This window comes from Dendrobates tinctorius, unplaced genomic scaffold (assembly GCF_039654945.1).
Source record: "Dendrobates tinctorius isolate UK_male_01 unplaced genomic scaffold, ASM3965494v1 ptg000209l, whole genome shotgun sequence".
Taxonomy (NCBI): Eukaryota; Metazoa; Chordata; class Amphibia; order Anura; family Dendrobatidae; genus Dendrobates; species Dendrobates tinctorius.
Genome location: NW_027361876.1, coordinates 360,520 through 504,698, shown reverse-complemented (window position 1 = coordinate 504,698; position 144,179 = coordinate 360,520). Strand labels below are relative to the sequence as shown.

The following is a 144,179-nucleotide window of genomic DNA, read 5'->3' as shown; positions in this document are numbered from 1 at the left end:
GAATATAGTTACACCTCAAGATTTAAATGCAATATAGTTTACCCTTAAAAACACAGATAGTAAAAGAAGAGATTAACCCTGAAGAGAGAAAATATAGGTTAAACAAGCCCCCAAAGCCCCCCAAAAATTGAACAGGTAGAAAGCACTCAGCAACTTACAATTCAGCAACTCACACAGGTATTTGTTATAGGTTTTCCAAATACCTCTTCACTGAATTTCAAGTCACACACTTACCACAGTTCGCACTTACGCTCAGGTCACACTCAGCTCGTTCACACTCGCTCAGGAAGAAGATTTAAAAGAGTTTTTTTTTTTTTTTCCCCTTTCACCAGCACACCACCTTGCTGCTCAATGCACTTCCAAAAGGAGTATGGCAGAAATCCAGAAAAACAAGGCAAAACAAAACCAAAGCACAAATGCAAAAAGCAGAGAAGAAAACTTAGCTTTTGAGGAGCAGGAATCAGGCTGGTCTCCTAGAATCCCTCAGAGAGATCACCAGCAAGGCAGAAGGGCGTCGGCTGCCTTATATCCAGTCAGCAATTCCAGTCACCCAGTCATCATCATCCTCCACAGGTGCTTGGTAATCAGCCTCACTACCTTCCTTCACCCAAAGAGGGAGTTCATCAGACCTCAATGGTGAAGGGGAAAATGAACTCACAACACGGTGGACTCTGGGAAAATGTCTGCCGAGGTCGGCACATGCGCAGATGGAGATCTCGGCACCAAGATCTCGGGAGATGAGATCTTTTAATTTTCTCATCTTGTTATTCTACTTACTTGTTTCTATCTATCTATATACAGTACTAGCTGAAGAGCCCAGCGTTGCCTGGGCATAGTAACCAACTATGGTTAGTTATAACAAATTATAATGATTATATTGCAAATAAAAATATTTCACATCATATATTCAACACTACAGATTTGCAACACAAATTAACTAAACGATTACCCAAGTATTGATAGTTTTTTTATTTTCAACTCATTCAAGAGCCTTTTGATAAACATGTGTATCTGTGTATCTAACCCTATCCTGTGTGATGTCTGCTGAGCTGTGTACCTAATCCTCTCCTGTGTGATACTTTCTGCTGAGCTGTGTATCTAATCCTATCGTGTATTACTGACTGCTGAGCAGTGTATCTAATCCTATCCTGTGTGATACTGTCTGCTCAGCCGCGTATCTAATCCTATCCTGTGTGATACTGACTGCTGTCCGCTTTTCAAACAGTTTCGTATATCTGCTGTTTGATCACAGTCAAACCTAGACAGAGACAGCGTGTGTCAGTCCCTATACAATTAGACGGAGATTGACAATTTTCCATACAGACACCGTATAGAGGTGTACCCTCCTCAAACACTACCATGTACCGGCTGGTATCACGGACAAATAGAAGCTATCTGGGTGTTACTCTGGAAGAAAAAGCAGAGGAGTTTTTCCGTTTTTCCAGACCTACACCTTAGAGTGCTGTCCGCTTTTCAAACAGTTTCGTATATCAGCCGTTTGTTTACTGTCAAAACTAGACAGACAGCGTGTGTCAGTCCCTATACAAATAGATGGAGATTGACAATTTTCCATACAGACACCATATAGAGCTGTCTGATTCTCAAACAGTATTGTATATCTGCCGTTCGCATTACAATCACATCTATACAGAGTCAGCGTGTGTGTGTGACACTCCGTAAATACATATACAGAGATTGTTAGTTACACAAAAAACGTATACAGCTGTACACTTCTGATACAGTTCCATATATCTGCTTGTTGGATTACGGTCCAATACATACTGTGAGAGCGTCGGTGACCAACAAAATATATACAGAGATTGAAATTTTTTAATACACCTTACACAGCTCCTCATACAGTACCATCTCTCTGCTGGTATTTTTGGTACATTTTCCCAAACATAAGGAAGTATGGTGGAAGAGTCAGCGGACGTAGGCAGGGGGCCGCAGCTTGTACTGATGGTTGTGGTGCATCGTCTGGTTCTGGCAAAAGCACAATAGCAGCTAAGGCAGGAGGTGTTGAGCCTGCATCATCCTCTGGCCCAAGAAGGCCTGTAAGGTTGCCTTTTCTTGGAGTAGAAAAACCGCTTTTAAAGCCGGAGCATCAGGAGCAGGTTTTGGCCTACATTGCCGAAACAGCCACCAGCTCTATTGCCTCCTCTTCGGAACGTTCGAAACCTGCAAGCACTGAGTCATCAGTGCAGGGTTCTGGTCAGGAAAAACACCTTTCCTTGTGTCCTTCACCCCCACCAAAAGTTAAGGATGCGGCAGCCCACACTTCAGATTACTCTATGGAGCTCTTTTCACATATCATGCCTGGGTTATCCAGTCAAATCCAGAATTCCCCAGTCCAAGATGAATCTGACATGGAGTGCACTTATGCACAGCCACTGCTAGACGATTCTGCTGGTACATCGACCCAGAGCACTACATTGCCCTTGCAGTCTATTGAGCCAGAATCTGACCCTGATGAAACTCAGATGCCCCTTCCCGCATACTATACCACCTTACACGGTGACACAGAGGAAGGTAAAGAGGAAGGTGCAGATGACTTTGAAGAGGAGGTGATGGATGACCCAGTTCTTGACCCGGATTGGCATCCATTGGGGGAGGAGGGTGGCGCTGGCAATAGTTCAGATAAGGATCCGCAGCAGGCAATGACATCACAGCAGTGGTTATCTGTCAGGCCCGTAGCTGTCCAAAAACGTGGAACAAAAACTAAAAGAGTTGCAGGACAGCTTGGTCAGACGGTCAACTTAGCACTGTGTGCAAGGCCAGAAAATGTATACCATAGTAGGAAGAGTGCAGTGTGGCACTTCTTTGTCCAAAATCCTACTGATGAGGCAAAGGTTACCTGTAAGAAGTGCGGAAGGACCTTTAGCGAGGTAAACAACTCAGAAATTTGAATACCAGTAGCATGCTTAGACATTTAATCAACATGCACTTGCAAGTGTGGACGGACTACAAATCCTCAGGTAGCACATGTGCACCTGCTCTGACTGAAGGTAGCCAGCAATGCTCCATCGCTTCCCCCACTGTAAGACCACCGACACCGTTAAGCACACTGCCAGCACTAAATGTGGGGGTGTCGTCACAAGGCCAAAGCACTCAGGGAATCACAATGGTTTTGCAACACAGCACTGAATCTAGGCCATCACTACCAATACCATCCCCCTGTCACTCTGTCTGGTTCACCGCTACTTCCCCCATATGCAGCTCTCGAGTCCAGCTCACCCTACCAGACCCTCTGTGTAGTACAAGAAAGTACTCATCCTCTCATCCGCGTACACTGTGTTTGAATGCCTACATTGCCAAACTAATCCCATTAGAGATGATGCCCTACCGTTTGGTTGCAAGCAAAGCTTTCTGCGACCTCATGGCCTATGTTGTCCCACGCTATGACCTACCCAGTCAGCACTTCTTTTTTCGAAAAGCCATCCCTGCCCTCCACCGGCATGTGAAAGACCACATTGTCCATGCACTAAAACAGTCAGTGAGTGGAAAGGTGCACCTCACAACAGATGCATGGACCAGTTGGCATGGCCAGGGCCGTTACGTGTCCATCACTGCGCACTGGGTTAATGTGGTGGATGCAGGCTCCACTGGGGGCAGCGGCAGTGGAACAGTGCTGCCTAGCCCATGGTATAGGAAACAGTTGGCTGTAGGCTTTCGATCCTCTTCCTCCTCTATCAGCGAAAGCTCGTCCGCAGAGCGCAGTCGCACGAGCACTCCATCCGCAGCTGGCAGTGTTGCACATTAGGTGTCCCACTATCGAACAGCTAGTGGTAAGTGTCAGCAGGCTGTGTTGAAGATGATGTCTTTGGGCGACAACAGACACACCACAGAGGAACTGGCCGACTACTTGCAGCGACAAACTGAGTCATGACTGGGCAGTCTACATCTTGAGGCAGGCAAGGTAGTCAGTGATCTGCAGACCGGATATAACTTCAAGAGAAATGTGCTGTCTTCCAGGTGCAAAAATTAAAGATGTGTCTGACAGGATATCAGGACTCTTCAGACCTACAGATGACTACCCATTCCTGTTACTACATGTGGGGACAAATGACACCGCAAGAAACGACCTGGAAACCATCTGCAGAGACTTTGAAGACTTAGGCAAGAAAGTGAAAGAACTGGGAGCGCAGGTGGTCTTCTCTTCCATCCTCCCAGTGGATGGCCATGGAACAAGGAGGTGGAATAAGATTCTGCAGGTGAACAACTGGCTACGTCGATGGTGCCGTCAGCAACGATTTGGATTTCTGGATCACGGAATGAACTACTTATACGATGGACTACTTGCTAGAGATGGGGTGCACCTTACGAAGACTGGAAAGCATGTATTTGGAAGTCGCCTTGCTACACTTGTTAGGAGAGCTTTAAACTAGAACAACATGGGAAGGGAAGCAAAAGGCCAGAAAAAGCCATACACCTGACAAATGCTATTGAGAACTCTGCTATTAGAAGTGGAAAGGAAGAACAAAGATGAAAGAATCTAATTAATAAAAATATTGGAGAAAGAGAAACCAATCACAAACTAAAATGTTTCTATACCTAATGCACAAAGCATGGGCAACAAACAAGGAGAATTGGAACTACTAACACAGGAAAAGAAATATGATGTCATTGGAATCACTGAAACTTGGTGGGACAATACACATGATTGGAATACAAGACTAGAAGGATACAACTTATTTGCAAGAAACAGACTTGATAAACGAGATGGGGGTGTCGCATTGTATGTTAGAAACGCGTATATCTGCACAGAGATTGAAGCTTCATAGACTGGGAGTTCTGTGGAAACTGTTTGGGTAAGAATACAAGGACAGAACAATGGAAAGGACACCATTGTAGGCATTTACTACAGGCCGCCTGTGCAAGCTGAAGATATGGATGAACTCTTTATGCATCAAATAGCCAAGTTCTCCAAAAAATATGACATAGTTGTCATGGGAGATTTCAACTATCCAGACATTTGTTGGGAATCTCTCTCAGGCAAAACTAACAGGTCAAGGAAATTCTTATCCTCTCTTGCTGACAACTTTATCTTCCAAAAGGTAAGGGAGAAAACAAGGGGAACTGCTACCTTGGATCTAATCCTTATAAACAGGGAGGAAATGGTTGAAGAGGTAAAAGTGGCTGGGACCCTAGGAGGTAGTGACCATGCTATTTTAGAATTTTGGATAACTAGAGGCGGAAGACCTGTGAAGACTCAGACATCAAGGATAGATTTCAGAAAGGCAGATTTTAAGGGATTCAGAAAGAGAATTGGAGGGATCCAATGGCTGGATATCCTTAAAGACAAAAATGTCCAGGAAGGATGGGAAATCTTGAAAAATGAAATTCTCAAAGCACAGTTGTTAACAATTCCGAAAAGAGGGAAGAATAGGAAGCATTTAAGGAAACCAGGATGGATGAACACAGAACTTAAGCACATGCTAAAAAGGAAGAAAAAAATGTTTATAAAATGGAAAGAGGGGGGCATATCTAAAGAAGAATATAATGCTGTCTGCAGAACCTGCAGGGCACAAATCAGATTAGCTAAAGCTGAAAATGAATTGAGGCTTGCAAGAGATGTCAAAAGCAATAATAAAGGATTTTGGGGATATGTCAAAAGTAAAAGAAAAGTCAAAGATGCTATAGGATTTTTACAAGATGAAAATGATGAAATGGTAAGACAGGATGTTGAGAAGGCTGAACTTTTAAATTCCTATTTTGCATCTGTTTTCTCTCAGAAAGGAAATGTAACATCAACTGTTATTCACTGTCCTATTAAGGGAGTAGAAGAATCCAGGATATCTATAAACAGAAAGATAGTGAGGAAACACTTAGCTAACCTAAATGAATTCAAGTCTCCAGGTCCAGATGAATTACACCCCAGAGTACTGAAGGAGATAGCAGAAGAAATTTTTGAACCCCTCTCCATAATCTTTGAAAATTCTTGGAGAACAGGAGAAGTGCCAGAAGACTGGAGAAGAGCAAATGTTGTTCCTATCTTCAAAAAGGGGAAGAAGGTGGACCCAGGCAACTATAGGCTGGTGAGTCTGACTTCTATACCAGGAAAGATCTTTGAACAAATTATTAAACAACATGTATGTCAATACCTGGATAAGAATGAAGTGATTAAACAGAGTCAGCATGGGTTTGTAGCTAATAAGTCATGTCAAACTAACTTAATTTCCTTCTATGACGGTATCACTGATTGGGTGGATCAAGGAAATGCTGTAGATATAGTATATCTTGACTTCAGCAAAGCATTTGACAAAGTCTCTCATACAATCCTTATTGAAAAAATGACTAAGTATGGAATGGACAAGGCAACTGTTAGGTGGATTCATAACTGGCTGAGTGGTCGTAAATGGCTGCACATCCAGTTGGAAGAATGTCTCAAGTGGGGTACCACAGGGCTCTGTCCTGGGCCCTGTATTGTTCAACATCTTTATCAACGATTTAGATGAAGGAATTGAGGGTAAACTGATTAAATTTGCTGATGACACAAAGCTAGGAGGGATAGATAATACTAGAGAAGAGAGAGAGAGGATTCAAAAAGATATAAATAAACTGGAGAAGTGGGCAGCAACTAACAGAATGGTTTTTAACAGGGAGAAATGCAAAGTACTACATCTGGGCAATAAAAATGAAAAAAGCATATATAGAATGGGAGGAATAGGGCTAAGTGACAGCACATGTGAAAAAGACTTGGGTATACTAATAGATCACAGACTGAATATGAGTCAACAGTGTGATGCAGCAGCAAAAAAGGCAAATGCAATTCTAGGATGTATTAACAGAAGCATACAGTCTAGATCACTTGAAGTCATTATTTCCCTCTACTCCTCTTTGGTCAGACCTCATCTGGAATATTGTGTCCAGTTTTGGGCACCACATTTTAAAAAAGACATCAACAAACTGGAGCAAGTTCAGAAAAGAGCGACCAGAATGGTGACCGGTCTGCAAACCCTGTCTTATGAGGAAAGGTTGCAGGATTTGGGAATGTTTAGTTTGCAAAAGAGAAGACTGAGAGGAGACTTAATAGCTGTCTACAAATATCTAAAGGGCTGTCACATTGTAGAAGGATCAACTTTATTCTCATTTGCACAAGGAAAGACTAGAAGCAATGGGATGAAACTGAATGGGAGGAGACACAGATTAGATATTAGAAAAAACTTTTTGACAGTTAGAGTGATCAATGAGTGGAACAAGCTGCCACGAGAAGTGGTGAGTTCTCCTTCAATGGAAGTCTTCAAACAGAGGCTGGACAGACATCTGACTGGGATGATTTAGCGAATCCTGCTTTGAGCAGGGGGGTGGACAAGATGGCCCAGGAGGTCCCTTCCAACTCTACCATTCTATGATTCTATGATTCTATGATAACGGCCGTAATTTTGTGGCAGCCATAGCCCATGCAAAACTCACACACATACCTTGCCTGGCTCACACTTTGAAACTGGTGTTGCAGTGCTTCCTTAATAATTATTCAGAGTTAACATCCCTGCTCCATAAGGTGCGAAGACTGTGCTCGCACATCCGTCGCTCAAACGTCCACTCCACTCGTATGCACAAGCTGCAGCGATTGCTCCACCTCCCCAAGAACCGCCTAATCATAGAGGTTGCAACAAGGTGGAACTCCTCCCTGCACATGGTTGAGAGGCTGTGCGAACAGAGGCAGGCTGTAATGCATTTGTGGGAGGATACATGGGCAGGCAGTTTGCGGGAAGACATGGAATTGTTGGGTGTGCAGTGGTCAAAGCTGAAAGACCTCTGTAAAGTCTTTCAGGGTTTTGAGGAATGCACACGGCTGGTAAGCGCAGGTGACGCCATCATAAGCATCCCACTTATGCGTCTGCTCATGCAAAGTTTGACGCACATTATGGATCAGGCGTCTTCAGCGGAGGAGGAGGAGGAGAGAAGCCTTGATGACAGTCAGCCATTGTCTGGTCAGGGAACTGTCCTGGATGAGGTGGAGGAAGAAGAGGAAGAGGAGGAGGAGGAGGATGATGAGGGGGATGATTATTTTGGGCAGGACGATGCTTCTCAAGGGGCAAGAGAAAATGTTGGCGTTCCAAGGTCAGGTACAGTGTTTGTGCGTGACTATAGGGATGTGGATTTGCCAAAAAGTGCTCCTCCACCCACCACTGGCAGTGCATCATTGACACCTGGAACATTGAAAATGATGAGGGATGACGACTACTGGCTGGCCAGCATCCTCGATCCACGCTACAAAGGCAAATTACACAACATCATGCCACATGAGAACCTAGAGATAATATTGGCTAACAAACAAGCAACTCTGGTAAACCGTTTGTTTGAGGCTTTTCCAGCACACAGCAACAGTGCTGGTTCTCCCACGAGCCGTAGTGGGCACAATGGAAGAGGTGTTCGTGTTGCACACAGCCGAAGTGACGTTGGAGACAGGGGTTTAATGACCATGTTGTGGAATGATTTCTCAAGTACCGCTCACACGACTGCTAATACTGCATCAATTAAAAGTGACAGGAGACAGCAGTTGTCAACTATGGTTACAAACTACTTCTCCTCCCATATTGATGTTCTCCCTCACAGGTCATTCCCCTTTGACTATTGGGCCTCTAAACTGGACGCCTGGCCTGAATTGGCACAATATGCCTTACAGGAGCTCGATTGCTCTGCTGCTAATGTGTTATCTGAAAGAGTCTTCAGTGCTGCTGGATCAATCCTGACAGAAAAAAGGACCTGTATGTCTACCCAAAATGCTGATGATCTAACCTTCATTAAAATGAACCATGCATGGGTTTCAAAGGATTTTGTCCCACCTTCCCCTGATGACACATAGGTTGCCAGAAAACTGCCTCGTTTTTGTCCTCCTCTTCCTCGGACTTGCCCAATTCCGCCCTTTGCAGCAGCTAAATGTCCAGCCAACACATCAACATATGCCATTTTTTTTAAACCTCCCGAAGTGGGCTGCCCACCCCCCAATGGCTCGGGTCAACACCTGGCGCACCCGGGCAAGTGCCGTTGCTCTGAACAGGTGGATGGGCCCACAGATGGCCGACAGCACTGGCACAGGGCCCCTCATAGTACAATACAGTGTCTCTGATGGTGGGGGGCCCACTCGCCGTCAGACACACCAGCGTGCTATGAGGGGCCCTCTGCCAGTACCGTCGACCACGAGTGTGCCCCCCCGCTTGGACATGGCCACAGCACTTGCAAGTTGCAATACTCTCCCTGCTTCACTGCTGTGTAGTCTGGGCAGTTAAATCCTTCACAGGGACGGCCACTAGAAATTTGGTTTATTGATCAATGATGGGTTAGATGTAGCTATGGCCTTTCCTGCTGGCCTCTACCTTCAGATGATCAATGGCTACCATTTGTAATGGACGTCAACTTACAAGCGGATGCAGTGGTGCCTTATGATCACCTTTCACAGTTGTGATACTGTGATGTCACAAGTGACTGGATACACCGCCTCCAGCGGGGCGAATTTCTGTAACACCTGTGAGCCTGGATGCACCGCCTTTATAAGCAAGTCCTGCTCCCCAGCAGGGACTCCAAGGCGCATCTTTGCCAAAGCCACAAATGGACCCTCTAGTGGAGCCTGAGGGTAGGCCCCAGACCCATAATTCCGCTGCAGGAGCTGCTTAAACACATCATTCAGCTCCTCCCTCATCTCAGTGAGGACCAGCAGCAACTGCTCACCGGTCTGAACTTGGCCCATGGCTTACCAGAGAAAAATGTTAGGGTTGGTGATAATGTGACATGGACCCGTCCTGTGTGACATGGCTCGCAGGCCGGTAACTAAAACAAGACGCGGCACGTGATACTGTCTTGTGTGACACGGCCCGCAGGCCGGTAACTAAAACAACAAGACAAGGGGAAGGGAAAACAGTTACAATGGTGGGCCCTGCGATAGGGAAAGGGGACGTGGAGACCTCCTGCACTCCCCTGAATCAGTATCCCTAATGCTCCTGACGTTCCCTAGGCCGGTTCCGCACCGGGCGCCGAGCAGGATACCTGTCGCCCTAGCACACCCTACACCTATCCCTTGCTAGGGAGCTGGGTGGTGCAGGCACTGGCCCCACCACTGTACTAATACACACTAAGGAAAAACACAAACAGGGAAACACCATTTAGCTTTACTCTGTTGCACTTGCTCCTGGCAACAGAGTCCACCACCAGAATGCAGCTCTCCCCCTGAAATGCTGCCCACAAACTCTGTCAGAGCTACAAGGAAATCCCCTAGGAGTCCTTCCACACCAGGGCTAAGACTGTGCAGCAAGGAACGTTCTCCAGCTCCTTCCTCCACCAAAGATGGTTGAAATGAATACTATCACCAACACTGATTGCAACACCTGTGACTTTTTTATAGCAGAGCCAGCAATCACACCTGCATTATAATCATGTGCACTTAACTAAGGAAACAGAGTGCAATGACGCTCACCACCACCGGGGGCAAACTTAGAACAAACGACACCACAGTGCAATAATCCTAATGGCCACCGGGGGCAAAAACCACACTTAAGCACAGCTTAAGAAAAAAAGGTTACCTGTGCTTTTTATCAGTCCTGATCCAGCATGGATCATGACAGATAGTCACAGACGTGTGACATTCCTGCCACCATTTTTCAATGTCTCCTCTCATGTCAATCCAACAGAATCGCCTATGGTCTGTGGCTTCTGTCTTTTGCACTCCAAAATGACCAGACACATCATGATAGGCAGTGAGGACCATGTCTACATCTCTTCCTGTGATCACTGTTTGATGGAGATGAGTAACGGTAATGTGATCCACGCTACTGCGATAAAGCAATCCTTTCTTCACAAAGAACCATTTTCACTGTCTCCACAGACACAGTAATTAAGGGTCTGCATCGCCTCTGCAACATGTACAGGGAGGTTTTCCCGCAATGAGTAATTCCCAAATTTCTGCTGACACTAGACTTTCCGTCTGTACTTGTATCCATGTAGTTTCCAATAGCGGAGAGTCTGGACTGGCTTACTGAGATTGAAATATATAAGAAGATTTAAAAGTACCACAACACTGTATACTTTTGTACGCTTTGACTACCTTTCCCTTTTTCTACTTGTTAAATTCTGGTGTAATACATACTGAGCCTGTGAGTGTCTGTGTCTGACTCCGGAAATATAGACGGAAATTTAAAATTACCCCTAGACTGGATACACCCGGTTTGTGCTGATACAGTACCTTTGTTCAAAATTTTGTATTACGGTATCATCCATTGTGAGTGAGCATGTGTGGTTTACTCCTATATATACAGTGAATCGGAGATACCAATTTTTACCCTATACTTGATACAGCTTGCATCTTGTTATACAGTACTTTTGTTCGACATTTAGTACTACGGTCAAATCCATGCTGAGTAAGTGTCTGAGACTGACTACGGGACTATGTATATGGAGATTTCAACTGTACCCTATAATATATATATACTTGCTATCTTGTTATCCAGTACCTTTTTTTACAACATTTTTTATTATGGTCAACCCAGACTGAGTGAGCATCTGAGGGTGACTCCGGAAATATATACCAAGATTTCAAATTTGGCCAACACTGTATACAGCTGTACGCTTGTTTTACATTACCCATTTACAGCTTTTCATATTCTTGTGTAATCCATACTGGGCCTGAGATTGTTTGTGTCTGCCTCCTGAAATGTATATGGAGATTCAGAATGTTTACACTATACTATTTATACCTTGTATCTGGTGACACTGTACCCTTTTGCTCCTTTTTATTTTATTGGGTAATCCATACTGAGCAAATGAGCATCTGTGTATGACTCATGAAATATATACAGAGATTTACTGTTATCCCTAGACTGTATAGAGCTGTACGCTTCTGATACAGTACAATATATCTGCTGGTATTTTGGGTAAATTTTCTAAAACATGAGGAAGTATGGTGGAAGAGGACGCGGACGTGGGTGTGGGGGGCCACCTGGTACTGATGGTGGTGGTAGTGCATCTGCTGGTAGTGCCAAAAACACAATAGCAGTTAAGGCAGGAGGTGTTGAGCCTGCGTCATGGTGTAGCTCTGGAAGGCCTGTAAGGCTCCGTTTTCTGGGAGTAGGTAGACTGCTTTTAAAGCCGGAGCATCAGGAACTGTTTTTGGCTTACATTGCTGAAACAGACTCCAGCTCTATCACCTCCTCTTCTGAAGTTTAAAAAAATGCAAGCACTGAGTCGTAAGTGCAGTCTTCTGGTCAGGAGCAACCACTTTCCTTGTGTTCTTCACCCACACCAAAAGCGAAGGATGCGGCAGCACACACTTCAGATTACTCCATGGATCTCTTTTCACATACCATGCCTGGGTTAAATAAAAATGGGGCCCATCATATACTGGAGCATTCAAAATGGGGCAGATCAGACACTGGAGCAGCTTCTATGGAGCACATGATACACTGGAACATTAGAAATGGGGCCCATTTTATATGGAGCATTATTAGGGCCCATAAGACACTGGAGCATCATCCATGAGTTCCATCATATACTTAATACCAAAGAATTTGTGTTTGCAATCATTTTCAGGAAGAAACTGAGTATTATCTGACAGAATTGCAGGGGTGTCAATACTTTTGGCCACAACTGTATGTTATCATTTTGTACTCATACGTGTGGTCACAAGTAGTGATGGCCGATCACTAAAATGCTCGGGTGCTCGTTGCTCGGGTAGAGGAATTTGTAGTACTCTGGTACTCGGACAGAACAATGAGTCCAATGTAAGTCTATGGGAGACCCGAGCATTTTTACCGTGATCCCCTCGGGGGTCCTTTTAAGGTCTAAAACATCTGAAAATGATGGAAACACTGCTCAAATGACATGGGAACATCATGGCAAATGCCCCTGGAAGCATTTCTGACTCCTAGGTCACAGCTCTAAACAATGTTGTCAGTTTCACGCCATTTTTACAGACGCACCAAAAAAACATACAAAAACTAAGCCAAAATGGATTTTGCTTGGAAATATCTTAAGGAACATCCTTTCCAGGGTAATGACTTGTATATATGGTAAAATAATTAACCCCATACAAAAATGTTCCTCAACCATTTGGGCTATGTTCACACACAGCGTTTTTGATGCGTTTTTCAACTTTAACATTGCTTTCAACAATACAAATGCATTCACTGGGAAATGTCATTGTAACATTTAACAACCCTAGCTGGCCATGTGGTGTGAGACACATTAGGAGACACATATTGTTTCATTTATGAAGGAGGGACTTCATAAAGTCACAAAGCCTATTTTTCAAGGGGCATCAGGCAGCATTAATATTCTTAAAGGGTCATTATTAAAGGGAAGGTGCAATCCCAAAAACATTTTTTCAGCAATTGAAAAAATGTAAAGAATTAATGTTTACATTTTCTTAAAAAAAAATTATCATTTGTTTTTAATTTTGCAAAATATGAAAAATAATTTTAAAAAGTTTGGCATTTCCACTTGCTAACACTAGGGGGAGCAGCTACTGAAATTTGGCACAAAAACCTAGTGGACAACTAGATCACATTACTGCCCTGCAGTAATTATGGGCGGAATCTGCTGACATGGGTGTGGTGTCACTCCTCTCCTCCCCTTCTGGGTGTTTGCTAAGGGAAAAGAGAGGATGACATTTAGGAACACAGTGAGCAGCCATTTTGATGGGGCCTGCAAAGTTACTGACTGTCTTTGCATGCAAAGTCTGGATCAGATCAGGTCATCAATCAGCAGAAATGTTTCTTGGATTTCTGTGGAGCAGACAAGCAGACGGTCCATCCATGTGTATAAAACACAGCGCTCTATGTACAATCCCTAGCACCGAACAGGGTGCCCCCCATAAACCAGCACACTGCTCTCCTGAAATACTTTGTGCTGCTGTCACTCTGCTCCTTCCACCATATATCAGGCCCCTGTCGCCTCGCTTTCACATATCGCCAGGACAGGATCTGAGGAGAGGAATGGGGTCTTCGGTCACTGAGGATGGCAGGCAGCAAGGATTCTGGGAGCAGGGTGACAGCAGCACAGAGTATTTCAGGAGAGCAGTGTGCTGGTCTATGGGGGGGGTCACAGAGGGAGATATATGGGGGAGGAGAAGGGTGACAGCACCACAGAAATCCAGGAAACATTTCTGCTGATTGATGGCCTGTTCTGATCCAGACTTTGCATGCAAAGACCCCATTCCCCTCCTCAGATCCTGTCCTGGCGATGTGTGAAAGCGAGGCGACAGGCGCAGTCCGGGGTGACCCTGGGGAGCAGGATGGGGGAAATGTAGCCATGTAGTAACGAAAAAAATGAGACCCCTCTCTTCAGCTGCCTCACCAGTCCTCCCCTGACTGCACCTAACTATTACCCCTGACCCGCATGCAGGTGCTCAGCCAGAACCACCCTAGAATGGGTCTCCTTTTAGCAGATAATACTGCCATAGTGTTCTCACATAATATCGCCATATACTTCACACATAATACCGCCATATAGTTCAGACATAATGCTGCCATATAAATCATACATAATACCACCATGTAGATCACACATAAAACCAGCAAAGTGACAGCAGCACAGAGTATTTCAGGAGAGCAGGATAGGATTAGATACACGGCTCAGCAGTCCGTATCACACGGGATAGGATTAGATACACGGCTCAGTAGTCAGTATCACACAGGATAGTATTAGAAACACGGCTCAGCAGTCCGTATCACACGGGATAGGATTAGATACACGGCTCAGCACACAGTATCACACAGGAGAGGATTAGATACACAGCTCAGCAGTCATTATCACACGGGATAGGATTAGATACGCAGCTCTGCACACAGTATCCCACAGAATAGTATTAGATACACGGCTCAGCAGACAGTATCACACAGAATAGGATTAGATACACAGCTCAGTAGTCAGTATCACAAAGGATAGGATTAGATGCACGGCTCAGCACACAGTATCACGCAGGAGAGGATTAGATACACGGCTCAGTAGTCAGTATCACACAGGAGAGGATTAGATACACGGCTCAGCTGTCAGTATCACACGGGATAGGATTAGATACATGGCTCAGCAGACAGTATCACACAGGTAGGATTAGATACACGGCTCAGCAGACAGTATCATACAAGAGAGGATTAGATACACAGCTCAGCAGTCAGTATCACACAGGATAGGATTAGATACACAGATCAGCAGACTGTATGCACAGGGTAGGATTAGATACACGGATCAGCAGACAGTATCACACAAGAGAGGATTAGATACACAGCTCAGCAGACAGTATCACATGGGATAGGATTAGATACATGGATCAGCAGACAGTATCACACAGGATAGGATTAGATACACGGATCAGCAGACTATCACACAGGATAGGATTAGATACACGGATCAGCAGTCAGTATCACACAGGATAGGATTAGATACACGGATCAGCAGACTGTATCACACAGGATAGGATTAGATATACGGCTCAACAAACAGTATCACACAGGAGAGTATTAGATACACTGCTCAGCACACAGTATCACGCAGGATAGGATTAGATATACGGATCAGCACACAGTATCACACAGGATAGGATTAGATATACGGATCAGCAGACCGTATCACACAGGATAGGATTAGATACACGGCTCAGCAGACAGTATCACACAGGAGAGGATTAGATACACAGCTCAGCAGTCAGTATCATACAGGATAGGATTAGATACACAGCTCAGCAGTCAGTATCACACAGGAGAGGATTAGATGTCCAGCAGATTGCCAAGTGTTTTGAAAGAGCAGTGAGCAGCTCCTCCTATGTTTTGCAAGAGCAGGGGCTGCAGCTGGTCGGGAGTTTTGGAAAGAGCAGCGGTCTCCAGGAGCTCGTCCTCTATCCTCTCCTGCAGCTGGTATGTGCAGAGTGAACATCCAAGCCGTTATGCTGGAACAGTACAGCATCCAGGGCATGCAATAGATTGTAAATGGAGCTAAAAGGAAAGCACTGGGCTCTAATAAGATGGCGCCTGGCCACACCTACAGCTGTGAATTGAGCTGCGCACAGAGTCGTGCCCAGATCACTCCTGATGCAGCTGCAATGATACAGATAGGGTCGGGAGCCGACTCTTGTCTCTTATACCCAGGGACTGCTATAAATGAGCATGTAAAGTGTCGTTCAGCAGCCAGAAAGGTAAGATGGCAGCCCCCAGTGGCTGCATTAATGCAGTAAAAAAAACTAACCATACACGCCACTGAGTCAAGCTTAGGGGACAATATCTTTTTATACTATTTTTTTTTTTACATTAAATTATGAAAAAAAATGCCACCTTCCCTTTAAGGGTATGAACATTCAAAGTGGGAAAATTGCGAAATTTTCAAAATTTTCCCCAAATTTCCATTTTTTTTAACAAATAAACACAAGTTATATCAAAGAAATTTTACCACTGTCATGAAGTACAATATGTCATGAGAAAACATTGTCAGAATCAACGGGATCCATGGAAGCGTTCCAGAGTTATTACCTCAAAAAGGGACAGTGGTCAGAATTGGCCTGGTCATTAACATGCAAACCACCCTTGGGGGTAAAGGGGTTAAAGAATTGTACAATTGGCTTCAGTCATTGCCAGGATTGGATTTTTGAATACTATATGTATATGAATGGTTGGGATATTACAGTATACCACAAATATTTACCAATACAAACAATATATTAATGCAACATAGGGTATCATACCTGCTGATGACCCCTGATACTGTAGATCACAAATATCATATATAGGCGACTCTCCATTAGGCCAGTTTCACACGTCAGTGGCTCCGGTACGTGTAGTGACAGTTTTCTCACGTACCGGTTACACTGACACACGTAGACACATTCGAATGAATGTGTCTATGCAGATGTCAGCGTGTTTTCAACGACCGTGTGTCCTTGTGCAATATACGCTGACATGTCCATTTTTGAGCAACAGCACGGATCACACAGACCCATACAAGTCAATGGGTCCGTGTAAACACGTACCGCACACGGATGGCGTCCATGTGCCATCCGTGTGCGTTTTTAGAAGTCATAGGGTTAACATTGAAACCAATTTTTTCAATACATGGACAGCATACGGACAGCACACGGATCACACACGGATGGTACACACGGACATACGAATAGCACACGGATGTAACATGGATGGCCTACGTATCCACACGGACATGGATATCTCCGGTACCGTTTTTTCCAGTACCGGAAATATCAGGATGTGTGAAACAGGCCTTAAATAGAACCCACAAGAGACACTAGAGTCCAAAAAAAGCCCCAAAAAATCAGATTTTTTTAGAAGGTCAAAAAGTCACTTTTTATTGTACAACTTTTAATAATTTACAAACTCACAGATAACAATAATCTAAATGAGAGTACATTCATAGTGAGGAACACATTTAGCAAGGGCCTCAGGTTTTACAGAATGCCCAAAGGGCACCGAAAAGTACAAAATCGCAGCAACAACAACAACTGGAGTTCAATGTCAATTTGATAATGTAACTGAGAGCTGAAGCACAGTTAATGATGATCTCAAATAGTAAAGTAAAACTCACACGTACACAGCTGTCTCTACACATTAACTAGTATACATTGTACCCATCATACACTGCAAAAAACAACTCCCAGAAAGAGTTCCATCCTCAAAGAAACACCCAACTAGTTTCCTCAAAGTGCCATTGATAGTGCAGTTACTGTAGCAAGTTCTTACCCATGTGGGAGCCTGATGTGACTTCGCACGTGCCCTTCTAAACAAATCTGATTTTTGGGCTTTTTTTGGACTCTAGTGTCTCTTGTGGTTTCTGTAGGGAGGAGGACCCCCACAGAGTGTCCGGGCCGGAACCAAGGGGACCCCCATCTGAGTTCCTAAGGAAACAGTACCCGGGGAACGGAGGAGGAGAGTGGACTGTTGAGAGTGACAGGACAGGAGCGCGCAGAGGAATCAGTTGGTGATACGTCAGACACGGAGCAGGAGATGGAGGGGGCGTGAGAGAACGGGAAGGAAACTGACAGTTGAGAGAAGAGACCAGCAGCAGAGGGTAGATACGCAGTCCCTTACCGACAAGGGACTGCCTCTTCACCCCAATCCCGAGTTACGATCTGCCCACGGTCATCCTCGACCGTTAACACTGAGCTCGAGCCCTCCGCGGCCTGTCCGCTCCCTCTCCTGGCTGCTGCCATCCCCCTTCAGCCCGCAGTTGCGGCCTGCCCGCTGCCACCCGCGGACGCTACCATTTCACTTCAGCCCGTGGTTGGTGCCTGTCTATCACCTCTCACAGCCACCTTCATCCCGCTGCATTCGGCAGTTGGGGCCTGTTCCTCGTCAACAGAGACACTCTGCACACAGCCTCAGGCTGTGCGCGTGGCCAGTGAACCGCCACTCTTGAGCACTGCGACACAACCCTGCTTGGAGACAGGAGTCCCATTGAACTCGCTAACAAGCGCAACCCCGCTGTTACAACAGGGGGTTACTTCATCTCAGGACCCCATCAGGGCCTGTTGTTCCCCAACTCCTCCTGGTGCTGGAATGCCCGAAGACTATTCCAAACCTTCAGCCGCTGGGCCCAGCGGCTGCGACGCCAAGGCAGCCTCATCAAAGACACCACAGCAGCCTTATCAAAGATGCCAGAGCAGCCTTATTAAAGATGCCAAAGCAGCTTCATCAGCAACGCAACTTCCACAGAGCCGCCGAGGGACGTCAGGACGGATAAGTGACATTATAGAGTATAAGAACCCATAGACGGCCATACCGTCGCCCCATAGTAACCGGCTTCGGCCAGGTTAGTCGTGTTCTTTTCAAGTAGTGTTTGGTTGTACTAAGTCCCTGCGAGGACAACTGTTGTTAGCCCTTTTTGGTTGCTTAGTGTAGCCCTAGCGGCTTCAAATTATAAAAGTTTGCTTTTCAAAGTTCAACCAGTCTCGCGTCTCGTCACTGCATCCTGCGAACCTGCTGTTACATACACTTGGCGTAGTCGGCAGGATGCAGTCTCCGAGCGCAGACAACGACGCCCCAGACCAGGGCAGGGCCGTGAACTCAACAGTTGATGAGGGCCCTCGTTCCAGCATTTTGTTGGGGGCTATGCTGAGCAACCTGCCTAGATTTTCCGGCTCCAATACCATGCTATGGAGCTGGACAGAGCGAATGCGGGGGCTCTTTCGAATGCACCCGATGACTCCTGACCTGGAAGCAGAAGTAGCTCTCATAGCATTAGACGGGGAGGCTTGGAATTCAGTGATGTTAAAACCCTCGGGACAACGCAACACCTTTGATAAGGTTTTGCAGATTTTAGAACAGAACCATGGGGACCCAACCAACGTGGGAGAGTTAAGAACCCGGTTGTTCAGTCAGATGCAGGGGGAGGGGGGAGACCATCACCCAGTATATGAATGTCCTCCAAGAGTTACACACGGCCATCGAAAGAAAAGATGGCGTAGGGGTAGGACCTGTTGACATTACACTACGCGACCTGAGGTGACTGGACTGCGGAACCCGTTAATAAAGCAGGCATTACGGGAGCAAATTAGAATGAATCCACGTATGGACTTTTCCGAGGTGGGAAGTCAAGCACGCGCTCAAGAACAGGAGCAGGGAATGGCGGTCCCCGTGGGGAAGGTCCGGAGTGTGGAGGCTTCCCTGAATGCAGTTGCGGAACCTCAATGGGTAGAGGAAATGAAGCAGGAGTTGAAGAACCTCCAGGGCGAGTTGGCTGAAGTGAAAAGAAAGACTGAGTCTGGGACTGGACGGACTAGTTTCAACCCTGGTCCCTGGGGACCCCACCCGGGGCAGACAGACCTCGCAGACCCGGTGCGATGATTGCGGGGAGCCGGGCCACTTCGCCCGAGAGTGTCCGGCGTCAGAGATACCCACCCCGGCGGCCATTAAACTAGAGGGCTCCGGGCTGGGGGGACACCGCCCGGAGCCAGAAACCACGATTAGGGGTGGTGGACGTCCCGAAGATTTGGTGTCTGGTGGTATGGGCAGAAGTCGAGGGCCGTGCCATCTGGTGCCTGGTGGATACGGGGTCACAAGTAACAACAATGCCTGCAACTTATTTCCGGCAGAATTTCCCCGAGGCAGCGAGACCCCAGTGGGGGCCCATGATCAGACTGGTAGCTGCCAACTACCGGTCCCTGTTGCCAGGGTGGTGTAGGTACAGGTGACGCTGTGCTGTAAATTCCTCGGCCGCAGAGGAGTGGTTCTGACCCACGGAGAAACTGATAAACCGCAACCAGTCATTCTGGGCACGAACATACTGCAGGAGTTCGGCAACCTACTCCTCAATGATCCCACGCATGAGACCTTGAAACAGTGGGGTTCCCGCATGGCCCAAGGACAGGTATTCCAGCAGTTGGTGCGGGAAGCACGAGTTCTCCAGGACTGCCAGGAGGGCGAGGGCCCTGGGCAAAGTCATCGTGCCAGCGGCTCCCCTGCTTGTACTGCCCCCTGGAAAGACAGTGGTGGCCATGCCCATCCGAGCCCCGATACCATTGGAAGGCATGGAGATGCAGGTGGAGCCATGCTACTCAGAGCGCTTACCCCCTGGCATACTGGTTGCTCGCTCCCTGACCACAGTGCAGAAGGGGACTGTCCTGGTGCGCTGCGTCAACCTTGAAGACCAAGACATCACCCTGAAACCCCGGACAGAATTGGCCAAGCTAGTAAGGCCTTTTGAAGAAGTACTACCGGCCACTGCAGTTCAATTGAGAGTGCAATCCAAGGACCCCTGGGCAGTAACTATCTGTACTCTACAGGCTACCGAAATTTCAACTCAGGAAAAGGGTCGAATCATCCTGGAACAAATGCGGGCCAAACTCTCCGGACTAACTGCAGCCCAGCTCTCTCAGATAAAAACACTGCTCGGACAGTACCACGAGGTATTTGCTAGTCATGAAGAAGATTTTGGATGTACCACCGCCATCACTCATGGAATTCCCACAGCAGGAGCAGCCCCCATCTGTGAATGATATCGACAGATTCTTCCACAACTCTACCAAGAGGTGAAAACTTTGCTGGCCCAAATGCTAAGAAAGGGAGTGATTCAAGAAAGCCAAAGCCCCTGGGCGGCTCCTATTGTGTTGGTCCGCAAAAAGGATGGCACCTTACGATTCTGCGTGGACTATCGAAAGCTGAATGCTTGCACTATCAAAGACTCATACCCACTACCCCGAATAGAAGAATCCTTGTCCGCCTTGGGAAAGGCGACGTACTTTTCTTCTTTGGACCTGGCCAGTGGGTACTGGCAGGTACCCATGTCAGAAGAAGACAAGGCAAAGACGGCGTTCATGCTTCCTATGGGGCTATTTGAGTTTAATCGAATGCCGTTTGGACTGGCCAACGCCCCGGGGACCTTTCAGCGGTTGATGGAGCGGTGTCTGGGAGATCTCAATTTTGAGGCCACGTTGATATACCTGGATGATATCATCATCTATGCTGCCACTTTTGAGGACCACCTGGAGCGGTTGGGACAGCTGCAAAAGTACGGGTTGAAGGTAAAACCCCAAAAATGGCATCTATTTCGCACCCAGATCGAATATCTGGGTCACGTCGTCTCAGCGGAGGGCATAAGGCCATCCCGGGAAAAGGTTGCTGTCATTCAGGGATGGCCTACCCCCGAGACGATAAAAGACGTGTGGGCCTTCCTGGGGTTGGCTGGATACTACAGTCATTTCGTAAAGAATTTTGCATGCCGGGCTCGAGCCCTGCACGACCTGCTGAAGGGGCTCCCGCTGGGGCAAATGGATGAAAAATCCAGTGGCGACAACCTCAAGAAGAGGCCTTCCAAGACCTTAAAGCTGTGCTCTTGGATGCTCCGGTGTTAGCTTATGCGGATTTCTCGCAACCGTTCATCCTGCACACTGACGGGAGTCTTCACGGGCTGGGGTCTGTGTTGTCACAAGTCCAAGACGGCCGGGAGAGAGTGATCACGTATGGAAGCCGCTCACTCCATGATTCTGAGCGCAACCCTGACAAATACAGCTCCTTTAAGCTAGAGCTCCTCGCAGTAGTGTGGGCCATGACGGAGCGGTTCGCAGAGTACCTGGCGGGCTCCGAAGTACTGGTGTGGACCGACAATAACCCATTGGCCCATTTGGAAAACACCAAACTAGGAGCTCTGAAACAAAGATGGGTGGCCCGGATGGCGAAATTCAACTATAAAATTATCTATAAAAGAGGGGCCGAGAATGTACACGCTGATGCTCTCTCCAGGATTCGACATACAACCCCAGGGAGGGGTCGAGACAACGAATTAGAAGGGGAAGAGATACCGTTCGCCCTCACCGCTGCAGTGCTTACAGCTGCCACCCAGGAAGTACCTCCCACGGAGAGCCTAAGGGGCATGCTGGAACAATCCCGGGATAAGTGGATCCAAGAGCAGCAAGAAGATGAAGAAATTGGGCTTCTCCGGAAATGGGTAACCGCTGGCAAACTGCCCACTGACTCACAAAGACAGACTTTGACTAAGGACATGTCGCTGATGTTACGACAATGGGAGAGACTGGTTATCCGAAAGGGACTATTGTATTGTAAAATGACATCACGAACAACATCTATGGCGAGTTGGCAGGTAGTTGCGCCCGGAGCACAACTTAACGAACTGACTCGAGAAGCCCACGAAAAAGGGGCTCATTTCGGAGCTCTAAGGACCTTGCAATGGTTACAACAGAAAATTTACCATCCACGCTTGCATGCTGTTGTGGACGAGACTTGTCGGACCTGTCGCCTATGCGAATTAGCTAAACCGCCCGCCCAGCGAGCCCCAGTACAAACAATCGTGACCTCAGCACCCCTCGAGCTTCTGACAGTCTATTACCTGACCATTGGTCCCGCATTCCAGGGGTATGAACACTGCCTCATCATGGTAGACCATTTCACTAAGTTCGCTGTGGTCACCCCCACTCGAGACCAGACCGCGGAGTCAGCCGCCTCCGCAATTTGTAGAAACTATACAAGTTTACAGCTGCCCTCAACTCATACATTCTGATCAAGGAGGATGTTTTTTGGGAAAAATAATGGAGGAACTACACCGTCTCTACGGTATTGACAAGTCCCGGACCACACCACACCACCCGCAGGGAAACGGGGTCTGCGAGCGATTTAATCAGACATTAATCCAAATTTTGCGTACTCTGGAGAGTGACAAGAAGGCCCGTTGGCCCGAATATGTCCCTGAACTAGTATGGGTCTATAACAACCGAGTACATCGAGTTACCGGCTATACCCCTTACTCCCTGTTTGGACGCGAGGGCAAGGGGATCACGGAGGTAGAGTTGGACCCAGAGGAACCTCAGCCCTGGACTGGGATATCATCATGGGTCCGAAATCACCGGCACAGGCTGCAAACTCTTCATCGAATCGTACACACCAAACTTCAAGACTTAGAACACCCAGGAAAGAGTTCATCTCTACCTCCTGACCTCCAAAGTGGAGACCGAGTACTCGTACTAGACCAACGTCCCCAGAACAAATTAGAGCCACGCTGGGAAGAGGGTACCTATCGGTTCCTACACCGTATAAACCCTGAAGGACCTGTGTACGAAATACGACCCGAGAAAGATGAAACGCTGCCTACCCGCATAGTGCATCGGAATATGCTACGCCCCTGTATTTCCACCGACCCGAAACAACCTGAACCTGTTCCTCAGGTCTCTGAACCATTGCCCGTGTTCTGGGACTCGGACGACGAAGACTTCCCCACAATAACCAGGGGCTCTCTACTCAATGACAAACCAACTGACACAATTAGGCCACCCGAACCAGCTAGCCCACCACCCTAGAAGACTCCACCCTCGTCGAACTAAGACATTCCGAGCGGTCAACAGCCGGCAAACCCCCCCGAACGATGCGAACAGGACCAGTTCATGTGGCAACGAAAACTGACACCTCCGCAGACCAGCCCAAGTATACTGAGGCCCTCGCCCGAGGACTGGCGAGCTTACAGGATGGGGAAGTGTAGGGAAGAGGACCCACACAGTGTCCGGGCCAGAACCAAGGGGACCACCATCTGAGTTCCTAAGGAAACAATACATGGGGAACAGAGGAGGAGAGTGGACTTTTGAGAGTGACAGGACAGCAAGGGGAGGGTTGAGTATAAAAGGGACAGGGAGTGCGAAGAGGAGTCAGTTGGTGATACGTCAGACACGGAGCAGGAGATGGAGGGGGCATGAGAGAATGGGAAGGACACTGACAGTTGAGAGAAGAGACCAGCAGCAGAGGGTAGATACGCAGTGGCCCTCAGGAAAGAGGCGCCAAGCTTACCGACAGGGGACTGCCTCTTCACCCCAATCCCGGGTTACGATCTGCCCACGGTCATCCTCGGCCGTTACAGCTGAGCTCGAGCCCTCTACAGCTTGTCCGCTCCCTCTCCCGGCTGCTGCCATCCCCCTTCAGCCCGCGGTTGCGGCCTGCCCGCTGCCACCCGCGGACGCTGCCATTTCACTTCAGCCCGTGGTTGCGGCCTGTCTATCACCACTCACAGCCACCTTCACCCCGCTGCAGTCGGCAGTTGGGGCCTGTTCCTCATCAACAGAGACACTCTGCCCACAGCCTCAGGCTGTGCGCATGGCCAGTAAACCGCCACTCTTGAGCACTGCGACACAACCCTGCTTGGAGACAGGAGTCCCATTGAACTCGCTAACAAGCGCAACCCCGCTGTTACAACAGGGGGTTACTTCATCTCAGGACCCCATCAGGGTCTGTTGTGCCCCAACTCCTCCTGGGCGCTGGAATGCCTGAAGACTATTCCAAGCGTTCAGCCGCTGGGCCCAGCGGCTGCTACGCCAAGGCAGCCTCAAAGACGTCACAGCAGCCTTATCAAAGACGCCAGAGCAGCTTATCAAAGATGCCAAAGCAGCTTCATCAGCAACGCAGCTTCCACAGAGCCGCCGAGGGACGTCAGGGCGGATAAGTGACATTATAGAGTATAAGGACCCTTAGACGGCCATACCATGGCCCCCATAGTAACCGGCCTCGGCCGGGTTAGTCGTGTTCTTTTCAAGTAGTGTTTGGTTGTACTGAGTCCCTGCGAGGACAACTGTTGTTAGCCCTTTTTGGTTGCTTAGTATAGCCGTAGCGGCTTCAAATTATAAAAGTTTGCTTTTCAAAGTTCAACCAGTCTCACGTCTCGTCACTGCATCCTGCGAACCTGCTGTTACCTACAGGTTCTACAAACAATATATGTATATGTCAGTGCTCTATGAAGAATATATATTTTTCTCCTTTACATTTTAGAAACCTTAGTTTAGGCGACAGTGGCTTGGAATTTCCCATTTTTTACTGCAGTAAAAGGGTTGACGCCATGAAACAGGAAAGGCTTTCCATACGGAATCACTAAATATCTCTTCCCACAATAATTATTTCTGGCAATTGCACTTCTTCAAATAGATTGTTCATGAAGCTGTATCTAATAAGCCAATTTAAAAGCAGCACAAATGTCAAAGAACAGAGTGAACATGCACATATAAATTTAGAAATTAATTTGAGCATTAGTAAGATTCCTTTCGGTAATGGACCTATTAGGTTACAGCACTACACTAAATATTCCAGTAAAGAGGATTGAAAAAAAATGTTCAGTGTTTACTAATAAATATTGTCATGACAGATTAATAACTATAGCAGGTTTTTTAGAATAGGTATACTTGTCAAATGCATGCAAAAATATTATCCTGCTTTATTACGCTCTCAAAAAATATTCAGTCTTCTGAAGACAAGCTCAACTTATTACCATATGCCATTTTGACAATAATAATGGAAAACTAAGAAACCTTTATGGCCTTGTTTTAAATTAGCTTCATTTTGGTCACAATATTGACTATTCAATTTAAATAATTTCACATAAATTTGATAGCTGTCTTCATTTTATGAATTAAAATGCAGGAAATGTTGATATTTTATCACTAGACAGATTGAATGAAAGTTTAAAAAAAATACTAATACAAGGTTTTTGAGAGCAAAACATTCTGAGTCGTATTGCTTGTACGTTAAGATTACAGATGGATGGATTGCTTCCCATTTGTGTGATATTCCTATCATATGTGCTAGAGGCCAATTAACACATAGTAAACACTGCATGCTCCATCAGGTCTATTTCTACTAAAGTAAGCTTCCTTCATGTTGACAGAGAACAAAAATAGTGAAATTTTAGCAGGAGTGGGAGTCTTTCAGTAGGTGGTACACTGTGACAAATCCAAAAGATGTATGTGTTTAATGAGTCAGTATTTCAGAGTGAACGACTTATCAAAGTTCTTCCATATGTCTGTCTTTATTAGCTCCCATCTAATTGGATGTTTGCTAGAGACCAGCTGAAATATGTGCCTTGGGTAAATGGATAAAAAAAAAAAAGAGTTAAAAATCATATCAAAGTTACCAAAGCAATGCCCAATGGCGATATGGCAGTATAGCAGTGACAATCGCTGTAGTCTTAATTATTATTATTATTTATTTATTTATATAGCACCATTGGTTCAACTGTGCTGTACATGAGAAGGGGTTACATACAAATTAAATTACAGATATCACTTACAGTAAGCAAGCTAACAATAACAGACTGACCCAGAGGGGAGAGGACCCTGCCCTTTCGGGCTTACATGCTACAGGATGGTGGAGAAGGAGACAGTAGGTTGGGGGGTTGCAGCAGTTCTGGCGATGGTGAGGAGATAGCTCTGGAAGTGGTGAGGAGGCAGCAGGGTCATTGCAGGCTGTAAGCTTTCATGAAGAGGTGAGTTTTCAGGTTCCGTCTAAGGGTATGTGCACACTTTGCGGTTTCTGCTGCGTTTCCGCAGCGTTTTTGGCTCTGCAGAAACGCTGCAGATTCTGCTGCGTTGTACAGTACCTTTATTTCCTATGGAAATAAAAAAAAGCTGTGCACATGCTGCGTTTTTTTCCGCGCGGTTTTGCTGCGGTTTTCAAAACGCAGCATGTCAATTGTTTGGTGCAGAAACGCTGCAGTTTTACACCTCATCCATTATGAGGTGTAAAACCGCAGAAAAACCGCAGATAAACCACAGATAATCCGCAGCACTTTGTCCTGCGGATTTCCTGCGGTTTTCTCTACAAAATCCGCAGAGACAAAAAAACTATGTGTGCACATACCCTTAAGGATCCGAATGTGGTCGATAGTCAGACGTGTTTTGGGCACAGAATTCCAGAGGATGTGGGATATTTGGGAGATGTTTTGGAGGCAATTAGGTTAGGAGTGAATAAGTGTGGAGGAGAGAAGGAGGTCTTGCGAGGACCAGAGATTACGTGAGGGAATATATCAGGAGATTAGTTCAGAGATGCAGTATATGGAGGAGACAGGTTATGGATGGCTTTGTAGGTCAGTATTAGTAATTTGAACTGGACAAGCTGAGGAAATAGGAGCCAGTGAAGAGATTTGCAGAGGGGAGAAGTGGAAGAGTAGCAAGGAGAGAGATGAATTAGTTGGGCAGCAGATTTAAAGATGACTGAAGAGGTGCAAGAGTGTTAGCAGGGAGGCCACAGAAAAGGATGTTGCAGTAGTCGAGGCTGGAGATGATGAGGGCATGCACAAGCATTTTAGTAGATTGAGGGTTGAGGAAAGGACAGATTCTTTAAACATTTTTGAGCTGGAGGCGACAAGAGGTGGACAGTGCTTGGATGTGCAGTTTGAAGGACAGGGCAGAGTCAAGGGTTACTCCGAAGCAGCGGACTTCCGGTACGGGGGAAAGCGTGATGTCATTAATTGTGATTGATAGATCAGGCAAGGAAGATCTGTGAGATGGAGGAAAGATGATGAGTTAAGATTTGTTCAGATTCAGTTTGAGGAAGCGAGAGGAGAAGGAGGATATGGCTGATGGACACTCCGGGATTCTGAACATCAGAGAGGTGACGTCTGGGCCAGAGAGGTATATCTGAGTGTCATCAGCATAAAGGTGGTACTGGAATCCATGAGACTTTATGAGTGGGCCAAGGTCAAGTGTATAGATTGAGAAGAGTAGAGGTCTTAAAACAGAGCCTTGGGGGACTCCAAAAGAGAGAGGGTGGGATGAGGAGGTAGTGTGGGAGTGGGAGATGCTGAATGTGCGGTTGGAAAGGTATGAGGAGATCCAGGATAGGGCAAGGTCTTTGATGCCAAAGGAGGAGAGGATCTGTAGTAGGAGGTAGTGCTTATCTGTGTCGAAAGCAAAAGACAGGTCTAGAAGGAGGAGTATAGAGTATTGTCCATTAGCTTTGGCTGTAAGTAGGTCGCTAGTAATTTTGGACAGGGCAGTCTCAGTAGAATGATGGGGATGGAAACCAGATTGTAGAAGGTCAGAGAGCAAGTTAGATGAGAGGTGGGAGGAAAATTTAGCATGGACGTGCTGCTCCAGGAGTTTGGAAGCGAATGGGAGCAGCGATATTGGGCGATATAGGGTCGAGGGTTGACTTTTTAAGGATAGGCGTGATTGTGGTATGTTTGAAAGCAGAAAGTAAGGTACCAGACGTTATTGATAGATTGAAGAGATGGGTTAGGGATGGGATAAGTGTGGTGGTGAGGTTGGGTAGAAGGTGGGATAGGATGAGGTCTAGTGCACAAGTGGTGAGGTGTGATTTGGAGACATATTAATATTACATATTGCAAACTCCAAGTGGTAGCACACATTTGGGCTGAACAATTCCATTACATGGAAGACTGTTTCCTATACAGTAATGTGTTGTTTCTTGACTTTTGTATTATGGATGAAATGAAGTGAATAAAATAAAGTGGATACAATTTCTTGATTGCATAAAAGGATTCACTATGGCTTTATGGAAACTGGTTCAGTGGTTCAGAGGTCATTTTGAGGATGAATGAGTGCTATTGATGACATTGAGAAACCTCTGATTGAATTAGACTCTGGAAGGATAGCTGTTAACTATTTGTTGGGCATGAGCAGATTTTGATCCTAAAATAATTCAGATAAACAGCAATGGTAAACCGATGATGCTGAAAAGAGAGAAAACTTACCAAAAGAAAAAAACACTGGATACAACAATGGAAGCAGCAGGAAACCACAGCAAATAACATCATGAAAGGACAATAGAGTTATGTGCCCACATTCAATTATTTGGGCAGAAATTTACATCAGTATTTATGAGCCTAAACCAATAGTGGAAGAATCAGAGAAAAAGTATAATAGAAACACATCACCACTTTTGTATTCTTTGCCCTCTCATCATTTTGGCTTACAAATCCTCAATGTGTGCAGATGGCCTAAAAATCGTTAAGTAGCACAGGAAGGTGAGCGAACTGCAGAGTATGTCTTATGAGTAGAGCTGAAAGAATATTTAAATATTCGGTTTGGATTACAATCGCTGAATTTGCAATATTCGCCGAATTATTCGCCTAATATTCTCCGAACATAGCTGAACGCCATTGAGGTCAATGGGAGGCAAAACAAACACATACACAATACCTATAAATGTTTTCAAAAGCTGCCAAAACACATCAAATTAGTGGCAGACACCAGGAAAGTGGCCTCAATTCACCCATAGTTCAAATTTTTAATGGCACAGCAGCAAGCAGCCATGCATGAGGCAACAGGGTCTGGGCCAGCATTTACAGCTTTGAATTGAACTTCAAATTAAGATGACGTAGGTGAGGAATCAGTGTAGGCCTGTTGTGCTGGGAGCCCTGATACCCACAAGCAACAGCTCAACCTGCTTTGATGCTCAGCTACACTTAATTGGCACAAATATCAGGGGGGTGAGGGGACCACGCATACCAAGATAGGGGGGGTGAGGGGACCATGCATACCACGAAAGGGGAGTGAGGGGACCACGCATACCAGGAAATGGGGGTGAGGGGGCCACACATACCACAAAAGGGGGGTGAGGGAACCATGCATACCACGAAAGGGCAGTGAGGGGCCCATGCATACCAAGAAAGGCGTGTGAGGAGACCATGCATACCACGAAAGGAGGGTTAGGAGACCATGCATACCATGAAAGGGGGGGGATGAGGAAACCATGCATACCACGATTGGGGGTAAGAGGACCATGCATACCAGGATTGGGGGTGAGGGGTAGCATGCATACCAGGATTGGGGTGTGAGGGGGACCATGCATACCAGGATGGGGGGAGTGAGGGGACCATGCATAACAGGATAGGAATGAGGGGGTACCATGCATACCAGGATAGGGATGAGGGGGTCATACATACCATTATAGGGATGAGGGGGGACCATATATACCAGAATAGGGATGAGGGGTGCCATGCATACCAGGATAGGAGGGGGGCAGCACATAGCAGGATGAGAGACCATATACCAATAAAATTGCTTGCCACCCGGGAGTAGAACGGGTTCATAGCTAGAGTTGAGCAACTTTTGTTTTTTTAGGGTCGAGTTTCGTTTCATGAAACCTCACTTTTCCAAAAAGTCGGGTCGAGCAAAATCGGCCGACTATAGGGAAAGTCGGGGGTCCGACCGAAACACGAAACCCAATGTAAGTCAATGGGGAATTAAAGTCAGCAGTGAGAGGAGGACAGGAAACACACCTACAGTGCCCATTTGAATGCCAAAAGCATCAATTCTTATTACTTAAGCTTGTCAACCTTAATTTACTTCATAATACTAGTTACGCACTGAAAAATGGGGGTTATTTGGCTACAATTGTGGGGGGGTAGGGCTGGCTCCAGGTTTTCGTGGGCCCAGGGCCAAAGAGCGCCCCTTTAACACATACCACAACTCATGATGCTCCGATACGGCAGAGAAATAGCAGTATAGTACAATGAAAAATACTTCACTTCTTACATCTCATGACTGATATCCATTTTAAATTCTCCAATACCTCCAAAAACGGACAGTATATAACTCCATACAGTATTATGGCCAGCGCTTAGTGCGCTATACAGAGTAATGAGGCCCATATATTTCTCCATATGGAATCATTGATCCCATATAATGTTTCAAACCGTATATGATAAGCTCCACATAATGCTATAGTATATGTTGGTCCCAATGGATGAAGCTCCACTGTCTTATGGGCCCAAATAATGCTCCATATTTAATGGGCCCCATTTCTACTGCTCTAGTGTATAATGGGCCCTGTAAATGCTGCTCCAGTGTCTGATGTCCACCTTTGGAATGCTCCAGTGTATGGTGGGCCCCATATATCATTCACCAGAGTATAGTGCTCCCCAAAAATTGCTGTCCCAACATTGAAAACAATTACATAAGTCTCCTTACTAGGGAATCCCTGCACTACTCTGAACTCCTTGTCGTCCCCATCTTCCATCTCACTACACTTGGCTGTTTAGGCCCACCCACCGGCAGAGACACTTTTGCGTACTATGCGGTGCCCTGTGCCAGTGCCATTGCCCATGAGTATGCCCCCCCACCTGCTCAAGGAACCTGCACTTTCATCTGCACCTTCCTCTTTGTCACCGTGTAAGGTGGTATAGTATGTGGGAAGGGGAACCTGAGTTTCCTCTGGGTCAGATTCTGGCAGTGTAGAGTACGAGGGGAATGTAGTGGTCTGGGTCAATGTACCAGCAGCATCATCCAGCAGTGGCTGGGCCTCAGTGCACTTGTGGCATCCCCAAGAGTACGGTCACCACTGTGGCATTACCTTCCTCCTAGGGAGTGTGTTTTCAAGCTTGGGAGCAACGAAGGATCTCTCTAGCAGTGAAACCAACACACAACACATTTCCCACTCCAGGCTAGCAGGGAGACCTCTGAACCTGACTGCTGAGGAGCTGCTCTCTGTGGTCGGGAGGAGGTAAGTTAGGGCACTCTGTGCAGGGAAGGGGAAGTGTGTGGACGTGAGAAGGGGAGCTGGAGGATGAGCAGAGTTAAGGCTCACTCCTAGCTGGAGCGCATGGTCCCGATTCCGGTCTCAGAGTTTGTAGGGACACTGACGTTCCTGCAGCAGAAACCGGGGGAAGTAGCAGCTATAAATGCTCTGTACCCAACTAAGGCTCGGAGGCCCCTGCATCGACGTGTGGGAGTCAGAAGGAAAAGGCTACAGCCGTCTGCCATACAAGTAAAGTCTGAGGAACATCTGTTAGACAGGAGGTGCTTCAGTGAACCACGGTCCTGTGAGTGCTTCCGCCACAAGCGCTAGAAAGGAGACGTTCAGGAAGGTACATGTTGGCGGAGTGTTGGAAGGGAGCTTTCCATTCTGGTCCCGGAGGTTGGCTGAGGTCCTGACCCGGAGGACACAGCACGGAGGCAGGCATCTGTGTAACCTGCAGGCTGTGAGTAAAGCTTTGGAACTGCACGCTCTGGTGTCCTACAGTTATTCCAGCACCGCTACATCTGGTTACCAGCACCTACACCGCCTGCGGCTTTCCCCCATCACTACATCTACACTTCCCTGGGACTCCAGCTCCACCTGTGGGGAGCTTCACCATGTTTGCTGCACAACACCATCAGTCCCAGAGGATCTGCATGCAGCATCGGCCTAGCATCTATGTTGCCGAACACCACAGGTGGCGTCAAACTATCTATATAAACTCTTTAACATTATACCACGCCATTTACATGGGCGCCCAGGGCCACCGTCCGGGTCACCGTTGCTGTGACACATCCCACTGACACCGGCCCGGTACCGAGTACCCCACAGCCCTGGGAGGGCGACCCATATGCCGACTGTTGATCGGGCGGCGTTATTCCCACGAACCTCCAAACAGCGTCCATGAAGGCAAAGTTTTTGGTTTCCGGGGGCAGTATGATTGCAAAGCTGAACCTTAAAGGAATGTCCAAAAGGGCACCACCAGGAGTGGAGCCTGTGGCTTAATTGGACTCCACCCGGGAAACCACAACCATGCCACCTAAAGAAAAGATGCACACTTTGAAAACTTTGTCGATTCTGTGTGTGGTGTGGTATGTGTGCTTGTAGTTGTGCTAGCAATTTCTCAGCTTTATTCCGTTAACAACCGAGACTCAGGCATTCCCCCGCAGTACGCGTCAAGCTTACTAGAGGGATAAGCGAGGCTCTGGCACGTGAGATAGAGCAATAACAGGTCTAGCATTCCCGTACATGTCCAGGGCTGCATGCACGCTACACTGAAAGGACCAGCTTTTGTCGCTTACAGGTGCAGATAACCTGCTGAACTCTGTTAGTGATGGGGATCTGGGATACAGATTATTCCCCGCAAACGATGATTTCCCAGTAAGTTCAGGTCAACCGCAATTCCGGAGTTAGGCCTAACCGTCATTCCTGAAAAAATTACGTGTCCAAACCACAGGTGCTGTAGCTTGCTTAACAGCTCGGCAGCCGTTCTCAGGCCCAGTATGGATTCAACAACATTGTAGAAAGTTGATAAAGGGTACAGTTTCACCGGATAACACGTATATATGTAGCCTAGTTTACACATTAAAAATATATGTCTATAGATTAGGAGGCAGACTCAGATGTTCTCAGGCCCAGTATGGATTTGACCAGATTGTACAAAGTTGAGAAAGGGTACTTTATCACTGGATAGCAGGTATATATAGCATAGTGTAAACATGTAAAATCTCCGTGTTCTCAGTATGGATTACACAGCAATCTAAAAAGTGGAAAAAAGGAAATGCATTTGAGGCGTACACAACTATATGCTTTTGGTGTTATTTTTAAATCTTCATATATATTTCTGTCTCAGTAATACAGTCCAGCCTCTCCGCAATAGGAAATGAGATGCATACAATTACTGACATAAAGGCTAGTGATTGCAGAAATCTAGGAATTACTATTCACGGGAAAAACTTCCATCACAATTCTCACAGGCGATGCTGACCCTCAATTAATTTGTGCGTTGAGACAGTGAAAACATTTTTTTGTGAATAAAGTCTTGCTGTATCGCTTATCGCACTTCTGTTGATTCCATCACTGTTACTCATCTCAATCCAATTTTTATCACAGGGAGCGATGTAAACATGGTGCTCACTGGCTATCATGATCTGTCACGTAACTTTGGAGGAGTGCAAAAGACAGAATCCACAGGCCGTAGGCGATTCTATTTGATTGGCATGAGAGGGCACATTTTAAAATGTGCGGTGGAATGTCACACGTCTGTGGGTAGGAAAACTGTGAAAGCTGATGATAAACCACCACTGCATGTCATTGTGAGTTGACGTCCATAAGAAATGGAAGCCATTGATCATCTGGAGCTAGAGCCCGGCCAGCAGGACAGGGCATAGCTACATCTTAACCATCATCTTTCAGTTCAGTCAATTTGTAGTGGCACTCCCAGTGAAGGATTTGACAGCCCAGACTACACAGCGGAGGAGCAGGGAGAGGTAAACATTGCAAATGCTGGGGCCCTGCCCAAGCAAGGGGGGCACACTCGTGGGCGTCGGTACTGGCACTGGGCCCTTCATAGTACGGCGGTGTGTCTGACGGCGGGTGTGCACCACCACCGTCAGAGACACTTGATTGCACTATGAGGGACCCTGTGCCAGTGCCCGCGCCCAAGAGTCGGCCTACCCACCTGTCCAGGGCAACGGCACTCGCATGGTTTCGTGCGCTAGGTGGTGACCCCGGCCATGGGGGGGCAGCCCAGTTAGGGCGGTTTACAAAGTGGCATATGTTGATGTGGAATATTCAGCTGCTGCAAAAGGCGAAATAGGTCAAGTTCGCGGAATAGGAGGAGGACCAAAGCGAGCCATTTTTCTGGCAACCTATGTGTCATCAAGGGAAGGTGGGACAAAATCCTTGGAAACCCATGCATGTTTCATTTTAATGAAGGTTAGATCATCCACATTTTGGGTTGACAGACGGGTCCTTTTTTCTGTCAGGATTGATCCAGCTGCACTGAAGACTCTTTCCGATAGCACACTTGCAGCTGGGCAAGCGAGCTCCTGTAAGGCATATTGTGCCAATTCAGGCCAGGTGTCCAGTTTAGCGGCCCAATAGTCAAAGGGGAATGACCTGTGCGGGAGAACATCGATATGGGAGGAAAAGTAGTTTGTAACCATAGTTGACAACTGCTGTCTCCTGTCACTTTCCATCGATGCAGTATTACCAGTTGTGTGAGTGGTACTTGAAAAATCAGTCCACAACATTGTCATGAAACCTCTGTCTCCAACACCACTTCTGCTGTGTGCACCACAAACACCTCTGCCAAGCTGCCCCCGGCCCGTACGGCTCGTGTGAGAACCATCACCGCTGCTGTGTGCTGGGAATGCCTCAACCAACCGGTTTACCAGAGTTGCTTGTTTATTAGCCAATATTAGGTCAAGGTTCTCCTGTGGCATGATGTTTTGTAATTTGCCTTTATAGCGTGGATCCAGGATGCTGGCCAACCAGTAGTCGTCATCGTTCATCATTTTGGCAATGCGGGGGTCCCTTTTTAGGATCTGCAAGGCATAATCTGACATGTGGGCCAATGTTCCCAGTGTCAATGATGCACTGCGAGTGCTGGTTGGAGGAGCACTTTCTGGCAAATCCACATCCCTCCAGTCATGCACAAACCCTGTACCAGACCTTGCCACGCCAACATTTTCACTTGCCCCATGAGATGCATCCTCCTCCCCTAAGTAATCACCCCCATCATCATCCTCCTCCTCCTCTTCCTCCACCTCGTCCAGGAGAGGTCCCTGAGCAGACAATGGCTGAATGTCATCAAGGATTCCCTTCTCCTCTTCCTCCTCGTCAACATTGGCTGCAGACGCCTGCTCCTTAAGGTGCGTCAAAGTTTGCATGAGCAGACACATAAGTGGGATGCTCATGCTTAGGATGGCGTCGTTTGCGCTTACCAGCCGTGTGCATTCCTCAAAACACTGAAGGACTTTACAGAGGTCTTTCAGCTTCAACCACTGCACACCTGTCAACTCCATGTCTGCTCTCAAAGTGCCTGGCCGTGTATCCTCCCACAAATGCATTATGGCCTGCCTCTGTTCGCACAGCCGCTCAACCATGTGCAGGGTGGAGTTCCACCTTGTTGCAAGGTCGATAATGAGGCAGTGGTTGGGAAGGTGGAGCAATCGCTGCAGCTTCTGCATACGAATGGAGTGTACAGGCGACCGGCGGATGTGCGCACACAGTCTTTGCACCTTCTGGAGCAGGGCTGTTAACTCCGGATAATTGTTGAGGAAGCACTGCACCACCAGGTTCAAGGTGTGAGCCAAGCAAGGTATGTGGCTGAATTTTGAAAGGGCTATGGCTGCCACAAAATTACGGCCGATATCACTAACTACCTTGCCTGCCTCAAGATGTATACTGCCCAGCCATGACTCAGTTTGTCGCTGAAAGTACTCAGCCAGCACCTCCACGGTGTGTCTGTCGCCCAAACACATCATCTGCAACACAGCCTGCTGACGCTTTCCACTAGCTGCTCGATAGGGGGACTCCTCATGTGCAACAGTGGCAGCTGCAGATGGAGTGCCGTACGACTGCGCTCTGTGGACGAGCTTTCGCTTCTGGAGGAGGAGGAGGAGGGTCGAACGCCTACAGCCAACTGTTTCCTATACCGTGGGCTAGGCAGCACTGTCCCACCACCGCTGTCCCCTGTGGACCCTGCATCCACCACATTAACCCAGTGCGCAGTGATGGACACGTAACGGCCCTGGCCATGCCGACTGGACCATGCATCTGTTGTGAGGTGCACCTTTCCACTCACTGACTGCTTGAGTGCATGGACAATGCGGTCTTTCACATGATGGTGGAGGGCTGGGATGGCTTTGCGAGAGAAGAAGAGGCGACCGGGTAGGTCATAGCGTGGTACTGCATAGGCCATGAGTTCGCGGAAAGCTGCGCTTTCCACCAACCGATAGGGCATCATCTCAAACGAGATTAGTTTGGCAATGTGGGCGTCCAAACCCAGTGTACGCGGATGAGAGACTGAGTACTTTCTTGACCTACTCATAGTCTCTGGGAGGGTGAGCTGGACTTGAGATCTGCATATGGTGGAACTAGCGGTGGACAGGGCAGACTGAGAGAGGGTTGATGATGGTGATGGAGTTGGTGTTTTTTCTGATGGCCTAGATTCAGTCTTTCGTTGATATAACAGTGGGATTCCCTGACTGCTTTGGCCTTGCAACGACACCTCAACATTTGCTGCTGTGCTAACCGGTGGGCTTACAGTGGGGGAAACAATGTAGCATTGCTGACCACCTTCTTTGTGATCAGTTGCACATGTGGTACTTGAGGTTTGGTGTTGTGTCCACGCTTGCAAGTGCATGCTGGTTAAGTGTCTAAGCATGCAACTGATATTCAAATTTTTCAGATTTTTCCCTCGGCTAAAGGTCTTTGCGCACTTCTTACAGATAACCTTGGCCTGATCATGAGGATTTTGTTCAAAAAAGTGCCACACTGCACTCTTCCTACTTTGGAAGACATTTTGCGGCCTAGCACGCTGTGCTATTTTTACTGTCTGGACAAGCTGTCCAGCAACTCTTGATTTTTGGAACCTGTCTTTGGAGTGCTCCAGGCCTGCCAGATAACAGCTGTTGCGATGTTGATGTCTGCTGTGGATGCTGCTCCTCCTCCTCATCTGAGCTATTGGAAGCAGCACCCTCTTCCCCCAATGGATGCCAATCTGGGTCAACAACTGGGTCATCCATCACCTCCTCTTCAATGTCATGTGCACCTTCCTCTGTGTCACCGTGTATGGTGGTATAGTATGCGCGAAGGGGCACCTGAGTCTCATCAGGGTCAGAATCTGGCTCATTCCACTGCGAGGACAATGTAGTGCTCTGAGTGAATGTACCAGCAGAATCATCTATCAGTGGCTGTGCATCAGTGCACTCCATGTCAGATTCATCTTGGCCTGGGTAATTCACCATTTCACTTGATAACCCAGGCATGGTATGTGAAAACAGCTCCATGGAGTAATCAGTTGTATGGCCTGCGTCATCCTTCAATCTTGGTTGGGGTGATGGACACAAGGAAAGGTGTGGTTCATGAACATGAGCCTCCAATGACGACTCAGTGCTTTTATTTTTTACAACTTCAGAAGAGGAGGCGATAGAGCTGGAGGATGAGTCAGCAATGTAAGACAAAACTTTTTCCTGAAGCTCTGGCTTTAAAAGCGGTTTGCCAACTCCTAGAAAACTAAGCCTTCGAGGCCTTGTGGAGCCAGATGATGACGCAGGCTCAACACCTCCTGCATTCGGTGCTATTTTGCTTTTGCCACTACCATCAGATCCACCACCAACACCATCATTACCAGCTGGCAACCCCCGCCCAATTCCACGGCCTCTTCCACCAGCCTTCCTCATTTTTGGTAAAAATGTACACAAAATCTCACAAACTATATAGTAATGTAAAACAAGGTACAAGGTGTATATAGAATTGGGCAGAATTGGAATCTCCCTAGAGTGTAGGTCTGTAAGAACGGAACAAGTCCTTGACTTATCCTTACAGAGTCACACACAGATAGCTTCACTGTGGCCGTGATAACAGCCGTTACACGGTACTGAGAGAAGAGCGTGCACATACTCCGCTGTCCATAAAATTGTCAAGCTCCGTGTTTTTTAAGTATACGGACTGACAAACGCTGTCTCTCTATAGTTTTGAATGTGATCAAACAGCAAATATACTTAACTGTTTGAAACCCAGACAAAACTAGAAGGTGGAGGTCTGTAAGAACGGAACATGTCCTCGACTTATCCTTACAGAGTCACACACAGATAGCTTCACTGTGGCCGTGATAACAGCCGTTACACGGTACTGTGTGAGGAGCGTACACCGCTGTATGGTGTGAAAAAATGCACGCTCAGTACCTCACCAGGACAAAAAAAAAAATTTGAATTGCTTTTAAAAAAGCAGTTTGCAGAGCAGTGGGAAAACAGCAATGCAGCTATCAGGAAGCCTTATAAGGCAGCCTAACAACCAACACAGCTGATCCAGCAAAATATAGCCTCCACTTGCACTGCACACACAGTGACTGGTGTGTTGTACAGGCAAAATCGCTAGCAGCAGAAGCAGTTTTTGGTGTCTTCTTCCCTGCCTAACGCTCTCCCTACAGAATCAGCAGCAGCTCTCCCTATTCTGAGATCAGCATGAGTAACATGGCGGTCGGCGTGCACGCCCTTTTATACCCCCTGTGACACCCCCCAAAGCAAGCAAATCACTTGCATGCCCTTCTCAAAGATGGTGGTGACCCCTGCCTATGTCATCACGTTGCCCACAGTGTCCGTGGATCCTGATTGGCTGAAAAAGGGCGGAAAACAAACTTTTGAAACGCGACTTTGGCGCTAAAGTCGCCGAGCTCGTGGCCGACCTCACCCTAGGGTCGGGTTTCGTTTCATGAAACCCGACTTTACCAAAAGTCGGCGACTTTTGAAATTTTTCGACCTGTTTCGCTCAACTCTATCGCCAAGTAATGAATAGTCCGAATACAGAACTATTCGCGTGAGTAACAAATAGTGACAAATATATTCGCTCATCACTAATCATGAAGTTTCCACATTTATACTTTTCAGAGACTCAATAATTTAGGGTTAAATGCATTTGTAAAATTATAATCACATTTTCCTTCTTTTCCAGGAAATCAGAAAGATGAATAAAAATAGTTTTGTGTGAGAATAATGGTGTGGACATTTTCATATAAATGCAACTTATTAAAATTCAGTAAAATAAAGTGTTCCACTTTGTAATTCTCACATTTAAATTGACATGGAAAAAAATAGACTTTTTTTTGCTATTTAACATTGACTGTAACTGCATAATCAGTTCACACGCAAAGTAATAACTTTGCTGATACTGCATAATTTTATGAATATGAAAGGTCCAATTCTATGACTCTATATTTTAGAGGTTCCTTAAAGCGGATGATACATATTGCAAAGTGTCCAACAGCTGACAGTCCTGACTCGTCTATTAACCCCTTCCTGACATCCGACGTACTATCCCGTCCATGGGACCCGGGTCCCTATGCCCATGGACGGGATAGTACGTCTACCGCGATCAGCGGCGCCCACGTGGTGAGCGCCGCTGATCGCGGCCGGGTGTCAACTGATTATCACAGCTGACACCCGGCACAATGTGTCAGGGGTGGTCACGGACCGCCCCCGACACGTTAACCCCTTGCACACCGCGATCAAACATGATCGCGGTGTACCGGGGGTTAAAAGGAAGCATCGGCAGGGAGGGGGCTCCCTCCGTGCTTCCCTGAGCCCCCCACGGCAGCGCAATGTGCAGAGCTGCTGCCGGGGGCTCCTTTCCTGCAGGCCCCCGAATCCAAGATGGCGACGGGGGCCTTCAGGGGCCTGCAGGAAGCTGGCTTCCTCAGTGCCTGCAAAGCGCAGGCATGAGGAAGCCTTCTGCACTGCCTGTGACAGATCACTGATCTGTCACAGTGATCTGTGATGTGACAGATCAGCGATCTGTCACAGAACAGTGATGTCCCACCTGGGACTATTTAATAAAGTAAAAAAAAATAAAAATAAAGTGTTAAAATAATTTTTTTAAAAAATCGCCAAATAAATTACAAAAAAAAAAAAAAATATTCCCCCAAATAAATCCATTTCTTGAAAATAAAAAAAAACAAAAACAATAAAAGTACACATATTAGGTATCGCCGCGTCCTTAACGACCCGCCCTATAAAACTGTCCCATTAGTTAACCCCTTTAGCGAACCCCTTAAAAAATAAAAATAAAAAACGAAGCAAAAAATAATGATTTATTATCATACCGCCAAACAAAAAGTGTAATAACGCGCGATCAAAAAGACGCATATAAATATCCATGCTACCGCTGAAAACTTCATCTTGTCCCGCAAAAAACGAGCTGCCACACAGCATCATCAGCGAAAAAATAAAAAAGTTATAGCTCACAGAATAAAGCTATGCAAAAATAATTATTTTTTATATAAAATAGTTTTCATTGCATAAAACCGACAAAACATAAAAAAACGACCTAAATGAGGTATTGCTGTAACCGTACTGACCCGAAGAATAAAACTGCTTTATCAATTTTACCGCACGCGGAACGGTGTAAACGCACCCCCCCAAAAGAAATTCATGAAACGCTGGTTTTTGTTCATTCTGCGTCCCAAAAATCGGAATAAAAAGCGATCAAAAAATGTCACGTGCCCAAAAATGGTACCAATAAAAACGTCAACTCGTCCCGCAAAAAATAAGACCTCACATGACTCGGTGGATCAAAATACGGAAAAATTATAGCTCTCAATATGTGGTGATGCAAAAACTATTTTTACAATAAAAAGCGTCTTTTAGCGTGCGACAGCCGCCAAACATAAAAACCGCCATAAATAGTAAATTAAACCCCCCGATATCACCCCCTTAGTTAGGGAAAAATAATAAAATAAAAAAAATGTATTTATTTCCATTTTTCCATTACGGTTAGAGTTAGGGTAGGGCTAGGGTTAGGGCTAGGGTTAGGGCTGAGATTAGGGTTAGGGGTGTGTTGGGGTTCGGGTTGGAGTTAGAATTGGGAGTTTCCACTGTTTGGGCACATCAGGGGCTCTCCAAATGCAACATGGCGTCTGATTTCAATTCCAGCCAATTCTGAGTTGAAAAAGTCAAATGGTGCTCCTTCCCTTCCAAGCTCTGACATGCACCCAAACAGTGTTTTACCCCCACATGTAGGGTATCAGCCTACTCAGGACAAATTGCAAAACAATTTTTGGGGTCCAATTTCTCCTGTTACCCTTAGGAAAATAAAAAATTGGGGGCAAAAATATCATTTTTGTGGAAAAAAATGATTTTTTTATTTTCACGTCCGAGCGTTATAAAATTCTGTGAAGCACTTGGGGGTTCAAAGTGCTCACCACACATCTAGATAAGTTCCGTGGGGGGGGTCTAGGGTCCAAAATGGGCTCACTTGTGGGGAGTTTCAATAGTTTAGGTACATCGGGGGCTCTCCAAATGCACGTGACACCCGCAGACCATTCCATCAAAGTCTGCATTCCAAAACGTCACTACTTCCCTTCCGAGCCCCGACGTGTGTCCATACAGTAGTTTTCTCCCACATATGGGGTGTCAGCGTACTCAGGACAAATTGAACCCCAAAAGTTGTTGTACAATTTCTCCTGTTACCCTTGGGAAAATAAAAAAATTGGGGACTAATTGATCATGTTTGTGGAAAAAATACGATTTTTTTATTTTCATGCCTGGGCATTATAAACTTCTGTGAAGCCCTTGGAGGTTCAAAGTGCTCACCTTACATCTAGATAAGTTCCTTAGGGGGTCTTGTTTCCAAAATGGGGTCATTTGTGGGGGGTTTCCACTGTTTAAGTACATTAGGGGCTCTCCAAATGCAACATGACACCCGCAGAACATTCCCTCAAAGTCTGCATTCCAAAACGTCACTACTTCCCTTCCGAGCCCCGACGTGTGTCCATACAGTAGTTTTCTCCCACATATGGGGCGTCAGCGTACTCAGGACAAATTGGACAACAACTTTTGGGGTTCAATTTCTCCTGTTACCCTTGGGAAAATAAAAAAATTGGGGACTAATTGATCATGTTTGTGGAAAAAATACGATTTTTTTATTTTCATGCCCGGGCATTATAAACTTCTGTGAAGCCCTTGGAGGTTCAAAGTGCTCACCTTACATCTAGATAAGTTCCTTAGGGGGTCTAGTTTTCAAAATGGGGTCATTTGAGGGGGGTTTCCACTGTTTTGGTACATCAGGGGTTTTCCAATCGCGACATGATGTCCGATCTCAATTCCAGCCAAAAACGTCAAATGGCGCTGCTTCCCTTCCGAGCTCTGCCATGCGCCCAAATAGTGGTTTATCCCCACATGTGGGGTATCAGCGTACTCAGGACAAATTGCACAATAACTTTTAGGGTCCTGTTACCCTTGGGAAAATAAAAATTGGGGTGAAAAGATCATTTTTGTGGAAAAAATATGATTTTTTAATTGTACTGCTGTACGTTATAAACTTCTGTAAAGCCCTTGTGGGTTCAAAGTTCTCACCACATATCTAGATAAGTTCCTTGGGGGGTCTAGTTTCCAAAATGGGGTCACTTGTAGGGGGTTTCCACTGTTTAGGTACATCAGGGACTCTCCAAACGTGACATGGCGTCCGATCTGAATTCCAGACAATTTTGCATTGAAAAAGTCAAACGGCGCTCCTTCCATTCTGAGCTCTGCCATGTGCCGAAACAGTGATTCCCCCCACATATCAGGTATCAGCGTACTCAGGACAAATTGCTCAATAACTTTTGCAGTCCAATTTCTCCCGTTACCCTTGGTAAAATAAAAAAAATTGAACCTGAAGTACTTTTTTTGTGAAAAAAAGTTAGATGTTCATTTTTTTTTTTAAATATTCGAAAAAATTCCTGTGATGCACCTTAAGGGTTAATAAACTTCTTGAATGTGGTTTTGAGCACCTTAAGGGGTGCAGTTTTTAGAATGGTGTCACTTTTGGGTATTTTCTATCATATAGACCCCTCAAAGCGGCTTCAAATGTGATGTGGTCCGTAAAAATAAAATGGTGTTGTAAAAATGAGAAATCGCTGGTCAACTTTTAACCCTTATAACTTCCTAACAAAAAATAATTTTGGTTCCAAAATTGTGCTGATGTAAAGTAAACATGTGGGAAATGTTAATTATCAAGTTTTTTGGGTGCCATATCTCTGTGATTTAAGGGCATAAAAATTCAAAGTTGGAAAATTGCGAAATTTTCAAAATTTTAGCCAAATTTCCGTTTTTCTCACAAATAAACGCAAGTTATTTGAATGAAATTTTACCACTAACATGAAGTACAATATGTCACGAGAAAACAATGTCAGAATCACCGGGATCCATGGAAGCGTTCCAGAGTTATGACCTCATAAAGGTACAGTGGTCAGAATTGTAAAAATTGGCCCGGTCATGAACGTGCAAACCACCCTTGAAGGGGTGAAGGGGTTAACATGCAGTCTAAGTTTATTTTAATATTTTTCCATGGGGAGAGGAGATAAAGCTACGCACACCTCTGGCAGTGGCTGCTCCAGCTTCTCAGCTTCTGTTTTATCTACAAGTTTCTTGCTTTGACCTTAGCCCATAAATTGACTATTCTTCTGATTTTGTACCTTGTCTGCCCTCCTGTTTCACTCCTGCCAACTTGCACAACTGGCCAGCAGCCTACTCTGTAGCCCAAACCCTGGGATCCCTATGTAATAAGTCAATAATATTATATACTAAAAAACCTGGACTCACTAAACTCATATGGGTAATACCATAGGCAAAGTACACGTTTTGGCCTTTTTTATTTTAAGGGCTCGCTCACACATTGGTGTATAATAAGGAAGAGCGCAATGCGAGATAACATACTGTAGCATTGCACTGTAACCAATGTTATTAAATGAGTCAGTGCTCATCCACAATTTTTTTCCTCAGCTCTAATCGGACTGAAGAAATAATTGCTGCGATTGGATTCGAGAACTGGATCGCAATCGCCCATGCAAGTCAATGGGTGTGAGAAAAAAAATTGGACGACTCACGGACCATGCGTGTGCTGCCAGATTTTTACATACACATCTCAAAGGAATCCCAACATTTCTTCAGCTATGTACAGTAAATTTGCAGCCAGAACCAAATCTATTAACGCCTTTACCCCAAAGGTGTTTTGCATACTAATGACCAGGCCAATTTTTACCATTCGCACCACTGTCACATTATGAGGTAATAGCTCTGGAATGCTTCAACGCATTCCAGTGATTCTGAGAATGTTTTTCATGACATATTGTACTTCATAAGGAAACACTGCAGGAGAGAAAAGCGCCAATAGGGTCTTATCCGATGGTTATTAAAAATTCTTGATTAGTTTGCACTCACCTGATCTTTTTTAATATTGAAGCATATAGACTCATCCGAGTTGAAAGAATGGTGTTTTATTCTCTGAACACATTTAGAAGTCTACAGGACTTCATCAGGAGATGACATAACCCAACAATATTACCTCACACTGTTTAAATAGATTCCAGATTCAAATCTGGTGCCAAAGGGAATCACATGTCCAGCAGTGTCAAAGTTCATGACACTGACACTTAGTACAGCACATGACAGTTCAAGTTGTAACATTCAATACAGTAAAAAGGAATAAATAAAAAGAAAATATGAGCAAGTTCGTGCCTGCAGTTGCTCCTTTTTGTTCTTCATGCTTTTTATTTTCTCCTTTTTAATTACACCTGTGAACAAAAAAAATAGTGTTATAAATATATAGAATCTATTTTAATCCTTTTGATAACCATAAATCCTACTGTTTTAATAATATTGTACTTCATGATAGTGGTAAAAAAATTGTTGGTACAACTTGCATTTATTTGTGTAAAAAAATGAAAATTTCGTGAAAATTTTGAAAATTTCGCAATTTTCCAACTTATTTCATGCCCTTAAAGGGAATCTGTCACCCCTTTTTATGAATATGAGCTGTCGGCACTGACATCTGGGGCTTATCTACACCATTCTTTAATGCTGTAGATAAGCCCCCGATGTAATCTGAAAGATAAGAAAAAAAAGTTATATTATACTCACCAGGGGTGGTCCGGTTCAATGGGTGTTGCGGTCTGGATCCTTCAGATCTAAAATTTTTTATTTTGACAAGGGTAACAGGAAAAAATGGACCCCAAAATGTAATTGTAATTTCTCCTGAGCATGCCGATACCCTATATGAGGGAGAAAACCACTGTTTGGGTGAACAGCAGAGTTTGGAAGGGAAGGAGTGCCATTTGACTTTTTGAATGCAAAATTTGTTAGAACAATTGTCAGACTCCATGTTGGGTTTGAAGAGTCTCTGATGTACCTAAACAGTGAAAATCCCCCATAAGTGACACCATTTTGGAAACTAGAACATTGAATCCTCACAGAAGTCTATAACGTTGAGCCGTAAAAATAAAAAAAATCAAATTTTCCCAACCAATATGTTTTTAACAAAAAACAATGCATTTTTGTAAGGGTAACAGGAGAAATTGCACCATATAATTTGTATTGCAATTTCTCCTGAGTATTCCGATACCCCAAATGAGGGAGAAAACTACACTCACTGGCCACTTTATTAGGTACACCATGCTAGTAACGGGTTGGACCCCCTTTTGCCTTCAGAACTGCCTCAATTCTTCGTGGCAGAGATTCAACAAGGTGCTGGAAGCATTCCTCAGAGATTTTGGACCATATTGACATGATGGCATCACACAGTTGGCGCAGATTTGTCGGCTGCACATCCCTGATGCGAATCTCCCGTTCCACCACATCCCAAAGATGCTCTATTGGATTGAGATCTGGTGACTGAGGAGGCCATTTGAGTACAGTGAACTCATTGTCATGTTCAAGAAACCAATCTGAGATGATTCGAGCTTTATGACATGGCGCATTATCCTGCTGAAAGTAGCCATCAGATGTTGGGTACATTGTGGTCATAAAGGGATGGACATGGTCAGCAACAATACTCAGGTAGGCTGTGGCGTTGCAACGATGCTCAATTGGTACCAAGGGGCCCAAAGAGTGCCAAGAAAAAATTCCCCACACCATGACACCACCACCACCAGCCTGAACCGTTGATACAAGGCAGGATGGATCCATGCTTTCATGTTGTTTACGCCAAATTCTGACCCTACCATCCGAATGTCGCAGCAGAAATCGAGACTCATCAGACCAGGCAACGTTTTTCCAATCTTCTACTGTCCAATTTCGATGAGCTTGTGCAAATTGTAGCCTCAGTTTCCTGTTCTTAGCTGAGAGGAGTGGTACCCGGTGTGGTCTTCTGCTGCTGTAGCCCATCTGCCTCAAAGTTCGACGCACTGTGCGTTCAGAGATGCTCTTCTGCCTACCTTGGTTGTAACGGGTGGCAATTTGAGTCACTGTTGCCTTTCTATCAGCTCGAACCAGTCTGCCCATTCTCCTCTGACCTCTGGCATCAACAAGGCATTTCCGGCCACAGAACTGCCGCTCACTGGATTTTTTTTCTTTTTCGGACCATTCTCTGTAAACCCTAGAGATGGTTGTGCGTGAAAATCCCAGTAGATCAGCAGTTTCTGAAATACTCAGACCAGCCCTTCTGGCACCAACAATCATGCCACGTTCAAAGGCACTCAAATCACCTTTCTTCCCCATACTGATGCTCGGTTTGAACTGCAGGAGATTGTCTTGACCATGTCTACATGCCTAAATGCACTGCGTTGCCGCCATGTGATTGGCTGATTAGAAATTAAGTCTTAACACACAGTTGGACAGGTGTACCTAATAAAGTGGCCAGTGAGTGTATTTAGGCGCACAGTGGGGTTCAGAAGGGAAGGAGTTTCATTTGGCTTTTTGAATGTAAAATTTCCTGGAATTATTAGCAGATATCATGTCCCATTTGGAGAGCCCTTGATGTGCCTAAACAGTGTAAACCCCCACATAAGTGACCCCTCAAGGAATGTATTTAGATGTGTGGTGAGCACCTTGAACCTCCAAGTGCTTCACAGAAGTTTACAACGTTGAGCCCTGAAAATAAAAAAGTCAAATTTTCCCTCACGAAAATGTTATTTTGACCCCAAATTTTCCATTTTCATAAGGGTAACAGGAAAAATTGGACAATACAATTTGTTGTGCAATTTCTCCTGAGTACGCTGATATCCTATATGTGGGGAATACTACTTTTGAGGCACACAGTGCAAAGCTCAGAAGGGAAGAGATGCCATATTGGAGTTCAGATTGTGCTGGTTTGAGGGTGCTATGTCTCATTGCAAGAGCTCCTAAGGTGCCAGAACAACATAAACCCCCTAAATGTAAACTAATTTTACAAACTACACTCCCCAATGAATTAATCTAGGGATGCAGTGATAATATTGACACCACATGTACCTCACAGAATTTTATACCATTGAGCGGTGAAAAAGAATAAATTACAATTTTATCACTAAAATATTGTAAAATAGGAAATTTTTGTTTTTTAAACAAAGTGAGGTCCATTTTTTCCTGAGTGCGCCCTTACCCTATATGTAATTGGGAAATATTTTTCAGGCACAGTGCAAAGCTCAGAAGGCAGGGAGCGCCAGATTTTACTGTTATGGTTTGCAGGTGCTATGACCCACTGGGAAAGCCAATGAGGTGCCAGAACAGCAGAACACCCCCATAAGTAATACCATTTTACAAACTAGACCTCTCAATGAATTTATCTATGGGTTCAGTGATCATATTGACACCACAGGTGTCATAGACTTTTATACCATTAGGCAGTAAAGAAAAAATAACTACATTTTTACCACTAAAATTTTGTTTAGGCCCAGATTTTACATTTTCACACAAGAAGTGGGTAAAAATCGCATCAAAGTTTGTCCTACAATTTCTAGTGAACATGGCAATACTTCGTATGTGGCTGTACAGTATTACTTAGCCATACAGAGAGACTCGGGAGGAAAGGAGCGCTATTTTCCTCCTTGAACAATGATGTTCCTAGAACAGTTTGCAGACTCCATATACAGAGCCCCTAATTGCTAGAAGAGCAGAATTCCCCCTCAAGTGACCCCATTTTGGAAACTATACCCCTTAAGGAATTTATCTACAGGTGTAGTGACGATTTTGACTCCATGTGTATTTTCCAGAAACAAGCAGCAATGAATGTTGAAGAGTGAAAATTGCAAACTGTCATTGTAGTAACTAGTATGCTGTATTGACCAGTCCATTACAGTCACCAGTACGTTATGCCCAGCAGGTGCTTCTGAAGGCATGCACCCATAAGTTAGGTGGGCTCTCATCACTTCAGAAATGCCAAACGTGGATGCAATATGTGGTTTAGGTACACTGTGGGGCTCAGAAGGGAGGGGGCATTTGGATTTGGGAGCACAGAATTTACTGAATTTCTTTTGGCAGGTGAGGAGCCATTTTGCTTTTACAAAGCCTTTATGCTACCAGTAACATGGAAGCCCCCTATATTTCCGTTAACAGATGACAGACCTGAGTGAGGGCTTGCTATTTTTGTGGACTGAATTGAAGCTTGTATTGGGAACACTTTACATAATGCTTGGGATCACATTTATCCTGCGCTCTACGCTGACCATTTACTTTGGGGTTTCCATCTAAATCTCTGAGTGACATGATTCAGATGAAACCCCCGAGGGATCCCTTCACTATAATGAGGCAGCAGAGTTACTCTCGACTCCATCTTGCCTCTGTTCAGCTGTGTCCTTCTTTTCAGAAGTGCACAAAACTGTGGCTGCCGGCATTTTTATGTAATCCTAAAAAGATGGACACCGCCAGATTACAGGTCAGACGGCATCCACAGTGCCTCCATCTGCCTCATTATAGGGAATCTGCTGCCAGAGGATCCGTCTGAATCATGTATTTCAGAGACTTACATGGAAACCCCGAAGCAAGTGCTCAGCGCAGTGCACAGGATGAATGTGCTCCAAGCATTACTGCGATTTTTGGGAGGCAGAATAAAAAATTTCAACAGCAGGTGAAGAATTTGTTTAATTTTTTACGCCGTTCCTCGTGCGCTATAACTGATTATGCGACTTTATTCTACAGATCAGTGCGATTACAGCGAATCTAGATTTTATGGGGTTTTTATGTTCGGCTGCTGTCACACACTAAAAGACGCTTTTTATTGCAAAAAATAGTTTTTGCATCACCATATTTTGAGAGCTATAAATTTCCATATTTTGGCCCACAGAGTCATGTGATTGCTTGTTTTTTGTGGGACGAGTCGATTTTATTGGTAGCATTTTTGGGCATATGACTTTTTTTGATCCCTTTCTATTCTGAATTTTGGGAGGCAGAATGAACAAAAATCTGCAATTCAGTTTTTTTGGGGGGTGAGGTTATGCCGATCCATGGGTGGTAAAATTGATAAAGAAGTTTTATTCTTCAGCTCGGTACGGTTATAATCGATACCTCATTTATATAGTTTTTTTATGTTTTGACGTTTTTACACAATAAATACTATTTTATTGAAAAAAATAATTATTTTTGCATCGCTTTATTCTGAAAGCTACAACTTTAATTTTTCTGCTGATGGAGCTGTATAGCGGCCTATTTTATGGGGGTCAAGATGATGCTTTCAGCTATACCATGTTTACTTATATCTATCTGTCTTTTTGATCATGTTGTATTCCACTTTTTGTTCGGTGGTATGATGATAAAGCATTGTTTTTTGCCTTGATTTTTATTTATTTTTTTATTTATTTTTTATGGTGTTCACTAAAAGGCTTAACTAGTGGGACAGTTTTATAGGTCGGGTCACGCGGACGCGGCAATATCAAATATGTGTACTTTTATTGTTTATTTCATACAAATATTTATTTATAGATACAATATTTTTCATCTTTTTTATTACTAGCTTTTATTTTAAAAAAATATTTTTACAATTATTTAAAACATTTTTTTCCATTTTTTTTTTTAAACTTTTTTACTTTGTCCCACTATGGGATTATCATTTTTTGCAGGCTGATCATTTGTACATGCTGTGTTCGATTGCAGCATTTACTGAGTTAAAACGCAGGGACGGTGCGGGACTGCTCCTGGCACTTTAGTGACGGGTGTCAGCTGTCAGAATCAGCTGGAACCCAGTGGGCTGTGTGTGGGAGATTGCATTGATGTGATAATTCGTTCCTGGTCAGTAAGGCACAGGTCGCAGGGACGGATTATTACTAGAGTTGAGCGATACCAGCCGATACTTGAAAATATCGGATCGGAATGGATCGGCCGATCTTAAAAAAAGTATCGGTATCGCCGATTCCGATACCGGAAGTCCCATTCAAGTCTATGGGACTTCCGGGGAATAAGAAATAAGAAAAACCCTATTTTTGCCTTGTACAGCCTCTCTGTGGTCTGTACGGGCCTTTCGGGGGGCTGTGCCGGCCTGCCAGGGGGTCTGTGCAGGCTCCGGTGGTCTGTGCCGGCCTGCCGGGGGGCTGTGACGGCCTGCCGGTGGTCTGTGCAGGCTCCGGTGGTCTGTGCCGGCCTGCCGGGGGGCTGTGCCGGCCTGCCGGTGGTCTGTGCAGGCTTCGGGGGTCTGTGCAGGCATCGTCCGATGGGACTACAAGTCCCATCGGGCGATGCCTGCTACCATGACAGTGATTGACACATTAGCCAATGATGGGACAGTAGTAGTCCCATCATCCGGCTAATGTGTTGAATGTAAAAAAAAAAAAAATTACATGCTACATACATACAACAAGCATACTACATATATACTACATGTAACATACATACTACATATATACTACATACATGCTACATACTACATGCATGCTACATACATACTACATGCATGCTACATACATACTACATGCATGCAACATACATACTACATATATACTACATGCATGCAACATATATACTACATGCATGCAACATGCATACTACATATATACTATATATACACTACATGCTACATACATGCAACATACACACTACATGCTACATACATGCAACATACACACTACATGCTACATACATGCAACATACATACTACATACATGCTACATACATACACACTACATACTACATACATGCTACATACATGCTACATACCACATGCATGCAACATGCATACTACATATATACTGAATATATACTACATGCATGCAACATACATATATACTACATACAATACATACATATAGACATACAGTACATATAACATAGAGTACATACTCACCGTCACTTGTCACTTTGATCCCCGAAGCCATTGTCACCTGAGGGATAAATATCAAAATAAAAAACACCAATATACTTACCCCGATCCGCAGAAGTCCACGAGGGTCCCACGTCCATCTTGCGTGGAGATCAGCAGCATCAGCTGATGCTACCGTTCTCTACCAGCTCCAGGAATACAATGACGGAAGGTAGGTATCCTTCCGCACTGTATTCCTCCACCACTTTAAAAAAAAAAAAAGTCCCTAGTCTCACTTTATGCCATTGCTGCGTGGGAAATTCCCACGCAGCAATGGCATAAAGTGAGACTAGGGACTTTTTTTTTTTTAAAGTGGTGGAGGAATACAGTGCGGAAGGATACCTACCTTCCGTCATTGTATTCCTGGAGCTGGTAGAGAACGGTAGCATCAGCTGATGCTGCTGTTCTCCACGCAAGATGGACGTGGGACCCTCGTGGACTTCTGCGGATCGGGGTAAGTATATTGGTGTTTTTTTATTTTGATATTTATCCCTCAGGTGGCAATGGCTTCGGGGATCAAATTGACAAGTGACGGTGAGTATGTACTCTATGTTATATGTACTGTATATCTATATGTATGTATTGTATGTAGTATATATGTATGTTGCATGCATGTAGTATATATGCAGTATATATGTAGTATGCATGTTGCATGCATGTGGTATGTATGATGTATGTATGTAGCATGTATGTAGTATGTATGTTGCATGTATGTAGCATGTAGTGTGTATGTATGTAGCATGTATGTAGTATGTATGTAACATGTAGTGTGTATGTTGCATGTATGTAGCATGTAGTATATATGTAGTATGTATGTTACATGTAGTATATATAGTATATATGTAGTATGCATGTTGCATGCATGTAGTATGTATGTATTATGCATGTAGTATGTAGCATGCATGTAGTATGTAGCATGCATGTAGTATGTAGCATGCATGTAGTATGTAGCATGCATGTAGTATGTAGCATGCATGTAGTATGCATGTTGCATGTAGTATATATGTAGTATGTATGTTACATGTAGTATATATGTAATATGCATGTTGCATGCATGTAGTATATATGTAGTATGTATGTAGCATGTATGTAGTATGTAGCATGTATGTAGCATGCATGTAGTATGCAGCATGTATGTAGTATGCATGTTGCATGTAGTATATATGTAGTATGTATGTTACATGTAGTATATGTAGTATGCATGTTGCATGCATGTAGTATATATGTTGTATGTATGTTGCATGCATGTAGTATATATGTAGTATGTATGTTGCATGCATGTAGTATATATGTAGTATGTATGTTGCATGCATGTAGTATATATGTAGTATGTATGTAGCATGTAGCATGCATGTAGTATGCATGTTGCATGTAGTATATATGTAGTATGCATGTTGTATGTATGTAGCATGTATGTAGCATGTAATTTTTTTTTTTTTTTTACATTCAACACATTAGCCGGATGATGGGACTACTACTGTCCCATCATTGGCTAATGTGTCAATCACTGTCATGGTAGCAGGCATCGCCCGATGGGACTTGTAGTCCCATCGGACGATGCCTGCACAGACCCCCGAAGCCTGCACAGACCACCGGCAGGCCGGCACAGCCCCCCGGCAGGCCGGCACAGACCCCCGGAGCCTGCACAGACCACCGGCAGGCTGGCACAGCCCCCCGGCAGGCCGGCACAGACCACCAGAGCCTGCACAGACCACCGGCAGGCCGGCACAGCCCCCGGCAGGCCGGCACAGACCACCGGAGCCTGCACAGACCACCGGCAGGCCGGTACAGACTCCCGGACAGTCGGCACAGCCCCCCCGAAGGCCCGAACTGACGGCGCATCATGATGCGCACAGACAGCGCATCATGATGACGTCATTTCGGCAGCCAATCAGAGCCACTTTTGTGGCTCATTGCATTTTGGACTTCCGATTCCGGTATCCGATACGAAAAAAGTATCGGTACTCGGTATCGGAATTCCGATACGGCAAATATCAGCCGATACCCGATACTTGCGGTATCGGAAAGCTCAACACTAATTATTACGTCAGATGTCAGAAAGGGGCTAAATTAAAACATAGTTAAAAAAAAAATGATGTGGGGTCCCCCTATTTTTGATAACGAGCCAAGGGCTTATATTATCAGGCTGGGAAGGTCCCTGGTTATTAGGCCCTACCCAACCAAAAAATAAAAAGCTTGCAGCAGCCCCAGAATTGGAGCATTATATGAAAGGATCCAATTCTGGCGCTTGTCCTGGCTCTTCCCGATTGCCCTGGTGTGGCAGCAATCGGGTTAATGGCTTATAGGGTTGATGTTAGATGTGTGGTGTTGAAACAGGGCTATAGTCAGAGGGGTAAAAATAAAATGTGCGTGTGTATAACTTTTAACTTACTGGGTTAGTAATAGGGGTGTCTGAAAGAGACCTCTCCATTACTAACAAAGTTGCTTGATGCCAGCTGACATTCCACAGCGGACATCAACCCCATAAACCAATAATACCCTGATGGCCACCGCATCAGGGCCATCTGGAAAAGTCTGGCCAAGCACCAGAATTGTCTTTTCTCATGTGCAGGCTTGTATTTTTAGGCTGGGAATGGTTCAATAATCAGCCTGATATTATTAGCCCGCAGGTGTTTTCTTTACCTTATCAAGTTATCAAAAAGAGGGGGGACCGCACATCATTTTTTAAAATAATTTATGCATTTAATAGATTAAACACCCTTTAGTGCCACATGAAAGGCACTAAAGGATGAATGTTCATTATATGTCGGGGGCTTAATAAATTATATGTCTACAGAATATCTATATACAGTATTATATCTAGTGATGGGCGAGCACTAAAATGATCTGGTGGTCGTTGCTCAGGTCGAGCAAATTGGAATGCTCGGGTGCTCGACCCGAGCAACGAGCCCAATGCAAGTCTATGGGAAACTCAAACTTTTTTCTGGCGACCCCCCGGCGGTCTGCAAAGAGACTAGAAATTGTGGAAATCAATGGTAGCAGTGATCAAATGACATGGGAACAGCATGGGGAAGACACCTGGAAGCATTTCTGACACCCAGGTCACTGCAGTGAACAATGTTGTCAGTCTTATGCCACTTTTATAGACTCACAAAAACACATACAAAAATAAAACCAAATTGGATTTTCCTGGGAAATATGTTAAGGAACATCCTTTCCAGGATAATGACTTGCATATAAGGCAAAATAAATAACCCAAAACAAAAATGCTCCTCCAAACCTTGGACTATGTTCACACATAGCGTTTTTGATGCATTCTTGAACTTTAGCATTGCTTTCAACCAAGACAAATGCATTCACTAGGAAATGTCATTTTAACATTTTGCAACCTTATCTAGCCTTGTGGTGTGTGACACATCCTGTTTCATTTATGAAGGAGGGACTCTGAAAGTCACAAAGCCTATTTTTATAGGGCCATCAGGCGGCCTTTACTATTCTTAAAGGGCCAGCAGTCGGACCTCACTATTCTTAACGAGCCATCAGTTATGCTTTGTTGTTCCCATTATTAAACAGTGGGTCTCCTATACTGCTATTGTGTATGCAGTGAGTGGCAGGGCTGCCCAAAACTTGTACACACTCCAGTACCCCTTTGAAGAGACGTAAAGGAGGGCCTCCTGAAAACAATGTTCCCTGAAATGTAAAGTGCTGCGGAATATGTCGGCGCTATAGAAATAAAATTTATTATTAAAATTTATTATTATTATTATTAGGAAGTGGGTCTCCCATAGTGTTTGCATATGCAGTGAATGCAAGGGCTTCCAAAAATTTGGAGGTACTCCAATGCCCCTTTGAAGCGACGTAGATTAGGGCCTCATAAAAAAATGTACCCATTAGAAAAGAGCAGGTCTCCTAGACTTGTAATGCCCATGCACTAAGTGTATGGGCTAAAAAATCATTTACCCCTGGGGGGTATACAAGAACATTCTGTATAGCAAAATTTTCTTACGGGCATCATAAACACCCTTTAAAAAAATTATGTGGGGATTGCATCACGGACCACAGTCACCTTGGTGATATGGTGGTAAAGGATGAAGAGAAGGGGGTTGACTGGGTCCCAGCTTTCACTATGTTAACCCAGTGCGCAGTCAGCGAGATGTACCATCCCTGCCCACAAGCACTTGTCCATGTGTCCATTGATAGGTGGAATTTCCCAGTAACTGCATTGCTGAGGGCACGGTTAATGTTGTGGGACACATGCTTGTGTAATGTGGGGACGGCACACCAGGAGAAATAGTGGTGGCTGGGGACCAAGTAGCAGGGGACGGCCGCCGTCATCAGGTTGCGGAAAGCTTCCATCTCCACAAGCCTAAAAGGCAATATTTTGAGAGCAAGCGATCAAGAAATGTGGGAATTTTGTAGTGTGGCCTGTGGGGCACTGGCTGCGTATTTGCACTTGCATTCTAAGGACTGGGGTATGGAAAACTGGACGCTGCGCTGGGACAGGAATGTGGACGTGCTTGCTGATGATGCTAATTGAGTGTGTGCAATGACAGGTGCAGGGCAGGAGGCATCTTCACATGCACCATGGACAGGGGATTGGCTTGCACACACACACACAACAGCGGAAGAAAGAGTGGTGTCACCCGCAGACACTGTTTCTGGACTCTGGGGTTCAGCCCAAAAAGTCAGGTGCTTTGCTGCCATGTGTCTGATCATGCTGGTGGTGGTCAAGTGGGTAGTTTTGCTACCCCTGCTGATGCGGGCATGGCAGATGGTGCAAATGGCCTTTCTTAGGGTTATCGGCAGAGTCTTTAAAAACAACCAGACTCAGGAAGACCTAACAGTTGTACTGGCAACTTCCGTCGTGTTGGTGTTACAGGCTACAGTTGCCCGCCTTCTGTCTGCGGCCACCACACTGCTTCTTCCTGTCAGTTGGGGTGCTACACCTCCCTCCAACTGTGTGCTGCTGTCCTCACTCTGCATGTCCTCCTGCCAGGTTGGGTCAGCTCCTATATCATCCACCACCTCGGCTTCCACTTCCACACCCTGGTCCTCCTCTTGACTTTCTGGCAATTGTGTCTCATCATCGTCCACCTCTTGTGACATTTTCCCATCGTTGCCTTCTTCTGACCGTGGCTGCTCAAATATTTGGGCATCTCTACATGTGATCTCGGGCAAGAGGCCCGAATCAATAAATGGAAAAGTGAACAGCTCTTCGGAGTGTACAAGTGTTGGATCAGTTGTATCCGGGCACTCGGCATGGTGGGAGGATCAGGGTGAGGAATATGCAGTCCAGACTCGCGACTACTGAGACTTGACCATGTGGAAGATAGGGTGGTGGCATAGTGAATGGAAGCATTAGCCACTATCCAACCAACAACCTTTTGACACTGCTTTGGGTTCAATAGTGGTGTGCTACAGTCCCCTAGTAATTGGGACAGGAAGGTTGGATGAGAAGATGTGGGTGTTTGTTGTGGCATAATTTCAGCCTGCCCACAGCCTCGGCATCTGCATGCACCATCACGTCCAGTTTCTCATCCCTTGTCACATGCATTTCTGATTTAAAATGGAGGACAATATTTTCCACATTCACTACAAATGGCTGAATTTGGAGTGAACTTATATGTGATCCGTTTGATGGAAAATCACAGTTTTAAATAGCTTGCCTGTAGGTAACTATTTTTAACAGCAAACTGGGGTCAATAACTTCACTAACACACTGCAGCAAAATTTAAATGGAGGCCAGAAATTGCAGAATTTTGAGAGCATGTTTATGTGATCCATGTGACGGACAAATCACAGTTTTAAATAGATGGATTCTTAGCGCTGTAATATGGAAAGGATCTGGCTGTATTCTGCAGTGCCAACAAGCAAAGGGAGCAGAAAAACAGTGTTCTCTGGATTGCTTTTTAAGCAAATAATCAGGATTAGGATCCAAAAAAAAAATATTCCTAGTTCCTGATACCTAGGGCTATGTCTAGAAATACTGTATCTGTAAAAGCAGCAGCAGATAGAACTGGAATAGACCCTCTTGCTATATGCACTGCAGTCTGCCACATACACTGCCTGCCTAGCACTGATATCTATGCAGCTGGACTAGTCCTCATAAGGACTATTAGTTGAGATGGATATGTGTATAATATATTGTGGTATACCTACACTAAGAAACAAGCAAATTTCTCACTAGTTTAGCAGCACCTCTCCCTACACTGCCTGATTCCGGAGTAGACTGTGGCGAGCATGGTGGTGCCAGGTCTGATATAGACCTGATGACACTGTGCAGCCAGCCAATCACTGTAATGCCACAACCAACATGGCTGTGACATTAAAGTGTCTGGCGGACAATCCCTGCATGTTCATTGGCTCTCTAAAGAGCTCCCACAGAACAACCCCGAAAATACTCGGTGAGCTCCGAGCATCTCGAGCAGTGAGATGCCCGGGTGAGTACCGAGTAGTGGCGAGCATGCTCGCTCATCACTAATTATATTCTATCTACTCTACTTATCTATTCTAGTTACCCATCTATTATAGATATCTATTCCATCTATATCTGTATATAAGATAGCACTCATATGACATAAGTTGAACCATACAGATTCCACTCCTCTAACTTTTCAGGAGCAACATCGGAGTTATTTTTTATACACTATGTGAGTGAGGACAATATTTAACAAACTTTTTTTGTACTTGTTTTTAAAAATTAAAATATGCCTGGCATAATTTTTCATATGATACAATTCATGACAGGGGCCACTAGTTATTTTCTTAGTGGATTACAGTTCAAGAATACAAATTCAGGAAGTGAGTCAGTGTGTTGTCTTTAGCGCAGAAACTTAAAATGACCCAATAGCTTATACTGTATATACAGCTCTGGTAAAAAATTTAAGAGACCACCACATCAAAACCTTGTCATGGGCAGACTGTTCTCCAGACCTGAACCACATTGAAAACCTCTGGAATGTAATCAAGAGGAAGATGGATAGTCACATGCCATTAAACAAAGTAGAACTGCTTAAATTTTTGCGCCAGAAGCAGTATGAAACACTGGTGGCAAGCATGCCAAGACGCATGAAAGCTGTTTTTAAAAATCATGGTTATTTCACAAAATATTGATTTCTGAACTTTTCCTGAGTTAAAACATTAGTATTGTTGTTTCTAAATGATTATGAACTTGTTTTCTTTGCATTATTTGAGGTCTGAAAGCACTGTTTTTTTTAATTTTGACCATTTTTCTTTGAAAAAAAAAATGCAAAATTTATTGCTTGGAAATTCAGAGACATGTTGTCAGTAGTTTGTAGACTAAAAGAACAATTTACATTTTACTCAAAAATATACCTTTAAAGAGAAAAATATTAGATAAACTGAACATTTGGAAGTGGTATCTTAATTCTTGCCAGACTTGTATTTGGATGAAACCTATACATTTTGACTGAATCATCAGAAAATCCATTGTCTATGGGGGCTACCTTACAGAACCTGGATTTTACCCTTTGAGTTGAGAAGAATTGGCCTTTTAGATTTCATTGTGTGTGATCGTTTATTTTCCAAATATACAAAACCAGAGGAAGGACTGATGATATGTGCCAGCTGCTGGCAGTAAAGCTTTAGCAGGTTGTGGTTATTTCAAATTGGCCAATGAAGGGAGCTGATAACTCCAGCTAAGCAGAACACACCCATACTCTCGTCAATGCTGAAGATCCCAGCCAGCCTAATAACAGTGGCTGGACAGAACCTCCCAGAGCTTTTGGCCCCGACACCCTCCTCCATCACCAATTTGCCCTCAGATGGATTATGGTGGCGCCTAGTGAAAGGAACAAGAGCTGATCCTGAAGGAGATGTGTCTCTTAGTTCAAGTTCAGACAACTAAAATAATTTTGCTTTTGTTTAGAAGACTGGGTTTGTTGTTGGAACTGCCACTAATTTGCCTCATAACACCAGTGGTCAGTTCTGATTACAACAATAGGTTACTGGCACACGTCCATGGATGAATGTTCAGTATGATCACCTAAGAAGCAATGCTATTTAAAAATAAAACAGTATAAACTTTTTTCAGCTAAAGGAGCAATTACAAATGATTGGAGTTGTGATATGTTTCTACTTTACCTCTTCTTCACTAATTGACAATACGGAAGACAATACCTTCCTTTGCTTATTATTACAGAACCAGACAGAATCCAGGATAAAGCGAGTGCAATTTAACACAGAAAGGTCAAAATAAAGGATGCAAAACTGTCACATCCCCATCATCTACAATTCTGAATTATTAAACCCAGTTGACAAGGAAATGTCTTGATCTACTAATGAGCCACAAAGATGAGGAAAGGTAGAGACCAGTGCTGTAAATTTCAAAGAGTTATTGCTTTAGTTTTACTGTGATATTTTTATTCACTTTTATGCATGTGCTAACATTGTAATGAACAATGCATAAAATATGGAAATACATATGGCACAAAGCAAAGGCCCCTAATAGCATTTTCATGCTCAATAAAATCTGTATTCAGAGGCAAGTGATAAATGATAATTTGATGGAAAACAGTGAGATCATTTCTTTGTATATCTTTAAAAATGGAAGAGAATTTCTATCATATTTTAGGTGCTGTGGAGTAGATAATTTGTTACCATACCAATGATTAAAATAGAAGATGACAATTTATCTAAAAGTATTACATAATATTGTATCATTCAGATATCACTTTTAAATGGGAAATGTGAAGACAGCATAGTAATAGTCCCCTGTTTTGTGTCTACGCACAATAGTGATAACCCCTTTGTAAAGTAATATTTCCCTGTTATTTCCTCATAGTGTCAATTCTTCCTTGGGCTCCAACAAAGTTAAACTGTCCTCTCTGTTACTGTTACAAAGTCACCGTGCTCCCTCTGTGCCTCTATAAAGCTATAAGGCCCACTCTGTTCTGTTTTTGTGCTGATCTTTTCCCCTCACAAAGTTATAGGGTCGAGAAACAATAAAAAATGTTACTGACCCCCACAGTTAAAGGGTCACCTTTGTGCCCGCCACAAAGTTATAGAAGCCTCAAACTATATTAGTGCCCCTGTTTTCCCTTTCTGATTAAATTCGTTTCCTAAAAAAATGTTTTCTATTGTTGAGCAGAATGGCACCTTTTCAACTCAGGCAGCTTGATGACATTACTGCACCATGCTACCCATATTGGGCTGGGATGGTATCCATGTAGCCCCAATCTTCAGTAGGACACAGGCCAAACCTGGATTCCAGGAGTCCAAAGCACTGTCCTTTCATTAAGCTATATCTGCATACAGCTTAATGCTATGGCATACAGGGATTACAGTTAGACATGGCCCCAAATCTAGAGCATACACCCTGGAAGTCCATTATTAGCAGTATCATTGACAGTTCTTCCCAAGACACTAAGCTAATGAAGAGGAAATATCACAAATGAAAAGATTCTGGTCATTATAATGTTCTCTGCTTCATGCATTTGAAAGAACCGAATACAGTTAAATGTGCTGCGTCTTCCAGGAGCGCCCTAGACATCCTAGGAGAATTGGCAAGTATTATCTAAAGTGGAGCACAAAATTCTAATATGCTGTAGCAATAATGTAGTCAACTAAACTGAATTTTAAACTGAATACTAGCATCATTCAGTAACTAAATATGCACCCATACTGTTACTTAGAACAACATTATATCACTGATATATCACCATACAAAGCAAATAATCATGTAAGATGCAGAAGCCAGATAGTCGTTGGCAAGCTTTGGTCCCTACTGGCTCTGGCATCCTATGGACAATGTGTGCTGCTGAGTATGTGGTGGTTCCAACTTACTTTTGGCCTGCAGGCCTCTTCTGACACCAGGATTCCATCTTCTGGAACCAGGCAACAATCAATCCAGGGGACACAAAGTTTATAAAAAACAAACTTACTTTGTGCATGGCAGTATGCACAGTATTTACAGGCAGATGCAAATGATAAGACCCAGCGGGTTGTCATCTCTCCCATAGGAACAGTACACAACTTCAGCCCTGGTTCTCAGTGTAGGTGGCATGTCCCTCTCACTGGTTTTCCTAGCCCTAGGGTATCTTCCTCAGCTCTAGCAGTATATCCTGATTGCAATACCTTCTGCCCCATGTTGTCTGAACGCATCCTTCATGTAAAATAATCTCTGGGGGCAGGTATTATCTCCAGCTAACATGCGCTAAGGGGCCTAGAAGAGGTCATTTATATAAAGTGATAAAAGATGATTTCTCAGCAATAGCACAGCTGATATGAGACACACAAGGAGGACTGTTTATAGCAGTCTATAATCTGTATAGTCAAACAGTGCTCCCTCCCTTCTGAGCCCTGTCATGCCCCCAAACAGTGGCTTTCCCCCCCATGTACGGGGTATCAGACTACTCAGGAGAAACTGCACAACAAATTTTGTGGTCCATTTTTCAGTGACACACTTGTGAAAATAAAAAGTTTGGGTCTAAAGTAAATTTTTGGTGAAAAAGTTAAATGTTAATTTTTTCCTTCCACATTGCTTTAGTTCTCGTGAAGCACCTGAAAAGGTTAATAACCTTCTTGTATGTGGTTTTTTGCACCTTGAGGAGTGAAGTTTTTAGCATGGCATCACTTTTGGGTACTTTCTGTCATATTAACCCCTCAAAGTCACTTCAAATGTAAGGTGGTCCCTAAAAAAATGTTTTTGTAAATTTTGTTGGAAAAATAAGAAATCGCTGGCCAACTTTTAACCCTTATAATGTCCTAACGAAAAAAAATTATGTTTCCAAAATTGTACTGATGTAAAGTTGACATGTGGGAAATCTTAGGTATTAACTGCTTTGTGTGACATGACTCTCTGATTTAAAGGCACAAAAAATTAAAAGTTTGAAAATTGAAAAACTTTCAAAATTTGCCAAATTTCCATTTTTTTTTATAAATAAATGCAAGTAATAAAGAATAAATGTTACCACTATCTTGAAGTACAATACATCACGAAAAAACAAAGTCTCAGAATCAGTGGAATCTATTGCAGCGTTCTTGAGCTACAACCTCATAAAGTGACATTAAGGTAAAAATTGGCTCGGTCACTAAAGGGTTAAAGGGCTTGTCCCATAAACAGCATACATTGTATTTTACCTATACACACAGGTCACATAATAATTAATAAATGACAAACATAGCATCGCTGGTGTCCGGTTGTTGGGACCACCACTGATTTTGAGGATGTGAGTCATAAATTCCGATAAACTAAAACCTATAAATCTGTCCCACTAGTTAACACCATAATAAAATAAAAATAAATTACTTTTTCCATAAAGTAATTTTTATTGTGTAAAAACACCAAAAAGTAATATATACAGTTGTGGCCAAAAGTATTGACACCCCTGCAATTTTGTCAGATAATACTCAGTTTCTTCCTGAAAATGATTGCAAACATAAATTCTTTGGTATTATCTTCATTTAATTTGTCTTAAATGAAAAAACACAAAAGAGAATGAAGCAAAAAGCAAAACATTGATCATTTCACACAAAACTCCAAAAATGGGCCAGGCAAAAGTATTGGCACCCTCAGCCTAATACTTGGTTGCACAACCTTTAGCCAAAATAACTGCGACCAACCGCTTCCGGTAACCATCAATGAGTTTCTTACAATGCTCTGCTGGAATTTTAGACCATTCTTCTTTGGCAAACTGCTCCAGGTCCCTGATATTTGAAGGGTGCCTTCTCCAAACTGCCATTTTTAGATCTCTCCACAGGTGTTCTATGGGATTCAGGTCTGGACTCATTGCTGGCCACCTTAGAAGCCTCCAGTGCTTTCTCTCAAACCATTTTCTAGTGCTTTTTGAAGTGTGTTTTGGGTCATTGTCCTGCTGGAAGACCCATGACCTCTGAGGGAGACCCAGCTTTCTCACACTGGGCCCTACATTATGCTGCAAAATTTGTTGGTAGTCTTCAGACTTCATAATGCCATGCACACGGTCAAGCAGTCCAGTGCCAGAGGCAGCAAAGCAACCCCAAAACATCAGGGAACCACCTCCATGTTTGACTGTAGGGACCGTGTTTTTCTTTGAATGCCTCGTTTTCTGCTGTAAACTCTATGTTGATGCCTTTGCCCAAAAAGCTCTACTTTTGTCTCATCTGACCAAAGAACATTCTTCCAAAACGTTTTAGGCTTTTTCAGGTAAGTTTTGGCAAACTCCAGCCTGGCTTTTTTATGTCTCGGCGTAAGAAGTGGGGTCTTCCTGGGTCTCCTACCATTCAGTCCCTTTTCATTCAGACGCCGACGGATAGTACGGGTTGACACTGTTGTACCCTTGGACTGCAGGGCAGCTTGAACTTGTTTGGATGTTAGTCGAGGTTCTTTATCCAACATCCGCACAATCTTGCATTGAAATCTCTTGTCAATTTTTCTTTTCCGTCCACATCTAGGGAGGTTAGCCACAGTGCAATGGGCTTTAAACTTCTTGATGACACTGCGCACGGTAGACACAGGAACATTCAGGTCTTTGGAGGTGGACTTGTAGCCTTGTGATTGCTCATGCTTCCTCACAATTTGGTTTCTCAAGTCCTCAGACAGTTCTTTGGTCTTCTTTCTTTTCTCCATGCTCAATGTGGTACACACAAGGACACAGGACAGAGGTTGAGTCAACTTTAATCCATGTCAACTGGCTGCAAGTGTGATTTAGTTATTGCCAACACCTGTTAGGTGCCACAGGTAAGTTACAGGTGCTGTTAATTACACAAATTAGAGAAGCATCACATGATTTTTCGAACAGTGCCAATACTTTTGTCCACCCTCTTTTATGTTTGGTGTGGAATTATATCCAATTTGGCCTTAGGACAATTCTTTTTGTGTTTTTTCATTTAAGACAACTTAAATGAAGATAATAATACCAAAGAATTTGTGTTTGCAATAATTTTCAGGAAGAACCTGAGTATTATCTGACAAAATTGCAGGGGTGTCAATACTTTTGGCCACAACTGTAAATGTGGAACCTCCGTAATCATACTGACCTGAAAAATAAAGCTGCCATATCAGTTTTATGACACACAGAATGGCATAAAAAAAATCCCAAAAACAATTCCTGAGTTGCTAATTTTTATCCATTCTGCTTTCCAAAAATTGGAATAGAAAGGGATTGAACAACGTTATGTGACCGAAAATGGTACCAATAAAAACATCAACCTCTCCCGCAGAAAACAAACCTAATATGACTGTTGGCAGAAATATGGAAAAAATGATCTCAAATTTGGTGGTGCAAAATCTTGTTTTTGCAAAAAAGCGTGCATTAATGTGTGAAACTGAATGGGAGGAGACACAGATTAGATATTAGAAAAAACTTTTTGACAGTTAGAGTGATCAATGAGTGGAACAGGCTGCCACGAGAGGTGGTGAATTCTCCTTCAATTGAAGTCTTCAAACAGAGACTGGACAGACATCTGTCTGGGATGGTTTAGTGAATCCTGCTTTGAGCAGGGGGTTGGACCAGATGGCCCAGGAGGTCCCTTCCAACTCTACGATTTTATGAGTCTATGATCCTCTGAGGTGTTCAACCAGGCTATCCATGTGCTTAGAGCCTTTAGGTTTTTAGATCCTGAAAGTCTAATTTTCTTGTATTTACCGATTTGGTTTGATTCTTTTATCTATTCTTTGCAGGTAGGGGTCTCTATATCTTTCCAGTGTCTTGCGCTCAATGCAGCTAAATTAACTATCGCCAGAGCCTGTTTTTGCCTTCATGACAGGGCCAATTTTTTCAATTGTGATCAGTGTCACTTTGAGGTCATAACTCTAGAACACTTCAATGGATCCCAGTGATTGCTACATTGTTTTCTCGTGACATATTGTACTTCATGATAGTGGTAAAATTTCTTTGATATCACTTGTGTTTGTTAAAAAAAAAAAATGGAAATTTGGGGAAAAGTTTTGAAATTTCATAATTTTCAAACTTTTAAATTTTGATGCCCTTTAATCAGAGATTCATATCATACAAAATGGTTAATAAATAACATTTTCCATATGTCTACTTTACCACTTGCTCAATTTTGGAAACCAAATATATTTTTGTTAGGAAGTTATAAGGGTTAAAAGTTGACCAGCAATTTCTCATTTTTACAATAAAATTTACAAAACCATTTTTTTTTAGGGACCACCTCACATTTGAAGTGAGTTTAGGGGTCAATATGACAGAAAATACCCAAAATTGACACCATTCTAAAAACTGCACCCCTCAAGGCACTCAAAACCACATTCAAGATGTTTATTAACCCTTCAGGTGCTTGACATGAATGGTATGGAATGTGGAAGGAAAAAATAAACATTTAATTTTTTTTTTCCCACAGTTTACTTCAGAGCCATTTTTTTTTTATTTTCACAAGTGTAAAAAGAGAAAATGAACAACAAACTTTGTGAAATTTCTCCCGAATACACCGATACCCCATATGTGAGGGTAAACCACTGTTTGGGCTCACAGGAGACCTCAGAAAGAAGCAGTGCCGTTTGATTTTTTCAATGCAGAATGGGCTGGAATTGAGATCGGACGCCATGTCACGTTTGGAGTCCCTGATGTGCCTAAACAGTGGAAACTCCCCACAAGTGACACCATTTTTGAAACTAGACCACTCAAGGAAGGATGTGTGGTGAGCACTTTAAACCTCAAAGTGCTTCACATAAGTTTGTAAAGTAGAGCCGTGAAAATAAATCATTTTTTCCACAAAAATGATCTTTACGCCCCAAAATTTTTATTTTCCCAAGGGTCAGAGGAGAAATTGGACCCCAAAAGTTGTTGTCCAATTTGTCCTGAGTATGCTGGTACCCCATATATGGGAGAAAACTACTGTATGGGCACACAGTGGGGCTAAGAAGGGAAGTAGTGACATTCTGGAATGCAGACTTTGATGCAATGGTCTGCGGGCATCATGTTGAGTATAATATATACAGGGTGGTCCAAAAGTAGGTGGACAGTTTGTGTAATAGGGTTATGAAGGGGGAGATTTATCAAATATGGTGTAAAGTGAAACTGACTCAGTTGCCCTTAGCAACCAAACAGATTCAACTTTTCATTCTTCACAGACTCTTTGGAAAATGAAAGGTGGAATCTGATTGGTTGCTAAGGGCAACTGAGTCCGTTTCACAGATCCAGTTTTCACAGATAAATCTCCCCCAAATCTGTTTTCTTTTCAGATAATTCAGATAACCCATAATGGCAAATAATTTAAATACAGATAAAAGAAAATGGATTTTAAAAGAGTATTGGAAATCTCAAAATGTTGAAATAGTTAGAGCAAATTGGGTTCAAACATTTGATACTCAAGCCCCAAAGAGACAAACCATTTACCGCATTAGTGACAAATTCGATGCCACTAGCTCAATCCTTAATGCTCCAAAAACTGGTCGACCCAAAACAGCCTGTACAGAAAATAATAAACAACTTGTTGCTGTACAGTGTCCATTTTAGGACATGATCACATATCAAAGTCAAACATCAGAAATACTCTGTCTGATGACTGACTCTGATGCCTGACTCTGGCACTTGATTTTAATACATGAAACATTCAAACATCAGAATCAGAAGGTCTTTCAGATACCTTCAATGCAGTATTTAAGTGGTTCATCTTATAAACGTCCCTTTAAAAACAGGGTGGCACATGTTAAGGAGCTGAAACTCCTAAACCCGTCATCCAATTTTAATGTGGATACCCTCAAATGAAAGCTGAAAGTCTGAACTTCAACTGCATCTGGATTGTTTTGTTTCAAATTCATTGTGGTAATGTCTAGAACCAAAATTAGAAAAATTTTGTCTCTGTCCAAATATATATGGACCTAACTGTATATATACACATAAATACACACTACCGTTCAAAAGTTTGGGGTCACCCAGACAATTTTGTGTTTTCCATGAAAACTCACACTTTTATTAATCAAATGAGTTGCCAAATGAATTTAAAATCTAGTCCAGACATTGACAACGTTCGAGAAAAAAGATTTTTATTTGAGATAATAATTTTCTCCTTCAAACTTTGCTTTCGTCAAAGAATGCTCCCTTTGCAGCAATTACAGCATTGCAGACCTTTGGCATTCTAGCAGTTAATTTGCTGAGGTAATCTGGAGAAATGTCACCCCATGCTTCCAGAAGCCCCTCCCACAAGTTGGTTTGGGTTGATGGGCACTTTTTTCGTACCATACGGTCAAGCTGCTCCCACAACAGCTCAATGGGGTTGAGATCTGGTGACTGCGCTGGCCACTCCATTACAGATAGAATACCAGCATCCTGCTTCTTCCCTAAATAGTTCTTGCATAATTTGGAGGTGTGCTTTGGGTCATTGTCCTGTTGTATGATGAAATTGGCTCCACTCAAGCGCTGTCCACAGGGTATGGCATGGCGTTGCAAAATGGAGTGATAAATCATACAAATAAGGACTACCAGAGAGTCATTAAGAGTCATGAAAAAATTCATAATACTCAGTCACTTATCATAAAGGACCAAAAAAAAAAATCCATATCTTTATTCGATAATGCAAAGTCAACAACAATAATTCACAAATTTATAACATGTACAAAATACAGAAACAGGCGGGCAGCTTCATAACCATGTATGCAGTGGCAAGCATCACAATCATGGATAGACAATTGTTTCCACTCATGAAATATCTATAAATTTAAGCAACAATAGAATACAAAGTGCAAAGTGCGTCACGTCCTGGAAAATATGTCCATTTAAAGCACGGCTCAGGAGGAAAAAATATTATTTGAAATACAAACTGGCAAGAAGTTGTAAAGCTCATGTAATGAACATACAAAATTGTGCCCATAACAAGGCAACAAAGCCAGAAGTGTATAAAAAGTGTTATTCCACCATAAAGCCTAAATAATGCTCACCCATGACAAGTGCGCTTGCCAAAGCGTGAATGCCCCGACACGCGTTTCGCTGTGGCTTCCTCTGCGGGCAGTGCACAGTGTGTTGGAATAGACCACCTTAAATACCCCCCATAACAAGGTTAACAACCAATGACCAAGCGGTTTACAGCTGTATCATATTATGTCTAACTCACCCATAAAAAGACCGTTAAATCTACGCCCAATCAGTGCCTAATACCCTGCAAAGACTGCGCCATAATATGAATGGTCCCATAACCGCTAAGCGTTACATCCCACGTGTTGTATGACGTGCTAGGAGGCGGAGTTACATTAACGTTACTGCAGGGATATTACCTGGACACAACGTCACATCCTGTGACGCGGGGAGAACAACACTCTATACGTGCATTTCCCATCGGGATGGCTTGCGAGCTGTTGAATTCTATTTGGGTTCAAGTAATCTGGATGTCGCACTTCAATCATTGATTCTTGAGCTGTTGAGGTTCATCTTGACCCACAATTTTCTCACCTTTAAGGATCGCTTCTACCTTCAGAAGCGGGGTACCGCGAGGGGCGCGTCTTGTGCGCCATCGCACGCTAACTTTTTTTGGGTTATTTGGAAAGAGGTTTTCGGCGGTGGCGTGCTTGCCGCTGCCCAGGTACAGGCATGGTATCGGTACATAGATGACCTGCTGATTGTTTGGCAGGGGTCTAGTGATGAACTTTGCAACTTTGTGGGTCATTTGAACATCAACAACTATAATATCAAATTGACATCTAAATATGAAAAGAAAAAAATTGATTTTTTTAGACATCCAGATTTTGGTGGGAGATGATGGGAGGGTGCAAACTGACGTCTTCCGTAAAGAGACATCGGTGAACGCTCTCCTTCATGCCTCATCTGCACATATGCCATCTACAGTGAGAGTTGTCCCAATGGGGCAGTTCCTGCATATCATACACCCATGTTCATCTGAGGAGTGTTTTGAGAAACAGGCACTGGACCTACGTGATAGGTTCTATGCACGGGGCTATAGTAAACACTGCGTCAGTAAAGGCTACCGCAGGGCTAAGGCAACATCCCGTGACCAGCTTCTGTCCAATTCACGTGGACCAAGGAAGGACACTAATCAGATCAGTTTCATTTCCACATATAATAGGTGGAATAAGATTAGAGAGATCTTGGCTAAACACTGGTCGATATTAAAAACGGAATCGACCTTTGATGACACACTCCCTGTAAGACCGTTAATGACTGCTCGAAGAGGCAGTAACCTCAGAGACATACTGGTGAAGAGCCACTATGTAGCAAAACCCTCTTTCCCTTTTAATACTGGCAGGCCAATTCAGGGATGTTTCCCTTGTGGCTCTTGTTTGGCCTGTCGTAATTTGGTACGTGCCAAGGATTTTAGTACATCTGATGGCACTAAAGCTTTTCAGATCAGGGAATATATGTCATGTAGCAGTGACTATGTAGTTTACTATGCCACATGTCCCTGTAATTTAATTTACATAGGATTAACATCTAGGGAATTGCGTGTCCGCATTAGGGAACACGTAAGAGGCATTGGGGCGGCCCAGTCAGTGGCAGATGTGACGTCCCTAAAGACTATTCCACGGCATTTCAGACTGCGCCATTCCTGCGACTCGGATCTCCTCAAAGTTAGAGGAATAGATCGTATACATGGTGGCATTAGAGGAGGGGATCTGAAGCGGAGGCTGGCGCAGCTTGAATGCAAATGGATTATTAGATTGAACACTATGACCCCTTTGGGTCTAAATGAAAAGTTGAATTTCTCATCTTTTTTATGAGGATCATTGACTGTGTGCATTTCCATTACCTTTTGACTTGCAATGGTTTATCTGTTTTGCTATGGAATTTTTAATATTTTTAATTTGTGTCTTTGTGTTTTTTTTCAGCGGATTTCATCTCAGCATCTATCTACACCCCTTGAACCCCCATATATAATAAGGTTCTTCTGAAGTTTAAATGGATACCTTCCAATGAACACTTTTCTTTGAAGAAACATTGGTTCTTCCATGGGATACAATACCTACATGTTTTATTATGTAGTGTTTAGCTAAAGTTTCTTCAGCGGTTTCAGTGAGAATCTGTATCATGTAATTTATGATTCATTTTGGGATATCAATATGTGGTATCTGTGAATACATGTGTATTACTCTGTATGTCTTTTTCCGTTATTCAAGAAGGGGATATTATTGACTGACCAGCAATGTCCTAGTAATGCCCTAATTGGATCTACATGAGTGCTGCGGGAGATGTGTGATGACGGCCGTCCTTCAATGGGTGTCGCTGATGACGTCTATAAGGGGCGGGTAACAGGCATGATGGATGGAACATTTGCTTCCCCACCCACCGCCCCTTGACGCCTGACGTGACGTCTTGTTGTGGACGTCCCGCCTCCACACATCCTGAGACGCAGGGCCGGATCCATTTTACAGAATGATCTTATTACAGGATGTGACGTTCTCCCCGCATCACAGGATGTGACGTTGTGTCTGGGTAATATCCCTGCAGTAACGTTAATGTAACTCCGCCTCCTAGCACGTTATACAACACGTGGGATGTAACACTTAGCGGTTACGGGACCATTCATATTATGGCGCCGTCTTTGCAGGGTATTAGGCGCTGATTGGGCGTAGATGTAACGGTCTTTTTATGAGCGAGTTAGACAATATGATACAGCTGTAAACTGCTTGGTCATTGGTTGTTAACCTTTTTATGGGGGGTATTTAAGGTGGTCTATTCCAACACAATGTACACTGCCCCCAGAGGAAGCCACAGCAAAACGCGCGTCGGGGCATTCGCGCTTTGGCAAACGCACTTATCATGGGTGAGCATTATTTAGGCTTTATGGTGGAATAACACTTTTTATACACTTCTGGCTTTGTTGTCTTGTTATGGGCACAATTTTGTATGTTCATTACATGAGCTTTACAACTTCTTGCCAGTTTGTATTTCAAATAAGATTTTTCCCTCCTGAGCCGTGCTTTAAATGGACATATTTTCCAGGACATGACGCACTTTGCACTTTGTATTCTATTGTTGCTTAAATTTATAGATATTTCATGAGTGGAAACAATTGTCTATCCATGATTCTGATGCTTGCCACTGCATACAGTACATGGTTATGAAGCTGCCCGCCTGTTTCTGATTTTGTACATTTTATAAATTTGTGAATTATTGTTGTTGACTTTGCATTATGGAATAAAGATATGGATCTTTTTTTGGTCCTTTATGATAAATGACTGAGTATTATGAATTTTTTCAGGACTCTTAATGACTCTCTGGTAGTCCTTATTTGTATGATTCAACAGTTTTGAGAGTATCCTTTTTATAAGGAATATGTTTCGTATAACCCAATTTTTCCTAAATGTATTTCAAAATGGAGTGATAGCCTTCCTTATTCAAAATCCCACTTTACCAGCACAAAAGCAACCCCAGACCATCACATTACCTCCACCATGCTTGACAGATGGCATCAGGCACTCTTCCAGCATCTTTTCAGTTGTTCTGTGTCTCACAAATGTTCTTCTGTGTGATCCAAACATCTCAAGCTTGGATTCGTCTTTCCATAACACTTTTACCAATCTTCCTCTGTCCAATGTCTGTTCTTTTGCCCATATTAATCTTTTTTTCCTTTTATTAGCCAGTCTCAGATATGGCTTTTTCTTTGCCACTCTGCCCTGAAGGACAGCATCCCGAAGTCGCCTCTTCCCTGTAGACATTGACACTGGCGTTTTGCATGTACTGTTTAATGAAGCTGCCAGTTGAGGACCTGTGAGGTGTCGATTTCTCAAACTACAGAATCTAATGCACTTGTCTTGTTGCTCAGGTGTGCAGTCGGGCCTCCAACTTCTCTTTCTACTCTGCTTAGAGCCTGTTTGTGCTTTCCTCTGAAAGGAGTAGTACACACCGTTGTAGGAAATCTTCAGTTTCTTGGCAATTTCTCATATGGAATAGCCTTCATTTCTCAGAACAAGAATAGACTGTTGAGAGTAACATGAAAGTTCTTTTTTTTCTGTCCACTTTGAGAGTTTAATGGAACCAACAAATGTAATGCTCCAGATTCTCAACTAGCTCAAAGGAAGGTCAGGTTTATAGCTTCTCTAATCAGCCAAACTGTTTTCAGTTGTGCTAACATACTTGCACAAGGGTTTTCAAGGGTATTCTAACCATCCATTAACCTTCTTACACAGCAAACACAAAGTACCATAAGAACACTGGAGTGATGGTTGTTGGAAATGAGCCTCTATACACATATGAAGATATTGCATTACAAACCAGACGTTTGCAGCTAGAATATACATTGTTAATGTGGTAAATGACTAGAGTGTATTTATGAATCATTTAATGTTAGCTTCAATGGAAAAAAAAACTCTGCTTTTCTTTAAAAAATAAGGAAATTTCAAAGTGACCGTAAACTTTTGAACGGTAGTGTATACTGCTCAAAAAAGTAGAGGGATCACTTAAGCAACAAAATGTAACTCCAAGTCAGTCACGCTTATGTGAAATCAACACTGATTGTGATTCAATTTCTCCTGTTGTTGTGCCAACGGAATAAACGACAGGTAGAAATGATGGGAAGGTAACATCCATGTGCCTGCTCAGTAAGAGTGTCTAGTGTCATTATGATTTAAAAAGAGAAAATACAGTAGTTTGCCAATAAATGGCGCTTCACCCAAGAACTAACCATGAGTGGAGAAAATGTTTTGGTGTTATCATTCATATTCTCTGAAAAAGGCCAAGAAAGCAAAAGTTCTGCCGGGGTATGTAATCTTTTGAGCACAACTGTACATAAACTTACTTTAAACAAGTCTAAGTAAAAGTACAAAGTGCAAATGTATAGCCATAGTGTGACATACACAGGAGTAATGTCTATCTAAAAAAAAAAAAATGAAATAAAAAAAAAGAGAAGAATCACAGAGAGAATATATACATTTAATACTGAGAAGGGAGCATTCTCCAAGAAAGATGCCATCCAGACACGCAACATCGTATTTTCTGAGACATTTTTCAAGTGTTTTTTTGAGTGGACATTCTTTATCCCCTTTACCCCCAAGGGTGGTTTGCATGTTAATGACCAGGCCAATTTTTACATTTCTGACCACTGTCCCTTTATGAAGTAACTCTGGAACGCTTCCATAGATCCTGGTGATTCTGGCATTGTTTTCTCTTGCCATATTGTACTTCATGATAGTGGTAAAATTTCTTTGCTATGACTTGCATTTATTTGTGAAAAAACTGAAAATTGGCAAAAATTTTCAAAATTTCACAATTTTCCAAATTTGAATTTTTATGCCCTTAAATCACACAGATATTTTACACAAAATACTTAAGTAACATTTTCCACATATACTTTACATCACCACAATTTTGAAACCAAATTTTTTTTTTGTTAGGAAGTTATAAGGGTTAAAAGTTAAACAACGATTTCTCATTTTTACAATAGCATTTTTTTTTCTTTTTGGGACCACATCACATTTAAGTCACTTTGAGGGGTCTATATGATAGAAAATGCCCAAAAGTGACACCATTTTAAAAACTGCATGCCTCAAGGTGCTCAAAATCACATTCAGGAAGTTTATTAACCCTTCTGGTGTTTCACAGGACTTTTTGGAATGTAAAAAAAAAAAATGAAAAAAAAAAAAACAGAACATTTAACTTTTTTTTTTCACAAAAAAAAAAAATTTACTTCAGACCCAAATTTTTTTATGTTTCCAAAGGTAACAGGAGAAATTGGACCCCAAACTTTATTGTGCAATTTGTCACGAGTAGGCTGATACTCGATATGTGGGGGGGGGAACCACTGTTTGGGTGCATGGTAGAGCTCGGAAGGGAAGGAGCGCCGTTTGACTTTTCAATACAAAATTGCCTGGAATTGAGATTGGACACCATGTCGCATTTGGAGAGCCCCTGATGTGCCTAAACAGTGGAAACCCCCCAAAAATGACACCATTTTGGAAACTAGACCCCCTAAGGAACTTATGTAGATGTGTTGTGAAAACTTTGAACCTCCAAGTGTTTCACAAAAGTTTATAATGCCCGGCCGTGAAGAAAAAACAAACAAAACGTGTTTTTTTTCCCAGAAGTGTGATTTTTTTAGCCCCCAATTTTTTTTATTTTCACAAGGGTATCAGGAGAAATTGAACCCCAAAACGTGTTGTCCATTTTATCCTGAGTATGCTGTTACCCCATACGTGGGAGAAAACTACTATTTGTGCACACGTCAGGGCTCGGAAGGGAAATACTGACGTTTAGGAATGCAGACTTTGATGGAATGTTCTGCAGGCGTCATGTTCCGTTTGCAAAGGCCTGTTTCACACTTCCGTTGTTGGTGGACAGCTGACATCCACCAAAAATGAAAATTAATGGATCCGCCTCTGGTATGTGACATACAGATGGCAGCGGACGCTAATTTGGTCGGATCCGCCGAAGATGAAAAGTGCAGCAAATTTAAAGGGAGAGAGAGAGATTTTCGCCGCTCCGGAACAGCATTTCATGGTTAAAATGCTTCCCGGAGTAAAGCTTGCTGGCATGCGCACTTACAAATAGCGGACCGTCAAGGGAAAAAAAACGTTGCAGGGTCCGTCTCATCCGCCCGGAAGGCGCTAAAATCTTGGCGGATCTGTCAAAAAACGGGTGGGACGGACGACCGTCAATCAAGATCCACCACTCATGTAAGTCTATGTGGGAAAAAAAAAAAACAGATTCACCCTTTTTGGCGGATCCGGTTTTTTCTAAAATTGGTGGATTTTGACTGATGTCAAAAAACGGAAGTGTGAAACAGGCCAAAGACCTTGATGTGCCTAAACAGTAGAAACCCCCCACAAATTACCCCATTTTCTAAACTAGACCCCCCAAGGAACTTATCTAGATATTGCCATAACAGTGGCATTGCCCAACAAGTGCCCCTTTTTTGGAACTAATCTACTGTTTCCTGGTATGTGAATTTTATATGTGACCCTGGATGTCACCACAGTTCAGCTGAGCTGGGAACGGCGCCCAGTGACTGGAGGTAACCTCTATGACGTCACCCCCCAGTTACTGATGCTGCATTCCCAGCAGCTCATTCACCAGTGGTTCTAAGCGTGGACAGTCGCATCTTGGTGCCGTCCAGGTTGAAAACTAATGTTTTTATGTTTGGCTGCTGTCACACGCTAAAAACTATTTTTTGCAATAAAAAGCGTTTTGGCATCACCACAATTTGAGAGCTATAACTTTTCCATATTTTGTCCCACAGAGTCATGTGATATCTTGTTTTTTGCTGGACGAGCTGACATTTTTATTGGTACCATTTTTGGGCACATGATATTTTTTGATCGCTTTCTATTCCAATTTTTGGAAGACAGAATGAGCAAAAACCTGCAATTCATGAATTTCTTTTTTTGAGGGGTGTTTAATACCGTTCAATGTGTGGTAAAATTGATAAGGCAGTTTTATTCTTCGGGTTAGTACGATTACAGCGATGCATCATTTATATCTTTTTTATGTTTTGGCGCTTTTATACAATAAAAACTATTTTATAGAAAAAAAATAATTGTTTTTGCATCACTTTATTCTGAGAGCTATAACTTTTTTATTTTTCCACTGATGGAGCTGTATAATGGTTTGTTTTTGCGGGACAAGATTAAGTTTTCAATGGTACCATGATTATTTATATCCATCTTTTTGATCAGATATTATTCTACTTTGTTTGGCGGTATAATGGTAAAGCCTTGTGTTTTGCCTTTTTTTATGGTGTTCACTAAAGGGGTTAACTAATGGGACCTTTTAATAGGTCAGGTCGTTACAGATGCTGCAATACGAAATGTGTACTTTTTTTTCACATTTTTTTTAGAGAAAAAAAATCAATATATATTCTATTATTTTTTAAACATTTTTACAATTAAAAAAAAATTTTACTTTTTGCTAACTTTTTTTTACTTAGTCCCACTATGGGACAATTTTTTGCAGGCTGATCACTTCTATGGCATGCAGATAAAGCAGCATCTGCATACCATATAAGCTGTCAGCGCTGCACTGACAGAGACAGACTTGCTGATCATGTACTGCACATGATCAGCAAGTTTACCTAGCTCTGGTGACCCAGATGGACATTCAGCTCGCCATGGCAACATCGGGACCCCGCGTCATGACGTGGGGTCTCCGATACAATGGCAGAGGAGCTGTCAGCCCCTGTGCCGGCTCCTGAATGCTGCGATCTTGGTAAATCGCAGTATTTCGGGGCTTAACACCTTAATGACAGCCAATACGTCTTTTAACTGACCTGAGATATAAGAGAATTGTCTTCCCTTACAGATGACAATCCAGCAGCTGTCAGATGTACACTATAGCTGACAACTTGCTGTATCACAAATGCTCAGTGTTGTCACCATCCATATCTGTTTAACCCCTTAGTTGCTGATGTATTGCTGAATTTCCACCACTTTCCCATGCTCCCGAATGCCACATATGAACTGCATTGTATTTTATATGGTATGCATTGCTGAATTTCCACCACTTTCCCCATGCTCCCGAATGCCACATATGAACTGCATTGTATTTTATATGGTATGCATAGCTTACCCATCTTCTTGTATCCATAATTGTACTCCATTCTTGTTATCTCTGCCACACATCTAAGTGGTCTGTATAACCCCTTACCCCTTTTATGACCTCTGCTTAACATTTGTGCATTTGGCCTGGGCAGTCACACCCCACTTTCACTCACACCTGATTGTCTTTAGCTGCACATATATTCAGCACCATGGGTCTGCTCCAGACATAGTCAGCTCCATCAATTTGAAAATCCTATTTCAAAGTACTATTTCTAAGTACTGTTGAATTAGACTAGAATTGGACTGGAATTGACGGGAAGGTAATGGACTATAATACCACAACAATATTTCGCCTTCTTTTTACTATCACCCCCATACTACTCTTTCTCCCCAACTCCTGCAATCCCCCCTCCTAGCAATCAACTATTCATCTCCCCCTCCATTCTCCCCAGCCACCTAACCTTCTCCTCACAACTGTTCCTCCCCATACAATCCTTTTTCTCCAGACATGCACGGCCACATCATGTCCTATCCTCCTCCCACCTTCTAATGCTCTGTCTACTACTCCTTATTGCTGGCGACGTATCCCAAAATCCTGGCCCTCCTCAACACATCCCTACACTCACTTCTACCACCCTGCCACGATCCTCTACATGTCTTCGTAACCATGACAACCTCATACCTATTCATCCAGCCCCCACTCCTCCAACCCCCTTACCTGGAGCCCTATGGAACGCACGCTCTGTCTGCAACAAGCTATCATTTATCCATGACCTCTTTATCACCAACAAACTCTCCTTCCTCGCCATCACTGAAACCTAGCTCACTCCCTCTGACACAGCCTCTCCAGCTGCGCTTTCCTATGGCGGATTCCATCTCTCTCACACCCCTCGACCCAGCAATAAACGTGGTGGAGGAGTTGGCTTGCTCCTGTCTGATACCTGCTCCTTTATGCCAATTCCTCTACCACTCTCCGCTCCTCTTCCCTCGTTTGAGGTGCACTCCCTCCGCATCTACTCCCCCTCCAACCTCCAGCTGGCTGTCATCTACCACCCCCCAGAACTAGCCATCTCCACCTTTCTCGACCACATCACCACCTGGCTACTCCATTTCCTTTCTGCTGACATCTCCATCATCGTGGGCGACTTCAACATCCCCATTGACACTTCCACCCCGGCTGCCTCTAAACTTCTATCGCTCACGGCTTCCTTTGGCCTCACTCAATGGTCCTCTGCGGCCACTCACAAAGATGGTCACATGCTGGACCTTATCATCACCCATCTGTTCCCTCACTAATCTCAATAACTCACCCCTCCCCCTGTCTGACCTCACCCTACTGACATTCTCGTCCCTCTCCTCTCCCACTGAGCAACCTCCGCTCCATAAACTCGCTCACCCTCAAAGGAATCTCAAACACCTCAATTTACAATCACTCTCTGAATCCATTCTCCCCCTTACAGACATAGCTTCCCTTCATGACACAGATGCTGCTGCCACTTTTTATAACACCACAATAACAGCAACACTTGATTAGGCTGCCCCCCTCACGCAGAGCAAAACTCGAACAATCAACAGGCAGCCCTGGCTGACCAGCCTGACCAAAGAACTGAGACGGGTTTCCAGGGCCGCTGAGCGGAGATGGAAGAGAACCCATTCTACTGAGCACTTTAACTCATACAAGCAGTCCCTTGCCAGCTTTAAGTCTACGCTCTCTGCCACAACGCAAACTTACTTCGCATCTCTCATAACCCTAAACCGCTCTTCAACACTTTCGATTCTCTACTCCACTCCACCGCACCTCCTCCCCCTCCTCTCATCTCTGCTGAAGACTTTGCCTCCTTCTTTAAGCAGAAGATCGACACGATCAGACAAAACTTTGGCCCGCAGCCCCCAATGCCCCTCTTAACCGCTCAGCCCTGTTCTGAAAAAGCCAGCTTCTCCATCATGACAGAAGATCAGCTCTCCACCCTTCTGTCAAGATCACACCTCACCACCTGTGCCCTCGACCCACTCCCGTCCCACCTCATCTCTAACTTGGCCACAGTCCTCATCCCATCTCTAACACACCTATTCATCCTTTCACTTACAAATGGTGTCTTTCCCTCATCCTTCAAACATGCCTCAATCACACCCATCCTCAAAAAGCCCTCCCTTGACCCATCCTCTGTGTCTAACTATCGCCCGATATCTCTTCTCCCTTACGCCTCAAAACTACTGGAACAGCATGTATATCTTGAACTGTCCTCCCACCTCTCCTCCTGTTCCCTCTTTGACCGGTTACAATCTGGCTTCCGACCGCATCACTCAACTGAAACTGCCCTAACTAAAGTCACTAACGACTTACTAACTGCCAAGAGCAAGCGACACTACTCTGTCATCCTTCTCCTGGACCTGTCCTCTGCCTTTGACACCGTAGACCATTCCCTCCTGCTACAGATTCTCTCATCTCTTGGCATCACAGACTTGGCCCTATCCTGGATCTCATCATACCTAACGGACCGTACATTCACTGTCTCCCTCTCACACACCACCTCCTCACCTCGCCCCCTGTCTGTCGGTGTTCCCCAAGGCTCTGTCCTATGACCCCTACTATTCTTCATCTATACCTTTGGCTTGGGACAGCTCATAGAATCCCACGGTTTGCATTATCACCTCTATGCCGATGACATGCAGATCTACCTATCTGGACCTGACCTCACCTCCTTACTGACTGACATCCCACAATGTCTGTCTGCTATCTCATTCTTCTTCTCTGCTCGCTTTCTCAAACTGAACATTGACAAAACAGAATTCATCATCTTTCCCCCATCTCACTCTACCCCTCCACCAGACCTATCCATCAATGTCAACGACTGCTCTCTTTCCCCAGTCCCGCATGCCCGGTGCCTTGGGGTGATCCTTGACTCAGAGCTCTTCCAAACCACATATCCAAGCCCTCGCCTCCTCCTGCCGCCTCAAACTCAAAAATATTTCCCGGATCCGCTCATTCCTCAACCACGAAACCACAAAAACACTAGTGCACTCTCTTATCTGCCGCCTCGACTACTGCAACCTCCTACTCTCTGGCCTCCCCTCTAGCACCGCTCCAGTCCATCCTACACTCTGCTGCCCGACTAATCCACCTGTCTCCCCGCTATTCCCCAGCTTCCCCCCTATGCCAGGCCCTTCACTGGCTTCCTATTGCCCAGAGGATCCAATTCAAAACCCTAACCATGACATACAAAGCCATCCACAACCTGTCTCCTCCATACATCTGTGACATGGTCTCTAGGTACCTACCCGCACGCAACCTTTGATCGTCCCAAGATCTCCTTCTCTACTCCCCCTTATCTCTTCTTCCCACAACCGCATACAAGACTTCTCCCGTACTTCCCCCATACTCTGGAACTCCCTACCGCAACACTTCAGACTCTCACCATCAACGGAAACCTTCAAGAAGAACCTGAAGACCCACCTGTTCGACAAGCCTACAGCCTGCAATGATCCTTGGTCTACTGAACCACCGCACAACCTGCTCTACCCTCTCCTACTGTATCCTCACCCATCCCTGTAGAGAGTGAGCCCTCGCGGGCAGGGTCCCCTCTCCTTATGTACTTGTGTGTCCCTTGTCTTACACTTTAGTATGAACAAACCACTATGTATGGACAATTCTGTTATAGAAACGGGAAGACTAATTATATATAAAAACAGCCTTTAATAAATTGGATTAGGCAATCGTAAACAATGTGCAAGAAAAAAGTGCCTATGGCATACCAATCATTAATACAAAATCACAACATACATATATAAAGATAATTCCTGAGATCTGTCAAAAAAATCATTAACATTGTGCAGCGATATCATATATATGTATAATTCAAATCATCACACAAAATATAAATAAAATGAATATACATAAATCAAAGTGATTTTATAAATATTATAAATTGTGCTAAAAATATATCACAGAAAATAATTCCAACCACCATTGCATTATAAATAATAATACATATGTGTCAATCTATATCCATAGTGTGCCAAGATGATCATATCACCATAACCATATAGCTATAGAAGCCAGTATGTGACCATTCAGTAATATGTGAGCCAATGCAGCCATATGTTACATACCAACGTTATAAGGACAGCCTCTTGTGGTAATGCCAGGCACTCCCCGACGCGCGTTTCAGAACCAGCGTCCTTCATCAGGGAGCTGACATACTGCACAATGACCGAGTTTAAATAGGGAATTATCAGGTGAAAAAAAAATGATGACCGGACGACGCTGGCGCATGCGCAGAAGGGGCAACCCGGATGTCCATGCACAGACTGGCGTCATGTGACCAGACGCATCAGGGAAAACCCCGCGCGTCATGCACATAGAGACGCCCACTGCCATGGCACCGAGAGCACATACCGCGCATGCGCACACGTCCGATCATAAAACACCCGCTGTCATCACTCCGTAACCAAGCGTCTATACGGAGATTAACTCTATAGTAAGGATATACTAATGTGCACTAAAACTATTCATAATAGAACGTGCAAATACCATAAAAATTATATAAAGTGACACCAAAGTGATAAAGTGATATTTATTAAGAAAGGTGACAGTGCATAAAATTAGCAAAATATGTGGAAAAATATATATAATGAAATAAAAAGGTGCAATAATATAAAAATATATAATATGTGTACAATTATATAAAAACAGTGCATGAATATACCTATATAGCCATAATCATTTATATATAGCAATATACCCAAAAGAATTGCATGTCTAACATAACAGTCATATCTACAATCTAAAAAATATATATAATCACATCCCATATATATATATATATATATATATATATATATATATATATATAGATATTACCATAATATTCATCACCGATTACAAATAAAATATAATATCAAAAAAAAATTTTCAAAAAATAATCCAACATATCAATATATATAACACTTTTTATTGGTATTGAATTTTCTTCATGATCCTTTTCAAATTCATCTTGCATACTTTCCAAACGATATACCAACATAATCTTGATCACATTATTCCTCTAAAACTAGAATAAAAAATAATAAATAATATTATTAAAAAACAGTACATAAAATGCACAAAGTTACATGTTTTAGGACCTTATTTGAGAAAATTCACCCTCATAGAGAGAGAGAGTTCACACAAGAAAAACACCAGTTATAAAAATGGGACAAAAGATATGTTCTCATTGAGACCAAATGGGGACACAGTGTTTAATGTCCAAATCCACTTGGTCTCAAGTTTAGCTAGGGATGCACTAACATTCCCTCCTCTCATTGTAGGTCTGATCATATCTATCCCTCTCACTTTCAACACTGAGGCATCACACTTGTGATGCAACTTAAAGTGTTTTGGCAAGGTCTTTAACATCGAAACATCCTGAATATCCTTCGCTGCCAAAATCCCTAGGACATGTTCACGTACTCTGACTTTAAGCTGACGGGTCGTCATACCTACATATATAAGTGAACAGGGACATGTTGCATAGTATATTACTGCTTTAGACAAACAACTGATAGAATGTTTGATTTCAAAAATTTGGGATTCATTTGCATTACTGAAGTTCTGTGCATTAATGATATTGGGACAAGCTACGCAATGTCCACAAGACCTACACCCTAGTGGAGATTTTAATCTAGAAAGAAATGTTGTACTATGTTCCCCAACATAATGACTCTTCACTATACCGTCTCTTAAGTTTCTTGACCTTCTGAAGGTAATACATGGGGCGGTTCCAATATTATCTGAAAGGATAGGATCAGATAGGATCAATGCGTCTGCCTGTCCAGTATATTGTGTAATGAAACGGACAATTTTATTTGATTTTGGACTCTGATTGCTATATAAGGCATTGTGTCTTGTTGTATGTTTGGCCCTATTATACGCTCTTTTTATAGAGCGTCTGCTATATCCTCTTTCTACAAATCGCATTTTCAATTCATCCGCCTGCCTTTCAAAGTCTAGATCATCTGAACATATCCTTCGTAGACGTAAAAACTGACCCATCGGGATTGAATTAATCAGCGCTGGTGGATGTGCTAGAGGATGCATATGCTAAAGCTAACCTATCTGTTGAACAAGTCAACCTCATCAATATAAATTTGGATAAAGAGGTTGAAATATTGGTAAAGGATATTCAACAGAAACAATTCAACAAGTTGAAGCGTGATCAGAATGACTTCACTTTGGGCAGGATTTATAATTGGAGAAGACATCATACTAGAGAGTTGGGGAGGGATCGTTATCCATCATATAACTCTGAGGGATTAGCCAGTGACATTTCGGTGGCCTCCTCTTCCGCTTGTGTATTTTCAACAACTACACCTAAACGTAAGAGGGATCTTCGTTTTGTACCGAATAAACGGAATTTCAGAGATTCACCGGAATCAACTAAAAATCAATTGAAGGTAATTAATTTAAGCAATCATATTTTTTCATCAGATGAAATTAATGTGTTAAATAGAGGACTGATGTTTTGTCCCACTTCAAATTTTGATAGATTTATCGCAACCAAGGATTTACACTTGTTTGCGAGAAAGCTATTATTTAAAAGATTTTTTCATGACGGAGATCTCTTGAAATATTTTCCAACAGAAATGGAACAGGAGGCGCTAGCAAATTTAGAGCAGTTGGCTATCGAACACAACACACCTATTGGAGGTAAGATTCCATCTAACATTAAAAAACGATCTAATAAATTTCCTCCATTATCTACATGTCCAACAATTGACATCTTTGTGAAAATTGTTAGTGAAGAAATCGAAAAAATCCCTCGGTTTCCTAGTGAGTACAATTTAAATAAGAAAGAAAAAGATGGTTTGAAAAGGATTCAGGGTCTGGAGGATGTGATCTTTAAGACTGCTGATAAGGGTGGGAATTTAGTAGTTTGGCCGAAAACAATGTACGAAACAGAGGCATTTCGTCAATTAGGTGATTCAAAGTGCTACAAAAAAATTGACATTTAATCCTTTAGCTAAATATCAAATAGAATTGAATGTAATTCTATCTAATGCGAGGGATAACGATATAATCTCTAATGAACTGTTTCTGGCACTTCAAGTCAAGGAACCTACGATTCCCACCCTTTATCTATTACCTAAGGTTCACAAAAATATGTCAGTTCCACCTGGTAGACCAATAATATCAGGTCGCAACAATTATTTGGAAAACATCAATAAATATGTGGACTTGATTTTGCAGCCTCTGGTAGTATCTTTACCATCCTATACCAAGGATACGAATGATTTTTTGAGGAAAATTGATGGCATGTGTATTGATTCAAATTCGCTTCTTGTCACGTGTGACATTGAATCATTATACACTAGTATAAGTCATGTGGATGGCATGTCAGCAGTGAAGTATTTTTTATGGTATTCTTCTTTGTCACAAGATTTTATTAATTTTTTCATTGATTTGTTAGATTTTACTTTGACACACAATTTTTTTTATTTTTAAGGGGTCCTTCTACCTTCAGCTCCAGGGAACAGCCATGGGGGCCTCTTTTGCGCCCGCCTACGCCAACCTGTTCCTGGGGCTGTGGGAGAGGGACCTCTTCCTGTCAGACCGGCTGCCGTCAATGGAGCGCCTCCCCTTTTGGGCGCGCTACATTGACGATATCTTTTTTGTCTGGCAGGATACTTCAGTATCACTATATGATTTTGTTAATGTGTTAAATTGTAATAATCTAAACATCAAGCTGACATTCCACCACAATCAGGATTCAATTGAGTTTTTGGATGTTAAAATAAAAAGAGACGTACACAATTGTCTTCAAACAGATCTATTTAGGAAATCCACAGCGGTTAATTCTGTATTGCAGGCTTCCTCGTCACATCCACCAGCGCTGATTAATTCAATCCCAATGGGTCAGTTTTTACGTCTACAAAGGATATGTTCAGATGATCTACACTTTGAAAGGCAGGCGGATGAATTGAAAATGCGATTTGTAGACAGAGGATATAGCAGACGCTCTATAAAAAGAGCGTATAATAGGGCCAAACATACAACAAGACACAATGCCTTATATAGCAATCAGAGTCCAAAATCAAATAAAATTGTCCATTTCATTACGCAATATACTGGACAGGCAGACGCATTGCGAAGCTGTCTTAAGAAATATTGGTCAATTTTACAATCTGATCCTATCCTTTCAGAATATATTGGAACCGCCCCATGTATTACTTTCAGAAGGTCAAGAAACTTAAGAGATGGTATAGTGAAGAGTCATTATGTTGGGGAACATAGTACAACATTTCTTTCTAGATTAAAATCTCCACTAGGGTGTAGGTCTTGTGGACATTGCGTAGCTTGTCCCAATATCATTAATGCACAGAACTTCAGTAATGCAAATGAATCCCAAATTTTTTAAATCAAACATTCTATCAGTTGTTTGTCTAAAGCAGTAATATACTATGCAACATGTCCCTGTTCACTTATATATGTAGGTATGACGACCCGTCAGCTTAAAGTCAGAGTACGTGAACATGTCCTAGGGATTTTGGCAGCGAAGGATATTCAGGATGTTTCGATGTTAAAGACCTTGCCAAAACACTTTAAGTTGCATCACAAGTGTGATGCCTCAGTGTTGAAAGTGAGAGGGATAGATATGATCAGACCTACAATGAGAGGAGGGAATGTTAGTGCATCCCTAGCTAAACTTGAGACCAAGTGGATTTGGACATTAAACACTGTGTCCCCATTTGGTCTCAATGAGAACATATCTTTTGTCCCATTTTTATAACTGGTGTTTTTCTTGTGTGAACTCTCTCTATGAGGGTGAATTTTCTCAAATAAGGTCCTAAAACATGTAACTTTGTGCATTTTATGTACTGTTTTTTAATAATATTATTTATTATTTTTTATTCTAGTTTTAGAGGAATAATGTGATCAAGATTATGTTGGTATATCGTTTGGAAAGTACGCAAGATGAATTTGAAAAGGATCATGAAGAACATTCAATACCAATAAAAAGTGTTATATATATTGATATGTTGGATTATTTTTTGAAAAAAATTTTTTGATATTATATTTTATTTGTAATCGGTGATGAATATTATGGTAATATCTATCTATATATATGGGATGTGATTATATATATTTTTTAGATTGTAGATATGACTGTTATGTTAGACATGCAATTCTTTTGGGTATATTGCTATATATATATATAAATGATTATGGCTATATAGGTATATTCATGCACTGTTTTTATATAATTATACACATTATATATTTTTATATTATTGCACCTTTTTATTATTTCATTATATATATATATATTTTTTTTTTTTTTCCACATATTTTGCTAATTTTATGCACTGTCACCTTTCTTAATAAATATCACTTTGGTGTCACTTTATATAATTTTTATGGTATTTGCACGTTCTATTATGAATAGTTTTAGTGCACATTAGTATGTCCTTACTATAGAGTTAATCTCCGTATAGACGCTTGGTTACGGAGTGATCACAGCGGGTGTTTTATGATCGGACGTGTGCGCATGCGCGGTATGTGCTCCCGGTGCCATGGCAGTGGGCGTCTCTATGTGCATGACGCGCGGGGTTTTCCCTGATGCGTCTGGTCACATGACGCCAGTCTGTGCATGGACTTCCGGGTTGCCCCTACTGCACATGCGCCAGCGTCGTCAGGTCATCATTTTTTTCACCTGATATTTCCCTATTTAAACTGTGTCATTGAGCAGTATGTCAGCCCCCTGACGAAGGACGCTGGTTCCGAAACGTGCGTCGGGGAGTGCCTGGCATTACCGCAAGAGGCTGTCCTTATAACGTTGGTATGTAACATATGGCTGCATTGGCTCACATATTACTGAATGGTCACATACTGGCTTCTATAGCTATATGGTTATGGTGATATGATCATCTTGGCACACTATGGATATAGATTGACACATATGTAATATTTATAATGCAATGGTGGTTGGAATTATTTTCTGTGATATATTTTTAGCACAATTTATAATATTTATAAAATCACTTTGATTATTTATGTATATTCATTTTATTTATATTTTGTGTGATGATGATTTGAATTATACATATATATGATATCACTGCACAATGTTAATGATTTTTTTGACAGATCTCAGGAATTATCTTTATATATGTATGTTGTGATTCTGTATTAATGATTGGTATGCCATAGGCACTTTTTTCTTGCACATTGTTTACGATTGCCTAATCCAATTTATTAAAGGCTGTTTTTATATATAATTAGTCTTCCCGTTTCTATAACAGAATTGTCCATACATAGTGGTTTGTTCATACTAAAGAATCGAATGGCTTCCATTCTATCTTTATGACACATCAGGAGGATTGGTCTTTTTATAAAGTGTATATATGCACTATTTGATTTGCATATAATTATTTGATCATATGAACACTGGTGCATGGTTTTTTCATTAATTACTTTATTTCCTTTCTGCTGTGTCTATTCTGTTACTAATACCTTGTCTTACACTTGTATATTACTCTTGTATATATTACACTTGTCTATATTTCCCCTTTGAACATGTAAAGCGCCATGGAATAAATGGCGCTATATAAATGCATAATAATAATGTCAAAAGTGACTACATCAAACAAATGGTTAATAAATTGTGGGGGCTTCTGCTTTAATCTAATTGACACACCGAGATCATGATTGTGTGGTCCTGATGTTTGCCATAGCAGTTCATGGCCAAATAGCGGCCATAGAGTCTCCCGGCCATAGCGGTCACTTCAGAAGTTAGCGACATTTAGGTGGTAAACAAACACTTTTTCATTCCGGCTGTACCCCTTTACATCAATTCCTGGAAATCACCTGAAGGGTTAATAAAATACCTGACAGAAGTTTTCAATATGTCAGGGGGTGCTGTTTTTAAAATAGTATCATGTTTGGGGTTTTCCAAAATATAGGACCTCCAAAGTCACTTCAAACCTGGATATACTCATCAAAAAATAACTTTTGTAAATTTACTTGAAAAAATTTAAAATTACTGCTACATTTTTAAACCTCCTAAAAGGCTAAGAAAATAAATTAGCGTTTACAAATGGTGCTGATGTAAAGTAGACATGTGGGAAATGTTATTTATTATTGTTTGTGTGGTGTGACTATCTTGATTAAAGGGATAATCATTCAAAGTTTGAAAATTGCAATTTTTTTTACATTTGTCAAGTTTGATATTTTTTATAAATAAACAAAAAACATACCAACCTACATTTACCATTTTCATAAATTTTAATGTGTCAAAAAACAGTCTCAAAATCACTGGGATTTGTTGAAGCGTTCCAGAGTTATTACCACATAAAGGGACATTGGTCAGAATTTTAAAAATTGGCCCCATCACTAAGGGGTTAAAGTGCCGGGAGCAGTCTTTGACTTCTCCTGGCACCTAGTGTCGTGTGTCAGCTGTGAGAATCAGCCGACACCCTGCCACACCTTCCCCTGTGAGCGCGGCCGATCGTTTAGACGTACTGTTCCGTCCATGGTCAAATGGTGCCAGGGCACATAGATGGAATAGTACGTCTGATGTCAGAAAGGTTGTTAAAAAGACTCCTCAAAATACTTATGTGCACATACCCTCACTGGCTTCATGACTCAGGTGTTACTTCTGCACCCATATAGCTCTATCACTGCTTGAAAAGAAACAAAGGTTAAACCCATCAGAATATATCAGCAACTATGCCATCAATTATATCTAAAACGATCCACCAAAGACAGCTCTACTGTACTAATGTGTTTCAGAAAGTATTGACTAGAACTAAATGTTAAAGATTGTAAAATCACTTCTCTAAAAGATCAGAGCCGTGAATAGCAAGGTTGAATTCATCTGTGTGTTGCCAATTAATGTAAAAGAAAGGAAAGTGCAAGAAGCAAAAAGCAATAAGGTACAGTGTGCACATCAAGAGACACATTAAAATGTCATTGAAAGAAGAATCTGCAAATATTTCCTTATATTCCCACGGCTTCTTTTTATACTATTTTTGCTATGGAGTTTCAGGAGAAAATGCATTAAAATTAGACAATTGTTGGTTGTATTTTGAATTAACTGGTTTTCTGGATTTTCTCATACATCATTTACAAGGCTTTTTATCTTCTCTTGATTTACATTACATCTAAATTCCATTGGTACCGGTGACTGAGTCCTTATCAAAAAGCCACAAGCTACTAGTTTTACCTTATTATTGCTGAAATTTATCAGGGACAACAGTAGGATCTCTATCTACAATCATATGTTAAAGTTTGGGCACCCCTATTAATGTTAACCTTTTTTCTTTATAACAATTTTGGTTTTTGCAACAGCTATTTCAGTTTCATATATCTAATAACTGATGGACTCAGTTATATTTCTGGATTCAAATGAGGTTTATTATACTAACAGAAAATGTGCAATCTGCATTTAAACAAAATTTAACCGGTGCAAAAGTATGGGCACCTCAACATAAAAGTGACATTAATATTTCGTAGATCCTCCTTTTGCAAAAATAACAGCCTCTAGTCGCTTCCTGTAGCTATTAAGGAGTTCCTGGATGAAGGTATTTGTGACCATTCCTGTTTACAAAACAATTCCAGTTCAGTTAAGTTTGATGGTCGCCGAGCATGGACAGCCCGCTTCAAATCATCCCACAGATGTTCAATGATATTCAGGTCTGGGGACTGGGATGGCCATTCCAGAACATTGTAATTGTTCCTCTGCATGAATGCCTGAGTAGATTTGGAGCATTGTTTTGGATCATTGTCTTGCTGAAATATCCATCCCCTGCGTAACTTCAACTTCGTCACTGATTCTTGCACATTGTCAAGAATCTGCTGATATTGAGCTGAATCCATGTGATCCTCAACTTTAACAAGATTCCCGGTGCCAGCATTGGCCACACAGCCCCAAAGGATGATGGAACCTCCACCAAATTTTACTGTGGGTAGCAAGTGTTTTTCTTGGAATGATGTGTTTTTTAGCCTCCATGCATAACGCCTTTTTGTATGACCAAACAACTCAATCTTTGTTTCATCAGTCCACAGGACCTTCTTCCAAAATGTAACTGGCTTGTCCAAATGTGCTTTTGCATACCTCAGGCGACTGTTTGTGGCGTGCTTGCAGAAACGGCTTCTTTCGCATCACTCTCCCATACAGCTTCTCCTTGTGCAAAGTGGCTGTATTGTTGACCGATGCACAGTGACACCATCTGCAGCAAGATGATGCTGCAGGTCTTTGGAGGTGGTCTGTGGATTGTCCTTGACTGTTCTCACCATTCTTCTTCTCTGCCTTTCTGATATTTTTCTTGGCCTGCCACTTCTGGGCTTAACAAGAACTGTACCTGTGTTTTCCATTTCCTTACTATGTTCCTCACAGTGGAAACTGACAGGTTAAATCTCTGACAACTTTTTGTATCCTTCCCCTGAAAAGCTATGTTGAATAATCTATGTTTTCAGATCATTTGAGTGTTGTTTTGAGGAGCCCATGATGCCACTCTTCATAGGAGAATCAAATAGGAGAACTACTTGCAAGTGGCAACCTTAAATACCTTTTCTCATGATTTGATACACCTGGCTATGAAGTTCAAAGCTCAATGAGGTTACAAAACCAATTTAGTGCTTCAGGAAGTCAGTAAAAAGTAGTTAGGAGTGTTCAAATCAAGAAAATGATAAGGTTGTCCATACTTTTGCACTGGTCAAATTTTGTTAAAATGCAGATTGCACATTTTCTGTTAGTACAATAAACCTCATTTGAATCCAGAAATATAACTGAGTCCATCAGTCATTAGATATATGAAACTGAAATAGCTGTTGCAAAAGCCAAAATTGTTATAAAGAAAAAAGGTTATCATTAATAGGGGTGCCCAAACTTTAACATATGACTAACTGAAATGCAATATATATTTAAAGTGACAATACAAAAATAAATATTAGAGATTGTTTTACAGCTTCTTGTAGTGTTATTTGTCTGGAAGTTTGTAGACCATGTCATCCATACATACTGTATATTATCCATTATTAATCATTAAAGGATAAATAAAGCATAATTTCTAAATATTACACATAAAGGATCACATAATGTAAGTTATACCATATCCCCATACCTTGTAAACAAGGCCATGTTACAATAGTGTTGTGTAATATTTCACTGTGTTATGAAAAATATGTATGTTTATTATTCTGATGTCATCTTAAAGTGAATATGTTTATGAATAGGTTGTGATTAGGGATAAGCGAGTATACTCGTTGCTCAGGTGTCCTTCGAGTATTTTGGCGTGCTCGGAGATTTAGTTTGTGTCGACGCAGCTGCATGATTTGCAGCTGCTGGACAGCCTGAATACATGTGAGGAATGCCTGTTTGTTAGGGAATTGTCACGAAAGTGACTGACCCGCTATGTAACGACCCAATAGTAGGTCGGTCACCAAACTGCACGCAAACAAGGGAACACCGGGGACAATTACAACAGTAGGCCCTGCAATAGGGAACAGGGAAATGGACACCTCCTGCACTCCCCTAAGGGTGTGTCCTGATCTCCCTGATGTCCCTATATGGTGTTTTTACACTGTCGCTGAGCAGGATACCTAATCCCTGAATAGGGAATTGGAATCAGTGTACACACCTGCCACCGCTGCACTAATACAACACAAAGGGAAGGTATGACAGACAAGGTAAAGGAAAACAACACTTAGCTCTCAGCTGCAAAGCACTGCACAGCAGGAAAGAAACACCCGATACACCAGACTCAGCTGAGGAACAACTGCTCCCAGCAAGCTCCTTCTCCTAGCTTGGTCACTGCAGAATGAACTCTAACACCGACAGTCAGCTGATGCATCAGGTGACCTTTTGAAGGAAGGTGGGAGTGGTCACCACCTGCATCAGCAAACTCAGCAGCAATGTAATTACACCAGCAGCCACCTGGGGGAAAACTGATATTAACCCCTGATGGCTTTAAAGGAAAAAAGTTTTAATGTGAGAATCCAGATCTGCCACGGATCAAAAAATGGATTGTGGCAGGAATCCCCACATGTATTCAGCCTGTCTAGCAGCCGCAAATTATGCAGCTGCTTTGACACAAAGTAGATCTCTGAGCACATCCAAATACTCGGAGATCACCCGAGCAATGGGTATACTCGCTCATCACTAGTTGTGATCTATTGTAATGATGTCACTGTATTGCATGTGACAGGGAACAATATACAGTATAAGCTGAAAATGTAAAAAAGGAACAAAATATTCAACATTCCTTCTGGTGACTTCAAGTGACCTCTGCAGCCAGTCAGTGGCCTTAGAGGTAACAATGTGCCATAGTACTGATATGACCACCAAGGGAAATCATGATGCCAATGGTGCAGCACGTGACTGCTGAGACTTCCTACTGGCTGCAATGGTTATTTGCCATCCACATACAAACAAAAAACAGTAGGATTGCCACAGCTTCTGCACTGGATAACCAAAGTAAAGAATTGAGTATTGTTTATTTGCCGCAGTTTTTTTTTTTTTTTTTACAAAAAACCCATGATCTGCTTTCATGATGGCGCTATAATTGGTGTGTATGTTCAAATGCTGCAGTAATGATCTCAAGATAGTATGATTGTGTATTGAATGTGGTTTTCTATTATGATGGTGACAATAAAGAATGTGCATATGTAATGTGGCACGTGGCAGAAGTCATGGGTGAGGTACTCATCTTCCACGCCCCGGCATGCTGCATGAAAATGGAGGTTCTGGCTGGGTGTATGGACTTGTGTTACTTTGTAGACAGCTCAGTGCCATTGTACTTGACAATCCAGGACTAGATGTTATTAAGTGAGTGAGACCACAGTTCAAATATAAACGTCATTTTACTGAAAAATAACATAGTGGAAACTATACACAACACATAGTAGGTATGAATTTTCATGGGCATTTCTTTAGTAGCAAACATCACACATGTTTCATTCTTGCTGAAATTGCCATGCTCCTCCCAATGCCTCTCTCTACTATTAGTACAGCACCGCAAACTATCTTAGGAGCCTCCACCTTCCTCAACATCACTAAAGTACAGTTAGGAAGAGTTGTAGACTCCATTTGGTTGCAATGCATCTCTCTTTCTCCGTAAGAGTGTGTGTGTGTCCCCATATGGTGACAATTTGACTTTCTTCACTATAGATGTTTAGTGTCACGATTAGTGTCGAGCATTCCGATAATGCAAATATCGGGTATCGGCCGATATTCGCTGTATCGGAATTCCGATACCGAGTACCGATATTTTTTCAATATCGGAATCGGAAGTTCCCATAATGCAAAGAGCCACTGCTGTGGCTCCGATTGGCTGCCGAAATGGCGTCATCATGATGCGCCGTCAGTTCGGGCCTTCCGGGGGGGTCTATGCCGACTGCCCAGGGTTCTGCATCGGCCTGCCGGGGGTCTGTGTGGACTGCCGGGGGTCCGTACCGGCCTCCCGGGGGGCTGTGCCGGCCGTCTGTGCCGACCGCCCGGGGGTCTGTGCCGACTGTCCGGGGGGGCTGTGCAGGCATCGTCCGATGGGACTACAAGTCCCATCGGGCGATGCCTGCTACCATGACGGTGATTGACACATTAGCCAATGATGGGACAGTAGTAGTCCCATCATCCGGCCTATGTGTTGAATGTAAAATATATATATATATATATATATATACACACACACACATGCTACATGCATACTACATGCACGCAACATACATACTACATATATACCACATGCATGCAACATATATACCACATATATACTAAACGCATGCAGCATACATACAACGTATATATTACATGCATGCAACATGCATCCTACATGCATGCAACATGCATCCTACATGCATGCAACATACATACCACATGCATACCACATGCATGCAACATGCATACCACATGCATGCAACATACATACTACAGATATACAACATATACTACATGCAACATACCTATATATTACATGCATACTACATATATACCACATATATACTACATGCATGCAACATACATACAACATATATACTACATGCATGCAACATACATATATACCACATATATACTACATGCAACATACATACTACATATATACCACATGCATGCAACATGCATACTACATATATACAATATGCATGCAACATACATATAGACTACATACAATACATAAAGACATACAGTACATATAACAGAGTACATACTCACCATCACTTGTCACTTTGATCCCCGAAGCCATTGTCATCTATGGAATAAATATTAAAATAACAAAGCACCAATATACTTACCCCTGATCCACAGAAGTCCACGAGTGTCCCACGACGATCTTGCATGGAGAACAGCAGCATCAGCTGATGCTACCGTTCTCTACGGGCTCCAGGAAACCAGTGTCGGGAGGTAGGTATCCATCCGCCCTGTATTCCTCCACCACTGTAAAAAAAAAAGTCCCTAGTCTCATTTTATGTCATTGCTGTGTGAGAAATTTCCCACTCAGCTTTTGCCATAAAGTGAGACTAGGGACTTTTTTTTTACAGTGGCGGAGGAATACAGGGCAGAAGGATACCTACCTCCCAACACTGGTTTCCTGGAGCCCATCAGCTGCTGTTCTCCATGCAAGATCGTCGTGGGACACTCGTGGACTTCTGTGGATCAGGGGTAAGTATATTGGTGCTTTGTTATTTTAATATTTATTCCATAGATGACAATGGCTTCGGGGATCAAAGTGACAAGTGATGGTGAGTATGTACTCTATGTTATATGTACTGTATGTATTGTATGTAGTATATATGTATGTTGCATGTAGTATATATGTAGTATATATGTGGTATATATGTAGTTTGCATGTTGCATGCATGTGGTATATGTAGTATGCATGTTGCATGCATGTAGTATATATGTAGTATGCATGTTGCATGCATGTAGTATATACGTAGTATGCATGTTGCATGTATGTTGCATGCATGTAGTATGTATGTAGTATGCATGTAGTATATATGTGGTATATATGTAGCTTGCATGTTGCATGCGGTATATATGTAGTATGTATGCTGCATGCATGTAGTATGCATGTTGCATGTAGTATATATATATATATTTTGCATGCATGTAGTATATATGTTGTATGTATGTTGCATGCATGTAGTATATATGTGGTATATATGTACAGTGGGGAAAAAAAGTATTTAGTCAGTCAGCAATAGTGCAAGTTCCACCACTTAAAAAGATGAGAGGCGTTTGTAATTTACATCATAGGTAGACCTCAACTATGGGAGACAAACTGAGAAAAAAAAATCCAGAAAAATCACATTGTCTGTTTTTTTTTCATTTTATTTGCATATAATGCTGGAAAATAAGTATTTGGTCAGAAACAAGCAATCAAGATTTCTGGCTCTCACAGACCTGTAACTTCTTCTTTAAGAGTCTCCTCTTTCCTCCACTCATTACCTGTAGTAATGGCACCTGTTTAAACTTGTTATCAGTATAAAAAGACACCTGTGCACACCCTCAAACAGTCTGACTCCAAACTCCACTATGGTGAAGACCAAAGAGCTATCAAAGGACACCAGAAACAAAATTGTAGCCCTGCACCAGGCTGGGAAGACTGAATCTGCAATAGCCAACCAGCTTGGAGTGAAGAAATCAACTGTGGGAGCAATAATTAGAAAATGGAAGACATACAAGACCACTGATAATCTCCCTCGATCTGGTGCTCCACGCAAAATCCCACCCCGTGGGGTCAGAATGATCACAAAGAACGGTGAGCAAAAATCCCAGAACCACGCGGGGGGACCTAGTGAATGAACTGCAGAGAGCTGGGACCAATGTAACAAGGCCTACCATAAGTAACACACTACGCCACCATGGACTCAGATCCTGCAGTGCCAGACGTGTCCCACTGCTTAAGCCTGTACATGTCCGGGCCCGTCTGAAGTTTGCTAGAGAGCATTTGGATGATCCAGAGGAGTTTTGGGAGAATGTCCTATGGTCTGATGAAACCAAACTGGAACTGTTTGGTAGAAACACAACTTGTCGTGTTTGGAGGAAAAAGAATACTGAGTTGCATCCATCAAACACCATACCTACTGTAAAGCATGGTGGTGGAAACATCATGCTTTGGGGCTGTTTCTCTGCAAAGGGGCCAGGACGACTGATCCGGGTACATGAAAGAATGAATGGGGCCATGTATCGTGAGATTTTGAGTGCAAACCTCCTTCCATCAGCAAGGGCATTGAAGATGAAACGTGGCTGGGTCTTTCAACATGACAATGATCCAAAGCACACCGCCAGGGCAACGAAGGAGTGGCTTCGTAAGAAGCATTTCAAGGTCCTGGAGTGGCCTAGCCAGTCTCCAGATCTCAACCCTATAGAAAACCTTTGGAGGGAGTTGAAAGTCCGTGTTGCCAAGCGAAAAGCCAAAAACATCACTGCTCTAGAGGAGATCTGCATGGAGGAATGGGCCAACATACCAACAACAGTGTGTGGCAACCTTGTGAAGACTTACAGAAAACGTTTGACCTCTGTCATTGCCAACAAAGGATATATCACAAAGTATTGAGATGAAGTTTTGTTTCTGACCAAATACTTATTTTCCACCATAATATGGAAATAAAATGAAAAAAAACCAGACAATGTGATTTTCTGGATTTTTTTTTCTCAGTTTGTCTCCCATAGTTGAGGTCTACCTATGATGTAAATTACAGACGCCTCTCATCTTTTTAAGTGGTGAAACTTGCACTATTGCTGACTGACTAAATACTTTTTTTCCCCACTGTATGTTGCATGCATGTAGTATGTATGTAGCATGTATTTATTTTTTTTTATTTTTTTTTTACATTCAACACATAGGCCAGATGATGGGACTACTACTGTCCCATCATTGGCTAATGTGTCAATCACCGTCATGGTAGCAGGCATCGCCCGATGGGACTTGTAGTCCCATCGGACAATCCTGCACAGACCCCCGCAGCCTGCTCAGACCCCCGGACAGTCGGTATAGACCACCGGCAGGCCGGCAAAGCCCCCCGGCAGGCCGCTACAGACCCCCGCAACCTGCACAGACCCCCGGACAGTCGGTACAGACCACCGGCAGGCCGGTACAGACCCCCGCAGCCTGCACAGACCCCCGGACAGTCGGTACAGACCGCCGGCAGGCCGCTCAGACCCCCGGACAGTCGGTACACACCACCAGCAGGCCGGCACAGCCCCCCGGCAAGCCAGTACAGCCCCTGGCAGGCCGCACAGACCCCCGGGCAGTCGGCACAGACCCCCGGCAGGCCAGTACAGAGCCCCGGGCAGTCGGCATAGACCCCCCGGAAGGCCCGAACTGACGGCGCATCATGATGCGCACAGACCGCGCATCATGATGACGTCATTTCGGCAGCCTATCAGAGCCACAGCAGTGGCTCTTTGCATTATGGGAACTTCCGATTCCGATATCAAAAAAATATCGGTACTCGGTATCGGAATTCCGATACAGCGAATATCGGCCGATACCCGATATTTGCAGTATCGGAATGCTCAAAACTAGTAGTATGTATGTATGTATGTTGCATGTATGTGGTATATATGTAGTATGCATGTAGTATATATGTAGTATGCATGTAGTATATATGTATGTTGCATGCATGTAGTATATATGTGGTATATATGTAGTATGCATGTATATATGTTGCATGCATGTAGTATATATGTAGTATGCATGTTGCATGTAGTATATGTATGTTGCATGCATGTAGTATATATGTGGTATATATGTTGCATGCATGTACTATATATGTATGTTACATGCATGTAGTATATATGTAGTATGTATGTTGCATGTAGTATATATGCATGTTGCATGCGGTATATATGTTGTATGTATGTAGCATGCATGTGGTATATGTAGTATGTATGTATGTTGCATGCATGTAGTATATATGTAGTACGTATGTAGCATGTTTTTTTTTTTTTTTGTACATTCAACACATTAGCCGGATGATGGGACTACTACTGTCCCATCATTGGCTAATGTGTCAATCACCGTCATGGTAGCAGGCATCGCCCGATGGGACTTGTAGTCCCATCGGACGATGCCTGCACAGACCCCCGCACAGTCGGTACAGACCACCGGCAGGCCGGCACAGCCCCCCCGCAGCCTGCACAGACCCCTGGACAGTCAGTACAGACCACCGGCAGGCCGGTACAGACCCCCGGCAGGTCTGTACACCCCCCCCCCCGGAGAGGCTGTACAAGGACAGAAAAGGGTTTTTCTTATTCCGATACCGGAAGTCCCATAGACTTGAATGGGACTTCCGGAATCGGCGATACCCGATACTTTTTTCATATCGGGCCGATACCATCCGATATTTTAGGGTATCGGATGGTATCGCTCAACACTAGTCACGATCCATTTTTGGATTTGTGGTAGCTCTAGTTCCACTCAGTTAAAACATTTTTCCTTTTAGGCCAGCGGGGGTTAATGTCAGTTTTTCCCCACTGGCAAACTGGTGTAATTGCAGTGCTGCTGGGTCAGCTGATGTGGGCGGTGACCACTCCCACCATCCTTTAAAAGGTCACCTGATGCATCAGCTGACTGTTGGCGAGAGCAATCTTCAGTGACCAAGCCTCAGTAAAGAAGCACTCTGTGTGCAATGGTGCTTCTGCTGGGTTCATTAACCTGGTGCCTTTATTCTGTTGTATGGTGCTTTGAAGCAGAGAAAGCTAAGTGTTTATTTTGTGTTTGTCACTTTCTCCTGTGTAGAATTATCTGTAGTGGCTAGGCTAGCGCCCTACGCCGGCCAGTGCACTAGCCAGGTCAGAGTTAGGTGACAGCAAGGGATGAGGTATCCTGACGGAAGTGGGGGGAGGGGAGGACCCACATAGGGCATTAGGGGAGTGCAGGGACAGGCTCAGGTTTGAGCTCAGGTGGTGACCATCCCTTATTCCCTATCGGTAGGGCCTTCTTCCCAATACCATCCCACTGTGTGAGTGTTGCGCTGTTCACTGACCGACCACCCGTTGGTTCGAATCACATCATGATACTTTGTAGAGCATTGTAGCTCCTATGTGTATGGAAAGTATTCAGACCCCTTTAAATGTTTTACTCTTTGTTTCTTTGCAGCCATTTGGTAAATTCAAAAGAGTTCAGTTTTTTCCTCATTAATGTACACTCTGCACCCCATCTTGACTGAGAAAAAAAAAACAGAAATAGAAATTTTTCCAAATTTATTGAAAAAGAAAAACTGAAATATCACATGGTCACAAGTATTTAGATCCTTTGCTCAGACACTCATATTTAAGTCACATGCTGTCCATTTCCTTGTGATCCTCCTTGAGATGGTTCTACTCCTTCATTGGAGTCAAGCTGTGTTTAAACTGATAAGACTTGATTTGTAAAGGCACACACCTGTCTATACAAGACCTCACAGCTCATAGTACATGTCAGACCAAATGAGAATCATGAGGTCAAAGGAACTAGCCAAGGAGCTCAGAGACAGAATTGTGGCAAGGCACATATCTGGCCAAGGTTACAATAGAGTTTCTGCAGTACTCAAGGTTCCTAAGAGGACAGTGGCCTCCATAATCCTTAAATGGAAGAAGTTTGGGACCACCAAAAGTCTTCCTAGGCCTGGCCATCCAGCCAAACTGAGAAATAGTGGCAGAAGAACCTTGATGAGAGAGGTAAAGCAGAACCTCAAGATCACTGTGGCTGAGCTGCACAGAAGCAGTAGGGAGATGGGAGAAAGTTCCACAAACTCAACTATCACTGTAGCCCTCCACCAGTTGGACTTTTATGGCAGAATGACCCGACGGAAACCTCTCCACTGCCAGACATGAAAACCTGCATAGAGTTAGCCAAAACACACATGAAGGAATCCCAGACTATGAAAAATAAAATTCTCTGATCTGATGAGACGAAGATAGAACTTTTTGGTGATAATTCTAAGCGGTATGTGTGGAGAAAACCAGGCACTGCTCATCACCTGTCCAATACAATCCCAACAGTGAAACATAGTGGTGGCAGCATCATGCTGTGGAGTTGTTTTTCAGCTGCAGGGACAGGAAGACTGGTTGCCATTGAAGGAAACATAAATGCAGCCAAGTACAGAGATATCCTGGATGAAAACCTCTTCCAGAGTGCTCTGGACCTCAGACTCAGCCGAAGATTCACCTTCCAACAAGACAATTACCCTAAGCTAGCAGCTAAAATAACAAAGGAGTGGCTTCAGATCAACTCTGACCATTCTTGACAGGCCCAGCCAGAGCCCTGACCTAAACTCAATTTAGCATCTCTAGAGAGACCTGAAATTGGCTGTCCACCAATGTTCACTATCCAACCTGACGAAACTGGAGAGGATCTGCAAGGAAGAATGGCAGAGGATCCCCAAATCCTGGTGTGAAAAACTTGTTGCATCATTCCCAAGAAGAATCATGGCTTTACTAGATCAAAAGGGTGCTTCTACTCAATACTGAGCAAAGGGTCTGAATACTTATGACAATGTGATATTTCAATTTTTCTTTTTTCAATAAATTTGCAAAAATTTCTACATTTCTGGCTTTTTTCAGTCAAGATGTGGTGCAGAGTGTACATTAATGATAAAATAAGTGAACTTTTTTGAATTTACCAAATGGCTGCAATGAAACAACATAACATTGGGCCATCACATATCAAAAGGGGAGAAGTTTATGAAAAACCTGCCAAATACTGGGGTTAGGGGAGTAACTGAGAGGGTCAAAAGTGCTCCTCGGGTGCTTGGGATGTGAATTAACCCCTTACTGCAATCGGACGGGATAGTACATCCGATGGCAGTGCCCCGCTTTGATGTGGGCTCCGGCAGTGAGCCCACATCAAAGCCGGGACATGTCAGCTGTTTTGAACAGCTGACATGTGCCCGCAATAGGCGCGGGTGGAATCGCAATCCACCTGTGCCTATTAACTAGTTAGTTAAATGCCGCTGGCAAACTCTTGACAGCAGCATATAACGCATGCTTCCGGCCATTGGACCAGAAATACGCGCACCGCTGACTCCCGTCCCATGATCGGAGGTCATTGGTTCGTCGGCATAACAACCAGAGGTCTCCTTGAGATCTCTATGGTTGTTGATGCCGGATTGCTATGAGCGCCAACCTGTGGTTGGCACTCATAGCAAAGCAGTAATTCTGCTACATAGAGGCGATCTAAGCATCACCTCTACGTAGCAGAGCCAATCAATTTGTGGCAGCTTCTAGCCTCCCATGAAGTTCAAATCACCCCCCCTTTTGCCCCATTCAAAATAAAACAATAAAAAAAAAAATAAACATACACATATTTGGCATTGCCTTTCAGAATCGCCAGATCTATCAATAAAAAAAAGGATTAACCTGATCGCTAAACGGCATAGTGAGAAAAAAAAAAAAAAAAAAAAGCCAGAATTACCGTATTTTTCGGACCATAAGACGCACTTTTTTCCCCAAAAAATTTTGGGGGAAAGTGGGGGTTGTGTCTTATGGTCACAATGTACTAACCTCCGAGGCTGGTGCCCTGTAGTGCGGTGGTGGCAGCCGGCTGTGCTCCGATGCAGGGGTAGCGGCTCTGTGCTCAGGTGCAGGGGAGGCGGCTCCGCCGGCATTTCCTCCAAGCCCGGAGGCCCCCGCACATCCCTTGCTGGCCATCGCCATGTTGCGGTGGCCTCCAGGAACATGGACGCTGGGAAGATGGCCGCCGGTCCGGGGACGGCACATAAGCAGGTTCATATCTCGTGCAGAGATCTCAGGGGACGAGATTCAAATCTTGGCAACGAGATCTCGTCCCCAGAGATCACAGGACGAGATCTGAACCTGCACATGCGCCGTCCCCGGACCGGCGGCCATCTTCCCAGTGTCCATGTTCCCGGAGGCTACCGCAACATGGCGGCGGCCATCAAGGGATGTGTGGGGGCCTCCGGGCTTGGAGGAAATGCCAGCGGAGCCGCTGCCCCTGCACTGGAGCATAGAGAGCCACCACCCTCACCCCACAGAGCCCAGCTGCCCCAGCCTCAGCACAGCCCAGCTGCCCCAGCCCCAGCCCACCTGCTGCCACCGCACGAGCCTGGACCACTGAATGACCCCTGTGACAGATCCCTTCCCAGGTAATCTGAATTCGGACTGTAAGACGGACCCCCATTTGACACATTATTTTTTTTCCCCTATTTTCCTTCTGAAAATTGGGGTGCGTCTTATGGTCCGGTGCGTCTTATAGTCCGAAAAATACGGGATTTTTTTAGTTGCTGCGACATTGCATTAAAATGGGAGATCAAAAAAGTATCTGCACAAAAGTGGCATCATTAAAAATGTCAGCTCGGCGCGCAAAAGATAAGCCCTCACCCAACCCGAGATCATGAAAAATGTAGACGCTATGGGTCTCGGAAAATTACACAATTTTTTTTTTTTAGCAAATTTTGGAATTTTTTTCACCATTTAGATAAAAAAGAACCTAGACAAGTTTGATGTCTATGAACTCATAATGACCTGGAGAATCATAATGGCAGGTCAGTTTTAGCATTTAGTGAACCTAGCAATAAAGCCAAACAAAAAACAAGTGTGGGATTGCCCTATTTTTGCAATTTCACCACACTTGGGATTTTTTTCACCCATTTGAGTACACAATATGCTAAACCCAATGATGTTGTTCATAAGTACAAATCGTCCTGCAAAAAATAAGCCCTCACATGGCCATATTGACAGAAAAATTAAAAATTATGGCTCTGGAAAGAAGGGGAGCGAAAAACGAAAACGCAAAACCGAAAAAAGCTCCAGTCATGAAGGGGTTAAACATCCCTATTTTCCCAGCACTAATGTTATGTATACTAATGGGTTGAACACAGCAATCAGAGCCTTCTGGAATCACTCAAGTTAGAGGTGAGTGCCGCCACTCGCTGGTTATGGAACAGGTTCAGCTTTGGTACTGCTCCAGAATGAAGGAAATAAAGTGAATAGGGCCAAGCAGAAACACTACGCAGATGTTGAACTCTTTTGGAAAGAAAGCTGTTTTCTAATTATGTACAACCCCTTTTAAAGAGATGATTACAAGATTTAGCTGCTAAATGGCAGAATAAGCTGGTGTCAGCTGTGTCTACTCATGATCATGACCCTTCAGTAGCAGATATTGCTTCCTGCTCTGCCTTTAAGGGCTCATACTCACTTGTGCTGCCGGCACTCGGACCGGAAAGTGCGGCTACATGTATTTCTATGCAGCTGCACACTCCGGTCCGAGTGCTTGTGGCAGTTCCAGGTTCTCATGCGAGAAACTCACACGAGAATCGTGCGAGTCTCTCACAAGTGAGTATGAGCCCTTAAGCTCCCCTCTAATCACATTTACTATACTATTTGAGGGGTACTTTATTTGGTAAAAATGTAGTCAAGTAAATGTAGCTTTTCATGATTTAGAATATTTTAGTTTTGTTATTTTTTACCAAGATAAATAGAAAAAGTTCATAGTTCCATTTTTCTGCAAAATGGAATTGATTTTTGTTCTAAAAAGTTATTGTGTTTTTAATTTTGAAGTATGATCATGTAAATTAATGACAACATTTTCCAAAATTGCTGAGCAGCTTTTTCAATTATCTGGAAGTACGTGCACCATTGTGACAGATGCTGCAGCTTGAAAAGAGCAGCCGTACCAACTTAAATTAGTCACAGTGCAATGAAAACACAAGCAGCTAAGGCAACAGTTATGGCAGAATATATTTTGCTATAGTTTTATATGTGGAAAGTAACATTAGCAATTAATCGAGGATATGTCATGTAGATTATGTAATGACTTTTTCCATCTTAGTGTCCTACTGTGTTGAGGCATCATTTTCAGTGCATTACAGGTGAAAATGGATAATGCATGGTGTAGGTAATGCACAGCAAAATTAGTCAGATAGCAGCTAGGTAAGCAAGATAACTCTGTGGTTTCTGAAAACACTGGCAGTTCCACTTTGGTGATTAAGCATCACATGATGGCCGCTCAGATCAACTTTTGAATCCATGATCTCTGCCTCACCAGGAGCCATTCATTGATTTTGGCTGGCTTTTTTTGCTAAGGCCTGGATCACACTACCGTGTGTGATGCGAGAAACTCGCACGAGTCTCTCGCATCAACACCCGGCTCTGCCGCCGGCACTCGGGACCAGAGCTGCGGCTGCATAGAAATGCATGCAGCGGCAGCTCCGGTCCTGAGTGCTAGCGGCAGCGCTGGGTGTTGATGTGAGAGACTCGTGCGAGTTTCTCGCATCACACACGGTAGAGTGATCCCAGCCTAAGGCTGTGTGCACACGCTGCGGATTCTGCTGCGGTTCCGCAGTGGATTTGGCCGCTGCGGATCCGCAGCAGTTTTTGCTGCGGTGTACAGTACCATAATATCCTATGGATATTAAAAACTGCAGTGCAGATTTTTCCGCGCGGTTTCTAAACCGCAGAAAGAATCGACATGTCAATTCTTTCTGCGGATTCCGCTGCGGTTTGCCATGTCCTCCATTGTGGAGATGAAAAACCGCAGGGAAAAACCGCAGAGCAATCCGCAGGTAAAACCGCAGGTCTTTTTTACAAAATCCGCGTGGCCAAATCCGCACCCCAATCCACAGCGTGTGCACATACCCTAATAGGGAGGTGTCATATCTTTTTGGCCTTCTTCTGAATGTTATACGTTGGAGTACAGATTATTCAATATTCCTATAGGCATGGCAACCAATATGTGATCCACCCCACAAAAATCTCAGACTCACACTGTAGATGCAATATAAAAGTAACCTTAGTGCCCATATAGACAGGCTGAAAATGACCTTTATACAATCACTAGCTGAAGAGCCCAGCGTTGCCTGGGCCTAGTAACCAACTGTAGTTAGTTAGAACAAATTATAATGATTTTATTGCACATCATATATTCAACACTACAGATTTGCAACACAAATTAACTAAATGATTACCCAAGTATTGATAGTATTTTATTTTCAACTCATTCAAAAGTCTTTTTGGTTTTTCTTTTCGGTTCAAAGATGAACAGATTTTTGGTGGTGCCAACTCTTGAACAGGCCACATAAAGTTGACCATGAGAAAAGCATGGAGATTGCAATTTGATCCCTACTACTTTCAAGGACTGTCCATGAGCATTGTTAATGGACATTGTAAATGACAGTTGAACTGGAAACTGGAGGTGTTTAAAATCAAAAGGCAAATCAGATAGAATTAGTGGAATTCTTGGAATGAAAATGTCCTCTCCTTCAGCACATCCTGTTGCTGAGCTGTGTATCTAATCCTATCCGGTGTGATACTGTATGCTGAGCCATGTATCTAATCCTATCCTGTCTGCTGAGCCGTGTATCTAATCCTATCCTGTGTGATACTGACTGCTGAGCCGTGTATCTAATCCTATCCTGTGTGATACTGACAGCTGAGCATCTAATCCTATCCTGTGTGTGATACTGTCTGCTGAGCCGTGTATCTAATCCTATTCTATGTGATACTGGTCTCCCCCTGCAGTCTGTGTAGGCATGGTAATAAATTGTGTTATTTCCAGCTTTACAGATGGACGATAGCACCATAGAAATGATAAGAATAATAGGCCTCGGTTACCACAATTGTCTACAAGGAAAACTGTTGCTCATAGCAACCAATCACAGCTCAGCTTTCATCTTTTAAACAGCTCTGGTGAAATGAAAGATGCTTAGTGATTGGTTGCTATGTGGAGTGGGAGTGGCTTGACACACACACACTCAGTTTTATATAAAGACTAGCTGAAGAGCCCGGCGCTGCCCGGGCATAGTAACTAACTGTGGTTAGTTATAACAAATTATAATTATCCTCCATCCCATAGTCCCGTGCCCATATACCCATCATACATATCCACGATCCCATAGGCCCGTGCCCATATACCCATCATACATATTCGCCATCCCATAGTCGAGTGCCCTTATACCCATCATACATCCTTCATCTCATAGTCCAATGCCCATATACCCATCATACATATCCTCCATCCCATAGTCCCGTGCCCATATACCCGTCATACATATCCTCCATCCCATAGTCTGGTGCCCATATACTCATCACACATCCTCCATCCCATAGTCAACCATTATGACATCATAATGAGCGGCGGCGGGGCTTGCAACCTATGATGACATCGGCGTCGCCATGGCAACCATTGTGACATCATAATGAGGGGCGGGGCTTGATGCGCACACACCGCTTCCCCAGTATGCAAATAGGGGCATTGTGACATCACAATGAGGGGCGGGGCTTGACGCGCCCACACTTTTTCCCCCAGTATGTAGACACGGGCAAAATTGTTTGGTGAATTGGAACGTGCGGGGTTAAAATTTCACCTCACAACATAGCTTAGGACGCTCTCGGGGTCCAGACGTGTGACTGTGCCAAATTTTGTGGCTGTAGCTGCGGCGGGCGGATGCCTATCCCGGACATACACACACACACACACACTTTGAGCTTTATATATTAGACTAGCTGAAGAGCCCGGCGCTGCCCGGGCATAGTAACTAACTGTGGTTAGTTATAGAAAATTATAATCCTCCATCCCATAGTCCCGTGCCCATATACCCATCATACATATCCACGATCCCATAGGCCCGTGCCCATATACCCATCACACATCCTCCATCCCATAGTCCCATGCCCATATACCCATCATACATATTCACCATCCCATAGTCGAGTGCCCTTATACCCATCATACATCTTTCATCTCATAGTCCCATGCCCATACACCCATCATACATATCCTCCATCCCATAGTCCGGTGCTCATATACCCATCATACATATCCACGATCCCATAGGCCTGTGCCCATATACCCATCATACATATCCTCCATCCCATAGTCAAGTGCCCATATACCCATCACACATCCTCCATCCCATAGGCCCATGCCCATATACCCATCATACATATTCTCCATCCCATAGTCCCATGCCCATATACCCGTCATACATGTCCTCCATCCCATAGTCCCGTGCCCATATACCCATCATACATATTCGCCATCCATAGTCGAGTGTCCATATACCCATCACACATCCTTCATCTCATAGTCCCATGCCCATATACCCATCATACATATCCTCCATCCCATAGTCCAGTGCCCATATACCCATCATACATATCCGCCATCTCATAGTCCCATGCCCATATACCCATCATACATATCCTCCATCCTATAGTCCAGTGCCCATATACCCATCACACATCCTCCATCCCATAGTCCCGTGCCCATATACATATCCTCCATCCCATAGTCCAGTGCCCATATACCCGTCATACATATCCTCCATCCCATAGTCAACCATTTTGACATAATAATGAGCGGCGGCAGGGCTTGCAAACTATGACGACATCAGCGTCGCCATGGCAACCATAGTGACATCATAATGAGGGGCGGGGCTTGAAACGCACACACTGTTTCCCCAGTATGCAAATAGGGGCATTATGACATCATAATGAGGGGCGGGGCTTGACGTGCACACACTTTCCCCCAGTATGTATATAGGGGCAAAATTGTTTGGTGAATTGGAACGCGCGGGGTTAAAATTTCACCTCACAACATAGCTTAGGACGCTCTCGGGGTCCAGACGTGTGACTGTGCCAAATTTTGTGGCTGTAGCTGCGACGGTGCGGATGCCTATCCCGGACATACACACACACATACACACTTTGAGCTTTATATATTAGATTGATTGTCTACGAGCCGACTGCACTTCCATGTCAGAGCGATTATTAAAGGGGTTGTCTGACCTTAAACCACAAATGTTCACAATCAGTAGACGCTGCCATCTCCTATCTCAGTAATGGGAAAGTGTCTTCACTGAACACAGATTTTACCTCACAATTGAGAATTTTGGTAATAACTGATCAATTCTGGCAGAGAGAAGCAGATTTCTCTGATAAGATATGTTACCAAGTTGCTTATTTTTGTGATGCTAGTCACAACCCATAGCATGCCATGGATAAGCGCAGGCAGACTTTCCGGGGTCAATACCAAAAGTTCACGTAGTAAACCAAGGGAAAATACAAAGTCGCAAGTCAGGTAACATGCCAGGGTCAGAATGCCAGAGAAACAGCAGATGAGCGAAGGGGCAATAACAAACGGGTAGTCTGGACACGGTCCAAAGGTTAGCAACAGAATATCTGATGCAAAGGAGTAATAACAAATGGATAGTCTGAACACAGTTCAAAGGTCAGCAATGGAATATCAGATGCACAGGGGCAGTAACAAACTGGTAGTCTGAACACGGTCCAAAGGTCAGCAACGGAATATCAGATGTAAAGGGGCAATAACAAACTGGTAGTCTGAACATGGTCCAAAGGTCAGCAGCAGCAGAAGAAGATCAGAACTTACAGCACAGAGTACAGGCGAACACATCAGCGATCACCAGCTTAGAACAAGCTTTTGACTGGCAATGATCTGGGCCAGACAGCTCACCTAAATAGCAGGGCTATTACCAAGAATATGGAGCACCTGTGGAAGTCTCTGCACCTTCTAGTCAGATAGGTCAACCCAACTGTCAATCAAAGCACCGAGAGCTCAGCACGCCCCAGCACAGGATAGGATGCCAGAGCTGTCAATCACAGAGTCCCAGGCACTCTGAGCAGAGGAATCATGCCAATTTTTATATGTATTATTGATTTATGAAATAAAAACTAAAATGATTGTTACTATTTAAGTCCTCTATACACATTAGATTGCTGCTGGCCGAACGATGCCTCAGCTGATTTTATAACCCCACCACCATCTTTGCCAACTCTCTCATGCACAGGAGCGCTTATGGCTTAAATCATCTTTCTCTGTGATACATATTAGGTTTATATAAATTTTATACATTTTAATGTAAATAAGAATGTTCCCATTGACAAAGAGCAAGCGGAGGTGTACAAAATTGTGACAAAGTTTACTAAGAAGCATAGAAGAATGAATTTATCTATAGCTAATCGAATTTGCTATGAATTTCATCCAAATTTTGGTGTTCAATTCACAGAAATACAGCAGCCAGCCACCATTTTGCTGCTTTTTTAGGGCTAGGAAAACAAAATAATATAAAATAATAAAATATGGTACATTATATTCACCAGTCCTAAGCTCTCATCTGTCCTTACACCAGCTAGGCTGCAACTCCAGCTCCTCGCTCCCTTTCACCAGTCTTTGGTTTTTGTTGTCCTCACTTCTGGTGTTGAAGCTAATGAATGGTGACTGATGTTAATGATGTGATTTACGCCCACCCGATGGAAAACATGATGTCAATCATTGGCCTCAGGGCTGGAAGTCAACACCAGAAGACCTGTTAGAAGACCTGGAGTTGTAGAGGCAATGTAATGGCCCTGTCACAATAAGCGAGATCGCTAGCTATGTCGCTTAAGCGACACCGATTTGATGATGCAACAGCGACATCGTCAGCGACGTGGCCCCCGCTGCGATGTTCAACATCGTGCTCGAACGTCCGGGCCCGTTTTTTGATCGTTGATGTCCCGCTGGCGAGCCTGAATCGCTGTGTTTGACACCCTTTATGAACGACGAGCGACCTCGTTGGCGACTCATATCTCAGCGGCGCAGGCGGGACTAGGTCTTCTTTTGTAACGCCCCTCAGCTCCGATTGGTTGTCTCTACAACACCTCAGCATGAAAGAAAACGTAAAACTGCGCCCCCATCCATTGTTCCTGCGCGCTTTGTGGATTACTCCAACGTTCTGGTGCTAGTCCTTTGCGCGTTGTACGAGGATACTAATCTTGTGTGGGTTTTTCTGCGATTCTGTAAGAGTTGCTACTGTGCTTCTTGGAATTTATACTTCTGGATTTTTGATTTTCCCTTGCAAGGTACATATAGATTGTGATGTTTTGTTAGGACTTTTTTTCCTTTTTATGCTGTATCTTAACACATCCTTTTTGTTTTTTTTCTTTTTTTTGTTTTGCCGCACCCACCCCTGCAATTCCTAGATCATTGTTGTGATAACGTTTAGAGGTAATATATTTGTTATGTTTGATCCTCCATTAAAATAGGATTACCCTGCAATCTTTTGACTGCCGCGCCCACCCGCCGCCATTTTAGGCTCTTTGCTGCGTAACCTTTTGTAAGCTTGCTGTTATTTCACTGTTAACAAATGCAATGTTAACAAAAAACAAGTACTCTTATAAAAATTTCTTTACCTTTTTTTATTAACTTTTTTTATTAACTTCTCTCTTCTTTACCGGGCAGGTTGCACATAATGAACATGAACACCGCGGACGTGTGGTTGTGGCAGCTGCATTACAGATGGAGGGAGATCGACAAGAAGAGGCACGGATGGAAGAGAGGTGTTCCAAACAAAAGCGTCGCATGTTGACCAGAGAATGGCTGGAGCATAGGTCCAAATTCACCCACATGCATCTAGTGAGAGATCTTCAGGAGAAGAATCCTCAGGATTTCCGTAATTATCTACGGATGTCGGAGGAATCATTCAAGCTCTTACTGGAATGTGTGAGGCCACTCATTGAACGGCAGGATACAAAGATGCGTGCAGCTGTTTCGGCAGAGGAACGTTTGGCAGTCACGCTGCGATTCCTGGCAACCGGACGTTCAATGAAAGACTTGCAATTTTCTGCTGCTGTTTCTCGATCACTCCTCAGCGTATTAATTCCAGAGACATGCAACGCCATCGTCCGCAGTCTAGGAGCTACATGCCTTTTCCAAAATCGGAGGCGGAATGGCAAAAAATTGCATCTGATTTTGAACGTATTTGGCAGTTCCCAAACTGTGGTGGTGCTTTGGATGGCAAACATGTGCGGATCACGCAACCACCTAACAGCGGATTCTATTACTATAACTACAAGGGCTACTTCAGCGTGATCCTCATGGCCCTTGTTAATGCCAATTATGAGTTTATAAACGTTGATGTTGGCATGAACGGAAGGGTTTCGGACGGAGGCGTTTTGGAGCACACAAGTTTTGGGGAACGTTTGAATAACTGTGAACTGCACTTGCCAACCAACATGGACTCTACCGCCAACCTTAACTTTGTTTTTGTGGGTGATGAAGCCTTCCCCCTTCATGCAAATCTTTTGAAACCGTACCCACAAAAAAGTTTGACAGAGGAAAGGTGTATTTTTAATTACAGACTGTCAAGGGCACGACGCATAGTTGAGAATGCCTTCGGCATCATAGCCAACCGCTTCAGGGTTTTCCACACACCAATAAACATGAAGCTGGAATCTATAGACTTTGTGTTGTTGGCCTGTTGCGCTCTTCACAATTTTCTTCGCAAGCGCAATGCTGTAGCTTACAGTCCCCCTGGCTTTGTGGACTCGGACAGCAATGGTGACATGGTGCTCGGAGAATGGCGTGAAAATGATCCCGCTATTGCAGGACTTCAATCAGTCAATCAAGCCAGGAACAAGGACGATGCGAAGGCGTGCCGAGACAATTACTGCCAATACTTTAATGGGCCTGGTGCAGTGACTTGGCAGCATCAGATATGGTCGGCATTTACTTTTTTTTTTTTGATAATTTTTAATACTTTTCTGGTAATAAAAACAATTTAAATTTAACAAATGCTTTCTTGTTATTTCACTGATATGTGAGAAGGGCAATAAGGGAGTGATGGGGGGAAGGAGAAGTAATGGGGAGAGGGCTAATGATGGGTGTGATGGGGAGAGGGGAGTAATGGGGAGAATCCAAAATGATGGGTGTGATGGGGAAGGAGAAGTAATGGGGAAATGGCAAATGATGGTTGTAATGGGGAAGGAGAAATAATGGGGCGTATGGTTAATGATTGGTGTGATTGGGTTAGAGGATTAATACGTATGATGGTTAGAGAGTATATAAACAAATTTATAAAGAGAATCTGTAGAAATAGAAAACTTGTAATGGCAAGACATATTATGCAACTATGTTGCATCCCCAAAGAGGCCGCATTATAAATAGGACACATCAGCGTTCCCTATGTTGCACGTGCGCCATGACGTCATGACGCTATGGTGGGCGGCGTTAATGCGGCCTGGAGGACACATGAGTGAAAAAAATGGCGTCCAGGCGTTCTGTACCGTGGGGGAGCCAGAGGTGCGTTTCTTGATTCAGCAGTTGGATGCACGGGATTACGAGTGCACAAGACACATCCGTCCCATGCTCCACAAGAAAAGGGTACTATGAAAAATAAGAAGAGGCCTAATGCAGAACTTCGGCATCGAGCGGACCACCACGCAGATCCGCAGAAAGTTGGCCGATCTGCGATACCACTCGAGTCACCGTATCGCCAGCATCCGCACAGACAGGGCCGCCATCAGGGCATAACTGCCCTGACTGGCGTATGGGGCCCGGTGGGCAGAGCGGTCCCGCATTGGGCCCGGTCTCCTCTGCTCACCGGGCCCCTACCGGCAGCTAACCCGGGCCCTCGGCGCTGCGGCAGTTAAATGCTATTGGCATGCGGGCCCGGCGGCTCGCACATCAATAGTTAACAGCCACGGCAGCCGCCAGCCAATCGGAGGGAGCGTGAGCGTCGCCCGTCGCTGGAGCGCGGCCAGGTAATTATTAGAACTTGTTTTTTTTTTTACAGCGACGACCTGGGGGGGCCGGGGGCAGAATGCTAGACATAAGGGAGAATGCTGGAGACTGGGGCAGAATGTTGGACTGGGGCAGAATGTTGGACTGGGGCAAAATGCTGGACATGGGGCAGAATGCTGAATATGGGGCAGAATGCTGGAGACTGGGGCAGAATGCTGGACATGGGGGCAGAATGCTGGACATGATGGGGCAGAATGCTGGACATGATGGGGCAGAATGCTGGACATGATGGGGCAGAATGCTGGACATGATGGGGCAGAATGCTGGACATGATGGGGCAGAATGCTGGACATGATGGGGCAGAATGCTGGACATGATGGGGCAGAATGCTGGACATAATGGGGGCAGAATGCTGGACATGATGGGGCAGAATGCTGGACATGATGGGGCAGAATGCTGGACATGATGGGGCAGAATGCTGGACATGATGGGGCAGAATGCTGGACATGATGGGGCAGAATGCTGGACATGATGGGGCAGAATGCTGGACATGATGGGGCAGAATGCTGGACATGATGGGGCAGAATGCTGGACATGATGGGGCAGAATGCTGGACATGATGGGGCAGAATGCTGGACATGATGGGGCAGAATGCTGGACATGATGGGGCAGAATGCTGGACATGATGGGGCAGAATGCTGGACATGATGGGGCAGAATGCTGGACATGATGGGGCAGAATGCTGGACATAATGGGGGCAGAATGCTGGACATAATGGGGGCAGAATGCTGGACATGATGGGGCATATTGCTGGACATGATGGGGCAGATTGCTGGACATGATGGGGCAGATTGCTGGACATGATGAGGCAGAATGCTGGACATGATGGGGCAGATTGTTGGACATGATGGGGCAGATTGCTGGACATGATGGGGCAGATTGCAGGACATGATGGGGCACAATGCTGGACATGATGGGGGCAGAATGCTGGACATGATGGGGCAGATTGCTGTACATGATGGGCCAGATTGCTGGACATGATGGGGCAGAATGCTGGACATGATGGGGCAGATTGCTGGACATGATGGGGCAGACTGCTGGACATGATGGGGCAAATTGCTGGACATGATGGGGCAGATTGCGGGACATGATGGGGGCAGAATGCTGGACATGATGGAGCAGATTGCTGGGACATGATGGGGGCCGAATGCTGGACATGATGGGGCAGAATGCTGGACATGATGGGGCAGATTGCTGGACATGATGGGCCAGATTGCTGGGCATGATGGGGCAGAATGCTGGACATGATGGGGCAGATTGCTGGACATGATGGAGCAGACTGCTGGACATGATGGGGCAGATTGCTGGACATGATGGGGCAGATTGCGGGACATGATGGGAGCAGATTGCGGAACATGATGGAGGCAGAATGCTGGACATGATGGGGCAGATTGCTGGACATGATGGGCCAGATTGCTGGGCATGATGGGGCAGAATGCTGAACATGATGGGGCAGATTGCTGGACATGATGGGGCAGATTGCTGGACATGATGGGGCAGACTGCTGGACATGATGGGGCAGATTGCTGGACATGATGGGGCAGATTGCGGGACATGATGGGAGCAAATTGCGGGACATGATGGGGGCAGAATGCTGGACATGATGGGGAAGATTGCTGGGACATGATGGGGGAGAATGCTGGACATGATGGGGCAGATTGCTGGACATGATGGGGCAGATTGCTGGACATGATGGGGCAGAATGCTGGAAATGATGGGGCAGATTGTTGGACATGATGGGGCAGATTGCTGGACATGATGAGGCAGAATGTTGGACATGATGGGGCAGATTGTTGGACATGATGGGGCAGATTGCTGGACATGATGGGGCAGATTGCAGGACATGATGGGGCAGATTGCAGGACATGATGGGGGCAGAATGCTGGACATGATGGGGCAGAATGCTGGACATGATGGGGCAGATTGCTGGACATGATGGGGGCAGATTGCTGGACATGATGGGGGCAGAATGCTGGACATGATGGGGGCAGAATGCTGGACATGATGGGGCAGATTGCTGGACATGATGGGCCAGATTGCTGGACATGATGGGGCAGAATGCTGGACATGATGGGGCAGATTGCTGGACATGATGGGGCAGACTGCTGGACATGATGGGGCAGATTGCGGGACATGATGGGGCAGATTGCGGGACATGATGGGGGCAGAATGCTGGACATGATGGGGCAGATTGCTGGGACATGATGGGGCAGAATGCTGGACATGATGGGGGCAGAATGCTGGACATGATGGGGCAGATTGCTGGACATGATGGGCCAGATTGCTGGACATGATGGAGCAGAATGCTGGACATGATGGGGCAGATTGCTGGACATGATGGGGCAGATTGCTGGACATGATGGGGCAGATTGCTGGACATGATGGGGCAGACTGCTGGACATGATGGAGCAGATTGCTGGACATGATGGGGCACATTGCGGGACATGATGGGGGCAGATTGTGGGACATGATGGGGGCAGAATGCTGGACATGATGGAGCAGATTGCTGGGACATGATGGGGGCAGAATGCTGGACATGATGGGGGAAGAATGCTGGACATGATGGGGGCAGAATGCTGGACATGATGGGGGCAGAATGCTGGACATGATGGGGGCAGAATGCTGGACATGATGGGGCAGATTGCTGGACATGATGGGGCAGATTGCTGGACATGATGGGGGCAGATTGCTGGACATGATGGGGCAGAATGCTGGACATGATGGGACAGATTGCTGGACATGATGGGGCAGATTGCTGGACATGATGGGGGCAGATTGCTGGACATGATGGGGGCAGATTGCTGGACATGATGGGGACAGAAAGCTGGACATGATGGGGCAGAATGCTGGACATGATGGGGGCAGAATGCAAGACATGATGGGGGCAGAATGTGACGATGGAGACAGATGGCGAAATCATATGGGGCACAATGGATACTCATGAGGGTGGGATGGGAGGAACATATGGCTGAAGCCAGGAATGAGACACACGGGAGCCAGGATGGGGAATATTATTACCATAGGGGTTAATTAAGGGATATTATTACTGCAGTGATGTCTTTATTTTATTTTTTGAGTATACTGTTTAAAATGGGGGGATGGTCCTGTTACTGTGTAGAGTGACACTATGTCGCCTTTTTTTCTTCATGTGATGTAATGTAGAAGTTGGAAAAAAGTAAGTAATGTGTTCTGTAAGCGGAGCTCTAGATAACTGTTATTTCCTGCAGAGACGAATCCTGGCTGGAAGACGTGATGGCGGTCTGTGCTGGATGAAAGATGAAAAGCAAAAATGAAGGACTTCACCTAGATACATCACTGGTGAGTTAGTGTGTTACCTATACACTGACACTATATACTGTATACTATATACAGAGGTCCTGTGTATAATGTCACCAGTGATCACTGTATTACCTGTACATTATATACAGAGCTCCTGTGTATAATGTCAATGATCACTGTATTACCTGTACACAGACACTGCATACTAAGTACAGATCTCCTGTGTATAATGGCACTTATGGTGATGGTATTGTGTTTTTTTTATTACTGATCAGCATTGTAGTATTCAGTCACTACGTGGTCTTAATATGTGGTCTGGACATGGTGTTGTGGTATTAGTCCCTTGTATGTGCTATTATTTGGTCACTTTGTGGTGGTAATATGTGGTCTGGTCATGGTGCGGTGGTATTTGTTCCTTGTATGTGATATTATTCGGTCACTATCGTAGTAATATGTGGTCTGGTCATGGTGTGGCGGTATTTGTTCCTTGTATGTGGTATTATAGGTCACTATGTGATGGTGATATGTGGTCTGGTCATGGTACGATGGTATTTGTCCCTTGTATGTGATATTATTGGTCATTTTAAAAATTGAAAAATAAATAAAAATATACTGTACCTAAATTGTATTGCATATTTTAACAAATATTGAATAGTTTACAGTAGAGTAGGGCTCGGCCAAAAGAGTTTACAGTGTTGTGATGGCGGCTTAAAAAATCTTTTGGCCAAAACAAGAGTTGCTGGCTATATTTGTGATCCGGTGATGGGAGCTGTTAATGTGTGATTGGTGAGAAGTGGAGTTTTTCCAAGAGAGCGGTGGGACTGTGGACAGTTTGAGGAGTGGAGGCGGGGCTGAGGTGGAGCCTGGGCGGAGTCTAAAGGGGGCCCTGAAAATTTTGCCAGTATGGGGCCCCGAAATTCCTAGTGGCAGCCCTGCGCACAGAGAACCAAAGGGGACAGGGTGAGTGTTTGTGAACGGATCTGACGAGGTTCTTTTTTTGTCTATGGACGTGTACTTTACCGCACCATAGCATTGTGCCTTTGAACAGTGTCAGCATGTAAACACGCAGCATGATGGCATTTGCTTTCAGCATTGGTATAACACATAAAATTGCAGGGGCATTGTTATGTATTATACCGAAAGTGAAAGTGAAACTTAAATAAAGTGTAAATTTTTTATTTTTTTTTGGTTGGTTTTAAATATACATGCACTTGTAATGATTTTTTAAAAAATTTACATTAATAATTAAAAAACTTTCTTAATTTAAAAGTAAAATAAACTTTTAAATGTTAGGCAAGTAGTAAAACATTAATAAAGGAAAAAAAAAATTGTTATTGCAGTCGTTTAAAGCACACCTGTAAAAAAGTACCCCATAAAATTATAAATTGGGAAGAGCAAGTATACTCGTTAGGATTGTATAATAGTATATGATTTATGCGGTATTAGAATACTGGTGAGTATTTACCGTAACTACTCGCTTCACAATATTCGGCACAGCGTTGTTTTCAAAATGAAAAAAAGCATTTAACAGACAGATAACAATAGAATGTTTTTTCTCTCTCTAGGACCACCATCACCATCAACCCCGCCGTCTCGGTCACTACCACCCCCACCATCTCCAGGGGATCCCTCAGCTCCACCACCAACTCCTTCGCCTTCTGCCAGCCCGCCCCCACAGGCGATATTCTCTCCTGCATCACTCCGTGATATGGGTGCAGGCTCTCCATCCGGTAATTAAACCACGTATTATTAGATGAAAAAAAGTTGGAATTTAAACCTTTGGGTTTGGAAAGGATGGAGGGCTGTCGTGTAATATTTTCTTTTTTTTCCCCTAGCCGGAGATGCCACTGGATCCGGGTGGGCTATTGGCCCCTCACCAGAGGCAACAGAGCCGCCACAATACCGTGAGTATTAAAACTACAACCATGTACCTTTATTTTGTTGTTTAAAAATTATTGACTGGTTTACTTTTACCATTTCATCAACAGAAATCCCAACTGCACAGGCCCGGCTGGCATCTCACCGGCAGATGAGGGCAGCGATGGCAGTGACTCTGGCAGCTATGGATGTTCACGGAGTGATGCTGGAGAGGTTTGTGGCGGGCCTACAAGAGGGTGGCAGTCGCAATTAGTTTTTTTTCTTTTATTGATAGTTCTTGTTATATTATTTTGAAGAAAGTTAACCAAAAAAAAATATATAATATGTATTTAGGTTTAAAATATATATATATATATATATATATATATATATATATATGTATGTATATATATATATATATTTAAATTGAATATATGCAGCTGTGTCAAATTGTTTCTAAATGATGGGTTAGTTGGGCACACGTCCGGGTGCGTGTGTAATGTCTTTTATTGGGAACACATAAACTTGCATTGGCGTTCAACAGGCGTCTTTCAGTTTAACACTGCTGGTACTACCATGAGTGCGGGTAATCCCATAACTCTTTGTACTCCCATGACTCCCATTATATCTGGGCATCTTGAACTTCTGTACAGCCAACATGGCGGCCATGACCATCCCTTAGACCTTCCCATAACCCATAGTGTGGGCTGACTAGATCAAAGTAGATGAAAGATAAATAAAACATTTTTAATTTTGTACAAAAAATTGAGGAAGTAACAAAAAAACACTAGAAAAGCAGACCAGTAATCAGTTGAAAAATAACATTTTTATTACAATAACAAAAACAATTTAAAAAGTAAATTGACAACAGAAAACTTGACAAAATCTTCCCCCTACTACAACTGTTGGTAATATGTTTCATTGTCATTACCACGTTGCCTTGGCGGTGTATAAAAAAAGAATGGGGTAACATGGCTTGGGTTCTGCTGGGGGTCTATCCCCCTTCTCATAGTTGTTTCCAGAGGCTCTGGATTGTGCGGCCAAGAGTACATCGGATTATGACGTCTGTCCATGACACCTGACATGTCAGTGAGTTTCCCAGTTGCTACTTGACTCAACACCTCTAGCATGACCCTTTCAGCATGAACACGCTGCATTGGATCTAATGTTGGTAGCTTCTCATTTGCATAGTACGCAAAGCCGGTAATCTGCGGTTGGTTCTGTGGTGTCGTTAGGACTTTTGTTGCAAGTTGTATAAATTCTGGAGTAGCCGAGGTGGGGGCCTTCCTTTTTCTACCAGAAAATGTAAGTCGCTGCGGCACAGATGAGGATGGTGGCTCTATAGTTTCCTCCTCTTGTACCGTTGCCACGCTGTCTTCTTCAAGCGTGATTGACGGTGGTGTGTAGACAGCCTCTTCTGTGTCCTGCGTGAACAGAAAATGCATGTTACATCACAAAACAAAAGAAAGTTATCATCACACTATAACATTTATCATCAGTCAAAAGCGTTCATGTTAACTGCAAAATAATGTGAGGATGGGACTAGTATCAATGGTTATTAACTGTCCTTCAACGGTATGTGAAATGGATAGGCCGAAAACGGAAAACTTGATTAATTATCAGTACATGAAGGGATAACTTTTGGTATGTTGTATATGTATACAATTTTGTTCAAATTTTCTACTCCACTTGGGCATATACATTGCAATGTTTATTACAAGAAAAAAAGGTACTTACATCTCCGACAGGGGAGTCCTGCTGGATCACAGGGTCTGGTGCCAACATAGAAGCCATTTTTCTTGGTATTTCTTGGTCCTTTGTGAAAGCAAGAAGATCAAAGTCCACAATTTGGGGACATATACATCTTCAGACCCGGCTCCCGACTTGCTTGAATTCTCCACTTTGTTTAGTTCTTTTCCGTGTACAGTGCGGAGGCCCTGAATCCTTTTTTGACCGCTGATTGATCCACTGGCTCATTGGGATAATGTTTTTTCGAACGCTCAACCAGTTTTTGGTACGCCTCCTTCTTTTTCATCCTGTTACTGTAATCCGCCGACTTTATTTTCCACAAGCAAGGCATCGAGCGGTACATCTTGACGAAGTCAGGCAGGAAATCTTGCTTATCGACCATCTGAAATAAAAAATTAAAAAAGGAATCAGTGAGAACGGCCATATACATGTAACATTTGTTTTATTTAAAGGTATGATTAAATAAAATTCAGAGATGGCCTACAAATGTAAACACAGCTGTGATCATAAAATGGCGGTGGTGGGCGCGGCAGGAAAAAAAAAAAGGCTACCCAAATAAAATTCAGATATGGCCTACAAATGTTAGCACAGCTGTGATCATAAAATGATGGTGGTCGGCGCGGCAGGAAAAAAAATGGCTGCCCATCCCAAAGCGGCCCCTACCATGGCTGCGGTATATAAAAACATATATAAATGTTGAATAAAGTTCTACAAAGTAAAATGCCACAAACTTAATAAAAAAACAGAAACAGTGCCTACCTTACAAGACAGATTAAAAATCCTGAAGGAATAAATCCGGGGCAAACGCAATAGTAGCTCAGACTGGATCGCTGGAGCTGCAAAGCTGAAGGCTAACAGGACGCAATATGGAACAATGCTGCTGGAAATCCGTATGAACCACAGCGCTCGAGAACAATGGAAGGGAGCGCTAATACGTCGCCTTTTATGACGTGGTCGTCCAATCACAAAGGGAGAGCTTACAGTGACCACCAATCTGTGCAGAGGGGCGTGGAAAATGTAGCGCTCAATCACGCCTATCGAGGTCTGGGTTTTTTAACAATACATGCTGTGTGACAGGTCCCAACGACCGCCGAGGTCGTTATACAGATCGCTGATCGCTGGTGTGTCGTTTATGAGATATGTCTGTTTGACAGCTACCTAGCGACCATGTAGCGATGCACAAACGATCGCTGCCAGGTCGTGTCGTTGTCGTGATCGCTGGTGCGATCGCTTAGTGTGACAGGGCCTTAAGAACAGGTTAGGGCCAACTATTGTGAGAAGCTTGTGGAAGGATATGTTTGACCCAGGTCATTCAGTTTAAGGGCAATGGTTCCAAATACTAATGAAATTTATGTAAACTTTTGATATAATTTCTCTAGTTAGCCAATAAAGGAAGGTATCACTCTTTTAATACTTTTCTCATTTTTTTGGGACATAAGTATTTACATTGATTTTTCTTCTGGCTAACACGGTACCACAATATTATTTTGTATTGTACACAGTAAGTAATAGAAATGCCTTAAAACATTCTCTCTCTCATTATTCTAGCACTTGGCAAATATTAATAATTATGGTAATCCTAATTGACCTAAAATGGGAAAGGTTTATTATTATTTAATGTCAGATATTGAGAAAAACATGCTTATGTGCCTTTTTACATACTGTAGTATGTGTAAACTTCTGATTTCAACTGTAAAGTGATTTATAGACAGATATCAAGATACTGCAATCTTTTACCTAGCTGCAAATGAAATTTACGAGCATAGCTAGTGAAACAATGTGCTATATCTCCTAGGTTACCTTTCAGATATTTTACATACTGTGGATTTTAATAATACCTGAATATATAAGACTGCCTCACAAGACATGCTCTTCCTTTAATTACAATGGCACTCATTTTTCATTAAATGTATATTAATGCGACATTTAATTTACATAAACTTCAAAGTAATAAAACCTCTTACAGCAAATGAGTTGTCTCAGCCGCTCACACAAATACTATATTACAAAGGTATACAGGGTACAAAGCAGAATTTATCCTAGTCGTGGTGATGGTGTTTATTGGTGTTTTAGATTAGACTGCGCTTTTTTAGTCAAACAAAAAAGTTCCAGCAACAAACATCCAAATCAGATGGTTGAATGGACGTTAAAACTTCATCTTTATTGCAATATCTTTAAAAACATGCTGTTAACCCCTTTCTGCCATGAGATAGTACTATCCCGTCCATCAGAGGCGTATCTAGGCTTTCTGGCACCCGGGGCAAGAATTCGGTTCGGCGCCCCCCCCCCCCCGCCCCCGCCCAAGTACATATGCGACTTGCACACTTAGCCATGTACCTGCGAGCTGCTCTTCCTAATGCTCTCAATGTTCAGTAAAAAACTGAGAGAAGCAGGAAGAGAAGCTCGTTGTCACAGGACCATACCTATGAAAATCGCATATGAGTGAAGTGTCCATGTGATGAGTACTGGAACCTGCAGAGCTGAATCCTGACATTGCAGCTTCTGAATTCTCACAATGAATGCACTGCACACTTTTAGGATTCTCCCTTGCCGATGCACGGTCATGTCAGCACAAGTATGTGGTTTGTATACTTCTGGCCACACTTCGACTAGACGTTCCTGGCCTCGCTCTGTTCATTATCATTGAGTGAGGCCACACAAGTCTACTCAGCATGTGACCGCATGTATGTAAATTACCGGCATGAGAGAATCCTAACAGCGTTCAGTGAGCACTGTGAGAATTCAGAAGTCTGCAGTCACATAGTATGACTGCAGACTCCGTACAAACCTGGACAACCCCTTTAATGTTCCTAACAAATAAAAACATGAGAATAAGTCAGTAGCACAAATAACATTTACATCCAGGTACCTTATAGATGACGTCGTCTCTGCAGTCAGTCACCTTTTCTTCTAGACCCCATGATGAGTTTTCTCATCCACATCTCGTCTCTGTAGACGTCCATCTTCTCCGGTCTTCTGCAGCAAATCTCCACACGATGCCCTTAAAGATAGAAGTGTTATTATAATGCCCCTAAATAAAAATATCTACAATATACTGTCGCCTCACACTATTCCCCTCTAGCATCCCACCTGTTCACCATACTGTCTCCTCATATATTTACCCCCTCACTCTCTATACTGTCTGCTCGCACATATCCCTGACTCCCCATACTGTGTCCACTTACATTAACCCATTCGCTCCCCATACTGTCTGCACCAATCCCCCATACTGTTTCCTCATACATACTCTTTATTTTGTGTCCTCAAATCTCCCCACACATTAAATCCCCCCATCCCCAATCCCCCACACCCATTAAGTACCCCCCATCCCCACTCCAAATCCCCCCACACATTAACCCAATCCCCACTCATTAACCCCATCACCACTCCAAATCCCCCCACACATTAAATAACCATCTCCACTCCAAATCCCCCCACACATTAACCCCCATCCCCACATTAACCCCCATCCCCACTCATTAACACCCCCACACATTAACCCCCATCCCCATTCATTAACCCCCGCACACATTAACCCCCATCCCCACTCATTAACGCCCCCACACATTAACCCCCATCCCAATTCATTAACCCCCGCACACATTAACCCAATCCCCACTCATTAGCCCCATCACATTAAATAACCCCCATCTCCACTCCAAATCCCCCCACACATTAACCCCATGGCATCCCCACTCATTAGCCCCCACACACATTAACCCCCATCCCCACTCTAAATACCCCCACACATTAACCGCCATCCCCTCTACAAATCCCCCCCATCTCCACTCATTAACTCCCCCTCATCTCCCATCTTCGGTGGTTCTTCAGCTCCACATTGGAGCACACTTACCACCAGCGTTTGCTTTGGGCGCCGGGGAGTGACGTCAGCAGCGTGATCACATGACCTGATCACGCTGCTGACGTCGCTCTGGCCCGGCGGTCAGAGCTTCATTTGTACTGGCGTCTGTATAGACGCCAGTACAATTGCTCCCTGGGAGCCGGCACGCGCTCCTTCTCTGCGCCGGCTGTCAGCTTGACAGCTGACACAGAGAACCGCCGACTCCCAGGCCGCAGCCGCCAGGGAGGACACGGCGGACCGCTGCATTAGGCGGCCCGATTGCGCCCCCCTGCTGGCTGCGCCCGGGGCAACTGCCCCAGCTGCCCCCCCCTAGATACGCCCCTGCTGTCCATGTGCCCTGGGACTTAATTTCCAGGGACGGGATAGTACGTTATAGCGATCAGCGGCGCCCACGTGGTGAGCGCCGCTGATCGCGGCCGGGTGTCAGCTGATTATCACAGCTGACACCCGGTACAATGTGTCAGGGGCGGTCAAGGACCACCACCGACACGTTAACCCCTTGCACACCGTGATCAAACACAATCGCGGTGTACCGGGGGTTAAAGGGAAGCATCGACAGAGAGGGGGCTGATCTGTCAGCGATCTGTCACAGGACAGTGCTGTCCCACCTGGGACAATGTAATAAAGTTAAAAAAAAAAAGTGTTAAAATAGTTAAAAAAAAATCGCCAAATAAATTAGAAAAAAAAAAATTCCCCCAATAAATTCATTTTTTGGAAATAGAAAAAAAAAAAACAATAAAAGTACTCATATTTGGTATCACCGCGTCCGTAACGACCTGCCCTATAAAAATGTCCCATTAGTTAACCCCTTTAGTGAACCTCTTAAAAAATAAAAATAAAAAACGAAGCAAAAAATAATGATTTATTATCATACCGCCGAACAAAAAGTGCAATAACGCCCGATCAAAAAGATGCATATAAATATCCATGGTACCTCTGAAAACTTCATCTTGTCCCGCAAAAAACGAGCCACCATACAGCATCACCAGCAAAAAAGTAAAAAAGTTATAGCTTGCAGAATAAAGTGATGCAAAAATAATTATTTTTTATATAAAATAGTTTTCATTGCATAAAACCGACAAAACATAAAAAAAGACCTAAATGAGGTATCGCTGTAACCGTACTGACCCGAAGAATAAAGCTGCTTTATCAATTTTATCGCACGCGGAACTGTGTAAACGCACCCCCCCAAAAGAAATTCATGAAGCGCTGGTTTTTGTTCATTCTGCGTCCCAAAAATCGGAATAAAAAGCGATCAAAAAATGTCACATGCCCAAAAATGGTACCAATAAAAACGTCAACTCGTCCCGCAAAAAATAAGACCTCAAATGACTCAGTGGGTCAAAATACGGAAAAATTATAGCTCTCAATATGTGGTGATGCAAAAACTATTTTTACAATAAAAAGCGTCTTTTAGCGTGCGACAGCTGCCAAACATAAAAACCGCCATAAATAGTCAATCAAACCCCCCGTTATCACCCCCTTAGTTAGGGAAAAATAATAAAATTAAAAGAAAATGTATTTATTTCCATTTTCCCATTAGGGTTAGGGCTAGGGCTAAGGTTAGGGCCAGGGCTAGGGTTAGGGCTGAGATCAGGGTTTTCTGGGTGTGTTGGGGTTAGGGTTGGAGTTAGAATTGGGGGTTTCCACTGTTTGGGCACATCAGGTGCTCGCCAAATGCAACATGGCATCTGATCTCAATTCCAGCCAATTCTGAGTTGAAAAAGTCAAATGGTGGTCCTTCCCTTCCAAGCTCTGCCATGCACCCAATCAATGTTTTCCCCCCACATATGGGGTATCAGCCTACTCAGGACAAATTGCAAAACAACTTTTGGGGTCTCCTGTTACCCTTAGGAAAATAAAAAATTGGGGGCAAAAATATCATTTTTGTGGAAAAAAAATGATCTTTTTATTTTCACGCCCGGGCGTTATAAACTTCTGTGAAGCACTTGGGGGTTCAAAGTGCTCACCACACATCTAGATAAGTTCCGTGGGGGGTCTAGTTTCCAAAATGGGGTCACTTGTGTGGAGTTTCAATAGTTTAGGTACATCAGGGGCTCTCCAAACGCACATGACACCCGCAGACCGTTCCATCAAAGCCTGCATTCCAAAACGTCACTACTTCCCTTCCAAGACCCGACGTGTGCCCATACAGTAGTTTTCTCCCACATATGGGGTATCAGCGTACTCAGGACAAATTGGACAACAACTTTTGGAGTCCAATTTCTCCTATTACCCTTGGGAAAATAAAAAAATTGGGGACTAATTGATCATGTTTGTGGAAAAAATACGATTTTTTATTTTCACGCCCGGGCATTATAAACTCTGTGAAGCCCTTGGGGGTTGAAAGTGCTCACCACACATCTAGATATGTTCCTTAGGGGGTCTAGTTTCCAAAATGGGGTCATTTATGGGGGTTTCCTCTGTTTAGGTACATTAGGGGCTCTCCAAAGGCAACATGACACCCGCAGACCATTCCATCAAAGTCTGCATTCCAAGACGTCACTACTTCCCTTTCGAGCCCCGACGTGTGCCCATACAGTAGTTTTCTCCGACATATGGGGTGTCAGCGTACTCAGGACAAATTGGACAACAACTTTTGGTGTCGAATTTCTCCTGGTACCCTTGGGAAAATAAAAAAATGGGGACTAAAAGATCATGTTTGTGGAAAAAATACGATTTTTTTATTTTCACGCCCGGTCGTTATAAACTTCTGTGAAGCACTGGGGGGTTCAAAGTGCTTACCACACAACTAGATAAGTTCCTCAGGGGGTCTAGTTTCCAAAATGGGGTCACTTGTGGGGGGTTTCCACTGTTTAGGTACATCAGGGGCTCTCCAAAAGCAACATGACACCTGCAGACCATTCCATCAAAGTCTGCTTTCCAAAACGTCACTACTTGTTGAACAACTGTTTGGGGTTGTGGGATAAGGAAGATACAAGGGATGTAATGTAGGCCTGTTTAGCAGAGGCAAGAGCTGATTTGAATGCGAGTGTTGCATGTTTGAATGGGGTGAAGTCGTCTTGTGAGTGTGTTTTCTTCCAACAACGCTCTGCAATTCTGGATACTTGCCAAAACTTTTTAGTGATGTTTTTGTGCCAGGGTTGTCTATTGATTCGTCGCATGACTGATGCAAGAATGGCATTGCAGAAGCTAGTTGCAGTGTCTGTGTCATGGAGTGAAGATATGGAGAACAGTGGTAGAATAGAGTCAGAGCATGTGCGAGTGTCTAGATGCGCTAGGTTTCTGCGGGGGTGTGCATGCTGCTGGACATGGGTGACAGGTGAGGAGGACAAGGATGAGAAAGTGAGTAGATGGTGGTCAGATAGAGGAAGAGAAGAGTGTTATGATGAGTCACCGAAGGAGGAAAAAACAAAATACCAGCTAAGTCCAGAAAAACCAGAGAGGTTGGCAGCTATCGGATTGCAGACCCCTGAACCTATCCACAACAACTAGCAGTAGCCGTGGGGGGTTCCTACAGTGCCCTAGATCCCTCGATCACAGCCGGAGAATTATATAGCCTAAAGACAGAAAGGGAAAAAACTAAACTGCCCCAGAGCAGACCCCAAAGCAATAGGCAGCCCCCAACATATAATGACGGTGAAGCAAGATGAAAACACTAAGACAGATAGAAGATAGGTTGAGCAAATGATGGGGCCCAAGCTAACTACATAGGACAGGATAGGAAAGCTGCTGTCTGCCATCCGCAAAAACCCTATCAAAATGAGCCAACCGACTGATAGGAAAAACAGGCCCTGAAGTCGCTAGGCTTCAAAAGACTATATCAGTACTCAGGTATATTCTGAAGACAGAGCAAAATATCAACAGATCAGAGACAAAAATGGAATTCAGCTCACCCCCGGCCGGGGATGGCAGAACTCCCAAAAAACAAGGCAAAACAAAAAAACAAAACTGGAGTACAAAGCAGAGCAGAAAAACTTAGCTTTGAGATGCAGGAATCAGACTGGTCTCCAAGAATCCAGCAGGAAAATCACCAGCCAGGAAGAAGGGCGTCGGCAGCCTTATATCCAGTCCTCAATTCCAGCCGCCCAGTCATCATCTAGCTGCCCAGGTGTTTGGTAATCAGTCTCACTACCTTGCTTCACTAGAGGAGGGAGTTCATCAGACCTCAATGGTGAAGGGAAAAATGAACTCACAACAGAAGAGGTTGTGAAGTTAGATAGGGAGCAGAGACGGGTGAAGACCAAGTCTAATGTGTGTCCGTCTGTGTGGGTGGCTGATGAGGAATACTGGGCAAGACCAAAAGATGAAGTGAGCGACAGGAGTTTGGAGGCTGCCGACTGGTGCGTGTCAATGGGGATGTTGACGTTACCCATGATGGTGGTGGGAATATCAGCAGAGAGAAAGTGAAGAAGCCAGGTTGAGAATTGGTCAAAAAAGGAAGTGGTCGGGCCCGGAGGTCAGTATATGACGGCCACTTGGAGGTTGGAGTGGGAGTAGACGCAGACAGAGAGGACTTCAAAAGAGAAGAGGATAAGGGAGGGTAGAGGTGAGATTGGGTTAAAGGTACAGTTGGAAGAAAGGAAAAGGTCCTCCACTGTGTGTGTTGCCAGGGCGAGAAGTGTGGGAGAAGTGGAGGCCACCGTAACATAGTGCAGCAGGGGAGACTGTGTTGGAGGCTGTCATCCAGGTTTCGGTGAGGCCCAGGAAGGAAAGATTACGATAGGTAAAGAGGTTGTGAATCACGTGGAGTTTATTGCAGATGGAGCGGGCAGAGTGATCCAGAGAGAGGGAGCAGGGTGGAGGGCATCAAGGGCAAAGATTTGAAGTGGGCAAGATTTTGGGTGTTTATATTGAGTTGGGAGCGATAGAAGGGAGATATGGGAGGTATGAGCTGAGGAGGTCCAGGATTGGGAGATATGTCACCAAGCAGAGAGAGGGAGAGCAGGTGGGAGAAGGAGAGTGGGTGGCTTGTTTTGTGTTTTATTAGGAGAGATCTGAGGTTGAGAAGCAGGTCAGCGGAGGAGGTCAGGTGGGGAAGCAAGAGTGAAGGAGAGATTATTACTTATTACTTGGTTAGAGGGTGCTGGGGTTTGCAGATAGAGAAGGAGAGTGAGGAATAATGGAGCCAAAACTGTTAGAGTGTATGTCAGCATGATGAGAGTAAGTGTGGAGGAAAGAGAAAGAAATGTAGTGAATTTAACAACAGTGGTTAGTTGTACCTTCTGTTCATTTCTGGCTCATTTCTGGCATATTTATGCTGTATCCTTTTAGAGACATCCTCATGATGACAGACCACGGTCATACAGACCTCACAGTCTGAATTTATAACAAGCTAAGTGCACATGAAATAGGCCAGATGTGATCAGGAGTCAGATCAAAATGGATAGATAAAGCCAACTGTGTGTTAGTTGGGTCGCCCTCCCAGGGCTGTGGGGTACTCGTACGGGGCTGGTGTCATTGGGATGTCACAGCAGCGGTGACCCGGTCCGTGGCCCTGGGTGTTGTGAACTCATTTTCTGGTTTACCTCTGGCTTATGGTGAGGGTGGTGGAGCTGGCTGTGTTGACAGAGGAGTCGTGAGTTCTCCATCCAAGCTCCCTCTAGTGGGGACAGTAGGTAATGAAGCTGATCTAAATCTAAATGGCAGAGACCTGCCACCTGAGGAGAAGGACTGTGAGTGGACATCAGAAGTCTCTGACTGGATTTAAGACAGTCGACTCCCTAATTTTGTGCTGGTGATTTTTTCCTGCCATGAGGTTCTGGTTTGCAGCTCTGTTCCTGCCTTCTCAAGCTAAGTGTGCTCTGCTATTTTTTCACATGAGATTTGGTCTGGTTTACTCAGTTCTTGTGGTCAGTCAGCCCCTGCTGAATTTCCATTCTTATGTCTCTGTTTATGCCAGTTTGCTTTTTGTCCCTCATCAGATTGGTCTCTTTTTGCTCTGTCTTCAGAATATACCAGAGTGCTGATATAGGGAATTGAAGTCTAGCGACTTCAGGGTTTTTGTTATCAAAAAGTGTTGGACTTTTTTGGCAGGGTTTTGTGCGTGATTGCAGACAGCATCTTTCCTTTCCTGTCCTTTCTAGTTAGTGTGGGCCCCATCGTTTGCTCAGCCTATTTTTCTATCTGTGTTTGTGTTTTCATCTTGTCTCACCGACAATACATGTTTGGGGGCTGTCTATTGCTTTGTGGTCTGCTCTGGGGAAGTTTAGATTTCCCCTTTTCTTTCTTTAGGCTTATTTAGTTCTCTGGCTGTGACGAGGCGTCTAGGATCATCATAGGTACGCTCCATGGCTACTGCTAGTTGTGTGGATAGGATCAGGGGTCTGCGATCCGCTTAGTTACCAACCTCTCTGGTTTTCTGTGGCTTAGCTTATTTTTGTTTTTCCTCCTCGGTGACTCAATCATAAAAGAATCACCAGCCATACCGCAGATTCTAGGGTACGCAAAAGCAGGAAAAAAAATTGTAAAAAAAAAAGTGTCAGAATTTTTATTTTTTATATGTATTTTTTCCTCTTTTTCTCTGGGGCCGTAGGAGGATTTTTTCCTTAATGGAGATTAAGCAATTGTCTGATCGTGTGGAGCAGCTCGCTGCTGAAGTGCGGGGAATTTCCACCTATCTCGCTCAATCACATGCTGTTGAACCAAATATCCCTACTCCTGATGTGTTTTCTGGGGATCGGTCTAAATTTTGGAATTTTAAGAATAATTGTAAATTATTTCTTGCCTTGAAACCTAACTCATCGAGGAGCTCTGCGCAGCAGGTTAAAATTGTCATCTCCTTGCTGTGCGGCGATCCCCAGGATTGGGCGTTTTCTCTGACACCTGAAAATCCTATTCTGACTAATGTGGATGCATTTTTTCAAGCCTTGGGGTTGTTGTATGATGAGCCTAATGCTATTGATCAAGCTGAGAAAGCCCTATTGACATTGAACCAGGGTCAGGATTCTGCAGAGTTATACTGTCAAAAATTCTGAAAGTGGGCAGTCCTTACTACATGGAATGATGGTGCCTTGGCAGCTCTCTTTCGCAAGGGTTTATCAGAAACCGTAAAAGATATTATGGTGGGATTTCCTGTTCCCTCTGGTCTTGACGATTCTATGTCATTAGCCATTCAAGTTGATCGGCGTTTACGGGAACGTAAAACTGCACAAGAGGTGTTGCCACCTTTTCAACAAATGTCAGAACCTATGCAATGTGAGAGAGTTTTGTCTAGGGAGCAACGTCAGGAGTATAGAAGGCGTAATAAGCTGTGTTTTTTCTGTGGAGATGCCTCTCATATTATTTCTGTCTGCCCTGAACAAGAGAAACGTTTTGCACACACATTTGCTGTGGGTGGCGTACAACCTAAGTTTCTTTTGGCAATTACTCTGATCTGCTCCTTATCCACATTTTCCGCCAAGGCTTTTGTGGATTCAGGAGCGGCTTTGAATCTGATGGATTTGGATTTTGCTAAACGTTGTGGTTTTCCCATGATACCTCTGCGGACGCCTATTCCTTTGAGGGGCATTGATGCTACTCCTTTGGGGGAGAATAAACCTCAGTTTTGGACCCAGGTGATAATGCGGGTCGCCCCAGACCACCAAGAAAATTGTAGATTTTTGGTACTGCATAATTTGCATGATACTATTGTTCTGGGTTTTCCCTGGTTGCAAATCCATAATCCAGTTTTGGATTGGAAATCTGTGTCTGTGGTGAGTTGGGGCTGTCGGTGTGCTCTTGGTGACACTCCTGTTTTCTCCACCTCTCCCCAGTCTCATGATGTTCCAGACTATTTGGCTGATTTTTATGATGTATTTAGTGAGAGTAAGTCTGCGTCCCTGCCACTTCATAGGAGTTATGACTGTGCAATTGAGTTGATGCCCGGGTGTAAATTTCCCAAGGGTCGGCTTTTCAACTTATCTGTACCTGAACACGAGGCTATGCGATCTTATATTAAGGAGTCGTTGGAGAAGGGTCATATTAGACCATCCTCTTCACCCTTAGGTGCTGGGTTTTTTTCGTGGCGAAGAAAGATGGTTCATTAAGGCCTTGTATTGACTATCGTTCCCTTAACAAGATTACGGTTAAATATCAATATCCGTTACCCCTGATTTCTGATTTATTCTCCAGAGTTAAAGGTGCCTGCTGGTTTGCTAAGCTTGACCTCAGGGGGGCATATAATCTTATTCGCATCAAGCATGGAGATGAATGGAAGACTGCGTTTAATACTCCGGAGGGACATTTTGAGTACCTGGTGATGCCTTTTGGGCTCACTAATGCCTCTTCTGTCTTCCAATCCTTCATGAATGATATTTTCCGGGACTTTGTGGATAAATTTTTGATTATCTATTTGGATGATATTCTGATCTTTTCCAGTGATTGGGATTCTCATGTGGAACATGTTCGGACTGTGTTCCAGATTTTGAGGGAGAATTCCCTGTATGTTAAGGGATCGAAATGCCTTTTTGGTGTACAGAGGATTTCATTTTTGGGATTTATTTTGTCTCTGTCAACTATTGAAATGGACCCAGCCAAGGTACAGGCCATTTATGATTGGGTTCATCCCACTTCTTTGAAGGCTCTCCAGAAGTTTTTGGGTTTTGCTAATTTTTATTGTAAATTTATAGCTAATTTTACTGGTATTGCCAAACCACTGACTCATCTGACCAAGAAGGGCACTGATGTGCTGAATTGGTCTCCAGAGGCTGTTTTGGCATTTCAGGAGCTGAAGCGGAGGTTCACTTCTGCTCCGGTTTTACGGCAACCTGATGTCTCACTTCCATTTCAGGTAGAGGTAGATGCTTCGGAGATTGGTGCAGGAGTTGTTTTGTCCCAAAAAGATCCGGTGACTTCTAAAATGAATCCCTGTGCCTTCTTCTCCCGAAAGTTCTCCCCATCTGAACGCAACTATGATGTGGGGAATTGGGAATTGTTGGCCATGAAGTGGGCATTCGAGGAGTGGAGACATTGGTTGGAGGGAGCTAGACATCAAGTTGTGGTCCTCACTGACCACAAGAATTTGATTTACCTGGAGTTGGCCAAACGCTTGAATCCTAGACAGGCTAGGTGGGCCTTGTTTTACACGCGTTTTGATTTTGTGGTCTCCTTTCTTCCGGGCACTAAGAATGTTAAGGCAGACGCCCTTTCTAGGAGTTTCTTTGCTGATTCTCCTATTGTGACCAAACCTACTACCATCCTAGGTGAGGGGGTAGTTCTTTCTGCCATCTCGCCCGATTTGAGACGTGCCCTGGAAGAATTTCAGGAGGACAAACCTGAGCGTTGTCCTATGGGAAAATTGTTTGTTCCTGACCAGTGGAGGAAGAGAGTGATGTCTGAAGTTCATTGCTCCGCGTTGTCTGGTCATCCAGGTATTTTTGGTACCAGAGATTTGGTGAGTCGGTCTTTTTGGTGGCCCGCCTTATCTCGTGATGTCAGAAATTTTGTGCAGTCTTGTGGGACTTGTTCCCGGTCTAAATCCTGTTCTCGTTCTAGTGGGTTGTTGATGCCCTTGCCTGTGCCCAAGAGGCCATGGACCCATATGTCAATGGATTTTATTTCTGATCTTCCTGTCTCTCAGAGAATGACTGTTATCTGGGTGATTTGTGATAGATTTTCTAAGATGGTCCATCTTGTACCACTCCCAAACCTGCCATCTTCCCCAGAGTTGGTGCCATTGTTTTTACAACAGGTGGTTCGGTTGCATGGGATTCCTGAGAACATTGTGTCGGACAGAGGAGTCCAGTTTGTCTCCAGATTTTGGAGAGCTTTTTGTTCCAAGCTGGGAATTTAGTTATCCTTCTCCTCTGCATTTCACCCACAGACCAATGGGCAGACTGAGAGAACAAACCAGACTTTGGAATCCTATTTGATATGTTTTATATCTGCTGATCAGGATGATTGTGTCTCATTTTTGCCCTTGGCCGAATTCGCCCTAAATAATAGAGCTAGTTCTGCCACATTGATGTCGCCCTTTTTCTGTAACTTTGGGTTTCATCCTCGATTTTCTTCAGGGCAAGTGGAATCTTCAGCCTGCCCAGGTGTTGACACTGTGGTAGAGAGAATGCAGCAGATTTGGGACCAAGTGGTGGATAAGTTGTCCCTCTCTCAAGAAAAGGCCCAGCGGTTTTCCAACCGGCATAGGACCATTGGTCCCCGGTTTAGAGTGAGTGATATGGTTTGGCTGTCGTCAAAAAATATCTCTATGACTTCTGGTGAGGGTGGTGGAGCTGGCTGTGTTGACAGAGGAGTCGTGAGTTCTCCATCCGGACTCCCTCTAGTGGTGACAGTAGATAATAAAGCTTATCTAAATGGCAGAGACCTGCCACCTGAGGAGGAGGACTGTGAATGGACATCAGGAGTCTCTGACTGGATTTAAGACAGCCGACTCCCTAATTTTGTGCAGGTGATTGTTTTCCTGCCCTGAGGTTCTGGTTTCCAGCTCTGTTCCTGCCTTCTCAAGCTAAGTGTGCTCTGCTATTTTTTCACATGAGATTTGGTCTGGTTTACTCAGTTCTTGTGGTCAGTCAGCCCCTGCTGGGACTGTGCTGAATTTCCATTCTTATGTCTCTGTTTATGCCAGTTTGCTTTTTGTCCCTCATCAGATTGGTCTCTTTTTGCTCTGTCTTCAGAATATACCAGAGTGCTGATATAGGGAATTGAAGTCTAGCGACTTCAGGGTTTTTGTTATCAGAAAGTGTTGGACATTTTTTGGCAGGGTTTTGTGCGTGATTGCAGACAGCATCTTTCCTTTCCTGTCCTTTCTAGTTAGTGTGGGCCCCATCGTTTGCTCAGCCTATTTTTCTATCTGTGTTTGTGTTTTCATCTTGTCTCACCGACAATACATGTTTGGGGGCTGTCTATTGCTTTGGGGTCTGCTCTGGGGCAGTTTAGATTTCCCCTTTTCTTGCTTTAGGCTTATTTAGTTCTCCGGCTGTGACAAGGCATCTAGGATCATCGTAGGTACGCTCCATGGCTACTGCTAGTTGTGTGGATAGGATCAGGGGTCTGCGATCCGCTTAGTTACCAACCTCTCTGGTTTTCTGTGGCTTAGCTTGTTTTTGTTTTTTCTCCTCAGTGACTCAATCATAACACCTGGGCACCCAAATCAATGGTGGTTTGTGATATAGTTTATGTGAACAGTTCGTGACGCCACCTGTGGTGTTTGGCAAGTAAGATGTTAAGCCAACGCTGCATGCAGATCCACTGGGACTGATGGTATGGTGCAGCAAGGGTGGTGTAGCTCCCAACAGGTGGAGCTGTAGTCCTAGGGCAGTGTGGATGTAAGATTAGAGGAGAGGCACAAGCGGTGAGGGGATTGGTACCCAGGTGTAGCGGTGCTGAAGATGTTAGTGCACAAATGAATGGAGGACACCAGGGCTTGCAGTTTCAACGCTTTACTCCCAGTTCGTGGTACACACTGGTGCCCGCCTCCATGCCGTGTCCTCCGAGGCAGAGACTCAGTCAACCTCCTGAGCAAGTCAGGGCTCTCCTCTCCAACACTCTGCCAACATGTACCTTTCCTGAATGACTCCACCAATGCGCCTTTTAGTGTGAAGCTCTCCAGTACCGTGGTACTCTGGAGTTCCTCCTGTCAGACGTTCCTAGCAATTCTACTCGTATGGCAGACAGCTGTAGCCTCTATCGGGGACTCCCTTCTCCGGAGTCCTGGCTCTCTATTCAGTTGCTGTTGTGCCCCAAGTCTAAGATGGGAGTAGTGCATTTACAGCCCACTACTCCACCGGTGTCTGCTGCAGAACCATAAGTGTCCATACATCCTCGGGGACCAGGCCCCGGCCTTGCACTGAGAAGCTATAGGCAGGGTTCCTCTTCCAACCCACAACTCCTCTTTGTTCTCTCTACTCCTTTGTTCCGTACTTGTCTCTCTTTCCTATGGAAGCTTAGGTTGCAGTTCTACATCTTTCTCTCTCTTGTTCCTTTCCTGTGCCAGCTGGCTCAGATCACTGAGGCAGCTGCAGCACTCCTTCTTCTCTCCCTCTCCTAGGGATCTCCTTCCTCTCGGACCCGTCCTCAGACTCTCCTGACTGACTGTCCAGACTCCCCTCAGGCTGACTTCAGACTCCCCTGTAATTCTAAACCTTTACAACCTTTTATATGGATCTCAACTCCACCAACCTCCCAGCATATCCAGTGTTCCATGCAGGGAACCACCAGAGGTGCTCTGCTACTCTCTAAGCACTGAGCCACAATGTGGTTGTGCAGAACTACCCTGTTGTGTGGGGTGCGAAAGGTGCTCCCAACTTACCTAGGTGGTGGGGCACTACACCTTAGGAGAAGGTGCAGTACCTCTGTGGCGACTGAGCCTCAGGGGCGCCACATAAGCATCAAGGAATTAAGGTGACAAAACATGCAGGGGAAAGAAAACAGTAATAGCAGACAGATACAGTGTGAGTGGGGTCAGGAAAGATGAGTGATGGTATTGCAGCCAGGGGACATACCAGTAATAGCAGACAGATACAGGGTGAGTGGGGTCAGGAAAGATGGATGATGGTATTGCTGCCAATAGACATAACAGTAATAGCAGACAGATACAGGGTGAGTGGGGGCAGGAAAGATGGATGATGGTATTGCAGCCAATGGACATAACAGTAATAGCAGACAGATACAGGGTGAGTGGGGGCAGAAAAGACGGGTGATGGTATTGCAGCCAATGGACATACCAGTAATAGCAGACAGATACAGGGTGAGTGGGGTCAGGAAAGATGGGTGATGGTATTGCAGCCAATGGACATACCTGAGGATGAAGCAGATCGATTGTCAGATTGATAGTAATAAATAATGAAGCATAGTAATAATAATAATGAAGCATCTATAGCAGGAGGCTATCTTTCTGGCATATTTCTGATGTATCCTTTTAGAGACATATTTATGGAGACAGACCACCAGGATATGTTTCATATCCACCATTTTTTGCATGGATCCAGCAAAAGTCTGGGCAATAATAGATTGGAATCATCCTGAGGATTTAACGGTGTTACAAAGGTTTTTGGGTTTCGCCAACTACTTCCATAAGTTAACCAAAAACTTTTCAGTAGTAGCCAAACCACTGACAGATATGACCTGGAAAGGTACATACTTTTCCAAGTGGTCCCATCCTGTTGTGAATTCCCTGGCTCGGACTTCTGAGCCGAAGCTACCCCTGCTCCCTCCGGTGGTTTCTGGAGGTAGTGGAGCTGGCCAGATTGACAGAGATCTGCCACCTGATGATAATGATGACGATTGGAGATCTGGGGTTACAGATTGGAGTATTTAAGTCTGCAGACTTCCTGAAATCCCTGCTGGTGATTGCTTTCTTGTGCATTCAGAGGTCTGATTCTCCTGCCCTGTTTCTGCATTGTTCAGCTAAGTGATTCATTTGCTAATCCTTTGCATCTGATCTGGTTTTGTCTATCTCTGCTTGCTGTGCAGGTTCAGCTTGCTCCTGCTGGGGGCTGTGCTGAACCACTGCTCCATATGTTACAGCCTGTGTCAGTTTGTTCAGTCCCCTGTTATATTGGTCTCTTTTGCTTTGCTTCCAGTTAATACCGGAATGCTGATATAGTGGGGGCGAAGTCGTGTGACTTCAGTATTTTTTTGTACATCAGATGTGTTGGATTTTTCAGGGTTTTATGCATGATTGCAGACAGTGTCTTTCCTATCCTGTCTAGTCAGTTTGGGCCCCTTCATTTGCGCAGTCTATTTTTCTGCCTGCGTTTGTGTTTCATCTTGTCTCACCGACAATATATGTTTGGGGGCTATCTGTTCCTTTGGGGTCTGCTCCGGGGCAGGTTAGATTTCACCTTTCTTGCTTTAGGCTTAGTTAGCTCTCTGGCTGTGCCGAGGCGTCTAGGGCATCGTAGGTATGCTCCACGGCTACTGCTAGTTGTGTGAATAGGATCAGGGGTCTGCAATCTGCTTAGTTACCAACCTCTCTAGTTTTCTGGTGGCTTAGCCTGTTCCTGCAATCCACCTCGGTGACCCATTCATAACACCGTCCGGCCAGGGAAGCATTCAATACCTTGAAGGAGCGTTTTTCATCTGCAGCTTCAGGAGATAAGGCAAGGTACGTGGCCCCAGCAACTTCATCTTCAGGAGTAATCTGAGGAACAGAGTGAGCTAGGGCGCCCCTAGCATTATGGACTTATAGAACATATAAAATTGTCCATGAATTTGTGGCGCCCCTGAGGGTCAAGTTGCCACATAGGTACTGCACTTCATCCAGAGGTATGGTACCCTGCTCTGGGGTAAGGAGGGGATGCTACCCAGCACCCACACACTAGCACACAACAGTAGACCTCTCCAGGCCAAGGAGGGACTAGGTAGAAGGTGTGGGTGGAGAAAAAGGAGAAGCGGAAGAGCTTAAGAGAGTGACAGTGAGAGGAGTAGTGAGTTGGTGCTGGGGACTGAAGCAGTGAGGAGCTCGTCCCTATACTTTAGGAGAGTGAGAAGAGAAAGAAGGGGTCTTAGGGGCATGAGAAGAGAGGAATCTGTTGTGAGTTCATTTTCTGGTCTACCAGTCAGGCTCCCTCTGGTGGTAACAGGAGGTAGTGAGGCTGATTTAATCAGTAGAGATCTGCCACCTGATAATGAGGATGACGATTGGACCTCAGGAATCTCAGATTGGATTTAAGACAGCCAACGCCCTACTTTGGTGCTGGTGATTCCTTCTGCTTGTCAGGTCTTGGTTCTCAGCTCTGTTCCAGTCAGCTCAAGCTAAGTTTCTCTGCAAATGTTCACACTTGATTTTGTTGTTCTATTCAGTTTTTTGTGTGCTCATCCAGCCCCGGCTGGGCTATGCTGAATTTCCACTCTTATTTATCTGTATTTGCCAATTTGCTTTTTTGTCCCTTATTAGATTGGCCTCTTTTTGCTCTGTCTCAGAATATTTCAGAGTGCTGATATAGGTGGAGAAGTCTAGTGACTTCAGGGTTAATTTGTTATCAGAAGTGTTGGACAATATTTTGTAGGGTTTTGGGCAGATTGCATACAGTGTCTTTCCTTTCCTCTCCTTTCTAGTTAGCTTGGGCCCCATCGTTTGCTCAGCCTATTTTCCTACCTGTGTTTGTGTTTTCATCTTGTTTCACCGTCAATACATGTGTGGGGGCTGTCTATTCCTTTGGGGTCTGCTCTGGGGCAGATAGTTTTCCTTTTTTCTTGCTTTAGGCTTATTTAGTCCTCCGGCCGTGAGGAGGCATCAAGGTTCATCGTAGGCACGCTCCACGGCTGCTGCTAGTTGTGTGGTTAGGATCAGGGATCTGCAATCTGCATAGTTACCAACCTCTCTGGTTTTTCTGGGCTTAGCATGTTTAGGTTTTTCCTCCCAGGTGACCCATTCATAACAGAATCACCAGCCATACCGCAGATTCTAGGGTACTCAAAAGCAGGAAAAAGTTGTTAAAAAAAAAAGTGTCAGAATTTTTTTTTAATATATATATTTTTTCCTCTTTTACTCTGGGGCCGTAGGAGGATTTTTTTTTCCCTAATGGAGATTAAGCAATTGTCTGATCGTGTGGAGCAACTTGCTGCTGAAGTGCAGGGAATTTCCACCTACCTCATTCAGTCACATGCTGCTGAACTTAAGATCCCTACTCCTGATGTGTTTTCTGGGGATCGGTCTAAATTTTTGAATTTTAATAATAATTGTAAATTATTTCTTGCCTTCAAGCCTAACTTATCGGGGAGCTCTGCGCAGCAGGTTAAAATTGTCATCTCCTTGCTGTGCGGCAATCCCCAGGATTGGGCTTTTTCTCTGACACCTGAAAATCCTATTCTGACTAATGTGGATGCATTTTTTCAAGCCTTGGGGTTGTTGTATGATGAACCTAATGCTGTTGATCAAGCTGAGAGAACCCTGTTGGCATTAAACCAGGGTCAGGATTCTGCAGAGTTATACTGTCAAAAATTCCGAAAGTGGGCGGTCCTTACTACATGTAATGATAGTGCTTTGGCAGCTCTCTTTCGGAAGGGTTTATCAGAGACCATAAAAGATGTTATGGTGGGATTTCCTGTTCCCTCTGGTCTGGATGATTCTATGTCATTAGCCATTCAAGTTGATCGGCGTTTACTTGAACGTAAAACTACACGGGAGGCGCTGCCTCCTTTTGAACAAACGTCTGAATCTATGCAATGTGATAGGGTTTTGTCTAGGGCACAACGTCAGGAGTTTAGAAGGCGCAATAAGCTGTGTTTTTTCTGTGGAGATGCCTCTCATACTATTTCTGTCTGCCCTAAACGAGAGAAACGTTTTTCACACACATTTGCTGTGAGCAGTGTACAACCTAAGTTCCTTTTGGCAATTACTCTGATCTGCTCCTTATCCACGCTTTCCACTAAGGCTTTTGTGGATTCAGGAGCAGCGTTGAATCTGATGGATTTGGTCTTTGCTAAACGTTGTGGTTTTTCCATGACGCCTCTGCGGAGACCTATTCCTTTGAGGGGTATTGATGCTACTCCTTTGGCGGAGAATAAACCTCAGTTTTGGACCCAGGTGATAATACGAGTTACCCAAGACCACCAAGAAATTTGTAAATATTTGGTGCTGCATAATTTGCATGATACTATTTTTCTGGGCTTTCCCTGGTTGCAAACTCATAATCCAGTTTTGGATTGGAAATCTGGGTCTGTGGTGAGTTGGGGTTGTCATTGTGTTCTTAGGAATGCTCCTGTTTTCTCCACCTCTCCTCAGTCTCATGATATTCCTGTTTATCTGGCCGATTTTTCTGATATATTTAGTGAGAGTAAGTCTGCATCCTTGCCTCCTCATAGGATTTATGACTGTGCAATTGAGTTGATGCCCGGGTGTAAATTTCCCAAGGGTCAGCTTTTCAACTTATCAGTACCCGAACATGATGCTATGTGATCCTATATTAAGGAGTCGTTGGAGAAGGGTCATATTAGACCATCCTCATCACCTTTAGGTGCTGGGTTTTTTTTTGTGGCCAAGAAAGATGGTTCATTAAGTCCGTGTATTGATTATCGTTCCCTTAACAAGATGACGGTTAAATATCAGTACCCTTTACCTCTGCTGTCTGATTTATTCTCCAGAGTTAAGAGTGCCTGCTGGTTTACTAAGCTTGACCTCAGGGGGACGTATAATCTTATTCGCATCAAGCACGGGGATGAATGGAAGATGGCGTTTAATACTCCGGAGGGACATTTTGAGTACCTGGTGATGCCTTTTGGGCTCACTAATGTCCCTTCTGTCTTCCAGTCCTTTATGAATGATATTTTCCGTGACTTTGTGGATAAGTTTTTGATCATCTATCTGGATGATATTTTGATCTTTTCTAGTGATTGGGATTCTCATGTGGAACACGTCCGGACTGTGTTCCTGATTTTGAGGGAGAATTCCCTGTTTGTTAAGGGATCAAAATGCCTTTTGGTGCACAGAGGATTCCATTTTTGGGATTTATCTTGTCTCCATCGACTATTGAAATGGACCCGGCCAAGGTACAGGCCATTTGATAGGGTTCAGCCTACTTCTTTGAAGGCCCTCCAGAAGTTTTTGGGTTTTGCTAATTTCTATCGTAAATTTATAGGTAATTTTTCTGGTATTGTCAAACCACTGACTGATCTGACCAAGAAGGGCGCTGATGTGCTGAATTGGTCTCCTGAGGCTGTCTCAGCATTTCAGGAGCTTAAGTGGAGATTTACTTCAGCTCCGGTTTTACGGCAACCTTATGTCTCACTTCCATTTCAGGTTGAGGTAGATGCTTCTGAGATTGGTGCAGGAGCTGTTTTGTCCCAAAAGGACCCTGTGACTTCTAAGATGAATCCCTGTGCCTTCTTTTCTTGAAAGTTCTCCCCATCTGAACGCAACTATGATGTGGGGAATTGAGAATTGTTGGCCATGAAATGGGCATTTGAGGAGTGGAGACATTGGTTGGAGGGAGCTAGACATCAAGTTGTGGTCCTCACCGATCACAAGAATTTGATTTATCTGGAGTCGGCCAAACGCTTGAGTCCTAGACAGGCTAGATGGACCTTGTTTTTCACGCTTTTTAATTTTGTGGTCTCTTTTCTTCCGGGCACTAAGAATGTTAAGGCAGTCGCCCTTTCTAGGAGTTTCTTTGCCGATTCTCTTAATGTGACCGAGCCTACTATCATCCTAGGTGAGGGGGTAGTTCTTTCTGCCATTTCGCCCGATTTGAGACGCGCCCTGGAGGAATTTCAGAATAAACCTGAGCGTTGCCCTATGGGAAAATTGTATGTTCCTGACCAGTGGAGAAAGAGAGTGATGTCTGAAATTCATTGCTCCGCATTGGCTGGTCATCCAGGTATTTTTGGCACCAGAGATTTGGTGAGTCGGGCCTTTTGGTGGCCTGCCTTATCTCATGATGTCAGGAATTTTGTACAGTCCTGTGGGACTTGTTCTCGGTCTAAACCCTGTTCTCGCTCTAGTGGGTTGCTGATGCCCCTGCCAGTGCCCAAGAGGCCATGGACCCATATCTCAATGGATTCCAGTCTGGGAATTCAGTTATCCTTCTCCTCCGCGTTTCATCCCCAGACCAATGGACAGACTGAGAGAACAAACCAGACCTTGGAGTCTTATTTAAGATGTTTTATATCTGCTGATCAGGATGACTGGGTCTCATTTTTGCCCTTGGCCGAATTCGCGCTGAACAATAGAGCTAGTTCTGCCACTTTGATGTCACGCTTTTTCTGTAATTTTGGGTTTCATCCTCGATTCTCATTAGGGCAAGTGGAATCTTCGTCCTGCCCAGGTATGGACACTGTGGTTGAGAGAATGCAGCAGATATGGGACCAAGTGGTGGATAAGTTGTCACTCTCTCAGGAAAAGGCCCAGCGATTTTCCAACCGGCATAGGACCATTGGTCCCCGGTTTAAAGTGGGTGATATGGTTTGGTTGTCGTCTAAGAATATTCCTATGAAGGTTGCATCTCCAAAATTTAAGCCAAGATTTATTGAACCTTATAAGATTTTGGAGATTCTTAATCCTGTTTCTTTTCGATTGGCTCTTCCAGTTACGCTCAAGATCCATAACGTATTTCACAAATCTCTGCTGAAGAGGTTTGTGGAGCCAGTGGTTCCTATGGCAGCACCTCCTGACCCTGTGTTGGTTGAAGGCAATGTGGAATATGAGGTAGAGAAAATTTTGGATTCTCGTTTGGTTAGACGGAGACTCCAGTATTTGGTCAAATGGAAGGGTTATGGCCAGGAGGATAATTCTTGGGTCTCTGCCTCTTATATTCATGCCAATACACTGTGTTCCAAATTATTATGCAAATGATATTTTTCTATGATTTTCCTAAATAGTCAGTACAAATGACAGTCAGTCTAATAAAAGTCATCACCCGTTAGAGTATACATCAAATTTTATTGAAGAAACCTCCCAATGATAACAGTATAATCTCCAAAATGAATAAAAACTCAAATTGCACTGTTCCAAATTATTAGGCACATTAGAATTTCTAAACATTTGATCTGTTTTAAAGAACTGAAAATGTTCATTTGTGGAATTTGCAGCATTAGGAGGTCACATTCACTGAACAAAAAAGCTATTTAACTCCAAAACATCCTTACAGGCCAAGTTACATGCTATCATAGGAACCCTTCTGTGACATCACCTTCACAATTCTTGCATCCATTGAACCTGGGAGTTTTTGGAGAGTTTCTGCTTGGATTTCTTTGCATGAAGTCGGAATAGCCTCCCAGAGTTGCTGTTTTGATGTGAACTGCCTCCCTCATAGATCTTTTGCTTGATGATACTCCAAAGGTTCTCTACAGGGTTGAGGTCAGGGGAAGATGGTGGCCACACCATGAGTTTATCTCCTTTTATGCCTATAGCAGTCAATGACTCAGAGGTATTCTTTGCAGCATGAGATGGTGCATTGTCATGCATGAAGAGGATTTTGCTCCTGAAGGCACATTTCTGCTTTTTATACCATGGAAGACAGCTGTCAGTCAGAAACTCTATATACAGTACTTTGCAGAGGTCATTTTCACACCTTCAGGAACCTTAAAGAGCCCTACCAGCTGTTTCCCCATGATTCCAGCCCAAAACATGACTCCTCCTCCTCCTTGCTGAAGTCGCAGCCTTGTTGGGACATAGTGGCCATCCACCAACCATCCATCTGGACCATCCAGGGTTGCTCGACACTCATCAGTAAACAAGACTGTATGAAAAATAGTCTTCATGTATGTCTGGACCTACTGCTACAATTTCTGCTTGTGAACACTTTTTAGGGGTGGCCGAATAGTAGGTTTATGCACCACAGCAAGCCTTTGAAGGATCCTACACCATGAGGTTCGAGGGACTCCAGAGGCACCAGCAGCTTTAAATATCTGTTTGCTGGTTTGTAATGGCTTTTTAGCAGCTGCTCTCTTAATCCGATGAACTTGCCTGGCAGAAACCTTCCTCATTCTGCCTTTATCAGCACAAACATGTCTGTGCTCAGAATCAACCACAAATCTCTTAACAGTACGATGGTCAAGTTTAAATTTTTGGGAAATATCTAATGTTTTCATCTCTTGACCAAGGCATTGCACTATTTGATGCTTTTCAGCAGCAGAGAGGTCCTTTTTCTTTCCTAAATTCCTTGAAACCTGTGCCCTGCTTAATGTGGAACATCATTCTTAAGTAGTTTTCCTTTAATTGGGCTCACCTGGTAAACTAATTATCACAGGAATTTGAGATTGATTTCAGTGATCCAAAGAGCCCTGATACACAATACCATCTATGAGTTTATTTGAAAAACAAAAAATTACATCTTTATGACACTTAAATCCAAATTGCATAATAATTTGGAACGCAGAGTAGTTTGGTTCATGCTTTTCACCGGGCCCATCCTGATCGGCCTGGTGGCGTGGATGTGGGCTCGGTGACCCTTCCTCAAGGGGGGGTACTGTTTTGAGTTCATTTTCTGGTCTACCAGTCAGGCTCCCTCTGGTGGTAACAGGAGGTAGTGAGGCTGATTTAATCAGTAGAGATCTGCCACCTGATAATGAGGATGACGATTGGACCTCAGGAATCTCAGATTGGATTTAAGACAGCCAACGCCCTACTCTGGTGCTGGTGATTCCTTCTGCTTGTCAGGTCTTGGTTCTCAGCTCTGTTCCAGTCAGCTCAAGCTAAGTTTCTCTGCAAATGTTCACACTTGATTTTGTTGTTCTATTCAGTTTTTTGTGTGGTCAGCCAGCCCCGGCTGGGGCTATGCTGAATTTCCACTCTTATTTATCTGTATTTGCCAATTTGCTTTTTTGTCCCTTATTAGATTGG

General features: G+C 43.9%; 1 long non-coding RNA gene across 1 annotated transcript; it reads right to left on the bottom strand.

The window, feature by feature from the left end:
* Positions 1–44,633: 44,633 nt before the first annotated feature.
* LOC141058069 (uncharacterized) lies at positions 44,634–108,115 on the bottom strand. The gene is made up of 2 exons (XR_012222086.1): positions 108,067–108,115; positions 44,634–44,946 (listed from the first exon to the last, which is right to left on the bottom strand). It is a non-coding gene; the product is annotated as an uncharacterized lncRNA (long non-coding RNA).
* Positions 108,116–144,179: the final 36,064 nt, after the last annotated feature.